The following is a 117,762-nucleotide window of genomic DNA, read 5'->3' as shown; positions in this document are numbered from 1 at the left end:
TGACTCGAAAAAAGATTCGTTCATTTTGCTGAACGAGACTCAAAGGACCGAGTCGGTAAAATGATCCGAACTTCCCATCACTACTGTGTACCTCATCTGGCATGCGCCCCCTTTCCTACTTTCAAATAATGGTACGACTGATCCTAGTGGGTCCTCCCATGTGATTAGCCGCATGGTGTTCCCAAATGAAGCCCCGCCCCTACTTACGGCAGAAGATTCGGCTCTCCCCGACGGGAGTCGGCTCTTCTCGTTCACTACAAAGAATCGGCTCTTAGAGCCGGCTCGTTCGCGAACGACACATCACTAGTGGATCTGGACGTCCAGAGGGGGAAATGGAGGAATGAGACGCATTTGAAACGCTTCGAAACCAAACAGTAAAGTTTCCAGAAAAAGTGTTGTTTGTCCTACTGTATTTTAACATTATACAATGTGAATGTATGTAATTAAGTCAGGGAAGGGAATACCGCACGAAACGTACTGCGCAGTGAGTATTTATGTGTACGAGCACGTGACGTAATCATCCTCAATAAAAAAGTGAAAGTAAAAGTTCAGAATTTGTTTCGCCATTTAACCCGTCAGAATCGATTCTTTTCATTACGGAGTATCAAAGTGTGTTATTAGGAACCATTTCATCCAACATAAACCATGAATTTACGTTTAGCTACTTGACAGAAAAGGTGGAGAATTCATTTGAATCTGTATGTTGATCAAGGTGAGTGTTAGGTCTTCATAGGCCTACTATTGACTTCCGCGTTAATGTTTTCTTCGATGTATCCATTGCGTGTTTGATATTTTTCACTTTTATCCAAATCAAAGTGGTTTAATTGATATTTCGTGATATCTGTGGTTGATTTGAGCATTTGTGTTAATACGCCTGGCTTATTTGAGTGATAGTCGCTAATTATGTTTGTCTGTCATCTCCATCCAGACTCAGTCGTGGAGATCAGATTCTGTTTCAGCTGTTTAGAGTTATCATGGACGACAAAGAAACATCCAGATATAACGATTTTTCTCCAGGTTGCAGGTACATGCAAACAACACTGTTAAATCACCTTTTGATTTAATCACCTTATTGGTTGAGTCACTGTGGTGTTTTGTTTCTATATGTTATAAAATGTTATATATATATATATATATATATATATATATATATATATATATATATATATATATATATATATATATATATATATATATTAAAAACAATAAGACCAGCATCCGCTTAATGGGCCTCATTCATGAAACCTGCGTAAATATGTGAGTACATTTTGAGTAATTTGCGAGTAAAACAGACCTTCCCGAAAACTCTCCTCCGGATTCACAAACGTCCGAATTGATCGTTAAACATGTGTAATGAATTCCAATCATTCGTAAATAGGGCGCACACATACATGCTCATTCACAATTAGCATAATCCCCGTATAAATTACAGCTATAAAATGCGTGTCCAGAAAGGCAGTGGAATCTGGTCTACTTTCTCAGGTTTGGCTCCAATATAGTGCATAAATGCAAAAAAAGATTATATGCACGGGCTGACTGGCCATCTGAATGTTTTGGAGAAGTCCAAAACGGCCGTCGGCCTGGCTGGTTCATCAAGCAAAAAGTGACAGATTAAATAACATTGGCCGACAAAAGGGGGCGCTAATGTAATATATTTTTGCTAATGAGAAACCGAAACTGAGGCGAAGTAGAGGGCTCGTGATGGCAAGCAAACGTGAAGATAATGGTGGTTGGAAGAAACTAAAAGGAAAAAAGCAAACACTTCAGGTTATCTCTGTTACTATAGAGGACACTCCTAGTACGAACGTCCACTGTTATTTATCAGTCCGCATTGTCTGACATGGATTTTCCGTTCATTCATAAAGAGACAGCAGCGATTCTACAACGGGTTACATTTAAGAGAAGACAGAGTAAATGAAGTAGCCAATAAGGTGATTAGTCTGTTTAACATGACACACACAGACATATGAATACTCAAACTGAAGAATTCTCAGATTCTTCTAGGTTTATTGTCATGTACATTTTGAGTTCTGCTCTTCTTATGTAGATTTCAAGTATTTAAGTTCATTCAATAATATCCTACATTTATTTAAATCCTCTGTTGAAAATAAAACAAACCTTATAAAATCCTATAATTTGTAATGGTTTTAGAACTAGAAACTAAAACCATCATTACAAATTATGAGATGGTTTCTATTTTTTAACAGATGTCATTTCAATCCCCTTAAAAAAATCATCTCATAATTTGTAATAGTTTTACTGGTTGTAATGAAAACTGTATTGGTTTTAATGGAAACTGTAATGGTGCCTGGTCTCTACTGGTAATTGGTCACCTTCTGTATGTGGCTTGTTAAAACAACTAAATCCTTAAAACAACAAAATGGAACAAAATACACTACAAAAAAATAAAAAGCTGGTGGTTTGTAATGTTTTTAGTGGTATTTGTAGTGGAAATCATTAGAATTTCTGTGATGGTTTCTTGAAAGGATAACAAGTGTTTTTTTTTAGAGATAAATACATATGAAAATAGTAATTCAGAGCCAATTGAATAAATAATAATAATAATATAAAAATAAGAAAGTAGTGTGTCATTTTATATGTTAAGAATAGTATAAGTTGTATTTTTTTTTTTTTTTTTACAAGAAATTATTCCTGTAGATTGTAGTTTTTTTTTTGTTTTTGTTTTTGTTTTTTTTAATCTTTATCTGATATTTTTATGTATAAAATGTGGATTATTTATTAGTGATTACATGAATGTGTAATTTTTTATATACAGTAATTATAACAATTAATTTAACCTATCTTTGTTATAGTTCAGTTCAGCAGAAGAGATCAGAACCAGAGCCCAGCTGTGTGTCTGTGAGGAGTGATGAGTCTATGGATCATCCACAAAATTTTAGGTATAACATTTCAGTTACACTTTATTTTGATAGTCCACTTTAGACATTCTACTAACTATAAGTAACTTTGCAACTACATGTCAACTAAAGCTCATTAATTTGCAACTACATGTCTACTAACTCTCAGAGCGGACTGTTAGGTTAGGCTTAGGGTTAGTAGAATAAGTTGACATGTTTAGAAGAGTGTTAGAAGATATTAAGCAGATAGTCTACTAATACTCTAATGACTAGTTGACATGCAGTTGCAAAGTTACTTTTGGTTAGTAGAATGTCTAAAGTGGACTATCAAAATAAAGTGTTACCAACATTTCTTTAAAAGACATTGTTCACATATTTATATTGCTGTGTTTTTATGTGAGGTATTCATGGTATTACAGTATTTATTTATTTTATTTTACATATTTTTTTATATTCAAACCAATTTGAACTGTTGCTCATGCAGAGTGACGCATCTACGAAAGCGCATAGTTCAGTTTACAGGTTTTGTATCAACGGAGTGTAGTTGATGAATACAGATTCAGTAATTCAAAGGTTTTAGTTTAATCTCTCTTTGTTATAGTTTGTTTCATCAACAGAGATCAGAACCAGAGCCCAGATGTGTGTCCATGATGAGTGCTGAGTCTATGGATCATCTACTAAATTTTAGGTATAACATTTTTTTTTTTTTTTAAAGACATTGTTCACATATTTATATTGTTGTGTTTTTATGTGAGATAGTATCAGTTGAATTTTTTTTTTTTTACAAGAAATTATTCCTGTAGATTGTAGTTTTTGTTTTTTTGTTTTTTAATCTTTATCTGATATTTTTATGTATAAAATGTGGATTATTTATTAGTGATTACATGAATGTGTAATTTTTTATATACAGTAATTATAACAATTAATTTAACCTATCTTTGTTATAGTTCAGTTCAGCAGAAGAGATCAGAACCAGAGCCCAGCTGTGTGTCTGTGAGGAGTGATGAGTCTATGGATCATCCACAAAATTTTAGGTATAACATTTCAGTTACACTTTATTTTGATAGTCCACTTTAGACATTCTACTAACTATAAGTAACTTTGCAACTACATGTCAACTAAAGCTCATTAATTTGCAACTACATGTCTACTAACTCTCAGAGCGGACTGTTAGGTTAGGTTTAGGGTTAGTTGAATAAGTTGACATGTTTAGAAGAGTGTTAGAAGATATTAAGCAGATAGTCTACTAATACTCTAATGACTAGTTGACATGCAGTTGCAAAGTTACTTTTGGTTAGTAGAATGTCTAAAGTGGACTATCAAAATAAAGTGTTACCAACATTTCTTTAAAAGACATTGTTCACATATTTATATTGCTGTGTTTTTATGTGAGGTATTCATGGTATTACAGTATTTATTTATTTTATTTTACATATTTTTTTATATTCATACCAATTTGAACTGTTGCTCATGCAGAGTGACGCATCTACGAAAGCACATAGTTCAGTTTACAGGTTTTGTATCAACGGAGTGTAGTTGATGAATACAGATTCAGTAATTCAAAGGTTTTAGTTTAATCTCTCTTTGTTATAGTTTGTTTCATCAACAGAGATCAGAACCAGAGCCCAGATGTGTGTCCATGATGAGTGCTGAGTCTATGGATCATCTACTAAATTTTAGGTATAACATTTTTTTTTTTTTTTTTTTAAAGACATTGTTCACATATTTATATTGTTGTGTTTTTATGTGAGATAGTATCAGTTGTATTTTTTTTTTTTTTACAAGAAATTATTCCTGTAGATTGTAGTTTTTGTTTTTTTGTTTTTTAATCTTTATCTGATATTTTTATGTATAAAATGTGGATTATTTATTAGTGATTACATGAATGTGTAATTTTTTATATACAGTAATTATAACAATTAATTTAACCTATCTTTGTTATAGTTCAGTTCAGCAGAAGAGATCAGAACCAGAGCCCAGCTGTGTGTCTGTGAGGAGTGATGAGTCTATGGATCATCCACAAAATTTTAGGTATAACATTTCAGTTACACTTTATTTTGATAGTCCACTTTAGACATTCTACTAACTATAAGTAACTTTGCAACTACATGTCAACTAAAGCTCATTAATTTGCAACTACATGTCTACTAACTCTCAGAGCGGACTGTTAGGTTAGGCTTAGGGTTAGTAGAATAAGTTGACATGTTTAGAAGAGTGTTAGAAGATATTAAGCAGATAGTCTACTAATACTCTAATGACTAGTTGACATGCAGTTGCAAAGTTACTTTTGGTTAGTAGAATGTCTAAAGTGGACTATCAAAATAAAGTGTTACCAACATTTCTTTAAAAGACATTGTTCACATATTTATATTGCTGTGTTTTTATGTGAGGTATTCATGGTATTACAGTATTTATTTATTTTATTTTACATATTTTTTTATATTCATACCAATTTAAACTGTTGCTCATGCAGAGTGACGCATCTACGAAAGCACATAGTTCAGTTTACAGGTTTTGTATAAACGGAGTGTAGTTGATGAATACAGATTCAGTAATTCAAAGGTTTTAGTTTAATCTCTCTTTGTTATAGTTTGTTTCATCAACAGAAATCAGAACCAGAGCCCAGATGTGTGTCCATGATGAGTGCTGAGTCTATGGATCATCTACTAAATTTTAGGTATAACATTTTTTTTTTTTTAAAGACATTGTTCACATCTTCTACACACTGCATGATTTTTGGCTGTCCCAGATGAAAGACTGGCATTGTGAAACAATCAAGGCGATTTCTGTGATTGTGGCTCCTAATCTGTGGTCCTATGTCGTACAGTGTGAGAAGTTCAAAGACGGCCGTTATCACGGTCTTGCAAGCAAAGATAGCCTACGATCATTTTCTGACAGTGTTAGAAATTCAGCTTGATCATCGCACAGTGTGTGCTGCCATGACCCACATTTACTGATCAGACAATAAAAATGCTAAATAAAAATCAACACAACATGGCGCTAAAACTTAAAACTGCTTACCTCAAGCTCTTATTCCTTCCTCTTTCACTGCTTCCACTTTTTCGACAGCAGCACACATAAAACCTACAACTGCCAAAGTGTGATTCATTATGCTCTTTTTGTTTACCAAATTTTTCTAGAGTAATGTGCGTCATAGCCTACATAGTCAGTAGGTGTCATCATGGTACAATTTACATGCACGTCATACCCAAGTTTTATTAGACCCATGTCGCACAGTGTGATCAGCAATAATCTTATAGGATTGCTAAAATTTTGCAGTGTGTAGAAGGCTTTATACCACTGTTTGAAGAATTTATCTTTGAGAATCTGAGAATTTATTTAATTTGATTCATTTATTTTGTTGCAATGCATCATCACACATTAATCAAATACATTATTAATTACTGAAAAAGTCATAAATCCACATGTTCAGTGTTTCATAATACATAAAAAATAAAACCAAGAAAATAAAATGAGACATTTTGCACTATAAAATTAACTCTTTAACTCAAGTAATAATGTGATATTGTCATTTTACAGACAAGAAATTTTAAACATGTTTAGGTCAAATCTAATGAAGAAGTTTGAGTGTCTGTATGAGGGAACAGCCAAGCAGGGAAACCCAACACTCCTGAATGAGATCTACACAGAGCTCTACATCACAGAGAGTGAGAGTGGAGAGATCAGTAATGAGCATGAGGTGAGACAGATTGAAACACAATCCAGGAGAGCAGCAACAGAGGACACACCGATCAAATGCAGTGACATCTTTAGACCTTTATCTGAACAAGACAAACCCATCAGAACTGTGCTGACAAAGGGAGTCGCTGGCATTGGAAAAACAGTCTCTGTGCAGAAGTTCATCCTGGACTGGACTGAAGGGAAAGAGAATCAGGACATCCAGCTCATATTTCCACTTCCTTTCAGAGAGCTCAATCTGATGAAGGACAAAACACTCAGTCTTTCAGATCTTCTTCATGTCTTTTTCCCTGAAACAAAAGAAATGAAAATATCCAGTGATGAATATAAAGTGTTGTTCATCTTTGATGGTCTGGATGAGTGTCGTCTCTCTCTGGATTTTCAGAGCGATGTGAGGTTGTGTGATGTAAGTGAATCAGCATCAGTGGACGTGCTGCTGATGAACCTCATTGTGGGGAATCTGCTTCCCTTTGCTCTCATCTGGATCACCTCCAGACCAGCAGCAGCTGATCTCATCCCCTCTGAGTGTGTCCATCGAGTGACAGCGGTACGAGGATTCAATAATCCACAGAAGGAGGAATACTTCAGGAAGAGAATCAGTGATCAGAGTCTGACTGATAGAATCATCTCACACCTGAAGTCATCAAGGAGCCTCTACATCATGTGCCACACCCCAGTGTTCTGCTGGATCTCAGCCACTGTTCTAGAGAAGATGTTGAGTCAAGCAGAGAGTGGAGAGATTCCCAAGACTCTCACCCAAATGTACACACACTTCCTGATCCTTCAGACCAAGATCAAACATGAGAAGGACTATGAGAAGAACGTGACAGATGAAGACATGATCCTTAAACTGGGGAAACTGGCTTTTCAGCAGCTTGTGAAAGGCAATGTGATCTTCTATGAGGAAGACCTGAGAGAGTGTGGCATTGATGTGACAGAAGCATCAGTGTACTCAGGATTATGCACTCAAATCTTCAGGGAGGAGTTTGGCTTGTATCAGGGGAAAGTCTTCAGCTTTGTTCATCTGAGCATTCAGGAACATCTAGCAGCTCTATATGTGCATCTCTCCTTCACCAACTACAGCTCTTGAGGGTTTTCAAACAGAGTTTGTGTTCTCTGACCTTTCAATGTTTTTCAGAACATGTTTCATTGTCTGAGCTGCATCAGAGAGCTGTGAATGAGGCTTTACAGAGTAAAAATGGACATCTGGACCTTTTCCTGCGGTTTCTTCTGGGTCTGTCAGTGAAGTCTCATCAGATTCCTTTTCAAGGACTAATGATACAGACAAGAAGAAATAACAAAGAAAAAACAGTCAAGTACATCAAGATGAAGATCAGGACCATTGATTCTACAGAGAAATCCATCAATCTGTTCCACTGTCTGAATGAACTGGGTGATCATTTACTAGTGGAGGAAATACAACAGTATCTGACAACTAGAAGAATAAAGGAAACCAAACTCTCTTCATCTCAGTGGTCAGCTGTAGTTTTTTTGTTGCTGACATCAGAGACAAAACAGGATGTTTTTATTATTAATGAATTTGTTGGAGGAAACAATGAATCTGAACATATAAAAGCTTTTCAGAAGCTGCTGCCTGTGATTAAAGAATCCAGATCTGTTCAGTAAGTATCTATCACTTCACAGTAAGTATCTAGAACTAAAACACTGTTAAAAGCTCATAAATATTCAGTGCTGCAAAGTTGTCCAGAGTTTAGAGGTTAGTATTTTAAGTGTTTTCTACTAAAAGTCAGAGAAGTTGCAAATGAATAAGGTTTACCAGTTATTGGAAACATTCTTGCAAATGAAGAAGTATTTCAGTTTTTGAATATAAAGAATTTAAATATTTATCATTTTAAGCTATTGATTTAGTTATCCAGTGATCCAATGATTGATTTGTGCCTTGAGTTTGCGTTTTCTCTTTTATAATGTATTCACTGACCTGATCTGATCTGAACGGAGTCATTGTTTTCTACAGGATGTATGATTGTGGTTTCACAAATAAAGGTTGTGCTGCTCTGGCTTCAGCACTGAGATCAAACCTTTTGCATCTGAGAGAACTGAATCTGTCTGAGAATAAACTGGGAGATTCTGTAAATCTGCTTTCTGCTGTCCTTGAGGATCCTCACTGTAAACTGGAGAAACTGTGGTAAGTTCATATTTGACTTTCATACATGAAGCACAATGTAAAGTATATTTGAAGTGTTCAGCCTCTTTCTGCTGCTGCGAGTTCATCTAATTGAGCTGTAAATGATTGAACACATAAGCTGCTCCTCAGTAACATGACATTGCAGGACTGAGTCACACTAAAATACGTCAACATTTCAATCTGTTGACTTTAAAAAGCTTTTATGGAAAAGGGAAGTAGTAGTAGTCTGTCACAAGTTAAAAAGTAAATGAGTCTGAATGAGTGTGAATATGATTAGCTTATAAGTGTTTAGTATCCCTTTGGTAAGCAGATTGAGGCATGTTATGTTTCTTGTTTATTATATTTTCTTATTTCATTATGATATTGTCGATTAATCTCAAACAATGTTAAATATCTACAGCTAATGCAGTGAACGTTTCACATTGTGAATGTTGTTTGAGGCTATTTATTTAAGCACCCATTAAAAACTCTCTGCCTCCTTTTCTTTGATGCCAGTGGGCTGCTACAATGTTCATATTTCTGCAGTGACTAGTTTTATTGCATTAGCACACAAACACACACAAATCACTACTCCATACATATTCAAATAAATAACATAATTCAAATTACTAAATAACAGTAAACCTCAGCTGTGTAGTGAATAGTGTCATTTATAAACAGACATTTTGTCTGTGTTTTGCATAAAGCACAGTGTAATTAAGAAATCCATATCTTTCTTAACTGAGACTTTGTATTGTTATTATGTTTGTGACATTTTAGATCTCAGTCCAATGATCCATCTAACATTGATTTGTGCTTTAAATTTGTACTTTCTGTTTTATAATGGATTCACTGCAAAGCTGTTCTGAACTGATCTGAGAGAGTGAAGAGTGTGTCATTGTTCTCTACAGGTTTAGGGACAGTGGTATCACAGATGAAGGTTGTGCTGCTCTGGCTTCAGCTCTGAGATCAAACCCCTCACACCTCAAACAACTGGATCTGTGTGGGAACAAACTAGGATATTCAGTATATCTGCTTTCTGATGTATTAAAGAATCCTCAATGTAAACTGGAGAAGCTGTGGTAAGATCATATATACACTATACACTATATAAAGTATATATGACGTGCAAAACAAATCACAATTCTAAAAAGAAAAATAACAAATCCAAAAACAAAATAACAAATTATAAACACAATGCCAAATATAAAAACAAAACAGTCAAGCAATCAACAATCAATATGTACAGAAAGTAACAAATTGTGACCTGCTTTTTTCATGTACATGGTGGGCTTCTGTTCACTTTAAACCAGTTTTTGCCAGCGTGAAACATTTAAACAGTTTGCATGTTTACAGTGCAAATAGGCTGATTTGTTGGGAAATGCTTGACTATTACCAGACAAAATCACATAACAAAACAAAACAACCACAAGACATTCAACAACTTTCACCTTTGTCCAGTGTTTGCACTAATTTTCTCTATAATTTATGACTGATAAAAGTATCTTTGCATTCTTTTTAAAGTGAAGTTGCAGCTATCTCATAACTCTCATGCAAGCACTTGTCAGTGCAGGTAGCTGTTGTTTTTGCACTCTATAGTATTTTGTTGTTGTTGATGCTTCCGTCTGTTAAGTTTTGAAATTGAGAGATTTTATTGTGGTGACAATTTTTGTTGCACACAACACGCGGACACTTGTTTTGCACATAAAACCCAAAAATTATCCTTTGGGCTTTAAAGTTTTGCTATTCATAGACACTGTTGAGACACCGGCCGAACACTGTTGTGAGCTGCACAGATTAAAGACCGGCTCACACTTTTCAAATTTGGCCACAATTTGGCTGCCTGAGACAAATTTTGAAAATCCTAAAACATGCCTATAATCCTGGGCTAAAATTTTTACTCTTTGTTTGTTAGTTTGACATGTTCACTGACAGCTGATTAATGGCCGTTGAATTCAAGTTTTACCTCTGACGAAATTCTGTCAGTGTCAGAGGATTTGGCGCACAGTCCTGTAGTGTGACATCTATGATGAATGTCAAACTTTCTTCGTTTTTGAAGACAGTTCATCTGGAATTCATCTGATATGTTGCCTTTGCTATGATAAACACTGGTTACACCACTGTTTTCATGTGGGTGTGTAGTACTGCTCACTACTCTTCTTAAATATGCCGGTATTGCCGCTGTTCATATACTTTTCATGATAGCCAGCATTTCAGCCCTGTGTGCAATGCAGTTCGCAGTCACTGAACATTTCTAGGTTGATAATGTAAAATTACGGACAAGTTTTCTTGTGCGCATGGCTTTAAGGCTCATTCACTCCTAGACCTATAACTATAACTATAAATACAACTATAACTATATTTGTGTACACTTAAGCAAACAATAACTTTATTCTAAGCGCACACTGTGACAATTGAAATTCAAGCTATAGCTTTATTGTTATCTTTATAGTTATCATCCTTGGTATGAACAGGCTTTTAATCTCTCTCTTTCGCTCTCTGTCTGTTCATCTTTGTCTCTCTGTCTTAATTACTGCAACTCAAACCAAGGATTTAATACACATATTGAATTTTGCTTTATGTTTTACTTTCTCTAATAATAGATTCACTGCTAAACTAATCTGAACGGAGAGAGTGAAGAGTGTGTCGTTGTCTCCTACAGGTTGTGTAATTGTGGCATCACAAGTAAAGGTTGCGCTGCTCTGAGTTCAGCTCTGAGATCAAACCCCTCACATCTGAGACAACTGAGTCTGTCTGGGAATAAAATAGGAGACTCAGTGAATCTGCTCTCTACTGTACTGGGGAATCCTTGCTGTAAATTGGAGACATTGGGGTAAGATCATCTCTTTGATAGTCACACACGTTTTTGTCTTCAGTAAGATGTGTTCTTTAATGTTAATTCTAAAACCAAAATCATCTGCTTTAATAAATGCTCAGTAAACACAGTACAGTAAATCAGTAAATGTAGCTTCAACTGCATCTGGTAGTTGGATTAATACTCCTTCAACATTTCTTTTAAGGGTTCATTTTCCTGTTATTTTCTGATTGTCTGAAGCCATCTGAGCTTGTTCCGATTTCTCAATTTCAGAATTAACCATCTGAAACAATTTGAAGCTCAAGTCAGCACAGATCTACAAGTTACTTAATCATTTTCAGAGTTCATCACATTTTAATTCAGTTTATAAGCTGAGATCAGATGAGACCAAATATGAAACAATTGTGTGTTTGATCACATAAATTATTGAAAGTGGTGTAATGGGAAAACATGGGTCCTGTGAAGCAAATGTCCCTTTATTAGAGGTGCAAGTGACCATTTCTCCAGACAGATCCATCCTTATATCACTATGAAATAATATCTCACATTCAACTTTGTGTTCAGTCTTGAAGCACATGACAGTTTCAAACAGCAGCACTGAGCATCAACTTGCATAACTCTCATTCTATCAGCAGCAGTATGTGGAAATGCTTTTCATTATATCTCAGACTACAGACTCTTGATCTACAATTCAAATTTTGTCATTGTTCTCTACAGGTTGATGAATTGTGGTGTCACAGATGAAGGTTGTGCTGCTCTGGCTTCAGCTCTGAGTTCAAACCTTTCACACCTGAGACAACTAAATCTGTCTGAGAATAAATTAGGAAATTCAGTGAATCTGCTCTCTGATGTACTGACAAATCCTGACTGTAAACTAGAGAAACTGTGGTAAGGTCATATTTAATGCTCACTCATAAAACACAATGTAAAGTATATTTGTTCAGCCTCTTTCTGCTGCTGTGAGTTCAGCTGGTTGTCACACAGCAACACAGGTAAAGTAGTTCCTTGAAGCTAAGAACAGCTGTAACCCTCCAAATAAAGTTCTTTGTAATGTTCTTTAGTGCTAGTGGTTACTATTCTCTAGTTTTGATCACTTTGTTTTCCACAAAATAAAGGTTTATTTTGAAATGCCTTGAAACATTGTCAAACATGTTAGTAGAACAATGGTATAGCTACAGCTAATAATTCTACAAATATTGAAGGGTGAAGAAAAACAATATTTCAGGAAAAAAATCAAGTATTTATAGATATTTCTCTAATTTAAAGCAACAGTCTGTAACTTTTGGCGCTCTAGTGGTTAACAAAAAGAACTGTATGCATCTTGCAGAAGACCATTGTAGCCGGAGCTACTTCTCTCTGTTTATGTCTATGATGAATCATGCAGGTGCTGGGTTATGCTGCAGCAGTTCCTACCAAAGTCAGGTAGAAAAAAAAAACATATTATAGGTGTACCGTAGTGATTTAAATTAAACACACACACACACACACTGCAATACATGTACACATACTGCAATAAGCAGATCATTGCATAGTGTGCACAGACATGACCGTGTTTGGCTACAGTGCAGCACTGCAACTTCTAATGTAAAGTGAATAGGTCTACATAGAAAATTATAATTAACACTACAGGATTTGTTAATCTTGGTTGCTATTATAGTAAGAATGCAATATTATATGTAATGCTTATTTCATATACAAGGATGTCAGCCAGTCATAGCAGTGGGGTGTTTACATCAGAGGCTAAACTCTGGGCAGAAAATTGCCATTTTATAAGTTGTGAATTTTTTTGATTTTTGATGAAAGAAACATCCTAAGATTATAATTGCACCTTAAGAAAAATATGCAAAATAATTTTAAAATACACTTCATGCTCCCTTTAGTAATGGATTCACTGCTGTTCTGATGTGAACTAAAATGAGAGATTTAAGAGGTTGTTATTGTTCTCTGCAGGTTGAAGAAGTGTGGTCTCACAGATGAAGGTTGTGCTGCTCTGGCTTCAGCTCTGAGATCAAACCCCTCACACCTGAGATATCTGAATCTCTCTGGCAATAAACTAGGAGCTTCTGGTGTGAATCTGCTCTCTGCTGTACTGAAGAATTGTAAACTGGAGAAACTAGAGTAAGATCATCTTTCTCACATGTCTGTCCTCAGTAAGACCTTTTATATAAACTGTAAAACGAAAAATTAAAATAAATATTCAGTAAACACACTAAATGGCAGCACTAAATTACTCAAAACACAGAAACTGAGGTTCATTATTACCAACTATCATTAGTAGATTATTTTTATATCCTGCACAAAGCATTATTTAAAAAAGTAAAGTTGATCAATATGAAATTTAAACATCAAAAACCAAAAAGCTGGAGGTAAATGGGTGATGGGTGATGGGTGATTGTTAATGAGGCGTATATGTAAAACAATCACAGACATGGCAATCTGAGCAGATTAGTCTTATGGAAGGGAGGGGTATAGTCACCTTAGGCTCAGAACTGCTTTGAACAAATCATTTTGAAATCATTGCAAAATTATTCTAATATTAAATGTATATTCTGAGAAATTTACAATGTTTTCTTTCTTAGATGCATTTAAACCTGTTGTATGAAACAATATCTCACATTCAAAAATTCAAATCTCATTCTATCAGCAGCAGTATTTGGCAGTGCTTGTCATCAGTTCTTCTCTCCTGCTCTGAGACCAGAGTCAATAACAAACTACAGACACTTCAACAATTCACACTGTGTCATTGTTCTCTACAGGTTGATTGACTGTGGAATCACAGATGAAGGTTGTGCTGCTCTGACTTCAGCTCTGAGATCAAACCCCTCACACCTGAGAGAACTGGATCTGACTGGGAATAAGCTATCAGAATCAGAAGTTCTGTTGATCTATAATATGAGGGCTGATCGAATGTATAGATTGGAGAAATTATATTATTGTGAGTATATTTTAATTTCAAGCGTACCAATGGCCTAATGGCCTATATTTAGTAAAAGGCAGCTCCTCTTTATACTCTATACTTTAGTCTCTTCTGTGATCTGACTGAATATGCATATATAAATATTTTAATATATAAATATTTTAATCTCTTACAGTGAGTGTGAGTGATAGAGAGTTGTTGATCATTTACTGTTATTAATCTATGATCAGTTTTTCATTCATACTGTATCTCTGGCTGTACTAAGAGTATCCTAATATCTCTGGCAGTTTTTCATATGATGTGACAGCGGTAATGTCTCACACTCGCATGTGACTGTCTGTGTGTTTTATCGTAGGACTCTCAGAATTTAGACTTCAATCCACTTTCCTCAGGATCTGCTGATGGTGAATAAGGAGCCACTGCAGAGACACACAGTCACACATTCAACAGAGACTCAAGACACAGGGCAAATTCCAAAAAGCATTTCTGCACGCTTGAAGGGCACTTTGTGAAGGAGACGTCATTTGTAGGGATGTTCCAACAAAACTGAACACCTGAATTCTTTGACAAATGGCCCTTCCACAAGTTTGTTAGCGAAAGGGTGCATGTAGTGATCACTTCATGGAAGTAAATTTCTCATTTATGGTCATTCATTTTAAAGCTAGATATTGCTGGAGAGTTAGTTACAGCAGAAAAATTCAAGTTGTTTTGTTTTGTTTTGTTGTGATGTACAGTATGCATTTCAAGTTTGAATCATTTTCATAGGTAAGAAAGGTTAACACTAGTTACGTTACCTGTGTTTGGTAAATGTGACTGTACTTGCAGGGTTCAAAGAAGAGATGACAAGTTTTTTAAAAACTTGATTATAAAATGTATATTTATTTGTAATGCATTAACAGCAGTAATAAGAAATTCCCATTGTGGCTGCTTGTAGATGGTGTAATACTCAATATACACTGCAAACAAGTAATGCAATTTGACTAAACTAAAACACTACACTTTTAATCAACAACCCATAGTGTGAATAAGAGATTTATGGTGTAATACAAATGCAGCCTTGTTTATTATAACTGTGGAATATGATTTATTTATCAATATAATATGTTTGTCTTCAGTATAAACTTTGGAAAAGAAGATTTTTACTCTGAGAAAACCAGATATGTGTTGTAAATGTAAATAGCAAATCCACATATAATATACAAATGATTTCACTGAACTACTCTGTAAAATATCTTTATTTACATATTTTTGTATGGTAATCTATTAAAGTTTCCTAAATAATCACATTCTTTTACTCATTTCTTGCTTTATCCTCCTGATTGTGAACACAGATAATTTTTTTTTCAAATGATAAAAATATGAAATACATTTAATATTTACAGTATATATTCTAATAATTTAATATAATTATATTTACTATATTAAATTATATGTTATTTAATAATCAGTTATATAAGTAGATTGATTTGGAATTGTGCAGTACCAGTCAACAATAGGGTTAAATGCTAAAGATGTTTTTGTTTGTGTTTGTTTGTTTGTTTGTTTGTTGTTTTTTTGTACTGTCTAGGTCGGGCCAGTCATTCAAATTATTATTTGCCTTAAAAAATACATTTTCATTATCCTTACCACACACACACAAATAAAATAAATAAATACAAAAAAATAATAATAATTAAAAAAAAAAAAAAAAAATAGTATATAGTTACAAAATGATATTATATAGGGCTTATAATCTTGTGTTCAATTAGTCCGAATTAGTATTTTGTTAGGACAGTAACTACTAGAATTGCCCTGTTAACAGCATTAATGCATGCTCTGTGATGGGTGAGAAATTGCGGCGTAAAATTGGCCGATGGCGCAATAAGCAAGTGTGTAATGCTCTGCTCCCTTTGGCAATATTCCCACTTCAAGGGCTAGAGATGCTCACTTCCGATTGGAATTTGCCAAAGGACAGAGGTCGTTTTACAGGTGACTTCTGTGTTCATATTTTCTCTTAAGGAAAGTTTCAGTTAATTGATTGGTTTATTTTACTGTAATCAGATTAACGTGGTTTCATCGGTGTTGTCTGTGGTTTGTTTTAGTATTTGTATAAACATGCTACAGTACGAACACTGTGTGTTTAAGTGAACGTTGCGTCTCATGATCCTGTTTCTCCGGCTCTCAAGACAGATTGAGAGACAGTCCAGGAGAGCAGTGTGACGAGTCGACTGCCTCCCCCCCTTATTGTCAGCTGCACCCCGTCCGTAATCGCCGCCCTTCACCAGGCTCCCGACGGGAGTGGGCGTGTGGGAGGAGGAGGGGCGCCGAAACATCCAGGTCTGGCGGCGTGTGATGAGGCACACCTGATGTGAATGAAGCCTCATCACCGCCGCTGTTAAAATGCCGAGCGCGCCTCTCCTCAGGAGACCGGTCTCTTCCCCGTGCATGCACGCTGGTGTCCTCGTGGGTCCAGGAAGGGGTGAAGAGGGAACCAGCGCCGCAGTAATATGTTGCCGGACCCCGCGGGTCCGGATAAAGACCGCAATATGTAACGGCTGACGGGCCAGGATGCCGGGCCGTGTTAGTTCCCCAGAAGCGCCAGAGCAGTTAGGTGGAGGAGGACGATGCCGCTAGAGAAGGAGCCGCCCCTCGCACCCCGGACCTGCAAAAAATATGTTTTATTATGATGCAGCCGCCGGACTCCGCCCCTTACCTGGACCCTGAATTTTTGGAACACTACCCCTCCTTCACGGAACCCCGTCACTTCGAGGACACCAGATCCCCCTTTTGTTTTGGACACTTTGTTTTATTGTTTAATAAAAGCCTCTCCGAGGCCTGACGTCACGCCCACTGTGTCTGTCGCTTTGCTCCGCCCCCGTGACAGCAGAAACAGAGGACACAGACCGATCAAATGCAATGACATCTTTAGACCTTTATTTGGATAAGACAAACCCATCAGAACTGTGCTGACAAAGGGAGTCGCTGGCATTGGAAAAACAGTCTCTGTGCAAAAGTTCATCCTGGACTGGGCTGAAGGGAAAGAGAATCAGGACGTCCAGCTCATATTTCCACTTCCTTTCAGAGAGCTCAATCTGATGAAGGGCAAAACACTCAGTCTTTCAGATCTTCTTTGTATCTTTTTCCCTGAAACTAAAGAAATGGACATTTTCAGTGACAAATATAAAGTGTTTTCTTTGATGGTCTGGACGAGTGTCATCTGTCTCTGGATTTTCAGAGCGATGTGAGGTTGTGTGATGTAAGTGAATCAGCCTCTGTGGACATGCTGCTGACAAACCTCATTGGATCACCTCCAGACCAGCAGCAGCTGATCTCGTCCCCTCTGAGTGTGTCCATCAAGTGACAGAGGTATGAGGCTTTAATGATCCACAGAAGGAGCAATACTTCAGGAAGAGAATCAGTGATCAGAGTCTGGCCAATAGAATCATCTCACACCTGAAGTCATCAAGGAGCCTCTACATCATGTGCCACATCCCAGTGTTCTGCTGAATCTCAGCCACTGTTCTAGAGAAGATGTTGAGTCAAGCAGAGAGTGGAGAGATTCCCAAGACTTTCACTCAAATTTACACACACTTCCTGATCTTTCAGACCAACATCAAACATGAGAAGGACTATGAGAGGAACGTGACAGATGAGGACATGATCCTCAAACTGGGGAAACTGGCTATGAGAAGACCTGAGAGAGTGTGGCATTGATGTGACAGAAGCATCAGTGTACTCAGGATTGTGCACTCAGATCTTCAGAGAGGAGTTTGGCTTGTATCAGGGTAAAGTCTTCAGCTTTGTTCATCTGAGCATTCAGGAACATCTAGCAGCTCTATATGTGCACCTCTTTTTTATAAAGAACTGCTCACAGACCTTTTCTAGTTTGTCCTCTGACCTCTCAATGTTTTTTAAGTATACTTTATCAGACCTACATCAGAGAGCTGTGAATGAGGCTTTACAGCGTAAAAATGGACATCTGGACCTTTTCCTGTGGTTCCGTATGGGGATGTCAGTGGAGTCTCATCAGATTCTCATACAAAGACTAATGCCACAGACAAGAAGCAGATCTTACAACAATGAGAAAACAGTTGAGCACATCAAGATAAAGATCAGGAACATTGACTCTCCTGAGAAATCCATCAATCTGTTCCACTGTCTGAATGAACTGGGTGATCATTCACTAGTGGAGGAAATACAACATTATCTGAAATCAGGAAGAATAAAGCAAGCCAATCTCTCATTGGTCAACTGTAGCTTTTGTATTATTAACATCAGAGAAGAAGCTGGATTGTTGAAGGAAACAATGAAACCAGGAAATTGCAAGTTTTTCAAAAGCTGCTGCTTGTTATTAAAGAATCCAAATCAGTTCAGTAAGTATCTCTGAGGACAATCACTTCTATGTTAAACCATAAAAAAAAAAAAAATCTATTTTAAAATCTTTAATGCTGCAGATGTTGTCCAGTTTAGTGGTCAATATTTTAATGAGTTAATAATCAGTAATATACCATAAGATTCTAAAACAGAGAAATTATGAATAAATAATTCTGGTTTGTCACTTAAGATTTTATTATGCAAATAATGGAATTTAATAATTTAACCACAGACACTGTGCAGCAAAGTAATATTTATCTTTCTTAAATGTGACTTATGTTCTGCGCTCTTAGACCTTAGTTCAATACTCCATCAAACATGTTGATTTGTGCTTTCTCTTTAATAACAGATTCACTGGCCAAACTGATCTGATCTGATCTGATCTAAAGCAAAGTGTGTTTGTTGTCTACAGGTTGAGATATTGTGGTGTCACAGATGAAGGTTGTGCTGCTCTGACTTCAGCTCTGAGATCAAACCCCTCACACCTGAGAGAATTGGATCTGACTGGAAATAAACTAGGAAATTCAGTGAAACTTGTCTTTGATGTACTACAGAATCCTCACTGTAAATTGGAGAAACTGTGGTAAGATCAAATATGGCACAATGTTTTAGTTGGTCAATGGCGTAATCGTTTTCACACCAGCATACCCATGGGCGAACAGATGGGTGCAAGTGCATTTGCTGTTTAAACAACATGCCGCTGGACGTGAAAGTGATGAATGCGTCAGGCTGAAATTAGCAGAGAACACTTCGCGCTTAGTGTCTCATTGCATCAGGTGTATGATAGGGCCCAAAATGTCAAAGTTACATATTATTTATGAATGGAATATTTACCACTGATTGGGCATTCAGGATAGTAAACAGAATACAGAAAGTAAAACATTGTTTGACCAACTTTGTTTCTTGTACATGTGTGAATTTCACTGTTCACTTTAAACCAGTTTTTGAAATAGCAAAAGCTAGACTGTTACCAGACAAGTTTACAAAAGATATGCTAATGCATTATGGACCAATTCTCACTATTAACTAGTTGATTATTATCATGCTCATTAACATATTGCCTGTTTATTAGTACTTATTTTACATTTATTCTACATACCCATATTCTACTTACTAACTATTAATAAGCAGCAAATTATAAGTTTTTGAGGCAAAAGTCATAGTTTATGATTTGTTAATAGCGAGAATTGAACCTTAAAATAAAGTGACCAGTCAGATAATGGGACAGTGGTCAATCCCACTTTATATTAGGTGGCCTTAACTACTGTACTAACATTTAGATTAATCATTTGATACAATGCACTCACTGTGTACACAGTGACCTAACACAGGGGGAGCTTTAAGGAATAGCAACAAATAAAGGCCATGTACTGACAGATGTTGACCAACGTCGACAATCACAAGATTGCAGTATGTCACTGCTCAGGCAGACCAGTGGCAACAGATGCCAACACTGATCCAACAAAACCCAGAAAACATGTCTGTTGCTGTTGGTTGGCCTCAGTTTGTGCAGTTGTGAGTTGGCCTTAAAGGCCTTTAATGCCCTTTTATGAAGTCTTGATTTGGTTTTTGGGGTGTAGAATACGTTTTCATGCTTGTTACAAAAAAGTATTATTTTTCTCATATTTTACATTTATTTTGACAAATTATTTTGGCATCTCTCTTCCCAATGTGTCTCGAGCTGTTCTATACAGAGTGTTAAGAGTGTATCATTGTTCTCTATAGGTTGAAGAATTGTGGCATCACAGATAAAGATTGTGCTGCTCTGGTTTCAGCTTTGAGATCAAACCCCTCACACCTGAGGGAACTGGATCTGACTGAGAATAAACTACAAGATATGGGAGTGAAGCTTCTTTGTGCTGGACTTAAAGATCCTCACTGTAAACTATAAAGACTCTGGTAAGATCATCTTTCTGATAGTCTCACATCTTTTTTTTTTTTTTTTTTTTTTTTTGTAAAATATGACCTTTAATGTCAATTCTAAATATCAGCACAAAATATCTCTGATTACTGAAGATTAATTTAATTGATTTCCATCACATCACATGACCTGCTGCTCCTGTTTCTGACCCACCAAACATTTACTGGAGCTTCAGTTGCTTCTTATAGTTTGATTAACACTCATTCACCTGCCCATCTCTGTGTACAATCTTAATCTTCTCTTATTTTCTACTTGTTCTGAAATGAGTTGATTGTGTTCTCATAGATGTCCTAAAGATTTAACCTGAATGTTCAGACACTAATATGTCATTTACTGTGATTAAATTATATGCAACTGGGAACATGTGGGTCCTGTGAAGCAAATGTCCTCCTGTAGGCATTTATTAGAGGTTTCACCAGATCTGTCCTTATATCACTATGAAACAAAATCACATTCAGCTTTGTGTATCTGTGTCTGAAGCACATGACAGTTTCAAACAGCACCATTGACCATCATCATGCATAAATCTCATTCTATTAGCAGCAGTATGTGGTAGTGCTTGTTACTGTATCTCCTCTCCTGCTCTGAGACCAGAGTCAATAAACTACAACTACATCTACTTTTATGATGATCTATTAAAGTTTTCACCTAAATATTTTATATTATATTCTTTTACTGGTTTCTTTAGAGACTGGTTTCTGTCTCTGAACACAGTTCAGTACTAACTGTTTGCAGTTTAATTACTAATGTTGAATCATATTCTTCTTGATGGCAATTCAGAAGCCAACGTCAGAAAGCAGTAATGAGATGTCTTTATGATTCCAGATCCTCTTTAAGTAGTTAAAAAAAAAACATGCATCATTATTTTTTTCATCGTTATATTTCATGATTTTTTTCTAATTACATAAGATCTTCTCAGAAATTTAATTTTGACTTCATGATAATGTTGACACAACTACACAAAAGTGATTTTAGTGGTCACACACACTCTGCAAAATTAATTTTGCTGTAACTGATAGATATAATGGGGGACAAAATATTTTGGTCCCTGCTGATATTGTATGTTTGCCCACTGACAAAGAAATGATCAGTCCATAATTTTAATAGTAGGTTTATCTGAACAGTGAGAAACAGAATAACAACAACAACAAAATCCAGAAAAACGCATTTCAAAAAAGTTATAAATTGATTAGGGATGTGTTCTCCACCCAGTGGTCATCTCCCTGTACACCAGTGATTGCACCTCTGACCCCTCTGTCAAGCTCCTGAAGTTTGAAGATGACACCACACTTACCGGACATTCACATTGACTCTATTGTCAAGAAGGCCCAGGAGAGGCTGTACTTCTTTCGCCAGCCAAGTTCAACCTGCCACAGGAGCTGCTGATACAGTTCTACTCTGCACTTCTATAACTGTCTGGTTCAGCTCAGCTACCAAAACTAACCTCCAAAGATTACTTGTCTAGAGCTGGGGCTGCTGGGACTTGTAGTGCCCCAACCATGTCCCATTACATGTACAAAATGAGCACCGGTGTTGAGGTTTGAGATCTCCCTGGTTATTCCAGATGCTATTAGTTAATCTGAAATTACTGGAATAAATTAATAATTATCAAAGAAGGATGTCAAAAGATTTGTTGGTGAGACAGTATTTAGATCAAGAGTATAATTACTGTACTCAAATATATACTGATGGTTCAACGGATTCTGAATCTGGGAATACAGCACCAGCAGTAGTCATTTCAGAGAAAAATAAAATAATTAAAAGAACATCTAACTTTTAATCTGTTTACTTCTCAGAAATGATTCCAATTCATCTGGCCCTTCAGTGGATAGAAGAGGTTCATTTGTATCAAGTTGTTATGTGCTCTGATTCTTTATCAAGACTTGTTAGTCTAAAAAATGATCTAAGCTCACAGAGGAAGTGAAGACTGTAGTAATAAAAAGTTAACATTCAAGAGCTTGCTAAATGGTAATTTAACAGTCACCAAAGCATTATTACAGTATTTAAAGAAAACTAGTTTGATCAGAATTATATTTTTCTATGCCTTCTACATAAACGCTGTACACTCAACCCCAGTAGGTTAAGCTGTGTGCATTGCGTCCTCGCCATTAAATTCAAAGAAGAAAAAGAAAGCTCGAGCTCGAGCACGTAACGTGACGTCATCATCGCTCGCATCACAAATAAAAAGTGAAAGTAAATATTCAGAATTGGCGTACATTTAGACTTGATTGATTTTTTACGTAATATCAACGTGTTTTATGTGATCGTTTAGAAAGGCAAAGTCATGAATGTACGTGTGGATATCTGATAGAAAAAGTGGACGATGTTTTTTTTAATCGATGTGTAGGTTAATTGTTCAAAGTGAGTACTCAGGTCTCGAGACGTTTTACACTTCCGCGTTCACATTTTCGTGTTTTTCGTTTGTTTATTAGTGTTTCTTGTTGTCTGTGGTTTATTTTAGCGTTTGTGTTAACATAGCACTAGCAATGTGTTCCTGAGTGAACTCATCTTTCTCTGACTCAGGATCCATTAAGCTGAATTATTGTGTTTGTTTGATCTTTCTGTCTAGACTCAGTGGTGGAGATTCGATTTTGTTTCAACTGTTCAGACTAATCATGGATGACACACAAATATGCAGCAATGAAGATTGTTCTCCAAGATGCAGGTACTTAAATATGAATAAACACTAGCCTATATTAAACCACTTCTTTAACTGATAGAAGATTGGAGTCTCCATTGTGTTTTGTTTCTGTAAAAAAATGAGAACGTTTGTTTAAAACCATAAGTCCATGATGCATCCTCCTAAAGTGTTTTTTTTTAATGGAAAAAAAAAAAACTGTAAGATCTGATTATCAGAAATGATTATGATAATGATTAAGTCTGTTTGTTGTAGTTCAGTTCATCAAAAGAGATCAGAAGCAGAGCCCAGCTGTGTGTCTATGAGGAGCAACTGGTCTTTGATTCGGCCAATTGATTTTAAGAGTGAAGATACACAGAGCATTCTGGGGTATAATTTTTCAGGAAAAAAAGAATATAGTAGCTTATGGCATTTTATATTATGAGAATAGTATCAGTAGCTTCTACAAGACATTTTTCTTGCACATTGTTTTTAGTTTTTTATAGTCTTATATGATATTTAAATGTAAATGGTGTGACCCATTTATTACTGATAAATTAATATGTAATTTGTTGAATATGGTAATTCAAAAGATTCACTTTACTCTCTCTCTCTCTGTAATAGTTCAATTCATCAGAATAGATCAGAAGCAGAGCCCAGCTGTTTGTCTGTGAGGAGTGACTGGTCTGTGATTCGGCCAATTGATTTTAAGAGTGAAGATACACAGACTGATCTCAGGTATAGGTTTTCAACAGGTTTTCTGAAGGAAAAAAGAAAAAAATAATAGTACTTTCTATTAGAATTTTTTGAGTACATTGTTTATTTGGTATTACTTTTTTCCCTTCATTATAGAATATTTTTAAACATAAAAGGTGTGGCTCATTTATTAGTGATAAATAAATGTGTAACTTGTTGAATATAGTCATTTCAGCAACTAACTTCATTCTATCTTTGTTATAGTTCAGTTCAGCAGAAGAGACCAGTACGAGAGCCCAGCTGTGTGACACTGAGGAATGACGGCTCTGTGATTCAGTCAATACATTTTAAAAGTGAAGATACACAGACTGATCTCAGGTATAGCTTTTCAACAAAGTATATGAATTTTAAATATGGTGCAGAATACAAAAAAGACTGTATTCATTGTGCTTATTCATTTATTAAATAATGTGGTATTTAATTTTGCAGTAATGAAGTCCTCAAAGCATGTCAATCAAATTTGATGAAGAAGTTTGAGTGTCTGTATGAGGGAACAGCAAAGCAGGGAAACCCAACACTCCTGAATGAGATCTACACAGAGCTCTACATCACAGAGAGTGAGAGTGGAGAGATCAGTAATGAGCATGAGGTGAGACAGATTGAGACACAATCCAAGAGAGCAGCAACAGAGGACACACCGATCAAATGCAATGACATCTTTAGACCTTTACCTGGACAAGACAAACCCATCAGAACTGTGCTGACAAAGGGAGTCGCTGGCATTGGAAAAACAGTCTCTGTGCAGAAGTTCATTCTGGACTGGGCTGAAAGGAAAGAGAATCAGGACATCCAGCTCATATTTCCACTTCCTTTCAGAGAACTCAATCTGATGAAGGACAAAATACTCAGTCTTTCAGATCTTCTTCAAGTCTTTTTCCCTAAAATAAGAGAAATGGAAATATCCAGTGATGAATATAAAGTGTTGTTCATATTTGATGGTCTGGATGAGTGTCGTCTGTCTCTGGATTTTCAGAGTGATGTGAGGTTGTGTGCTGTTATTGAATCAGCCTCAGTGGACGTGCTGCTGACAAACCTCATTGTGGGGAATCTGCTTCCCTCTGCTCTCATCTGGATCACCTCCAGACCAGCAGCAGCTGATCTCGTCCCCTCTGAGTGTGTCCATCGAGTGACAGAGGTACGAGGCTTCAATGATCCACAGAAGGAGGAATACTTCAGGAAGAGAATCAGTAATCAGAGTCTGGCCAATAGAATCATCTCACACCTGAAGTCATCAAGGAGCCTCTACATCATGTGTCACATCCCAGTGTTCTGCTGGATCTCAGCTGCTGTTCTAGAGAAGATGTTGAGTCAAGCAGAGAGTGGAGAAATTCCCAAGACTCTCACTCAAATGTACACACACTTCCTGATCCTTCAGACCAACATCAAACATGAGAAGGACTATGAGAAGAACGTGACAGATGAAGACATGATCCTCAAACTGGGGAAACTGGCTTTTGAGCAGCTTGTGAAAGGCAATATGATCTTCTATGAAGAAGACCTGAGAGAGTGCGGCATTGATGTGACAGAAGCATCAGTGTACTCAGGATTGTGCACTCAGATCTTCAAAGAGGAGTCTGGCTTGTATCAGGGTAAAGTCTTCAGCTTTGTTCATCTGAGCATTCAGGAACATCTAGCAGCTCTATATGTGCACCTTACCTGGATAAACAACAAGAGAAATGTGTTTGAACAAATCACCAAACCAAGTTTGTTGGCCAAAGTTAGGGACAGTTTTCAACTCAGTTCATCAAAACATGTTTTACTATCGGATGTACATCAGACAGCTGTGAATGAGGCTCTACAGAGTAAAAATGGACATCTGGATCTTTTCCTGCGGTTTCTTTTGGGTCTGTCAGTGGAGTCTCATCAGATTCTCCTACAAGGACTATTGAAACAGACAAGAATCAGCTCTGACAGCAATAAGAAAACAGCTTTTCAAATCAAGATGAAGATCAGGACCACTGACTCTCCACAGAAATCCATCAATCTGTTCCACTGTCTGAATGAACTGGGTGATCATTCACTAGTGGAGGAAATACAACAGTATCTGAAATCTGGAACAATAAAGGGAGCCAAACTTTCTTCATCTCAGTGGTCAGCTGTAGCTTTTGTGTTGTTGACATCAGAGAAGAACCTGGATGAGTTTGATATTAATAAATTTGTTCAAGGAAACAGTAAAGCTGAAAATATGAAAGTTTTTCAGAAGCTGCTGCCTGTGATTAAAGAATCCAGATCAATTCAGTAAGTATCACTGAGAAGAATCACCAAACTGTTAATAAATAAAGAAAATATGAGCTCATAAATCTTTAGGGCTGCAGATGTTTTGACGTGTTTTCTAATCGGTTACCATTTAATATTTTAAAATCAGGGAAGCTGTGTCACACCCCTGTGGACTGTTTTGTTGGTTTTTCCCTCTTGTGTCCTTATTTGGTCTTTCCTGTTTTATTGCTTGTTATGACCTCATTGTTTAATCACTTACACCTGTCCATGTCTCATTAGCCTGGTTATATAAGTTTGATTCAGTTCTTTGTTCCTTGTCGGTTCTTAAAGTCATTTAATGTTAGTTTTTGTTGTGTTAATGTGTGTGTTCCCTGCTGTTTCTGCTTGTTCCTGTTCCCTGTCTGGATTATTTATATTAAAGCACATTGGTGTTATTTCCTTGTCCCTGCTCCTCCTTCCCGTACACAACCCTGACAAGCTGCTTATTAATAAATAAATCATATTTATTAATTATTAACAATGATTTTGCAAATAAAGGTTTTAAATATTTGTCATTTTTAAACAACTGACATTGTGCAATAAAGAAATATTATTTATATTTCTTAAATGAGGCTCATGTTTTGTGCTGTGACATTTTAGATCTCAGTCCAATAATCCATCGAACACGTTGTTTTGTGTATTAAGTTTAATAATGGACTTTTTTAAGTTTTAATAATGCACTTTAATAATGGATTCACTGCTAAACTGATGTGATCTTAGAGAGTGAAGAGTGTGTCATTGTTTTCTACAGGTTGTATAATTGTGGTCTCACAGATGAAGGTTGTGCTGCTCTGGCTTCAGCTCTGAGACCAAACCCCTCACACCTGAGAGAACTGGATCTGTCTGGAAATGAACTAGGAAATTCAGTGACTAGTCTCTCTGCTGTACTGGAGGACCCTCACTGTAAACTGGAGAAACTGTGGTAAGATCATATTTGACTCTCACACATGACTGCAGTTTCCATTGGGGCTTGACTGGGCTGCAGCCCTTGGGCACTGCCCAGTAGGGCCCCTGGCCCCTGCCTTTACAATTTTATGTTTGTTTATGTTTGTTTGTTTGATTCATTCAGTTATATGACAAAGATATGAGCCAGAATGGCTATAAATTGGTCATCTAGGGCTAATCGCCTCCAACTGGAAGTTTCAAGGCCATAATTAGATTACATAATTACATAATTATAAATTGGCTTTATTATTATTTCAGAGTGAAATCGGGTAATCTCTGAGGCCCCCTTATTATGTTATCAAGATTTTTACATCAAAAACCATAATTTAGAAGTAATAGGCTATTTTCTTTCCTGTTTTCAACCTCTCTCATCAGAACGCTTTTTTTTGAATAGGTGTTGGAGATCGGTGCCTTGCTCAAGGGTCTCACCTCAGTCTGGGTATTGAGGGAGTACAGTGTGTTTACGTCATAGAGTGGCACATTCCACAAACTGTCGTTTTGGCAGACTGGCTTCAATATAAGCTGTTTTTAGACTAACAAGAAAGTTTTGAAACTTACAGGATGTTTTTATAGTACAATGACCTTTTATATGTCAAAAGATCAAGGGAATTTTGGTTTCTCAGTTCATGACCCCTTCAATATTTCTACATTAAAAATGTTATATTTAATACATTAATCTCTTAGCATAAGTTATGCCCTTATAATTGCTGTGTAAATCCATTAATGCCATCTGATCTTGAATGAAGATCTGTGTAAATCAGGGGTGCCCAACCCTGTTCCTGGAGATCAACCTTCCTGCAGAGTTTAGTTCCAGCCCTAATCAAACAAACCTGTCTGTAATTATCAAGTGCTCCTTCAGATCCTAAGTAGCTGGTTCAGATGTGTTTGGTCAGGGTTGGAGCTGAACTCTGCAGGAGGGTCGATCTCCAGGACCAGGGTTGAGCACCCCTGATGTAAATCCAAAGATTGATTTTTGTTGATACTGTCATGAGCCAGGTTTGTTTTTTCTCCTTGTTTCTCTTTCTCCCCTCATTACTGCTACTTATGCTGGGTACACAATAAAAGATTTTTAAAATCTTATAAGATCTTCAAAACGTGAGAGACCACAAACATGAGGACAAAGAATCTTAGAATTAACCGTTTTGCTCCTATAGTGTGTGGTGTGCTGCAATGCGACAAAGACAGCACACCACCAATAGATTTTCAACCATTTTCAAACAAATAAATAAAAAGGACAAGCAATAAGAAAATTACATATCCTTAAACAAGTATAAATAATTACAAGTTATTCAAAGAATAGATTTAAGGCTTGAAAGTAGGAATGGCAGGAAGAAATTGCAATGATAGTGTCCAAATCCTTTTGTGCTGTGCCATGACTGCATTTGTTATGCTTCTGTCTTCTGTCAGCTTCTTTCTGATTGGATATTGCTTCGTTTCACAAGATAATCTCCAGATCGTATGCATGTTTGTCCTCAGGGTTCCCCCCACACATCAGGATTTGCGATCATAGTAGATATTCAACATAAGACAAACCCCCAAGATAATCAGGACATTACCTAGGATAGTCAAAGGGGAGAAATCTGCCCAAAATCAGCCCGATTATCTGGTGTGTAACCAACATTAGACTCAGCTGTTCTCTATCACGATCGGCGCTTACGCTGATTGCTTCAGTACCTGTCCTTTCTCTGCCTTGATTCTCTCTGCTACTATACTCTGCTGTTCCTTCAGCTTCTTTGCCAGATTATTGCTAGCTTCCTAACGCCCATACGTATGGTCTATGTCCTTAGTACACTTCAGTCTGGTCAAGTCTTAGTCCTGTCTTGTCCTGTCATGTATGTCATATCTGTTCTCTGCCAAGTTATGCTGCTGTCTGAGATCGCCCGCCCATTGCTGTCTGCAGTACAGAGTCTGCCATTTGGGGACTGTGCTTTCTCCCTGCGTGCCCGCTGCCAAGCCCCAGACCCCCTACTCCTGACTGTGCTTTCTCTCTGTGTGCCCGTTGTCAAGCCCTGGATCATGCTACTCCTCACTTCTCCAGTCAAGGTTAGGTTTTGTTTTCTTCAAGTTCTGTGTCCACCAAGAGCACCGGTGCATGACAGACTGCCTTAGTTTTCTTCAGTAAATAAAGAAAGAGTCTGAGCTGACCTCTGGTCTTCGGTCCACTGTTTTCCCTGACACTGATTTTATTTGATTAGTAATATCCATACAGTGTCTTTTTGTTCTGCTTGAATTTATTGATAAAATTTAAGAATCTGACATAAGAGGACACAGATATACCAATACATTTAAAAATAATGCTCATCTCTGGCTTAGTTGCTCAGTGTTATTACAGGGTTTCAGGATCTTCTCTCAACTGACAGAACACATCCTATATTTTATTGTATTATAATCCCTATTTAATACTACCTGTAACCTTTGACTAGGCCAGGCATGTTGCATATTAATTGTTCTAGGAACCTCAAAGCATATTTTATTTTTTGTGTATTTTTGTATGCTACAAATAACCTCAACTAGAGCATCATTATATGGGGGCCCAAACTTACACTCAAGCCCAGGGGCCCCCAGCCCCCTAAGTGCCCTGCTTTTACATGAAATATGATGTGAAGTATATTTGAAGTGTTCAGGCTCTTTCTGCTGTTGTGAGTTCAGCTGATTAAGCTGTAAATGTTTGAACACATGCTGCTCAGTAACATGATACTGCATAACTGAAGGTCACACTGAAATACATACTTTCACATCACAATCAACAATTCACTTTGTTCTCTACAGGTTGCATAGTTGTGGTGTCACAGATGAAGGTTGTGCTGCACTGGCTTCAGCTCTGAGATCAAACCCATCTCATCTGAGAGAGCTGGATCTGTCTAGGAATGAATTAGGAAATACACTGGCTCTTCTATCTGCTGTACTGGAGGATCCTTACTGTAAACTTGAGAAACTGTGGTAAGATCATGTATTACACAACGTGAAGTATGTATGAAGTGCAATACAAGTTACAATTCTGAAAAAAAAATTATAAACACAATGTGAAATCTAAAAACAAATCAAAACCTTCCTGAAAAGGTAGGTATCATTGGCAAATTGAGCACTTGCTGCTGTTTGCAAGAGACTGTCAGTCAAGATATACAGAAAGTAACAAATTGTGACCAACTTTGTTTGGACTTCTGTGTTTACTTAAAAACAGTTTTTGCAGTAGGGAAACATTTAAATCAGGGGTGTCATACTCCGGTCCTGGAGGGCCGCAGCCCTGCAGAGTTTAGATGCAACCCTAATTAAACACACCTAATCCAACTAATCAAGTCCTTCAGGCTTAATTGAAAACTGCATAGTATGGGTGTTGGAGCAAGGTTGGAACAAAACTCTGCAGGGCACATTTAGTGATAAAGGCAGCATCTGTTTATTTTTATAAATATAATCATATACACAGAATGTGATATTACATATTGTTTTCTAATACACTGCAAAACACTAAGGTGCATGCATGTATCTCCACTATTTACAGTAAGTATAAATAACACAGTGTAGGTGATTTCAGGTTTTGCTATCCCTATGTCATGTCTAGACTGTTTAGTTTGATGTCATTAGTTGCTGTGGTTCAGATTTGTTAATTGATTACCCACACATTCTTTGGTTTACTCGTTGTTTAGTCTGTATTTATTGGCCTCAGTTTTAACTGTTTGTTCTCGATATGATTTGCTTTTTCTGTGTTCTCTACAGGTTGTATGACTGTTGTGTCTCAGAAAAAGGTTGTGCTGCTCTGGCTTCAGCTCTGAGATCAAACCCCTCACATCTGAGAGAACTGGATCTGTCTGGAAATGAAATAGCAAATTCAGTGCACATTATCTTTGATTTACTGGCAAATCCTCACTGCAGACTGGAGATGCTGAGGTAAGTATCTGTCATCTCTCTGATAGTCATGCAAGTCTTCGTCCTCAGTAAGATGTCTTTTAATGTAAATTTTTAAGACTAAAATCAATGTGTGAAAAAAATGCTCACTAAACACTCTGAGGGTACCTTTACATGACACAAATAAAACTTCATTTACAAGACAAGGCTTGAAAATGCACACTTTTAAGAACTTTTCATAGTGAAAGTTTTTGAAAACAATTCTGTTATTGGCTCAAATGTGAATTTGTAAAAACCGTGACTTCATGCATACATGCTCTGTTCTATTTGCTGTGGCCCCCCCCGAACAGCCAGGGGCCCCTAGAATTGTCATCACATTTCTGTCCACTAGCAATGACCCTGGACATCGCCAACAACTGGCCTGGCATGCACAATACAGCAGATCTGTGCAAACAGGAATCATTTTGACAACATTTTCGCCTGTATGTGAAATTCTCCAAAAACGTAAAAATTTCCCAAAAACTTTTCCATTTATTAGTACATTGTTGTCGTGTACATGTACCCTAAATCTCAGCAAAAATGATTTGGTGACTGAAGTTCATTGTATTCATTTCTATCTCATCACATGACATGCTGCTCATATGGTTATGACCCACCAACCATTTACTGGAGCTTCAGTTGCTTCTGGTAGTTTGATTAATACTGAACATTTAGATGGCATTTTATGTGTAAAAGAAAGGAGGGACGTGACGTGTGGCCAAGTATGGTGCCATTTTTGCTGCGGTGCCCGGGGAGCAGTTGGGGGTTCGATGCCTTGCTCAATAATCACACCTCAGTCATGGTACTACAATTCCTGCTGGTACCAAGACTCGAACCCGCAATCTTTGGTTACAAGTCCAAAGTCGAGTTGAAGAGACAAGGGTATAAATGTGTTTAGTGTTATTACTACAATGATCAATGAGGGACTAAACAGTTATTTAGATTATCAGTGATAAAAGGAAAGACCCTGTTTATTAAAGGAACCGTATGTAAGAAATGTATTTCAGTTAATCATAAAATGGCCCTGACATGTCACTAGACATTAAGAAATCATGTTCATTTCAAATACTTATATCACTGACAACAGTGGTCCGGCCAGGATATTGTCATTTAAAAGTGAAAGTTGCAGCCCTCAACTGATGTTGATGTTGTCATGTTGTGTTTTGGTCTGAGGCGCCACCCTCCAGCTATCTACCAATCACGAAGTCAGTAGAGTTTCGTCATCCGGGTTGCCAGCTCTGCTCTAGTTACAGCTGCAGCTACGAACGTGTCGAATAAAACATGTATGAAGTTACGAAACCTAAAAGACCTCGTTATGAATCCGAAGTACGTTGTGACAAAGTCCGAAATAAAACAAGGAAACAAGCAAGAAATAGTAGAATGTCATGTAATCTTTCACATCACATATTTCAGCGTTATGGACGTGGAAATTTCCTCTGGCATTGGAATTGACCCTGGACTTTTGGATGCTATATTCTACCATAGCCGCTTTTCCACTATCGTGCCGAACGGTTCTTAGAACGATCAGGTCCGGTTCCAGTTGTGTTTCCACCTCAGCCTGGTACGGCACGGCACAATTACAAACCGTTCTCGGCCCGGAATTCTCGGCACGGTTAGACAACCGTGCCAAACCGTGCTGATAAGCGAAAGCGCGCTGTATGATCAAATAGCCAAGTAAACAGCTACGCTTCGTTCATAGCTCATGCATTAATACTGTCAATATGTGTTAGTTTTTAGAAAGGTTTTACCTTCTGTGTCTGTCTCCGTTGGCATGCATTTGTTGGTAACGTTATACCTGTCGTCGCCTTCTGTTTATTTTATTTTTTGCGTTGTTTATAGTTGTGTCCTTTTTCTGTCCCAAAAACAAAAATATCTGATACAATTACAATTGCGTTACCAAGGCAACGACTCACGCATTTGTATTTACATTCCAAAGAGTTCCATTATCAGCACCATAGTGGAAAATGAAACCGTATCCGTGCTGACTGGCCCGGATCAGCATGGAACGGAACGGTTAAGCAAAGAGAACGGTTCGGCCCGATAGTGGAAAAGCGGCTCATGTTTGTTGGTATAGGCTAAAAGCCCCGTGCTTCCGTACACAGTGGATTTTCCACGGTCGCCCGTGCTAAATGCGTTCATAAAAAGCTTTATATCGCACCACTAGCACGGTATGAAAACAAGCTTATGTTCCGACTGAAATGTGGTATTACAGTACATCTTTACGAAATATTTGGCTAATCGCCTTTAGTAAATGTTTGCGATACATAATTACTTCGCAAAACATCTCTCGTGAAGCATAAACATAAGTAACAGAAGAAAAAAAACTTATTGTGTAGGACTGGTCACTTGCCATTGGAAGCTCCTTGTAGCAGCCTACATTCCTGCGGAATCCTGCAGCTCAGCTGGCAACCTCGAGTCAGGGGGGGAGGGGGAGGGGATACGCCGATCTACAGTATTTTGAAAGTGATTGCAGTACCAGTTTTGGCCACAATCCTACATACGGTTCCTTTAAGTGAAACTCTTCAGTATAGCAGAACAAACTAACATACTGTATAGTAACACGTATCTGTAAGAATCATCACACTACAGCAGTGGTTGTGTCTGTTTGGTCCTGAAGCACATGACAGTTCCAAACAGCACCACTGAGCATCAACATGAATAAATCTCCTTCTGTCAGCAGCAGTATGTGGCAATGTTTGTCAGAGCCAATCCTCCCTATATTCAAAATACACAAGCTGCGTTGGCCCCCGAAACACCAGGGGGCCCCCTGGAAATGAATGTTAATTTCTTTTAATGTGGTGTGCTGTCACCCTTTCTAGGTAAAAATCAGTCGAATCATGTAATGTGGATGTCGTACAGTGTCTTACTCGAGACTAATAAAACGAGTTGAAAGTGTGCTGAGCCACGGAAGAGACAGCTGTTTGTCAAATGCTTTCCGTGAGCGCGATTCAAGATGGAGTAAACCACGGACAAATGTGTTTCGTCGGCACTGATGCTTGTCATAAGACAAGTGTCTACAGATACTTCAACTACAATTCACATTGTGTCATTGTTCTCTACAGGTTGAAATATTGTGGTGTCACAGATGAAGATTGTGCTGCTCTGGCTTCAGCTCTCACATCAAATTCCTTATATCTGAGGGAACTGGATCTCTCTGGGAATGAACTTCAAAAATCTGTGAATGTGAAGTTGCTCTCTGATCTGAAGGAAAATCTACATTATAAACTGGAAAAACTAAACTATTGTGAGTATATTTAAAGCTTATACTGTATGGACAAAAGTATTGAGATACTCCTCTTCATTACTGAATATTAGGGCATTTCAGTCAGACCCATTGCCAGATGATCAAACACCTAGCCATGCAGTCTGCTTTTACAAGCATTTGTGAAACAAAAGGTAGTTCTGAAGAGCTTGGTGAGTTCAAGCATGGTACTGTGATAGAATGACACTTTGGCAGTAAGTCCGTTTCATGAAATTTCATACCTGCTAGATATTCGACGATCACCTTTAAGTGGTATTATTGCAAGGTGGCAACTCTGCCTTGAAGTGGAAGACCATGTGAAGTGCATGGTGCATAAAAGTTGCCAACACTCTGCTGATCCATGCAGGTGCTTCAGGTGCTTGAACAGCTGGATGCAAGTCTCACATTACTAAATAGAATGTGAAGCGTCAGATGGAATGGTAAAAAGCACAACACAACTGGTCTCTGGAGAAGTGTAAACTTGTTCTCTAAAGTGAGAAATCAGGCTTCTCTGTCTGGCAGTCTGATTGGCAAGTCTTGGTTTGGCAGATGCCAGGTGAATGTTACCTGCCTGACTCCACTGTGCCAACTATTAAGTGTGATGAAGGAGGAATAATGTAAAAAACATAAACCACAATTTGTTAAGTTAGCTTAAAATAATGTGTTACCCTGCTGCCTTAAAATTTTAAGTTCAGTCAACTCAAATAAGTTTAATCAACTTGAAATGTTAAGTTGTACTAAGTGACAACTTAGATATTTGTGTTTGTTAAACTTAAAAGCTGGGTAAGTAACTCAGCTTCCTTAAAATTTTAAGTTGAATCAACTTAAATATCTAAGTTGTCACTTAGTACAACTTAACATTTAAAAATTTTAAGGCAGCCTGGTAACAAATTATTTTAAGTTGACTCAACAACTTGTTTTTTTACAGTGTATGGGGCTATTTTTCAGGAGTTGGGTTAGGCCCTTTACTTCCATTAAAGGGAAATTCTATTGCTTCAGCATACCAAGACATTTTGGAAAATGCTATGCTTCCAACTTTGTGGGAACATTTTGGAGAAGGCCCTTTTTTATTCCAGCATAACTGTACCCCATTGCACAAAAAAAGTCCATGAAGACATGGTTGGATGAGTGTAGTGTGGAAGAACTTGACTGGTTCACACAGAGCCCTGAGCTCAAACCCACTGAACACCTATGGGATGAACTGGAAGGGAAACTGCCTTCTAATCCAACATCAGTGCCTGACCTCACAAATGTCCTACTGGATGAATGGGCAAAAATTCCTACAAAAGCACTCCAAAATCTCATGGAAAGCCTTTCCCAAAGAGTGGAAGCTCTTCTGGGGCAATCGCATTCATTTTTTGCAAAAAATTGTGGGGCAATGCATTAAAAATGTTAACGTTTTCCCCGTTAACTTAATTAAATTAATGTGTTAAATTGGCAGCTCTAGAATATACTGTTTGAATATCTTCATTTCTTACTGTATCTGTGTATAAGTGATAAAGAGAGATTTGTTGATCATCTACTGTGTGCATCTATTATCAGTTTTCCATTCATATCTCTGGCTGTAATATGAATATCCTAAAATGTGTTTCTGAATTGGATCTGCTGATGTGATATGACAGCGGTGATGTCTCATGCTCATATGTGACTGTGTTTTTTATTGTAGGACTCTCAGTATTTACACGTCAGTCAAGTTTTATTAGGATCTGCTGATGGTGAACAAGGAGCTGCTACAGAGACACACAGTCACACAATCAACAGAGACTGAACACACAGTCACAAATTCCAAACAGTGTTTCGTGAAAAGGATGCCATTTGTAGGGATGTTCCAACCGAAGGGCCCTTCCACAAGTCTGTTAGCAGAGGTGTACATGCAATGGTCACTTTAAGGAAATAAATTTAACATTTATGGTCATTCATTTTAAAGCTAGATATTGCTCGGAAGTTTGAGTTAACATACAAACAGAATCATTCAAGTATTTGTTTTGATATATTATGCACATTTTTGTCATGCATTAAATATGTTTCGTAGGTAAGAATTGTTTAATAGCAGGTACGTTAGGTAAATGTGACTATATCTGTTTCAGGGTTCAAAGAAAAGACATAATTTGATAAAGTCAAGCAGAAAGCATGTTTAAAAAACTTTATCATAAAATCTTTATTCATTTGCAATGTAGTAGGCTAACAGCAGTAAGACATTCCTGTTATTGCTGCCTAACATTGTCATGATAATGCTTCAGGTGAAGATTGTAGCGTTTTGGCCAATCAGACACACAATTGTTAATTTGATTTACTAAATCAATTTTTCATTGAATTAACAAATAATCACAGACCCCCTCACTCAAGCCACAACACTGGCTGCCAGGACGTCTCCAATGGCCCACCAGGCCCCTGGTTACCATGGCAACCAGAATACCTCGGCCAGATCAGATAAACTTTACGACCTACCAGTATGTAGAGAGAATCTTCCCCTACTTAAATCTCTCTAAACAGAAACATACTGCTATAGGAAATAACTACTTTTATTCATTCACAGACAAACCTATCTTTGACCTTCCTATCACACATAGCCCCAGGTCATTGTGTATAGTTTTACTATTATTGCCTTGTAGTTTTATGTTTTTCATTGTATTGTGTTATATGCATTTGTTATGATAGATAACTGGTAGTATAACTCACCTATGCCATGTTTGGTCTCTTTGAATTTGTGTTTTGATGATCTAAAAGACGGTGTATATTATCTGTTGATACCTATGCAACATATTAGTGTTTTAAGAAACCTTAGTAGTTTTTGCATCACCACCCAATTAAATTACATATGCAAAATACCATGCTCACAGACAAAGAGTCGTAAACTTTCCCTCCAAAAGTGAAAGTCACCATTGGCTCTCAGACCTCCTCTCAGAGACCTTAAAACATCACATGAGACTTTCTTCTACTCTCTTCTTTCTTCACTCTCTTCTGCAAAATCTTCCGATTGCTGCCCGTGTCCAAGGACTCACAGGGAGCCTGAGCTGGCACAGGGCATGCCCAGCGTCATAGTCTTTTCATAGCTTCATTTTCTTGTCTCTCTCTAATGACTTTTCACTGATCCTTCCCCCATGTATGAGTGATTTCTTGTTTGTTTGTTTAGATTAGTTATGTGTTAGTCCTTCGTCAATAATAGTCCGGGGTGTGGTGCAACAGTCTGTGTAGTATGAAATGTTAGTGAAATGCACAGGCGACCTCTGGTGGCGGGCAGACCGGACAGGATTCATAACAGAGCCCCCCCACCAAGGAGCGGCTTCCAGATGCTCCAAACAACAAACAGTCCAGGGGAGCGGGACAAGACGAGGGTTGGAGGACCAGGGGACTGAGGTAGGACCGGCAGAGCAGGGTGAGCGAGGGACCACAAAAGCAGAGTGGACGAGACCGAAGATCCCCACAAAGCAGATGCCCTCCAGGGCGGAGTAGGCAGCGTAGGGGCCCAGAAGGGCAGAGAGTTCATATGTGGCTTCCATGGCCGGGACAGGACAGACAGGGAGTTCAGTGACAGCCTCCATAGCAGTGACAGGAGGGGCAGAGAGTTCATACATGGCCTCCATGGCCGAGACAGGACAAAACGATGATCTACAGGCTGGGTGTGTGTCGCTGGGCACTACCACCGTGCAGGAAGCTAGAGCAGATGTCCCCATTTTGTGAGGTTCTGCAGCCTCAGCCGCCAGCTCTGGGGAAACTGTGGCAGGCATCATAGACTCTGAGGATGCCGCAGCAGACGCTGCCACCTCTAGAGGCTCTGCAGCGTACGGCGCCACCTCTGGAGACGCGACGAGGCTCTGGGAGGTCAGACGAGATGTGACTTGACTCTGGACGATCAGCTGAGACGTGACTTGACCCAGGAACAACAGCAGTAACTTGACTTGGCTCATGAAGATCAGTTGTGACTTGATTTGGCTCATGAAGATCAGCTGTGACTTGACTCAGGAACAACAGCAGTAACTTGACTTAGCTCATGAAGATCAGTTGTGACTTTGCTTGACTCAGGAACAACAGCTTTGGCTTTGCTTGACTCAGGAACAACACCTTTGACTTTTCTTGGCTCAGGAACCACAGTTTTGACTTTGCTTGATTCATAACAATAGTGTTGCTCACACAGAAACATCCTTGAAAGCACTCAGATCAATTTACATTTTTTGTAATAATATAGTGTAAATTAAATGATCATGAAGTGCTCTTTCAAGTATATTTTAAGGGTAAATTTATATGTAATTTGCTGAACTCAGTAATTCAAATGATTTACTTCAGTCTCTCTCTGTTATAGTTTAGTCCATGAAAAAAAGATCAGAAACTGGTGTCTCTAAGAATAGTGAGTGGTCTATAATTTGGCCAGTTAATTTTAGGAGTGGAGATGCACAGACTAATCTCATATATAACGTTTCTGTGAAAGACATAGTTTGTTAATGATACAGAACACACACATAAGACATTGTGATTATTAAGTTATGTAATAATGTGGTATTTTAATCACAGTCATGAAGTCCTAAACACATTTAGACCAAATCTAATTAAGAAGTTTGGGCATCTCTATGAGGGAATAGCAAAACAGGGAAAGACTCCTGAATGAGCTCTACATCACAGAGAGTGAGAGTAGAGAGATCAGTAATAAGCATGAGGCAAGACAGATTGAGGCACAATCCAGGAGAGCAGCAACAGAGGACACACCGATCAAATGTAATGACATCTTTAGAGCTTTACCTGGACAAGACAAACCCATCAGAACTGTGCTGACAAAGGGAGTCGCTGGCATTGGAAAAACAGTCTCTGTGCAGAAGTTCATCCTGGACTTGGCTAAAGGGAAAGAGAATTAGGACATCCAGCTCATATTTCCACTTCCTTTCAAAAAACTTGTAGGGTTTTAGGTCAAATTTAAGTGATTCAATTGATAATCGAATCCAAAGGATTCGGAATCAACTTGATTAACTGATTCAAAGTTAGTAATTTACACTTTTATCAACTGTTCGTCCACCGAACATTCACTTAGGATATTTTACCAACTCTGGATGTTTATATTATTCCCGTGGTCATTGGATTATAATATAAACCAAAGCATTCGTTCCTTATGAGCTAGGTAGCAAAACCTAGGGCACAGGCAGTAGCTTTATGAACAGAAAACAAGACAATGTTCTTTTCAGTGAGACAAGAATTTATTGAACTACTCTAAGATACATGAACTAAACTACTAAACTGACACACACACACACACACACACACACACACGGTTCAAGGAATGAGAATCTATGGAGTTTGAAGGGAATCCCAAAACTACTAGTATCTGCTACTAGTTCTTAAATTGCAACCTGAGAAAACCATAAAAGCAGAGATTTATCTTTTAGCTGCTTAAGGAATTTTAGCACCAGTTCAGCAAGAGATTAAGGAGACCTTGTTTTACTTGCGTTCGGGTTTTCCTCTGTGGGCTCGTCTTAGCGGAGGGAATCACGTCACTTCTGATTGGTTGCTTAGTTCTTTGGATGACCTCTTTGGGAAGCCTTCGGTGGTGATTGGACAGTTGGAGAGGCTGGATTAAGCTTCGGTTGGTTGCTTGGTTACACGGATGATGCTCTCGGAGCTCAGGTGAGTGTTGGTGAAGTGTTTCTCTCGTTGCGAGTGTTTCACGCTGTTCACACTGTCAGGGTGTTTCAAGGTGCTTCCGCTGTTCGGTGTTTCACGCAATACGGTCAGTTCAAGCTTCGGCTAGTTGCTTGGTTACCGAGTGTGATGAGCTTGAAGTTCTCTGAAAGTTGGAGTTGCGGGGCGCAAAGACTTTGAAAGTTTCACGAAGCTTTAGCTGGTTCTGTAGAGTTCTGGATGGCACAATCGCGTAGTTGGTCGAGCCGGGAACGCCGGTGAGAGGCATACTCAGATGAAAGGCGACGGAGAGAGGCGAAAGGCACTGTGTTGTGATGGACATTTGAATTTAACCGGGCCGACGAAGTCCGACCCATGAAGTTGCGTTTCAGTCATTTGGGTTGCAAGGCGGGGCTCCGCCCATACTGTTGCTCATTTGTGCATATTTTAGCATAATGTCTTTCTGTCACATGGAGGCAACTTTCCTGCAAGAGTTTGTTGGTCTCTTCAGTAAGTGTTGAAATGCGAACCTTGTACATAATATCAACCTTTTTTTCACGTCGACATCTTGGAAATAAAATGAGCTTTCATTTAATACCAAACATCGGGCATCTTGCATACACACTAATAACTTTGTCTACCTAACTGGTTATACACACATTGGTTAGCTGCGTAGGCTACAATAAACACACCAAGCATATAAGAGACGTAGACAACATATAATTATGGGTTATTTGCGCTACTAGTAGTAGAGATAAATTATTGTCTTTAGGATCGTGGGTATAAGTTCGTGTATTCTTTGTTGGAAAGAACATTTGCCGTATCTGAGAGGGGAAGAAAGGAATGCTGAGTGTCACATTGTAGTGACCCGCGTACCCTGCGGGTGGGACGTGTCAATGTAAATCTGTCTTTCATGTTTGTCCGATTGCCAATTTATTCATTGTTGGTCAGCAGTTGCCCCGGGCATTTTTTTTGAGATGGCCTCAGAAGAGAGGTGGAGATTCCTCTTATCACTATTTTATCATTCCTTTGGTGCTTGTGATGGGTCTGGCTAATCACTCTCTTCCTGTGTCTCTTCCTATATCAGCAGACTGGTCAAGGAGCACCATTAACCATGTGGTTTGCACGGGGGTGTTTTGTCCCCTGGGGAGATAACGCAGGATTGATCCAGACAGTGTTATTGTAGGGATCAGAAGATTTTAATAGTCTCTTGAGAGTTTGTAGGGTTGGCTGTAAATGAAGTTTATTATTCATGCTGGTTGGAGGGGGCAGCTTTAGATTCTCCTGGAATGTCGTGATGCTGTCTCTCTTTTGGCGACTGGTTCGATAGAGGCCTTACAAACTCAACCTGATGAAGGACAAAACACTCAGTCTTTCAGATCTTCTTCATGTCTTTTTTGCTGAAACAAAATAAATGGAAATATTCAGTTCCAAATATAAGTGTTGTTCATCTTTGATTGTCTGGACGAGTGTCGTCTGTTTTTACATTTTCACAGCGATGTGAGGTTGTGTCATGTAAGTGAATCAACCTCAGTGGACGTGCTGCTGACTAACCTGATTGTGGGGAATCTGCTTCCCTCTGCTCTCATCTGGATCACCTCCAAACCAGCAGCAGCTGATCTCGTCCCCTCTGAGTGTGTCCATCGAGTGACAGAGGTATGAGGCTTCAAAGATTCATAGAAGGAGGACTATTTCCGGAAGAGAATCAGTGATCAGAGTCTGGCCAATAGAATCATCTCACACCTGAAGTCATCAAGGAGCCTCTACATCATGTGCCACATCCCAGTGTTCTGCTGGATCTCAGCCGCTGTTCTAGAGAAGATGTTGAGTCAAGCAGAGAGTGGAGAGGTTCCCAAGACTCTCACTCAAATGTACACACACTTCCTGATCCTTCAGACCAACATTAAACATGAAAAGGACTACGAGAAGAATGTGACAGATGAAGACATGATGATGATCCTCAAACTGGGAAAACTGGCTTTTCTGCAGCTTGTGAAAGGCAATGTGATCTTCTATGAGGAAGACCTGAGAGAGTGTGGCATTGATGTGACAGAAGCATCAGTGTACTCAGGATTGTGCACTCAGATCTTCAGAGGAGTTTGGCTGGTATCAGGGGAAAGTCTTCAGCTTTGTTCAGGAATATCTAGCAGCATCCTGTTCAAGATGGCGCCGATGTGGCTGGCTGGCCATCTGTCGCTTTATGTTCTGTTTGTTTGTTTATCTGTTTTAATTTGTTTTATTTGCAAGCCGTCATGCTGCACCTCTCAGGTGCTAACATACGATCGGGCATCCCTTTTAAATCTGAAAGTTTCTGCGAACATGCTGTTGTTACAGAATGGCTCTTATATTCCTCCTCCTTCACTGTCGTCCATACCTCGATTTTTACGCCGCTGGCCTTTCCCCTTACCTGCCAGGAGGCGCAGGTGACGTCGGGTGAAACGGGGTGGCATTGCTGTTAAGCCAAGGCTTGTGCTGCAGGATCACGGAGTCTGTTCGGATGGAATATTTGGAGGACGTATTGTTCGCCGGCGCTCCCTGGACCCGATCCAGAAATGGTTAGTTCCCCTGGGTCCGACTGTGGCGATCTCGGCATCTGGAGTATATTCTCCTGTATTTTCTCCTTGTTTCCATCATGGAGGAGTGTGTCGAAAACATCTTCGTTCTCTTCCCTGGGCAAAGGAATGCATGGAATCAAATCCTCTGCATCTTAGGATGGCTCTGATTAACACCAGATTGGTAAATAATAAGACTTTTATTTTAAATGACTTGTTCTCCACCAAGAATTTAGATTTTCTATTTCTCACTGAAACCTGGCTCTGTCCAGGCGATTTAAGCCCTTTTTCTGAACTTCTGCCATCCAAATGTTTGTTTTTTAACTCCCCATGCACAACTGGACGGGGCGGCTGACTTGTTTCTATTTTTAAAGATCATTTTATATATCGCTCAGTGGAGAGCAACAATTACAGCAGCTTTGAACTTCAAATGTTTATTTTGGAACTTGGTGATCCGCTTTTACAGTTTTTCTCAATTGCTAAAACACTATAACTAGTCTTTTGAACTAAAATTTCAAAACCATAATGCCATTTTTCAAAAAGCACACCCATTTCCCTGAACTATAAACACTATTCCCCTGCTTTAACACATGAGTCAGATTTGGTGAACTGTTACTGCAAAACTCTACACACAAATCCCTACATTTCTCAGTGCTTACACCATGTGATCATTTAGAAAGCACTAGCATTCAATATTGTTCACTCGAGTCTGCAAAGTTTGAGCTCAATTAGCACACAATTACCCAAGTGGAAACACTAGGAGTCAAAATCTATCACACACCAATCAGAACCTTCGATGGAGATAAAAGTGCCAAAGTCAGCTTAGTTTGGTGCATTTCTCAGATCAGAAATGAAATTCTCAAAACTACTTGTTCAACCTCCACATCATCTAGTCACTTGTGCACATTGTGCAATTTTTTTTTAACAAGTTGCGTTTGCTTTGGTATATTCATGCAGCTGATTATGCAACTGATTTGTCTGCGGTTTTCATGTTGCTATAGTCTTTCCCCTCAAAACATCAAGTCATTAGCTCATTGTATATGTCTTTGCAGTAAATGCTACATTTTTGATCTAGCTGTCAAGCATATTCTACACATTTCTATTAGACTTTTTGTAAATTTGCCATGAATTGTTCAAGTGAATACTGACTTTCACTAATGTAGAGACTACAGATCAACCGATGATAAAGCAGTTCTCTGTAATAGCTCAAAGGTACATCTCAACATCTCATGAACCTTCAGTTGGGAAGCATATATAGACAGAGGACAACACAAGAGTTACAAATTCTGGACTTTCTAATTTATATTTCGGCCTTTGCCCATATTTCTCTTTTCTATTTCACAATGACTTTGTAATGTATTTATATTTTATTTCTTTTTTTTTATGTTGTTTTTTTTTTTGTCAGACCACTAGTAAAAGTGTAACTGTGTATCCTATCTGGTCTTTTTCAATCAATATCCCGCATACAGTAATATGCAATTTCGAAGACAAAGAATAGGAGGTGAAAGAGGAAGAGGAGGAGAAGAAGGAGGAGGACGACGACGACAACAACATGGAAGAGAAATAGGAAGGGCAAGGGCAAGAAAACAAGCAGTCTTCTATATTTTAGCTGATGCGTGCCAGGGTTATAACCAATTAGAGTGTGATGTTGAGGAGGTTGTTTGGCCTGTCCCAGACCAAAGACATGGATGCTGGGGTAGAATAATTATTTTTGTTGTTGTTTGCTGTTTTGTGCTGTACTCTACAGTACAATAAATTAAGGATTAAAACACTTGCAAATGCATACATTTGTTGTGTTCATCATTTTTTTTTTCCAAGCAACAGTTATTACCAGTTTTCGTAGTATTGTTTTCAATTGATCTCATCAGTGTGTAAAACTGTGTTGTAGTGTGTGTGTTTTTGAGGGTTTGTGTGTCATGTCTAAGAGAAAAGTTTGTTTTTTTCAGCAAGATTGAGTTGTTTTGAGTGGAGAGCTTCATTTTGACCTGAATATAGTAAGTTCGGAGAATTGAGTTAGAAGTTACGGATTTGTGTTTAGAGTTTCGCAAAAGCGAGGCATAATTTCAAGAAATGTGTTTAAGCAATTGAGAAAAACTGTAATAGCGGTCATTTATCGACCGCCAAAATCAGATTCAAACTTTTTAACGAGTTGAACTTTGCCGAGTTCCTGGCTGATGTGACTCCTAAATATGACAAGCTTATTGTACTCGGTGACTTTAATGTGCATATTTGTTGCATGAATGATCATTTAGCTAAGGAGTTTACCCAGTTACTGAATGTCTTCGATTATTCTATTGGGGTTAATGCTCCCACTCACAAGGGTGGCCATATACTGGATCTAGTGCTTATGCATGGACTTAACATCACTGATACAGAAGTGATGGTTTCTCTGATCATAAGACTGTTATGTTTACTATTTCATGTTCTGCTGTTGTACCTATTGTCCCACTTTGTGACCGTTTTTCTCGGTGCATTACCCAAACCACTACAGACTGTTCTTTATCAATTTTTCATGAAGTGATGCCTTCTATTTCACTTTTTTCCTGTTATGTTAATGTTGAGACACTCCTGTCCAGTTTTAATTTTCACTTTCATATTTGCTTGAAATAGTTGACCAACTTAAACCATCAGGGTCACCTCTGGATATTATTCCTGCTTTTTTACTTAAGCGAGTCTATTGATTATTATAAATCGTAGCCTAGAATCTGGCATTGTGCCTGAATGTTTAAAGCATGCTGTGGTTTTCCCATTGCTCAAAAACAGAATCTGGACTCTTCAGTGTTAACAAACTTTAGGCCTATTTTTAATTTGCCTTTTATTTCCAAGATTCTGAAAAAAATTGTGTTTTCCCAGCTACAAAGTTATTTAGCCGATAACTCAATGCTTGAAACATTTCAGTCAGGCTTTCGTAAATGCCATTCCACAAAGACGGCTCTTTTGAAGGTTTTTAATGATATTTTAATATCATGTGATTCAGGGGATTCTGTAGTCCTTGTGCTCTTAGATCTGACGGCCGCTTTTGATACAGTTGATTATGCTGTTCTTATTGATCGATTAGAACATTGCGTTGGCTTAAGAGGTGTAGCTTTAGATTGGTTTAAATCATATTTGGAAAATAGGAGTTTTTCAGTCAAGTTGGGTGAACATTATTCGAGTAATGCTTTTCTGACTTGCGGGGTTCCTCAAGGATCTATTCTGGCTCCGTTGCTTTTTTCTCTGTATATGCTCCCTTTCGGTTCGATTTTTAGAAAGCACGGGTTGTCATTTCACTGTTATGTGGATGACACGCAAGTTTATCTGCCTGTTACACGAAATTCTATGAGTTGCAAATCACTTAAGGCTTGTTTGATGGATGTGAAAGATTGGCTTTCATCAAATTGTTTAATTTTTAATGATAAGAAAACTGAAATTATTGTTTTTTTTAACCCTTCTGAATTTTCAGTCTCCCCGAAATTGGATCTGGGTGAGATGTCATTGTATTTAAAACCATGGGTAAAAAAACTAGGTTTCATTTTTGATGATGGCCTAAAATTTGACCGTCAAATAAACTTTCAGCTGTGTTTGCTATCTAAAGCAAAGCCTTTCCTTTCTGTCAAGGATTTTAAAAAAGTAATTCATGCTTTTGTGTTGTCCAGGCTGGACTATTGTAACTCTCTTTATATTGGGATAAGCCAGACAGCTTTATCCTGTCTACAGCTTGTTCAAAATGCTGCGGCTCGACTCTTGACCGGGGTTAAAAAGAGGGAGCATATTACTCCTGTCTTACACTCACTTCATTGGTTGCCTGTTCATTTTAGAGTGGAGTTTAAAATTTTGCTCCTTGTTTTTAAATCTCGAATTGGTTTGGCTCCAGCATATTTATGTGAATTACTGAATGAGTATCAACCCACTAGATCCCTTCGGTCTTCCAACCAGGATCTTGGGTGTGAAGCTTCTCTGTGATGCTTGAATATCCTCGTTGTAAACTGGAGATACTGATAACATCATCTCTCTAATAGTCTCACATGTTTTGTCCTCGGTAAAGTGTGTGGCCCTAAATGTTATTTCTAAGATTAAAATTAGCTTGTTCAGTAAACATTAAATCTCAAATGACTGGCAATTCTTGTCATTACATGTCCTCTCCTTCTCTGAGTCAATAACAAACTACAGACATCTGAGCTACAATTCACATTGTGTCATTGTTCTCTGCAGGTTGTGTAACTGTGACATCACAGATGTAGGTTGCGTTGCTCTGGCTTCAGCTCTGGGATCAATCCCTGAACACCTGAGAGAACTGAATCTATCTTGGAATAAACTACAAAAATCAGGAGTGAAGTTACTTTCTAAACTGAAGGATGATCCACATTATAAACTGGAAACATTATACTGTTGTGAGCATATTTCAAATTAAAGCTAAAATGGCCCAGATTCAGTAACAGGCCTTATATGTGTGTAATTAGATAAAGTAAGATGATAATTTAGCTCTACTTTACTTTCTGTACTTTAACGTGACTGATCTATGAATATATGAATATTTTCATCTCTTACAGTGTCTCTGTATGTAAGTGATAAAGAGAGAGTTGTTGATCATTTACTGTTATTACTCTATGAATCGTTTTTCATTCTGTCTGTAATATAAATATCCTAATATCTCTGGCTATGTTTTTCTGAAATGGATTTGGTAATGTGATGTGACAGCAGAAATGTCTTATACTCATATGTGACTGACTGTGTGTTTTATTGTAGGACTCTCAGTATTCAGATATCAGTCCAGTATCCTCAGGATCTGCTGATGGTGAATAAGGAGCCACTACAGAGACACACAGTCACACAACAGAGACTCAAGACACAGAGACACACAGCAAACTTTTTTTTAAATTACACGTTCCACAATGATTTATTAGATAACCTAAATTCACTGTCATTTGAGACTCAATTTTATAAGCGATGACCCATGAATTTTTTTAGATTGACTAGATATTGATTACAATGATGTGAACACAAGTTTCACTTTGAGAAAATCAAAAACCCGATTAAAGAAGAGATAGATGTTGTAAATGTGTCTACCAGCAGAGGGAGACAAAGATGCTGCAAATAATGTATTATTTGATACTTTTATGAAGTTTACGCCTAAATCTTCCTGTCTCTGAACACAGTTAATTACTAATTGTTGTCAGTTTGTTGTCAAATTACTACTGTTGAATATTTGTCTGTCTCGACCTCACCAGTGTCAAGGTGAACACAGGCTCATTTTTCATTTGGTAGTCATTTTTGTCTGTCTGCCTGTTGTTTTATAGAGGCCCAATAGCAAAATCCGACTATATTTTTAATTCCTAGCTTTATTAGCTTTATTAAAGGCTTTATGAATGACACAAACTACTGTTGCATATTAATCCATGTACTGACCTACACAAACTACTTAAACATTTGGAAGATGACCGAGCCAATGAGAGTAGTTGTGGGCGGAGATACTCGAGAGGCAGCTCGAGAGGCGAGTGCAGTGCTGAGAGTTTGACCGCTTGAAGATGAAACCTGAAGATGGTCGTTGACGAGGCTGCAATCGTACATTATGGCTGATTTGAGTTAAAGTTATGGAGCATTGTCGATAGATGCCGTATGGAGATACACGTCGTCGATTTCTAGAAAAACAAAACGCCAAATGCAGGTAAATTTTCTGCTCAGCTGGTGAATGTCGGTAGCAGTATCACATGCCATTCTGTCCACAGCCCGCTAGTCTCGTTATAGCCTCATGTTTTGATTTACGGACCCTTCTACTGTTTTACGCCCTAAGAGATTCATTCCCCAACGCTTAACCGTTATTTTACTCTATATTATGTGAATACTATGAATTTAAAGTCATGAGCATTTTTCCATTTCGCAAAAGTTTATCATAACAATAAGAAAACGCAAGCATTTAAAGTAAAATATGCGTTTTAATATTTGTTGTTGAACAAATAGATTTACAATAAATTATATTTTTATAAGAACAGATGATTTTTAGAGTATTTTACAGGGAATATATATGTAGAAAAGTGAAAATGTGTTCCTGCAGACCATTAATTATCTGATCTGTTTTAACTTGTGCTTTTTAAATGTATTATTATCGATTTTTTTTAGCTTTATAAATATCTTTAGCTAATGATTTTAAACTGTTCTGTTTTACAACTGTGAACTAACTTCAGTTTATAATGTAACATTTAAATATTAAACTTTTGTAATATAATAATTAATATCATGTATTTATATTTATTTTTGCAGACACATTTATCCAAACAGGCTTATAAATGCTACTGATCTATATAACCTTATAAAGATAGGCATAATGTATTTAATTATTATTTTTTATTTTTTTTTAACAGAGCTGGTGCTGTTTTTGGCACACATCAGTTCACACCTGCAGTGAAGCCACAGACTCCAACAACACAGTTCACCAGTAAATGTTGGGAATATTTGATCGTCAAACTCCCGGTGTGACAAATTAAAAGTGTGTGAAATACTATGGAAAAGATTAAAAAAGAAGAGTGAAGACATGAGCAAGATACATGAAATACTGAGAAGCAAAGAGGTTGGTGTCTTTTCTTGATTTTTATTTTATTTATTTATTTATTTTTGTATTATTAATATCTGAGAAATATTAAGGTAAGGTTATATTATCAGGAAATGGCAGAACTAAGGTCTGATAATTGATGCTCACAAACAAATACTTAACTCTATTGTTTTTTTTTTTTTTTTTTTTTTTAACTAAACCTAACTTCTTAATGTTTATTTTAGACCAAATGAATGACCAAGTGCACAGTCAAGAGCTGAATGAAGTCAAGAACCATGATCACAAAAAAGAATTTATCACGAAACGGAAGAACTACAAAGACCAATAAGTCTTTCACTTGCCCTGAGTGTGGAAAGAGTTTCACACTAAAAGGAAGCTTTAAAAAGCACCAACTAATTCATAATGGTGAGAAGCTTCACAAATGCCCTCAGTGTGGAAAAAGCTTTACACGAAAAGGCCACCTTAACAGACACATAAGAATACACACTGGAGAGAAACCTCATGCATGTCACCAGTGTGGAAAGAGTTTTTCACAAAAAATTCATCTCAGTCGTCATCTGCACAGTCATGAAGAAATACTCAGCTGTGATCAGTGTGGCAAGAAGTTTAGATCCTCATCATATTTTAACAAACATCTGACAGTTCATGCAGTTGAGAGGCCGTACTTGTGTCCGGTGTGTGGAAAGAGTTTTTCACGGCTGGCCAATTGCAAAAAGCACCAGAAGATCCATTCTTTGGTGAAAAATCATGTTTGTGTTGAGTGTGGAAAGACCTTCATTACATCTGAATATCTGCGAAAGCATCAGAAAACTCACACTACAGAAAGACCGTTCACCTGCTCTCAGTGTGGTTATAGTTTCAGAGAGAAAATCCACCTTAACAAACACATGAGGGTTCACACTGGAGAGAAGCCGCACATGTGCCGTCAGTGTGGGAAGAGCTTCATACAACTGTCAGGTCTCCGTTATCATACGCATCTTCACTCTGGGGAAAAACCATATAGTTGTGATAAGTGTGGGAAAAATTTTACATCGTCATCCATTCTGAAAAGCCACCTGATTGTGCACACGGATGAGAGGCTTCATAAGTGCTCTGTCTGTGAAAAGAGTTTTTCACGACCATATGTTTTGAAACAGCACCAAAAACTACACAATGCTGTGCGGGATCACATGTGTTTTGAATGTGGGAAGAGCTTTACAGCAGCTAGTCATCTGACGAAACACCAAAGAATTCACACCAGAGAAAAACCGTTCAGCTGCCTGAAGTGTGGAAGGAGTTTCACTCAAAAAAGCCACTTAAACAAGCACATACAAACACATAAGTTGCTACCATTGCTCAAATAACAGTAAATAATCTGAATTTCTGATCAAGCAAATGTTTTTAAGTTGTTCAAAGAAAGCTGTTTTTGCATTGTTGTTCAAATAAAGTTATGAAATTTCACAAGATTTGTAAAATAGTTTTTGTTAATACAGCCTTGTTAATACATGAAAGAAGAAATACAAAAATCTGAATCAGAAATCTGTATTGGCAAACATAAAACAAAATTTTAGTCTGATAATAATTTGTGACGTTCAAACTAGACTACCAAACTAAAAACAAGACAGCACAAAAAGATTAGCTTAATAAATAAACACAGAAACAAAGTAATGGGGGTTCAAAACATTACATTTATCACACTGATGGAAGAAAGTGTAAATATTTGTTGGGGATGAGTAAATCATTTTGAAGTAATTAGAAGAAACTTTTTAAAATCTGAAGAAATTTCTTTCACAACGAAGAACCTTTTGTATAATGGAAAGGTTCTTCACATGTTAAAAGTTCTTTATGGAACCATTTCTGTGGCATCATGTGAAGCATCTTTACTTTTAAAAGGAAATAGTCCCCAAAAATAAACATATCACACAGAAATTAACAAGTAATATTTCATATTATCATTCAAGAAAAAAGAAAAACACAGTTGTTCAGGTACTAAGAATGTTATTGACAAAATTAAAGGTATTTCTGACACTGCTATTACAAAGTGGGACTTTCAAGTGTTGAAATTTCTCTGTAATATTTGGTAAATGGCTTTCTAAGGCAAAGGAGTCAAGAAGCTCTCTGATCATAAAGGAAATAAATAATATTTTATGTCTATTCTCACATAATGAACAGGCAGGAAGAAGTTGTATTTACTGAAGGAAGATCATGCATTTATGCAGAGAAGGCCAAAGGTGCATTTATCAAATCAAGGGCAAAATAGATAGAATTTGGAGAAACAAATTATAATTTTTTTTTACTACATATTCTAATCACTTTAATACCTAAACCAAATAAAAAATACACATTTTTTTAGATAAGCGATGCCCTGTAACTTAAAATTGTTAGCTGTAGTATATGTTAGGACACTAAAACCCTGTTTAGAATGAGTTATTCCACTCACACAATGTGGTTTCTTGTATTACTCTGAATTCGTTAATCATGCAGTAGCTCATTTTGTTTTTGTTTAGTAGATTTTGTAGATTTCCACAAGGCAGTTGATAGAGCAGAGCATGCCATTATGTATGATGCTTTAAGACAATTAGGCTTTGGTCCAAAATTTGTGAAAACTGAAGAGGCGCTGTATAAAGGGTTCAATAGTAGTATATCTTTGTTTAATTGAACCTCCCCCAGGTTTTGTGACTGGGAGAGGTATCAGGCAAGGATGTCCTATTTTCTTTTTTGTTTTTGTTGGTTGCAGAGCTTTTGTACAGTACATTGTTCTAATATTGAAGGCATCCAAATAAAAGATCATACTATCTTGAACAGTCAACTTACAGATGATACATGTATCTTTCTAAAGGATAAAATGCAAGTCCCTGTTATATTAGAGGTGTGATGATTTGTGATACATTTTACAGTGTAATTAAAATGGATAAATCTATGATCCCCTTTTTGGACTGTAATAGCTTCCATTATAGCTGATAATACATTCAATTCAATTCAATTCAAATTTATTTGTATAGCGCTTTTCACGATACATATCGTTGCAAAGCAGCTTTACACCAAATTGACATTTTTACTATATATGTAGTAGTAGCTTGATGTACATATGGTAGAGATGTCTGGTAAAGATCAATTAATGACGTAATCAAACAGACAAAGAACACTATAAATTTGTAGCAGAATTTGGTAGTGCTGTATGTTTTCAGGGTTGGCATCAGGGTTGGCATCATCTGAAGTCCTCTGAAGGGTTGGCATCATCTTTTCTTAAGTGTTCTGGATCCACAGATTCCTAGTTACCATGGGATGTCAATCCCATGGCAAAAACAGAGAACAAATAGGAACATAATTAGCGTAGCTGCTGTTCAAACTAAGAAAAGGAAGGTTTGTTAAACCAGAGCTAAAAGATTAAAATGAACATTTGATCAGATATAGCTGCAGAAAAAGTTTATGAGATGCATTATTTGAATGCTTGGCTAAAAAGATGTGTCTTTAATCTAGATTTAAATAGAGAGAGTGTGTCTGAACCCCGAACGTTATCAGGAAGGCTGTTCCAGAGTTTGGGTGCCAAATGTGAAAAAGCTCTACCTCCTTTAGTGGACTTTGCTATCCTAGGTACTACCAACAGTCCAGAGTTTTGTGACCTTAGGGAGCGTGATGGATTGTAGCGTGGTAGAAGACTAGTTAGGTACGCAGGAGCTAAACCGTTCAGTGCCTTATAGGTAAGAAGTGCGATTTTGTAGCTGATGCGGAACCTAATAGGCAGCCAAGTGCAGAGACTTTAAAATTGGGGTAATATGATCATATTTTCTTGACCTGGTAAGGACTCTAGCAGCTGCATTTTGGACTATCTGTAGCTTGTTTATTGAAGATGCAGGACAACCACCTAATAGTGCATTACAATAGTCCAGTCTAGAGGTCATGAATGCGTGAACTAGCTTTTCTGCATCAGAAACAGGTAACATGTTTCGCAGCTTGGCAATGTTTCTAAGATGGAAGAATGCTGTTTTTGTAACATGAGAAATATGATTTTCAAAAGACAAGTTGCTGTCTAATATAACACCCAGGCTTTTGACTGTAGTGGAAGTAACAGTAACATTAAAGGTATTAATTATTCTTGAGAAGATTCATATACATAAAGCTAAATAAATGTCTACTACACCCTCCTTCCTATATTTCTCATTGAATAAAATGTGACCCTGGACTACAAAACCAGTCTGAAGTAGCACAGGTATATTTGTAGCAATAGCCAAAAATTTATTGTATGGGTCAAAATTATCGATTGTTCTTTTATGCCACAAATGAGTAGGATGTTAAGTAAAGATTATGTTAAGTGAAGATATTTTGTAAATTTCCCACCGTAAATATACCAAAACGTAATTTTTGATTAGTAATATGCATTTCTAAAAAAATAATTTCTCAGTATTTATTTATTTATTTATTTATTTTAATTTTTTTTATTTATTTATTTATTTATTTTTTGCACCGTCAGTTTCTAGATTTTGTGTAAGCAATTTTTGGTTAGCATCGCGTTTTTCCCCTGTGTTGAGTTTTCAGACAGTCATTTACATACACTGTAGGTGAATATCCAACAAATATCGAACCTATGAATAACTTGCCTTGCTATATCCTAACATTATACGAAGTGAATGCCTGCAATCATTTACTTAGGGAAAAGATTTGAGATCGAGCACGTACGTGACATCACAATAAAAAGTGAAAGTAAATAGCCTATATTCAGAGTTGATGTTTCGCCATTTATATTTTCGTCGGAATCGATTCTTTAAGGAATATCATCCTGTTTTATGGGATCCTTTAGAAAGCAAAGTCATGGATATACATGTAACTATTTAACAGAAAAAAAAAAATATATATATATTTTTTTTTTTGTTTTATCAAGGTGAGTACTCACGTGACATTTACAGGTGACTTCCGCATTCATAATTTAAAAAGCGTTGTTTTCATTTGTGTTTCTTGTTGTCTGTGGTTTATTTTAGCGTTTGTGTTAACATACGACTGACTCTGTGAACGCCGCGTCTCATGTCCCTCCGACTGTTCGTTTGTCATTTCCATCCAGAGTCAGTAGTGAAAATCAGATTCTGTTTCAACTGTTCAACTTCATCATGAATGACACAAAAACATCTAGAGATGAAGATTTTTCTCCAGGATGCAGGTACTTTGAATAAACATTAAAATAAAATAAAATAAAATAAAATAAAATACTTAAATCGCTTCTAATTAATAGAAGACTGGAGTCATTATTGTGTTTTGTGTCTGTAAGTTTAAGTTAAAATGAAAAAAGGACAGTAAGATTCTAAAGCATCCTCATAGCATGCTTTTTGATGAAAAATATTTTTTTTTTTTTTTATTTGTTTTTTACTCAATTATAACCATAAAGAATCTGTTCTGTTATAGTTCAGCTCAGCAGAAGAAACCACCTAGCTGTGTGTCTATGAGGAGTGACGGGTCTATGGTTTGGCCAATTGATTTTAAGAGTGGAGATACACAGACTGATCTCAGGTATATTTTTTTTTGAGGAAAAAAATATAGTTTGTCATTTACTAACAGAAAAATATCAGTAATATTTTCTGCTAAATATTTCTTGCATTGTTTGTTTATTTTTATTTTTTATTTTTTTTATCTTTACCTGATATTTTAATGTAAAAATTATTATGTATAAATTTGTTGAATGGTAATTCAATTTAAATCTCTCTGTTATAGTTCATTTCACCATAGGGGATCGGAACCAGAGCCCGGCTGTGTGTCTGTGATGAGTGACTGCTCTATGATTCGAAAAATTGATTTTAAGAATAGAGATACAAAAACTGATTTCAGGTATGACATTTCTAAAAAATAAATAAATAAAATAAAAATAAAAAATAAAAAAATAAAAATAAGAAAGCAGTGTGTCATTTTATATGTTAAGAATAGTATCAGTTGTATTTTTTACAAGAAATTCTTTCTGTAAATTGTTTATAGTTTTTTTTTATCTTTATGTGATATTTTTATGTATAAAATGTGGATTATTTATTAGTGATAAATTAATGTGTAATTTGTTAAGTACAGTAATTACAACAATTAATTTAACCTATCTTTGTTTTAGTTCAGTTCAGCAGAAGAGATCAGAACCAGAGCCCAGCTGTGTGTCTGTGAAGAGTGATGAGTCTAGGATTCAGCCAATACATAAACAGACTGATCTCAGATAGCTATAGCTTTTCAACAAAATATATGATTTGTAGATATGATGAGAGCTCAATCTAATGAAGGACAAAACACTCAGTCTTTCAGATCTTCTTTATGTGTTTTTTCCTGAAACCAAAGAAATGGAAATATTCAGTGATAAATATAAAGTGTTGTTCATCTTTGATGGTCTGGACGAGTGTCGTCTGTCTCTAGATTTTCACAGTGCTGTGAGGTTGTGTGCTGTTATTGAATCAGCCTCAGTGGACGTGCTGATGACGAACCTCATTGTGGGGAATCTGCTTCCCCCTGCTCTCATCTGGATCACCTCCAGACCAGCAGCAGGTGATCTCGTCCCCTATGAATGTGTCCATCGAGTGACAGAGGTACGAGGCTTCAATGATCCACAGAAGGAGGAATACTTCAGGAAGAGAATCAGTGATCAGAGTCTGGCCAATAGAATCATCTCACACCTGAAGTCATCAAGGAGCCTCTACATCATGTGCCACATCCCAGTGTTCTGCTGGATCTCAGCCGCTGTTCTAGAGAAGATGTTGAGTCAAGCAGAGAGTGGAGAGATTCCCAAGACTCTCACTCAAATGTACACACACTTCCTGATCCTTCAGACCAACATCAAACATGAGAAGGACTATGAGAAGAATGTGACAGATGAAGACATGATCCTCAAACTGGGGAAACTGGCTTTTCAGCAGCTTGTGAAAGGCAATGTGATCTTCTATGAGGAAGACCTGAGAGAGTGCGGCATTGATGTGACAGAAGCATCAGTGTACTCAGGACTGTGTACTCAGATCTTCAGAGAGGAGTTTGGCTTGTATCAGGGGAAAGTCTTCTGCTTTGTTCACCTGAGTGTTCAGGAACATCTAGCAGCTCTATATGTGCACCTCTCCTTCACCAACAACAGGATAGATGTGTTTGAACAAATGACCAGTCAGTATTCATCTAAATTTAACGACAGAATATGTTTATCAGAATATGTTTCATTATCTGAGCTGCATCAGAGAGCTGTGAATGAGGCTCTACAGAGTAAAAATGGACATCTGGACCTCTTCCTGCAATTTCTTCTGGGTCTGTCAGTGGAGTCTCATCAGATTCTCTTACAAGAACTAATGAAACAGACAAGAAACAGCTCTGACAGCAATGAGGAAACAACTGAGTACATCAAGATGAAGATCAGGACCATTGACTCTCCAGAGAAATCCATCAATCTGTTCCACTGTCTGAATGAACTGGGTGATCATTCCCTAATGGAGGAAATTCAAAGGTATCTGAAATCTGGAACAATAAAGGGGGCCAAACTCTCTTCATCTCAGTGGTCAGCTGTAGCTTTTGTGTTGTTGACATCAGAGAAGAAGCTGGATGAGTTTGATCTTCATAAATTTGTTGTAGGAAACAAAGCTGAAAATATGAACGTTTTTCAGAAGCTGCTGCCTGTGATTAAAGAATCCAGATCAGTTCAGTAAGTATCACTGAGAACAATAACTTCACTGTTCAACTGAAATTATGAGTATACTGCAGGTGTTGTCCAGAATTTAGTAAGTATTGTTATTTGCTTTCTGTACACTAACATTGTACAATTTTGGAGAAGTCAGAGAAGTTGCATATGAATTAGGATTTTCAGGATTTCAGGTTACCACAGTTAGTGTGCAACAAAGAAATATAATTCATGTATTTATTTACATGTTTGATGGATCATTGGTCTGATATTGATTTTTGCTTTAAGCTTGTACTTTCTCTTTAGTGTATTCACAGAGGAACTGATCTGATCTGAGAGAGTGAAGTTTGTGTCATTGTTCTCTACAGGTTGAGTTATTGTGGTTTTACAGATAAAGGTTTTGCTGCTCTGGCTTCAGCTCTGAGATCAAACCCCTCACACATCAGAGAAATGAATCTCTCTGGGAATAAACTAGGAATATCAGTGAATCTGCTGTCTGCTGTACTACAGAATTATTTCTGTAAACTGGAGAAACTGTGGTAAGGTCACATTCAAAAAATGTAAAGTGTGGGCAATAAGTTCAATGATCCATCAAACATTTATTTATGCTTCAAGTTTTTGTGCTTCAAGTCTACTTTTTTTTTCTTTTTTAATAGATTTACAGCTAAACTAATCTGAGTGTGTCATTGTTCTCTACAGGTTGAGATATTGTGGTATCATAGATGAAGATTGTGCTGCTTTGGCTTCAGCTTTGAGATCAAACCCCTCACACCTGAGACAACTGAATCTGTCTGAGAATGAACTACAAGATGTGGGTGTAAAATTTCTCTCTGTTGCATTTAAAGATCCAAACTGTAAACTGGAGAAACTGTGGTAAGATCATCTCTTTGATACACAAGTACTTGTCCTCAGTAAGACGTGTCCTCTAAATTCTAAGACTAAAATTAGCTTATAAAACAAATGTTTAAAACAAGTCTTTATTAGAGGTGTAAGTGACTGTTTCTCCAGACAGATTCATCCATATATGACTATCAAACAATATCTCACATTCAATTTTTTGTGTCTGTTCAGTCCTGAAGCACATGACAGTTTCAGATAGCTCTACTGATCATCAACATGCATAAATCTTATTTTATCAGCAGCAGTATGAGGCCACGCTTGTCATTATATCTCCTCTCCTGCTTTGAGACCAGAGTCAATAAACTACAGACACTTCAACTACAGTTCACATTGTGTCATTGTTCACTACAGGTTGAGTAAATGTGGTGTCACAGATGAAGGTTGTGCTGCTCTGGCTTCAGCTCTGAGGTCAAACCCCTCACACTTGAGGGATTTAAATCTGACTGAGAATAAACTACCAGATTCAGGCTTGACATGTATCTGTTCTGTAGTCAGGAATCCTTACTGTAAACTGGAGAAGCTATGGTAAGATCATACATGACTCTCACACATAAAACACAATTTGAAGTATATTTGAAGTATATTTGAAGTATTCAAGTAGTCTCTCTCTCTCTCTTTTTTTTTTTGCTGCTGTGAGTTCAACTGATTGAGTTGTAAATAGTTGAACACGAGCTGCTCCTCAGTAACATGATACTACATGACTGAGAGTCACACTTTCACATACAATCAACATTTCAGTCTTTTGACTTCATTTTTCTTCTGTGACTCTTTTTAAAATGTTGTTATATTAGCTCAGATCTAAATAACAGTCAAACACAGATATCTAGTGAATATTGTCATTTATTTAAAACAGATTTTGCATGAAACATTTTTTTAATAAAACATACATGCATAGAAGAATAAATAAATGTTATTTATCCTGCTTGAATGAGACTTTAGATGTTTTTATTATGTTTTGTGGTCTGCGGCATTTTAATTCCAGCACACACCGAGCTGACTTCAGAGAACTAGTAGTCGCTGAACTGAACATCCAATCACAGTTCTCACTCTGACGTCAGGCTGACATCCCTGACACCAATTCATCTTGCTGAATCAGGCAAACTGCCACTGACATGAGGCCAATGACAGTCAACATGTGAAACATTCCAAAAAAAACTAGCCTGGCAGGCGCTCGCCAGAAGATCGATGTTTGCTGACATCGGCTTGGTGTGTCCCAGCCTTAAGACCTCAGTTTAATAATCCATCAGATGAATTGATTTGTGCTTTAATGGATTAGTTCACTTCCAGAATAAAAATTTCCTGATAATTTACTCACCCCCATGTCATCCAAGATGTTCATATTTTTTTTTCTTCAGCTGATTAGAAATTAAGGGTTTTGAGGAAAACATTCCAGGATTTTTTTCCATATAGTGGACTTCAGTGGTGGCCATCGGGTTGAAGGTCCAAATTGCAGTTTCAATGCAGCTTCAATGTAGCTTCAAAGGGCTCTACACAATCCCAGCCGAGGAATAATGGTCTTATCTAGCAAAACTGTCAATTTCTAAAAAACAAAAAAAACAAAAAAACATTTATATACTTTTTAACCAAAAATGTACATCTTGCACTAGCTCTGCGATGCACGTCTTCACACGTTACATAATCACATTGGAAAATTCATGTATGGTTAGTTGTCTGTCTGTGTACTTTGGTTCAAAAAGTTAGGGTAGAGTGCAGAACTTCATCTCATTTTCTCCTCTTCAAAAATTTCGAAATCTTCAAAATCATCTGATATCATTGTTTTAACTTTTTTGTTAAGGGCGGTTGACTTTCTTTGCACGTTCGCTTTGTAAACACTGGGTAGGTACTTTTGCCTGTGTCACGCGTAGGTGATTATGTAATGCGTGAGGTCAAGCTAGTGCAGGATGAGCATTTGGTTAAAAGTATATACTTTTGTTGTTTGTTTGTTTTAAAAATGGCCAATTGTTTCACTAGATAAGACCCTTATTCCTCTCCTAGGATTGTGTAGTGCCTTTTGAAGCTACATTGAAGCTGCACTGAAACTGCAATTTGGACCTTCAACCCGATGGCCACCACTGAAGTCCACATTATGGAGAAAAATCCTGGAATGTTTTCCTCAAAAACCTAAATTTGTTTTTGACTGAACAAAGAAAGATATGAACATCTTGGCTGACACAGGGGTGAGTACATTATCAGAGAAAAAATATTCTGGAAGTGAACTAATCTGTTAAGTTTGTATTTTCTCTTAAATAGTGGATTCACTGTTAAACTGATCTGATCTGAGAGGCTGAAGAGTGTCATTGTTCTCTACAGGTTGTACAATTGTGGTGTCACAGATGAAGGTTGTGCTGCTCTGGCTTCAGCTCTGAGATCAAACCCTTCACACCTGAAACAACTTAATCTGTCTGGAAACAAACTAGGACATTCATTGAATTTGCTCTCTGATGTTCTACAAAATCCTCATAGTAAACTGGAGAAACTGTGGTAAGATCATTTATAACACAGTTATCCCAATCATGTTCTTCTCCTGTTCTTTTTTCCCATTGCATGTTCAGAAAGGTGTTTTTTTAGGCCTTGTGCTATGATGGGGCAATCTCAGTCTTGTCATCTCAGATCACCCTCAGCAGGGCTATTGCGAGATATTGTGATTGTCATGTTTTTTATGCTATTGTTCCAGCCGTAAAGTCATAGCACTAGAAACCATCACGTCAAGTATCACTGGTTAAAACAAAAAATGGGCGTAATGGTTTTTATACTGTACAAACTGTATTTTCTATCGCCCTACACCAAAACTTTGTGCATTTGTAGTTTAAAAAAAAAAACAAAAAAAACACACACACACATTTAGTATGTTTTTAAGCCTTTTGAATCACAGGGACACAGGCAGTGTTCTCATACCCATGTCATTATACAAATTTTTTTCCTCATAAACCGCCCAAACCATTGCATATACACACTATAGGCATACTGTAGTGCAATAAAGAAATTTCTTCTATATCTTTTTTTATCTTTCTTGTGATAATGTTTTGTGCTTTGTGATATTTCAGACCTCCATTGATCTATGAAACATTGATTTGTGCTTTAAATGTATATATTCTTTCCATTATTACAGGATTCACAGCTAAACTGTTCTGACCAGAGAGAGTGAAAAGTGTGTCATTGTTTTCTACAGGTTGAGATATTGTGGTGTCACAGATGAAGGTTGTGCTGCTTTGGCTTCAGCTCTGAGATCAAACCTGTCACATCTGAGACAACTGAGTCTCTCAGGGAACAAACTGCAAGATTTGGGTGTGAAGCTTCTCTGTGCTGCACTTACGGATCCTCACTGTAAACTGAAGAAACTGTGGTAAAATAATCTCTCTGATAGTCACATGTATTTCTGTCATGACAACTCTTGGAGGGATTGGCATGGTAATGTACATGACAATGTTAGTGTGTTTGGTCTTGGCGGAATAGATCTGCTATGCTGCTGCTGTTCTTTAACTTTATATTGTTATGCTATTTTGTATTCGTCTGCGTCTCTGCTTTTTTACATTGACTATCACTCTATATAGACTAATCAGATAAAACAATTTCTGAAATATTTATTACAATATACACTGATAAATTTAATATTCACTTCAATGGTGTGAGATTTAGACATTGCTTGTAATGATTTTAAAAAGCTTGTATAGTTATGGGTGAAACAAATCACTGCGTTGCAAAATCATTCACTGTTTCGAAGCGCTCCAATCAGATAGTGTATCATGAATCATTTGATTCAGACCAGGTTTTCAAAATGCCTATCGCGAATCATTTGATTTAGATCGGTGCTTCGGAGCATGGATCACAAAATCATTTGATTTAGATCAGAACTTCTGAGCATGGATCGCGTATCATTTGATTCAAATTGGGACATTGTATATCACAAATCATTTGATTTAGATTGGAACTTCAGAACGGGTTTGTGAATCATTTTGCGAATTGAATGATTCATTCCGCGCTCCAAAGTCAAAATGATGGTTCGCAAATCTTTGAATTCAGATCAGAACTTCATAGTGCGAATCTGGAATTGTTTTATTCAGTTCAGGACTTTGGAGTGAGTATCGCAAATCATTTGATTCCATTTGGGACTTTGGAGTGGGTTCGTGAATCTTTTGATTCAGGTCAGAACTTTGGAGTGCATATCATGAATCTTTTAATGAAACAGTACAAAACATCAAACCATTAAGGTAGTACAATTATAACAACAAAATAAGGAAAAGAAAAGAAAGAAAGAAAGAAAGAAAGAAAGAATACACTAATACAAATCCCTTAATAAAATGAATCATGGTTTTATTACAGTAAAAGTGTATTAACCATGTTTTTTTGTTTGTTTGTTTTTTTTTGTCCAACCACAGTTTTACTACAAATACCATGGTTAAACTATGGTTAGTGTAGCAAAGGTTAATTTGTGGTTACCATTGTTTAACTATAATTAATTATGTTTACAACTATAGTAGTCAAAATTTGAAGTGGATCAAAAAAGTTCATCAAAGTTGTCCTAAGACAAGAACAGGTATTGTTTTAGGACAAGTTGTCCTATTTATTTTAGGAGAACTTTCATAAACGGTTTTGATCCACTTCACATGTTGACTACTGTATACAACCTATGTTTTTTTTTTCACCTTAAGAGTGAATTATAGAGATACAATTTTCACTGCTTTAAGATTAATAGAACTTTGAACAGTTTCAATATACTTGTCTAGATCAACTTTGAATAAATAAAAGAAAGGTTTATAGACCATTTTGCTAGATGTAAACAACACTGGTCCAGAAGTACTTCCTGTTTTTTGTTTTTAATTTTTTATTTTATTTCACATATACAAATACATCTTAAAGGTGCTAATGTAACATTTTCATCCAGTCAAATGTTATGTTGGTTGTATTTTTTGTGATGTTTGTGTAAAGTTAAAAAAAAAAGAAACAGGAAGTGTATTGGGACCAGTATGTTTACATCTGATGAAATGGTCTATAGCCAGATTTTGTTTATACAGTTGAAATTTAACTAGTAGGAAACACAAACTAATTAAGTTATACTTTCCTATATTCTCTTTCAAATAGTTAAACAATCCAAAGAAATCATCTTTAAAACAGACAGAAGTCACTTACAAAATGAGTTTACAAACATTAAAAAAATGTCTCAACAATGTCTCTCTGTGACTGTCAAACAAGTGAATGACATCATCAGAAGAGTGTCAAAAACAGCAACTGACTTCATTGTCTGACTTATAACATCCAGCTTCTTGTGAAATTTAGAGCAACTCTAGTAAACTCCAACTCCAATGTCAGACATCGCATGTTATGATTTTCAAGGGTGTATAATTGAGTAGAGATGCTATGACATGTCCCTATCGATATCCAGCGACTAAATTGTCCCTAGCAATAATTTTGATCAAAAAATTAAATGTTGTCTGCCGTAATGCCCCCATGCCAGAATCAAACCTACACCCTTGGTGTTACCTATTGTTCTTTATTCGTCATTGGCACTTTAATCAGTTTGAAACATTTGTTTTCCTGATACATTTTTATCTATTGCTTTATTGTATTTAAATGTTCAGTTCTTTTTGTTATAAGAAAAGTTATTCAACCTGTGGTACTGTATTACGAGAATGGTTTTTTCCAACTTATTTTATTATTGTGATAATACCGTACACCATGATAAAAGCTTCAGCAATTATCACACAAGAGAGTTACTAAATGATATTTTATGGGGAACATGTGGATGCTATGAAGCAAATGTTCTCTTGTAGATGTTAATTAGAGGTGCAAGTGACTGTTTTTCCAAAAACATATGTCATAAATATGAAACAATATCTCACATTCAACTTTGTGAGTTTGTTCAGTCCTAAAGCACATGACAGTTTCAAACAGCACCATGGAGCATCAACATGCATAAATCTCATTCTGTCAGCAGCATATGTGTCCTCCCCTGCAATGACAAAAACAAATGTTCAACTTTAATTCCCACTGTGTCATTGTTCTTTACAGGTTGTATGATTGTGATCTTACAAATGAAAGTTGTGCTGCTCTGCCTTCAGCTTTGCAATCAAACCCCTCATACCTGAGAGTACTGGATCTGACTGAGAATAAACTACAGAAATTGGAAGTGAAGTTGCTCTCTGATCTTAAGAATGATCTACATTATAAACTGAAGGAACTTTACTGTTGTGAGTATATTTTTTGTTTAAGAGCTTTCACAATCACCCAAGTTCAGTAACAGGCCTCATATGTGTGTAATTGAAAAATAGATAATTAATTAAGAAACATAATTAAGAAAGGATAATTCAGCTCCACTTCAGTCTCTGTACTTTAAACGGTTTAATAAGAGTTTGATTCTGCGATGTGACTGATCTATACTAAATATATGAATATTTTCATCCCTTACAGTGTATCTATGTGGATAGAGGGATAAAGTGAGAGGTGTTGATAAAATTATGTTATTAATCTATGATCTGTTTTTCATTAATATCTATATGAATATACTAATATCTCTGGCTGAATTTTTCTGAAATAGGTCTGCTGAAATGATGTGACAGCAGTAATGTCTCATACTCTTATGTGACTGTCTGTGTGTTTTATTGTAGGACTCTCAGTATTTAGATGTCCAGTCCAGTTTCCTCAGGATCAGCTGATGGTGAATAAGGAGCCACTATAGTCACACAATCAATAGAGCAGTCTGACTTCACATCAATGTCTTGTTTTTATATTTTGTTGGTCTGTTGTTTTGAAGTACTAATGTCATCAGATTTCCACACTTATCTCTTTAGAGGACATGAACTTGCTCATTAATTCAAAGGGGTCATGAACAGCCTTTTTTAAAATTATTTTGTACTGTTTTCTGAGCTCCACTCAAGATTTTTACATCAAACAACTTTCTGTCCTGTTTTTAACCCCCCTCATCAGAACGCTCCATTTCAATAGCATGGCAGATTTTACGTTCGAAGTAAATGCCCTCTGGTATAACCAGCTAACACTTGTGTATATTTGACAGTCTCCATTCTTCACAGATGGACGCTGCTGTGATTTAGGTTAAAAATGCACAAATACTCAGTACATATCAAACAATCTGAAATAACAGACAAAGCGATAGAGACCGCATAATAAAAACATTTACTCACACTTGTGTGGTACAGTACAACATCAGATTCAATATAGTGGGCACAGCATCATCTTTTAGTTTCAATTTTTCTGAAAATCCTGCATCAAATTGTGCTTTGTAAACAAATCTACGGATAAATGAAGTGAACAAAGGACCATGTTCTTACTGGCGCGGTTTGGATCTTCTTTAAAAAGAATTCAGTTCATCCACTCTTTCCTAATGTTGGGATCAGAAGGAAGGCAAGACAAAGACTGTGTTTTTCTACAACTTGGCACTGCACAGCATCTTGTTGTCTTCAGAGCCTGACCTTTCTGCCTAGACCTGCGTTTGTCTCTCTGGTTATTTACACTACATACGCAAATCGGTGGGCAGAGCTAAACAGGCAGTGATGAAGAAGCAGTCATTGATCTTCTTCTGCGGAGGTGGAGTTTAGCTACACTAACACGACATAAAGTGGCACATTCACAACCTGTCGTTTTGTCACATTGGCTTAAATATAAGCTGTTTTTAGACTAGCGAGGAAGTTTTGAGGTCTAAATCTCTAAATCTTACAGTATGTAGTATAATGACGTTTTAAATGTCAAAAGATCAAGGGAATTTGGATTTCTCAGTTCATGACCCCCTTTAAGACTTTAAGAATTTTTATACGTGATTGCCAATGAATGAGTGATGAAAACTACTGTGTACAATTGGGGATTGTTTAACTAATTACAGACATCCCCCCAAAAAATTAAAATAAAGTTTAAAAATAAGATAAAACCGACAGACTATTTGTCCATCTGCTGTTATTTTTGCAATCGCTAGCAGTGCTTATACATTCACAGTAATCATGCAAGAATTATGAATTTTATTCATACACATCTTTTGCTTAGATGAAGTTTGGGACATGTTTCAGTTACATAAATTGTGTGATGGTAATAAATAAATCAAATGCAGTCGGAGTATATGCTAACGAGCTAACAATGCTATCATATCTTACTTGGTGACTGTTCCATAATTAAAACATGCTATCCTCCTTAATTTATTCTTTGCTGGCTCTTTATAATGTTAATATTTATAAGTGTACTCGGTAAAATAAAACCAAAAGTGTGGTTGCAAATAACAGCAGCAGATAATAGCCGGTTTGAACCTCACGCTAAAATTGTAACCACAAACAAGCAAAACATCATTCCACAGTAATTTTTAAGACGTGCAGGTTAGAGAGGGAAAAAAAGTTTCTTACCAGTTTTGTCTTATATGATGCCAGTCTGTACATAGGGCTGACACTCCTGTGGTAACTTGCTGATTAAAACATGGTCACAAATCGAATTTAAATCCCAAAAGCTTAAGTGGATGTTTAAACGTTAATTTTTAAAAGTAATAAGTACTTTAGAAATAAAACAATAAATTGCAGAGCTCCCAAATGGCCTTGTGCAGATAAACCAAAGTGTCGTACTGTCTCTGCACCTGTACAAGGGAAACTATGGTTAAACAACAGTGTCATACTGCTGCTGGTCAATATATCCCACAATGCATCGCAAAATACAGTAACTTACTGTCATTATATGAAAACAGCATTTTACTGTTACATTTCCTTGTAAATTTACTGGAATTTTTTATAGTGTACATCTGAATGGGTTGAGAGTGGGATTTAGCACATTTGACATTAAAGTACTTTATGAACTATGTGTGAAGAGCATTCACTCAGTGACGTTATCTTATTTTTGACCAAGATGGCTTTTAGAGGCTTTTTGTATTAGAACTCTTTAACTGTCTTCCACCCTCTGACCTGATCCTGTCAAACAATACTAATTTTTACTATTTTTTATAGTTTTTACGCATTTACTTAAAACATAATGTTTGAAATACAAAATAAATAAATTACACTTAATGATTTAAATATGGCTCCTACAGTGAATGACTGGACATCATTAACATTTTTCCACTGCGTATGGAGTTTCAGAATAATATCCAGAGAATATTGAACCGACAACTGAGCGCATTAAATTTGCCCTGTTAAACTGTATCCCAACATTATATATAATGAAAGCCAATATCATTTATTCAGGGAATACGCGCGTCGACGTGCTTATGAGACTTGAGATCCCGCATGTAAGGTGACGTCATTATCGGTCGCGTCACAAATAAAGTGAAAGTAAAAGTTCACAGTTGATGTTTAGCCATTTAAGCAGCCAGATTTCTATCCGGAAATTATCTCTCTCTCTTTCTCTCTCTTTTTTTATTTTTGATAGAAGTTTTACGAAAAGCCAAGTCATAAAGTTACGGGTGTAGCTGATAGAGAACGTTAATGTAAGTAAGCAATTAATATGTAAATAAATGTTGAATACAGGTGAGTGCTCAGGTCACGAGACACTTTACAGGTGACTTCCGTATTTATATTTTCTCTGAAATACGTAAACAGTTCTTAAAATGTGTTTGATATTTTTCGTTTTAAAGCAAAATAACGTGGTTTTATTGGTGTTTCGTCTTGTGTGTGGGTTACTTTAGCATTTTTTTTTAACATTGTGTATTTGAGTGAACGTCGCGTCTCATGTTCCTGACTCTCAGGATACCTTCAGCTGAACTGTTGTTTGTTTGCCATTTTCATCTCAGTGGTGTCAGTGGTGGAGATCAGATTTTATTCTAACCATTCAGCTCCATCATGGATGACACACAAACATCCAGAGATGAAGATTTTTCAGGATCCAGGTACTTTGGATAAATGCTATATTTAATCACCTTTAAAATATAGGAGATGGTATTTTTTGATGAAAAATATGTTATGACCTTAAAGTGATTATCATCATGAAGGATTAAATCTGTTATAGTTCAGTTCATCAGAAAAGATCAGAACCAGAACCCAGCTGTGTGTCTATGAGGAGTGACTGGTCCATGGATCATGTAATAGAGTTTAAGAGTGGAGATGCACAGACTGATCTCAGGTATAACAATTCCAGAAAACATTTGATTAACATTTTTTATGGTGTTTTGGTGTTAAAATATTCTTTCTAGGTTTTTTTTTAATCTTCATCTTATATTTTAATGGTGTTGCTTGCACAGAGAGGCACATATGAGAGCACTTTTTGTATTAACAATGTAAATTAAAGTCACAACATGCTGGTCTATGGATCACATAATTGAGTTTAAGAGTGGTGATATACAAAAAGATCACAGCTATAACATTTCTATTGAGATATGATTATAGTATGGCATTTTATGTTATCAGAATAGTATCAGTAGTATTTTATATGATGTGAGATGTGAAAAGTTCTTGTTGTACAATGTTTCTGAAGGCACTCAACTGACATTTTTTATATTGTAAATAAAAAATCATAAAGCACTTTTTCTAATCATTGTACTAAATGAATATATAATTTGTTACATTGGGTAATTCAAAGGATACACTTTAATCACTGCTATAGTTCAGTTCAGCATAAGAGATTAGAAACAGAGCCCAGCTGTGTGTCTGTGAGGAGTGACTGGTCTATGGATCATATAATAGATTTCAAGAGTGGAGATACACAGACCGATCTCAGGTATAATATTTCTGAGATAAAGATATGATTTGATGATGATACGGAATACAAAAAATACAATGTTTTTATTTGCTTCAAATATGATGTTAATTTTACAGCCATGAAGTCCTCAACACGTTTAAATCAAATCTAATGAAGAGGTTTCAGTGTCTGTATGAGGGAACAGCAAAGCAAGGAAACCCAACACTCCTGAATGAGATCTACACAGAGCTCTACATCACAGAGAGTGAGAGTGGAGAGATCAGTAATGAGCATGAGGTGAGACAGATTGAGACACAATCCAGGAGAGCAGCAACAGAGGACACACCAATCAAATGCAGCAACATCTTTAGACCTTTATCTGGACAAGACAAACCCATCAGAACTGTGCTGACAAAGGGAGTCGCTGGCATTGGAAAAACAGTCTCTGTGCAGAAGTTCATCCTGGACTGGGCTGAAGGGAAAGAAAATCAGGACATCCAGCTCATATTTCCACTTCCTTTCAGAGAGCTCAATCTGATGAAGGACAAAACACTCAGTCTTTCAGATCTTCTTCATGTCTTTTCCCCTGAAACAAAAGAAATGGACATATCCAGTGACAAATATAAAGTGTTGTTTATCTTTGATGGACTGGATGAATGTCGCCTATCTTTGGATTTTCACAGTGATGTGAGGTTTTGTGATGCAAGTGAGTCAGCCTTAGTGGACGTGTTGCTGGTGAACCTTATTGTGGGGAATCTGCTTCCCTCTGCTCTCATTTGGATCACCTCCAGACCAGCAGCAGCTGATCTTGTCCCTTCTGAGTGTGTCCATCGAGTCACAGAGGTACGAGGCTTCAATGATCCACAGAAAGAGAAATACTTCAGGAAAAGAATCAATGATGATAGATTTGCTAAAAAAATCATCAGACACCTGAAGTCATCAAGGAGCCTCTACATCATGTGCCACATCCCAGTGTTCTGCTGGATCTCAGCCACTGTTCTAGAGAAGATGTTGAGTCAAGCAGAGAGTGGAGAGATTCCCAAGACTCTCACTCAAATGTACACACACTTCCTGATCCTTCAGACCAACATCAAACATGAGAAGGACTATGAGAAGAACGTGACAGATGAAGACATGATCCTCAAACTGGGGAAAGTGGCTTTTCAGCAGCTTGTGAAAGGCAATGTGATCTTCTATGAGGAAGACCTGAGAGAGTGTGGCATTGATGTGACAGAAGCATCAGTGTACTCAGGATTGTGCACTCAGATCTTCAGAGAGGAGTTGGGCTTGTATCAAGGGAAAGTCTTCTGCTTTGTTCATCTGAGCATTCAGGAACATCTAGCAGCTCTATATGCATACCTCATCTGTACAAACAATAACAGAAATGTGTTTGACCAAATCAACAAGCAGAGTTTGCGGTCTAAAGTTAGGGACTTGTTTCAAAAAAATTCATTAGATGTTTCATTATTTGCATTGCATCAGAATGCTGTGAATGAGGCTTTACAGAGTAAAAATGGGCATCTGGATCTTTTCCTGCGGTTCCTCCTCGGTCTGTCAGTAAAGTCTCACCAGATTCTCCTACAAGGACTAATGACACAGACAAGAAGCAGATCTGACATCAGTGAGGAAACAGTTGAGTTCATCAAGAAAAAAATCAGGATCATTGACTCTCCCGAGAAATCCATCAATCTGTTCCACTGTCTGAATGAACTGGGTGATCATTCACTAGTGGAGGAAATACAGCAGTATCTGAGATCAGGAACAATGAGTGAAGCCAATCTCTCTTCATCTCAGTGGTCAGCTGTAGTTTTTGTGTTGTTGACGTCAGACAAGAAGCTGGATGAGTTTGATCTTAATAAGTTTGTTGGAGGAAACAATAAAAACAAAAAACTGGAAGTTTTTCAGAAGCTGCTGCCTGTGATTAAAGAATCCAGATCAGTTCAGTAAGTATCACTGAGAACAATCACTTCACTGTTAAAACATTTAGAAAATCACAATTAAAAATACATAAATCTTCAGTGCTGCAGATGTTGTCTAGAGTTTAGTGGTCAGAATTTTGAGTTTTTTATACAGTGACACTGTATGGTTTCTTCAGACATTCAGGGTCAGAGAAGTCACATATGAATTAATATACCAGATTTACCATGAAATAAAAATGTTTTTGCAGATATAGATGGAATTTAACCCTCTGGAATCAGGCACCAGCAAAGTCACTTGCATTTTTTTCCTGCAGAAGAAAGGACTTAAAATGCTCAGTCATTTTTGGTCATACATATGAAAGTAATCCAGCATTCTGAACTTTAAAGTTCTAAAGGCTCTAAAGGCTACTTTTATATGTGCACACTAACAATAACATCAAACATCTTGAAAAAAAAAAAAAAAAGGAAAAACAAAACAGGAGGTGATTTCTGCCCTCTCAGACTGTAGAGAATCTTGCAGACATTATAAATATGTCTTTAGAAAGTTTGTAATGTCTACTTGTTGATGAACCAATTCAAATAGAACACAAATATTCTCTGATTATGTAATAATCCATATGAATCCAATGAGTGGTGCAGTCATTTTAATCTGAGCTCGCAGTGCTGGCGATTTTTAATGGAAATCATCCATGTGAGCTGCATGAACATGTAAACGCCCCCATCACCACAATAAAACAAAGCATCAAGATTCATCACAAAGAAATATCATCTTAGTTTTTTGAGTGAAAAATATTAGTATTAGTGATTGCTAATAGTTGTTCCTGACAGCATGCTCACAGTTGTATGTTTTTTTAAGTACAGGGACCACACAACTTGGCCTCACCCCCACAATCATGGTGTCCTAGTTAGACACAGCCACTGCTGTGTTTGGAGTTATTTTCAGCTCGTAGTGTTTACTAGTATCTATATATTTTTTATCTCTACAGGTTGAGCGATTGTGGTCTCACACATGAAAGTTGTGCTGCCCTGGCTTCAGCTCTGAGATCAAACCCCTTACATCTGAGAGAAATTAATCTTTCTGGAAATAATATAGGAAATTCATTGAGTCTGCTATGTGGTGTGTTGGAGGATCCTCACTGTAAACTGGAGAAACTGTGGTAGGATCATATATGACTCTTACACATGAAACAGAGTGTCAAGTGTATTTGAAGTGTTCAGACTTTCTGCTGCTGTGAGTTCAACTGATTGAGCTGTAAAAGATTGAACACATGAACTGCTCCTCAGTAACATGATACTGCAGGACTGAAATTTACAATGAAATACACACTTTCACACACAATCAGCATTTTAAAATCTTGACTTTAAATAGACTTGAGCTTAACACAGTCAGAACTGAGAAAAAGAACACAAGATTTGTGCTATAAAAGTCTGCTTTCTCTTAAATTTTGGATTAACTTCTGAGCTGGTCTATTCTAAGAGAGTGAAGAGTGTGTCACTGCTGTCTGCAGGTTAAGTGTCTGTGGTGTCACAGATGAAGATTGTGCTGCTTTGGCTTCTTCTGTGAGATCAAACCCCTCACATCTAAAAGAACTGAATCTGTCTGGGAATAAACTAGGAGACTTTGGTGTGAAGCTTCTCTGTTCCACACTTGAAGATCCTCTCTGTGAACTGGAGATACTGGGGTAAGATCACCCCTTTAATGGTCATGTGTCCTCAGTAAGATGTGCCACTTAATGTCAATTTTAAGACTAAAATTCACTTTGTGTTGTCCTGTGAAATACAGTGTGCGATTATAATTTGATCCCATAATCTGAACAAAAAGCAGCCGGTATAAAGTAACCTGACTCAAATTTTTAATATGTAACATCTTACTGTTTGAAGGTAAAAGTCTTACTTAGAACTTTAAAAAAAAAATAAAAAAAAAAAAAAGATTTTACCTCAATGTTCAGGTGATGATATGTAAAATAGTGATCCAGGGCCTCTGAGACTTACTGCAGAGGATGACTACCTCAGAGGTTGAGTTCAGCAGACAACAGTCTAAATGTGTTTAGTTTTAGCTGATTTAATAAACAAAAGTTGTTTAGGAGACACTGTTAAAAATATTAGAATAAGCCAACATCTGTGTAAAAACACATTTCTGCAGTTTCCTTTTCCTCTTAAATCCTAAGCCAAGCGTTTAGAAGACAAATAGAGCAAAGTGAAATATAAACACTAAAGACCATATAGCTGGAGGTAAATGGGTGATGATCTGGAGTAAAAGAACCTTATCAACATGTTCTCAATGCATGTGTAGACAGTAGTTCTTACATTGTGCATTTTGATTTTGATTACCTCTATTGACAGCATCACATTTCTATTCCATTTACAGTATAAGATGCCAGATGAGACCAAACATGATACAATTATGTGTTTGATCACAGTTAATACATGATGTAATGGGGAACATGTGGGTCCTATAAAGCAAATGTTCTCCTGTACAGTAGGTGCAAGTGACTCTCTCTTGCAGTGTGGCGATGCTTGTCATTATATCTCCTCTGCTGCTCTTAGTCCAGACTCAAAAACAAACTATAGACACTCTAACTACAATTCGCATTGTATCATTGTTCTCTACAGGCTGTGTTATTGTAGCATCACAGATGAAGGTTGTGCTGCTCTGGCTTTAGCTCTGAGATCAAACCCTTCACACCTGAGACAACTGGATCTGTCTGGGAATGAACTAGAACAATCAGAAGTGAAGTTACTCTCTGATCTGAAGGATGATCCACATTTTAAACTGGAGACATTGTACTATTGTAAGTGTTTTTAAAGCTTTCAAGTTTTTAAAGCTTTCACCCAAGTTTAGCAACAGGCCTTATATGTGTGTGACAGAAGAATATAAGATGATAATTTTATTTAACTCTAGTCTCTGTACTTTCAACAGTGTTTAAAATAGTTTAATTCTATGATGTGACTAATATATGAATGTTGAATTGATAGATTTATAAATTTATGAATATTTTCATCTTTTACTGTGTCTCGATGTAAGTGATAAAGAGAGTTGTTGATCATTTGCTGTTATTAATCTATGATCATTAATCTGTTTAATTCATATCTCTGGATGTAATATGAATATACTAATATCTCTGGCTTTGCTGATATGATGTGACAGCAGTAATGTCTCATACTCATATGTGACTATCTGTTTGTTTTATTGTAGGACTCTCAGTATTTAGACACCAGTCCAGTTTCCTCAGGAACAACTGATGGTGAATAAGGAGCCGCTACAAAGACACACAGTCACACAATCAACAGAAACTCAAGGCAGAGCATTCACACTGACTTCACATCACTATCTTGTTTTATCTTTTGTGGGTCTGTTTTTTATAATTACTGATGGCATCAGATTTACACAATGATATAATGTATAATTTAAGGCTCAATTTTATATGTGATAGCCAGTGAATGGGTGTTTAAAAGCATTGTTATCAATTTGGGATTGTTTTGAATTATAGATACTGATTACAGTGTAGACGATGGTAAAGTCCAATACTGCAAGAAATGACTTGAAGTGACAAGAGTAAAACTTTTAATCAACAAGCTATAGACAGTGTATATACTGTAAGAGATGTGTTAGATACAGTGCAGTATTTACTGTATATACATCTGTATAAATAAAAATATGCATATGTTTTTACATAATACTTGAGAGAGGGGCAATAATTAGAAGTGGAGAAATGGGTTAAAGAGGTGATAATTTAGCTGTTTAGTGTTAGCTGCTTAAACTGGAGATTGCATGAAAAAAAAAAGTTTTTATGCCTAGATGTTCTAGTGCACTGGGGTGTTTGTCCTGAAGTCCACAATCATCTCCACTGTTTTGAGCATGTTGAGCTCCAGGTTGTTTATAAGCAGACTCGCCACTGTCCTAGATGAGACTGATGACTGTGCTGTCATCTGCAACCTTCAGAAGCTTGACAGAGAAGTAGGGAGAGGTGCAGTGATTTGTGTAAATGGAGAAGAGCAGTAGGGAGAGAATACATCCCTGAGGACCTGACGTGCTGATGGTGTGGGTGTTGGATGTGAGTTTTCCCAGCCTCACTAGCTGTCTGTCTGTGAGGAACCTGGTGATCCACTGACAGATGGAGGTGGATACAGAGAACTGTGTAAGTTTATTCTGAAGGGTATCTGGGATGATGGTGTTGAAAGTGGAGCTGAAGTCTACAAGCAGGATCACTTACTTTTTAAAAGAAAACTTAGGGTTCATCATATTATGTTTATAAACTGAAAATGATTGTCATAATTCAAGTTGTAAGAAAACTGTTTACAGAGATGCTCTGAAGGAGATCTCCTAAAGGGGTCATTGGATGCCCATTTTCCACAAGTTGATATAATTCTTTAGGGTCTTAATGAAAAGTCTATAATATACTATACTAGTGTAAAATAACACCATTTTTACCTTGCCAAAATCAGCTCTGCAAAAATCATCTCATTCTGGTTGAGGCTGCTTTAAATGCAAATGAGCTCTGCTCACCCCGCCCCTCTCTTCTCTCTGTGGAGAGATGAGCCTGTTTACTTTAGCCACATTTAGCTGCGTTTAGCCGCTAAACGTGCAAACTAGCACTTTATTAGAAAAGGCGATTGCAAAGATTCATAAAAAACCCTTATACTCACTTCTGCTGTAAGTGAAGCTGGATCATAAATGATTTGGACGAACATAGACGGATATATGTAGACTGGGAGGCACATTCCCTTCACAAACAAACGTTATCCACGGCTCAGATGTTGGGAGTAAATGATGACCACTATGTTCATTATTACATCCAGCAACACAACACCTCAATCGTTCAATCTGAGATATTCTTGTCTAACTTATATCCCTGCTCCAGCATCAAAACAAAGAGTGTCAAAACAAAGACTGTTGCAGCTGATCTGAATTAAAATGCTCATGTCAATCAATTATTGCGGGGGCGGCCTCTGTCGGTGTGATGTCACAATGACAGGCATCTGAGAATGGCTCAATTTGAATAAGGGAATTTTATTTTTACAGATTAATTAATAACCACTGCATGGATTTTTATCATTATAGGGTAGATCTGTACATACACTGCCAACACACATTAATGTTCAAACAACATGTAAAAGTGAACTTAGCATCCGATGACCCCTTTAAGAAGCAGCAGTTTTTTGTCATTTGAATGTAGGTTGGATACGGTATTTGTAGAATATCAGTAAAGTTGGAAAGTACTGTACTTTTAAAAAAGGAGGTATTGGCAAAATTATAAAGCATTTATACTGTAAGTATTTCATATCTAAAGGGCACCTATTGTGAAATTACGTGGTATGTATGACACACAGACCAAAATATTCTGCGTAAGCATAACTTACAACTGAACGTATGTGTAGGCAAACGGACACAATGTGCAATGTTTGGGGGATAAGGAGGTAATGACTTGGAAAATTAAAAATATTTATACTGTTAGTATTTTCAAAAGTAAGTATTACATGGTATGTATGACCTACTATGTTAGGCAACAACAGTACGATTTAGAAGAAGATGCCTTACTGTAATAACACAAAAAATAGTATATTTTTACACTACGTACTGGGTACTTATTGTATTATTACAACATATATCTTACATGACATTGACACAGATAGCTGAAAGTAAGGGGAAATTATGTAATGAGTTTCTGATATGATTTGGTTTAGAGATTTCCATATGAAAATTTACCTGAAAGAGTATTGCATATGGTCATCTCAGCACTGAGTGATGTGAGCAGCATTGTACCGTCGAGGTGCAATACAATGAAAAACTATAGATTACCTGTTTCCAGCTGCTCCCAAGATATAACATATAAATATAATGTCATAATACACAACTACAGTGCAAACATACACTCTTGTTATATGTAGTTACTGTGTAAGTGTAACATCTGCGGGCTGTAATTTAAAGTGATCCCTTGTTAACTGTAGTTACCCTGTAAGTGTACTATCCGCGGGCTGTAATTTAAAGTGATATTTGGTTAAATATAAGCTTTGTGCAACACTTCTTTACATTATGCTAAATTGACATGTATTATTATTATTATTATTATTTTGCCATGTCTTTTTCTCTAATTGTCATAACAGGTGAAAAGTGAGTATATGAGGTGCTCCCTCATATACTGCAGGGACAACTTTGCAAGTATATGCAAAAGATCTCCAGAAATTCTGCATTCTGCATTCTGTTCTTAGAAAAGTTCTGTTAATATTTTGTTAAATAATAAAAATATTTCTTTGTTAACGTAAGGTCTTTGGACCTTGCATTTAACTATGTAATACAGTTCATTGTTAATAACTTTAAAACATATCTATTGCAGCATAACTAAAATTGTTTACCGTTACACTTACACATTAACTACAGGTAACAAGAGGGTAACAAAGGATCACTTTACATTACTGCCCATGGATGTTACACTTACACAATAATTACAGGTAACAAGAGTGTATGTTTGCACAGTAGTTGTGTACTATCATGTTATATTTATATGTTATATCTTGGGAGCAGCTGGAAGGTAATCTATTTTTTTACTGTATTGCACCTCCACGGTACAATGCCGCTCACATGACTCACTGCTGAGATGACCATATGCAATACTCTTTCATTAGGTAAATTTTCATATGGAAATTTCTAAACCAAATCATATCAGAAACTCATTCCATAGTTTCCCCATAATTTCAGCTGTGTTGTTCAGTAATCTCCCTGATCCCACATAAAGAAACACTAATAAATTCTACAGTATATATTCTTAAGTAAACTGTTTTATAAAGTTTTATAAAGACTATCATGATTTTAACATTACTAAAATGACTAAATTATACTATAGTATACTACAGTTTACTTGTATCAGTGTCATGTAAGATATATGTTGTAATAATACAATAAGTACCCAGTAAGTCGTTTAAAAATATACTGCATCATATTTTTGTGTTATTACAATAAGGCAACTTGTTCTAAATCATAATGTTGTTGCCTAACATAGTAGGTCATATATACCACGTAATCTTAGAATAGTTACACCATACTTATGAAATATTAACAGTATAAATACTTCTAATTTTCCAAGTCATTACCTCCTTACTCCCTAAACATTGCACATTGTTTCCATTTACCTACACATAAGTTCAGCTGTAAGTTATGAAAATTTCGGTATTTTCAGAATAGGTGCCCTTTAGTTATAGAATAATTACAGTATAATTGCTTTATAATTTAGCTGGTTATTTCCCCTTTATTCCCCAAACTTTGCGTATTGTTCCCTTATACATATGAGTAGGTACTATTGAGGTACTCTATTTAGTTACAAATAGGTACGCTGTAAATTCAGTTTAATTACGCGGCACATTGCGGTCTGTAATCTAAAACGTTACCAGAAACCTAAATAGTATGCACTTGCAAAACAATCTACAGCAATGTTTGTTTCATTTACTACTTAGAAAAATGTTTTTACATCTCTCCGTGAGCCTGCTATATCCTTAAGAATGTAGAAACGTGTGTTTTAGATTGTTTTGTTAAAACAAGTGATTTCAGTGGATGATTTGATATCGCTAACATTTCCATCCTGTATGTGGAGATTTCAGACGGTCCCTTAAGGACTATACAACGAGTAACCTACAACTAACTTCACCGTGCTTTGATTGCTCTGCTGTATTGTATTTGTAATCTTATACTAACCGAATGTCTGTAATTATTTATTAGAGGAAAACTGTACCAAACGTGCGCCACCATGCGACTTGACGCATCGCCGCATCTCGCGCGTAATGTAGGTGAAAAGTGAAAAGCAAATCTTAGGGTTGCATCAATTCCGCCATTTAAACAAACATAATCGATTCTATGCGACATATAAACGTGTATTATAAGAACAGTTATGAAATCGAAGCAGTGTATTTACGAGTAGCTACTTGACAAAAAAAAATGTGGATACTTTTTTTTGAACTGGTATGTAATTAAATGTTGATCAAGGTGAGTGCTCACGTCTCAAGACGCTTTACAGGTGACTTCCGCATTAAGATTTACACTGAAGGAAGTATTTGTATTTTGATATGTGTTTGATATTTTATAGCACTTAGTTAACTTTTTGTGTCAAGATAGTGTAAATTAAAAGATCACAAGCGTTTTAATGATGAATAAATGGATGAGTACAGTTATTTAAATTATTATCTTTATTCGCTCTTTGTTAGTGCGAGTTCAGTTCCAGTACACCAAAGATAAGAACCAGTTTTCAGCACTATGTGGAGTGACAGATATATGGATCATTCACAAGATTTTAGGTATTTCAGATTGCATTTTTTCGATTCAATGTAGTGTAAATGAAAAGTTTTTAATGATGAGTATAAATGAATGTAATAATTTTTAATTATTATCTGTAATCTCTTTTTGTTTTAGTTCAGTACAGCGAAAGAGTTCAGAACCAGATTTCAGCCATGTGTCTATGAGGAGTGACAGATCAACTGGTCATCCACAAAATTTCAGGTATAACATTTCTTTATCTTTATCTGTGATTCTCACAAACAGAGATACTGCTATGAAAGCACTTGGTTCAGTTTACAGTTTCTGCATGATGACCTTTTCTGTTAAAGGACAATTTTTGATTCACCTTTACAGAGGCAAAGTTTTTCTAGCCCTATTAACTGTATGCTATGTTTTGTCATATTCTTAAAATTCCAAATAAATGACGGCAAAACAAATGACACTTGTAGATATTAAACTAAAACCACCAGTAGGTGGCAGCAGTAAGTCACTTTCTTAATGAGCCAGGTGTCATTAATTAATTAATTCATTAATTCATTCAATCATTCATTCAGTAATGAAGCAAATGGCTGCAGTCATGAATTGGTTCCCTTTCATAGGTCCACTCAATGCTGCAATGGCGTCATCGCTATGGTAAACACCTCTGGTGTGATGAATGTCTGAAGCCCTTATACCATCACACCAGTTCAGTGGCCAATAGTGCTTAGCACTGCCCCGTACATACATCACGTATGCTCAATTGCTCATATCAGTGTGCTGCGCACTATTTCATCAGATTTCATTTCCTTCAGGAAGCTGATTATCTGTTGCCGTAGAAAAGCGTTCTTTCGTCATGTTCTCAGCTATTTTCTTTTAAAAAAAGAGCAGTTTACTCCTCTTCAGTGGACACGATGAGCTACAGGAGATGCATTGTTTCATGGTTTTATTTTATATATTAAACAAAAAATTCTTATCAGTAACAATGACTTTTAACAGAATAAGAACAAGTGATTTGAGTGAACAAATCCTTTATTACAACAAACTTGAAACCATTTTAATGAAAGTATTAAGGTCCCCCTTTCTGAAAAAAAAAATAATAATGTTATCAAATGAAAATTTAGAAACTCCTTTTATTTTTGGCAAAGTGCAGAGCTGTACTAAGTTAAAACATGGACAAAAATGATATTATATTAATGTTAATTATTATAAAGAATAGTATTAATGTTGTCATTATAACTTTTAAGTACATTGTACAATGCTAATATATTTCTGTCATAACTTCAAGTTTAATCAAACTTTTATTTTGATGGGTTGTAGCAGACCTCAGAGTTTCAGAGGGTATTTGACAATGGTTTTTCTCAAATAAAAATGAAATGTTTATTTAGGTTTTCTCTCAAAGCAGCTCTGGTGTTATCTATGTAGTAGATAAAAAAAACATCACCACTCAGAGACATGCAGAAACAAGCATATTATTTATATAGCAGTCTCTTTGCGCTGTAATATTCACAGACACGTGTTAATTTATCCATCGATCAGACTGCGAATTTTATGTGACATTGTTTTACTGTATATTCCATGTTTACGACTGCACCAGGATTCCCTCTGCATCACGGAAATTATACAGCCTTAACTTATAACTTTTTATAACTGCAACTTAAACTTTATCTGCACGGAGGGATGGTGTCCGTGAATATGACCAAACATGTTGGATGTTATGCCTACTTTTGCAGCCACTTTGCATCCACATTATTTGCAAATTGGATCCATCCTCAAAGACAACCCTGCATTAGTTTTTCTTTAGATCCAAAGTATTCCCATACTGCAGATTTAAACTTTTTTTTTCGGAGGGGGTTCATCCTGTCTCTGTCTGAACTGGAGATTGGTTCGTGACCATCAATCTAAGGATGCATGCTTCTGCAACCAGATCATCAAGAGACACAGGAAGTTCCTCAGGCTTGCTTTGGAATAAAGCTTGCCAGTACTGTATTCTATCATTTGAATTGGCCTTGATTGGTATTAGCTCAATTACATAAACCATTTGGAGATGCTGGCTGTGTTCTGGCACTCAAACGGTTCTTACCCCAATTGAGTGGTTGTCACTTTTAGGTCAGGATGGCAACATGGCTGTGGTCTTGTACCTGATTCGTTAGGGAGGCTCACACTCTCGCCCCCTGTGCAGGTTGGCAAAATGTGTTCTTCTTTGGGCGCAAACCAAGTTCGTGTCACTCAGAGCAGTCCATGTCCCAGGTCAGAGTTTGGAGGCCAGAGAATGGAGAATGCACCCTCAGGTGGTCATTTGACAGAGGTCCAGCAAAGTGGAAGTGAACTTGTTTGCTTCAAGCATGACTACACATTGCCTGCTCTGGTTTTCCCTGTCTCCTCTGTCGATTCTGCTCAGAGTATGGACAGACAGAGTGAAATCTCTGTTGTTTGGTGGCACTGCTCTGGCCCACTCAGATTTGGTTATCGGAACTGGTCAGTCTGTTATGCGGGTCACCTTGGGAGACTCCCCTCAGACACAACCTGCTGACACAGTCTCCGGGCATGATTTGGTACCTACATTCGAATTATGGGTGTGGCCCTTGACCGGAGTGCGTTGATGTGTTCTGGTTTCTCAGCAAAGATTACTATTCTTATTCTAGCGCTTCCTCCACAAGACGCTTGTATGCTCTTAATGGGAAACTTTTTGCCTCCTGATGTAGGCAACGCAATCTGGACCCAGTCCATTGCCCTGTAGGTCGATACTGAGTTTCTTCAGAGCCATTTTTCTGCCACACTTAAAGTTATGTGGCAGTCATATCTGCTAAGCATGTACCCATGAGGTGTTTCAGTTGGACGTCACCGTCTGGTTTCTCGTTTCATGCAGCGGTCGAGACGGCTTACGGCCTTACCACCTGGCACCGATTCCTTCTTGGGATGCTTTTCCCTGTCTTCCAGCTATCTGAAGTATGTGAAGGTGTTATGGTATAGCTTACCCATAGCGATGACGTCATGGCGGCATTGAGTGAACTTATGAAACGGAACTTATGTCTCGGTTGTGTATGTATCCTTGGTTCCATTCCGTACTTTCAGTAGCCCTTCCTTCATGATGTGGAAATCTGATGAAATAACGTGCAACACGCTGATATGAGCATACATGATGAATGCATGGGGTGGTGCTAAGTGCTATTAGCCAATGAATTGGCATAATGGTATAATGGCTTCAGACATTTGTCACACCAGAGGAATGTCCCATAGCGATGATGCCATCACAGGATCTTGTTCCCTATTTAGGGAATCAAGGTGACATACGTAACCGAGACGTTATTAATCACTGACTCTCTGAATTGTTCAAAGATGCAGATTAGTTCATGGAATTTTGCTGTATGTTGCTTGGTGTAACGTAGGGATGAGGCAGACAGAGAATCCACTTGCATGCACAACTTTAATTCAGAAAAGATAAAAACTCAAAAGACTAAACTTAACATAACAGGCAGGAACATCCAGAGAGCAATACAGGGAAACACGAAACAACAACCAGCCCACACAAGTGAAAACCCAGCTGTTTAAATAGACAGACAAGCTAAACGAGATAACAAGGGGGCGTGGGCAATTGTCAAACACCTACAGAGCTAACTATAGAAACAAACAAGCAGACTAAGGAAACAGGGACTAAACTCAGGAAGTGAAGACAGAAGCAACAGGGCAGAAAAACACTTCAGCATAAGAGTCTAAGGACAGACACAAAGCACGCATGACACTTGGAGACGCACAGAAGTTCTGTTGCCGATTTCATTGGAACTATTATTATTTAGTTGCAAAACATAAAACAAAAAATATTAACAATGTTGTGTTTAAAATGTAGGCTACATTTAAAATGTAAAATGTTCTATTAATATTACCTTTTTTTTGTTGAACTATTGTATAAAATCAGTGGCACATTTGCAATCATTTGGGTATTCAGGGAAAATAGCATTTTTTAGACATGAAAAATATAAACCCGCAGACATGTTTCTGTATCGGAAGAGTTTCTTAAATCTATCTCTATGTACAGTCCTTGTACATATTTGTCTTTTATGCTATTATATTTGTTCTGTATACTATTAAGTGCTAAAAACCTGCTTTAAAGATACACTGAAGAGCAGTGAAAGATAAACTAAAGCAGCATGCAGGCATCCTATCATGTGCACGCTGCATGTGTGCATGCAGTCAGTTTTGACCGCAAAAGATGAGGTCATTTGATTCAATATTCCACTTTTTATACAAAAAGCGGCTTTTTGCTTGTCAAAAATACATGCTCAGTTTCAATGTTACTTTAAGTTGAGGGGCAGAATTAAATGAATGCCAAAACTCAGCATTTTGTTCGAGTACCCCCTCCGTCACCTCACACAACCCCACGAGTACACATACCCCAGTTTGAATACCACTGATTTAAACAATTTCCTTTATTCTTCTTTTTCTGATCTCATTACCACGAAAGAGATCAGAACCAGCTGTGTTCACCCATGTGTCTATATGGAGTAACAGGTCTATGGGTCATTCACAGGATTTTAGATATAACATTTCTTTAGAAGACATCATTGACATATTTATAATTGTTGTTTTTATATGAAGTATTCCTGGAATTATGGTATTCACATTAGGTATTTGTGAATATATGATACATTTGTGAAAGCAAATAGCAACATAATTTAAATCAGAAGATCCTAAATGTTTTTAAATGATGAATATATTAATAAATACAGTAATGGAAATTATTACATTTTTTCTCTGTTTGTTATAGTTCAGTTCAGCGATCAGAACCAGATTTCAGCCACATGTCTATGTGGAGTGACAGATCTATTGGTCATCCACATGATTTCAGGTATAATATTTTCTTAGAAAGTGTCATTGACATATACTGTATATAATTGTTGTTTTTATATGAAGTATTCCTGGAATTATGGTATTCACATTAGGTATTTGTGAATATATGATACATTTGTGAAAGCACTTAATTCAGTTTTTGTATCAAAATAGTCAAAATCAAAAGATCCTAAGTGTTTTTAAATTATGAATATATTAATAAATACAGTAATGGAAATTTTTTTTTTTTTTTCTCTTTTTGTTATAGTTCAGTTCAGCGATCAGAACCAGATTTCAGCCACGTGTCTATGTGGAGTGACAGATCTATGGGTCGTTCACAGGATTTCAGGTATAACATTTCTTTAGAAAGCATCATTGACATATACTGTATGTAACTGGTGTTTTTGTATGAAGTACTAATCGTAATATGGTATTCCAATTAGATTTTGAGCAGAGAGACACATTTATTAAAGTACTCCAAAAAACAGAGTTTTACCGTTTTCAAATCCATTCATTTACGCAGCGCCTGAAAATAAGCTAACTTCCGTCAACATAACCAACGTGACCACCTGCTTGCACATGCTATTTTCAGGTGCTGCGTAATATCATTGCGTCTGCTGCGCGCATGCTACGGCAGCAAAGTTCCTTGATTATTACGCCGGAATGAGAGTATAGTTCCTATACATATCAGCCTAGAAAATCTCAACTTTTCATTTTCCGTCGGTCTTAGTACATGATGTAACTACAGAAGAGTCAAGTTGTAAATAGGAAAAATGTTGACACTCTTTGCCATTTTTTAAGCGAGATGCTAACGGTCTACTCAGATTCAATGATCTGTGCTAAGCTACCCGGAGATCGGCTGAATGGATTTGAAAATGGTAAAACTCAACTGTTTAACTCTAGGCGAGTTGGAAAATGAGTCTATTTTCCTTCCTAGGTTCCTTTAATTAGAAGGCATCATTGACAAACACACACACACACAAGCACATAAATAATATGTATATATAATTTTTGCAATATGAAGTATTCCTATTATGGTAATTCATATTGGGTATTGGGCAGAGAGTGACATTTACAGTATGAAAGAACAGTTCAATTTACAGTTTTTTATTATTGATTAATTATAAATACAATAACTTAGTATGGTTTAAATGAAAAGTTCATGAGTGTTTTTTTTTTTATTGATGAATAAATATGAATACACTAATGTAAACAATTTCCTTTATTCTGTCTTTCCTTTAGTTCATTACCACGAAAGAGATCAGAACCAGCTGTGTTCACCCTTGTACCTATATGGAGTGACAGATCTATGGGTCATTCACAGGATTTCAGGTATAACATTTCCTTAGAAAGCATCATTGACATATACTGTATATTACTGGTGTTTTTGTATGAAGTACTAATTGTGTTGTGGTATTCCAATTAGATTTTGAGCAGAGAGACACATTTATTAAAGTACTTAGTCCAATTTACAATTTTGTATTCATGTAGTTTAAATAAAAAGCCCTTGAATGTTCTTTATTGATTAATTAATATGAATACAATAATTTAAACAATTTCTTATTTTTTTTAATACAGTTGCTCACATAGAGAGGTACATCTATGAAAGCACTTTACGGTTCAGCTTACAGTTTCTGTATCTATGATGTAAATGAAAAGTTAATGAGTGTTTTTTTTTAAATTGATGAATGAATATGAATACAATAATTTAAACAGTTCCTTTTACTCTGTCTTTTAGTTCACTACCACGAAAGAGATCAGAACTGGAGTTCAGTCGTGTGTCTACGACGAGTGAAAGATCTATGGGTCATCTACAAGATTTTAGGTATAACATTTAAAGGAACACTCCACTTTTTTTGAAAATAGGTTCATTTTCCAACTCCCCTATAGTGTTAAACAGAGTTTTACCATTTTCAAATCCATTCAGCCAATCTCTGGGTCTGGCAGTAGCACTTTTAGCATAGCTTAGCATAACAATGATATTACGCAGCGCCTGAAAATAGGCTAATTTCCGTCAACATAACCAACGTGACCACCTGCTTGCACAGGGAGACTATTTTCAGGCGCTGCGTAATATTATTGCGTCTGCTGCACCCATGGTACAGCAGCAAAGTTCCTTGATTATTACGCCGGAATGAGAGTAAAAAGTAAAATAGCAACTTTTCATTTTCCGTCAGTCTTAGTACATGATGTAGTATTCCTATTATTATGGTAATTTATATTGGATATTGGGCAGAGAGTGACATTTACGGTATGAAAGAACAGTTCAATTTACAGGTTTTTTTTGATTGATTAATTATGAATACAATAACTTATATGATATTTATTGTCTCTTTGTTATAGTTCAGTTCAGCATAATAGATCAGAACCAGAATTCAGCTGTGTGTCTATGAGGAGTGACTGGTCTATGGCTCATCCACAAAATTTCAGGTACAACATTTCATTATCTTTATCTGTGTTTTTTTTTTTTGCTCACATACAGAGATATGTCTATAAAATGATTGAATAAATATGAATGCAATAATTTAAACAGTTTCCTTCATTTTGGCTTTGTTTTAGTTCATTACCACGAAAGAGATCAGAACCAGCTGTGTTCACCCATGTGCCTATGTGGAGTGACAGATCTATGGGTCATTCACAGGATTTTAGGTATAACATTTCTTTAGAAGACATCATTGACATATTTATAATTGTTGTTTTTATATGTAGTATTCCTGGTATTATGGTATTCACATTAGGTATTTATGAATATATGACATGTTTATGAAAACACTTAATTCAGTTTTTGTATCAAAATAGTCAAAATCAAAAGATCCTAAGGGTTTTAAAATGAAAATGAATATATTTAGTACAGTAATGCAAATTATTACATTTAATCTCTGTTTATTATAGTTGGAGTTCAGCCATGTGTCTATGTGGAGTCACAGATCTATATGTACATTTAGTCATTTAGCAGATGCTTCTATCCAAAGGAACATACAAATGAGGACAATAGAAGCAATCAAAATCAACAAACAAGTAATAATATGCTTATAATAATATGTTTATTGCGATTATTGGACAGGAAACAGCATAAGTGGCACATCAGCTGAAAATAATGTAGACAAATAAAAAGGGCTTAATCCTAGAGATCAATTGGTATCATCAATGTAACAATGAAATGACACACCATATTTTCCCAAAATCATACCTAAAGGGAGTTCTCCAAATGCATACACGTCACCAACATTTAGCCACGTCTCAGTGATAATTGAACAATCTAAATTACAATTCCTGAGGAATTTGTTTGGAATTCATTATTAACTTACATATTGTATAAACCTAATAATATGTCTAGTGTATTATAATACAAAAAACAAAGATTCTATTAATTTACCACTTTAACTTTTTGTAAAAATGTGGTGTTTTAATTTTACAGCCATGAAGTCCTCAACTCATTTAGATTAAATTTGATGGAGAAGTTTCAGTGTCTGTATGAGGGAACAACTAAACAGGGAAACCCAACATTCCTGAATGAGATCTACACAGAGCTCTACATCACAAAAATTGAGAGTGGAGAGATCAGTAATGAACATGAGGTGAGACAGACTGAGACACAATACAGGAGAGCAACAACAGAGGACACACCGATCAAATGCAATGACATCTTTAGACCTTTACCTGGACAAGACAAACCCATCAGAACTGTGCTGACAAAGGGAGTCGCTGGCATTGAAAAACAGTCTCTGTGCAGAAGTTCATCCTGGACTGGGCTGAAGGGAAAGAAAATCAGGACGTCCAGCTTATATTTCCACTTCCTTTCAGAGAACTCAATCTGATGAAGGACAAAACACTCAGTCTTTCAGATCTTCTTCATATCTTTTTCCCTGAAACCAAAGAAATGGAAATATTCAGTGATAAATATAAAGTGTTGTTCATCTTTGATGGTCTGGACGAGTGTCGTCTGTCTCTGGATTTTCAGAGCGATGTGAGGCTGTGTAATGTAAGTGATCCAGCCTCAGTGGACGTGCTGCTGACGAACCTCATTGTGGGGAATCTGCTTCCCTCTGCTCTCATCTGGATCACCTCCAGACCAGCAGCAGCTGATCTCGTCCCCTCTGAGTGTATCCATCGAGTGACAGAGGTACGAGGCTTCATTGATCCACAGAAGAAGGAATACTTCAGGAAGAGAATCAGTGATCAGAGTCTGGCTGATAGAATCATCTCACACCTGAAGTCATCAAGGAGCCTCTACATCATGTGCCACATCCCAGTGTTCTGCTGGATCTCAGCCACTGTTCTAGAGAAGATGTTGAGTCAAGCAGAGAGTGGAGAGATTCCCAAGACTCTCACTCAAATGTACACACTTCCTGATGGCACAGATTCACATCAAAGACACAAAGTACAATGAGAAGAAGGACATGGACAAAGAGATAATTTTCAAATTAGGGAAACTGGCATATGAGCAGCTGGAAAGAGGCAACCTGATCTTCTATGAGGAAGACCTGAGAGAGTGTGGCATTGATGTGACAGAAGCATCAGTGTACTCAGGATTGTGCACTCAGATCTTCAGAGAAGAGTTTGGATTTTGTCAGGGGAAAGTCTTCTGCTTTGTTCATCTGAGTGTTCAAGAACATCTAGCAGCTCTATATGTGCACCTCTTATTTATAAACAACAACATAAATGTGTTTCACCAAATCACCAAAGAGCGTTTGTGGTCTAAAGTTAAGGACTGGTTTCATCACAGTTCATCAGAACATGTTTCATTATCTGAGCTGCATCAGAGAGCTGTGGATGAAGCACTACAGAGTAAAAATGGACATCTGGACCTTTTCCTGCGGTTTCTTCGGGGTCTGTCAGTGGAGTCTCATCAGATTCTACTACAAGGACTAATGAAACAGACAAGAAGCAGATCTGACAGAAATCAGAAAACAGTTAAGTACATCAACAAGAAGATCAGGACCATTGATTCACCAGAGAAATCCATCAATCTGTTCCACTGTCTGAATGAACTGGGTGACCGTTCACTAGTGGAGGAAATACAACAGTATCTGAGATCTGGAACAATAAAGGGAGCCAAATTCTCTTCATCTCAGTGGTCAGCTGTAGCTTTTGTGTTGTTGACATCAGAGAAGCAGCTGGATGAGTTTGATATTAATAAATTTGTTGAAGGAAACAATGTGAAAGTTCTTCAGAAACTGCTGCCTGTAATTAAAGAATCCAGATCAGTTAAGTAAGTGTCACTGAGAACAATCACTTCAAACTCATAAAGTTCATAAATCTTTAGTGCTGCAGATGTTGTCCATAGTGTAGTGGTCAGTGTTTTCATGTGTTTTCTATACAGTGTTAAGATTATTTGACACTCTTTTATGCTTACCAAGGCTGCATTTTTTTTTATCACTAATATACTAAAACGCAAATTTTGCTTAATTTTTTGTGTTGTTACTCCAATCTTCAGTGTCACATGATCCTTCTGAAATCATTCCAATATGCTGATTTGCTGCTCAAGAAACATTGCTTATCATTAATACATATGAATAGATATTTCAAAAGAACATCATGTAAAATAATAATAATATATTTTGTAATATAAGTGGATTTACTGACACTTTAGTCCAATTTAAAGCAACTTTTTGCATTTAATGCAGAATTAATTTATTTTCTTCAAAAAACTGTTGAACAGTAGTGTATGTTTCTATCAGAATGTTTGAATAAAATTCAGGCTTCTCTTACAGGGTACAGTGCTGCACTGTTTTGCCCACTAATGTGTGTATGTAGAGTGTGTATGTAGGTTCAGAATGAAGCATTTACACTGGGGTTGCAAGTTAATATTTATTGCTTTGTTTTTAGTTCATAGTGTGTTATCATTTTAATCTCTGTACAGGTTGAGATCTTGTGGAATCACAGATGAAGGTTGTGCTGCTCTGGCTTCAGCTCTGAGATCAAACCCCTCACACTTGAGAGAACTGGATCTGTCTGGGAATAAACTACGAGATTTGGGCATGAAGCTTCTCTGTGCTGCACTTGAAGATTCTCACTGTAACTGGAGAAACTGTGGTAAGATCATCTCTCTGAAAATACAACAAATTACACTAACTCTCTAACCCGCTTAAACAGGAGAAAACAAGATCAAAAGAAAATAGCACCCACATCTGTACTAATCCATTCCTAAATATAAAGTAATTAAGTAAAGAACAATAAAAAAATGAACATACAAACAAATAATAACTTTACAAACCATAGTGTTTCTTATGATATAGGCACCAATTACAACAAGAATGGTAACACAACAGCACTGAAGAGAAACCCCAATTGACAATGTGTTAAATGATCAGTGTTGGGCATGCCACTTTAATAAAAGTAATTAGTTATAGTTACTTCTCTACTATGGCCTAATCCTGACTTAGTCTAAGCCCTGTCTGTGAAACCGGGCCATTATCTTTAACGTGATCACGCCCACAAGCAGCTTCACTTTTTAAAATGTTAAATATTCACGTGAGACGCATAGACATGTAAATGTCCACATCACCTCCGTAAAACAAAGGATTCAAATTCATCTCAGATACTTTTTGTTTTTGGAAGAAGACACGCTGAGAGGAATAACCCAGGTTTTACCTCAAAAGAAGAAATTCATGTAATGCGATGCACAGCTTAATCCAGTGGAAGCATCACTCTGATCTGCTGTTATTATGTTATTAAAAAACACGGACTCTGCAACACTGGAACATCTGCACTACTCTGCCTCTAGTTGGCAAACAATGGAAATTTACTCTACCTAAGCCAGTCATATCAAGCAGAGGATGAACAGGTTTAAGGTTAAACAGACGAAGATAGACCTGTGTTTAGTGTTTAGTCTTAACTCACTACTACTGTGATCAGTGAAGGTTAATCACTTAAAAGGATAGTTCACCCAAAATTGACAATTCTGTCATGAATTACTCACCCTCATGTCATTCCAAACCCGTTAAAACCTCCGTTCATCTTCAAAACACAAATTAAGATATATTTGATGAGATCTGAGATATTTCTGACCCTCCCATAGACAGCAAGGGCACTAACACGATCAGGCACAGAAAAGGTAGTAAGGACATCATTTTAAATAGTCCATGTGACATCAGGACAACCATAATATTACAAAGCTACAAGAATACTTTTTGTGCGCAAAGAAAACAAAAATAACTTTATTCAACAATTCGTCTCCTCTGTGTCACGCTAGGTCACCACTTTGGAGAGTAGTTTGATTTAACTGGGCTCTTGAATACTTAACATCAATTTTTCTCTGATTGCTGAAACTACGTGTTTCTTCTAAGGCACATTTGTTATTGCAACAGTTGTGAGAAAAACTCTGATCAGATCTTGATTACTTATTGACCTAGTCATCATGTAATAGGCAGACTCACAGGTCATATCAGGAGTCTGATGTCTGAGAATGTTAGCTGTTAGTCTCATGATCTCATGACAATCAGATATTGTGATTTTTCTCTTTTATTATATAGAAAGTGTTTTGAGCTGTGTATTTTTGACTCACACAAATATCAAGAATCAACACATGAATCTCAACAATGGTGACAATTTTACCTAAATGGAGAAATCAGGTTATATCTACTAACTGTTATGCTTCAATAAAACTTGTTTTTTTTTTTTCAGGTTGGTTGAATTCAGTTATAATCAGTAATATTAAATAATTTATTTAATTTCAACAAAACCAGTTATTGTGGCTGTTACCACATGAAGAAAAATTTCTAAGTTGAACCAACAAAATATTTTTTTCAGTGTACTTTATAGAAACTATCTGTAAGAATCAACACAGTGGTTTACAGGAGCAACAGTTTCAGACATTCTCCTCCATCAGCAGTATGCTTTTTCTTGTATATCCTGAGCAAAGCATTGTTTAAGAAATAACAGTTGATCAAAGTGGAAAACAAACACCAGTGATCATAAAGCTGGAGGTAAATGGGTATCTCACTGTAGGCAGTAGTTCTTTCACTGCATATTAAAACTGTTAATAATTCTATTGACACAATTATGTGATTGATATGCAGTGGTCGAATTATACAAAATTCCAAGGGGTATAATTAGGGCTGGGCGATAAATCGCATAACGATAATTATTGTGCAATATAAATTTCCTCAATAAACGCTAACGAGAGTTTAAATAAATGCTCGATGTAATGTTTCTGTGGCAAAGGCGGAACAAAAGAGCGCTAGTTAAGGTGCGCCACTCGGACCCTTTATCCGCTAGGATCAAAGTTCAAACGGCTGCACGGCGTGAACTTACTAGAGCAGATGAGTTCACTTGCTGATGGGTCTCAGTCACTAAACTGCACCAGTGTGAAGCGCTTGAATTTTTAATGATACTTTTATAAGTATACACAATGAATGCAAGCAAATACTGAATTTAAACCAAGTTTAAAATGGTGATAAAAAGGCATTCAGCTGCATTTTTATCCCCTTATATGTTCAGTATATACATATAAATTGACATTTAATCGAGATCCCCTTACGACTCCAAAAAAAAACAAAAAACAAAAAAAAAACAACAGGACCCCCTAGCTAACCTCAGTAAAAACACATTTTTATTGAACAATAACTATGCTTCATTAAATGAACTAATTTATAAGCTATTTTCCCTGCCATTTCGTCAGCCCCCACAATGTCAAAAATGTTTTACTATCGTTGTGGGTCTTCATAATGTAGGTTGCTAAGTGACCTAAAGCCAGTGCCTTCTGAGGGCATTGACGTGTTCATAGTCAAATCATTTTCAACATATTTTTAAATAGAAAAAATAGCTTTTTATAGTTTCGGTCCTTAATTAATTATGATTGGTAGAGCCACGTTTAAAGCTGTTGTAAATTACTCTAGAAATGCACACCTGTGACCTCAGTGCATCAGTATTACTGTGCTATTACTGGTGAATAATATTGACTAAATTGACATGTCTATTTTTTGGCGTTTTTGTCGATAACAGTAATTAAGAACAATATTTTTACATAATACACAACAATATTAATCTAAAGGGATAGTGTGGTGGTTTTACAGAGGGAATTATTTTTGTCTTATTTTTTTTTAAACAAAGGGGATGTAATCCCCCCACATCCCCCCTCAGTTCGAGCCCTGTTGATACTTGTAATGGGTCCTGTGAAGCAAATATCCTCCTGTAGGTGTTTATTAGAGGTGCAAGTGACTGATTCTCCATACACATCCATCCTTATATCACTATGAAACAATATCTCATATTCAACTTTGTGAGTTTGTTCAGTCCTGAAGCACATGACAGTTTCAAACAGCAGTATTAAGCATCAGCATGCATAAATCTCATTCTATCAGCAGCAGTATGTGGCAATGCTTGTCAGTATGTATTCTGTCCTGCTCTGAGACCAGAGTCAATAACAAACAATAACAAACAGACACTTCAACTACAATTCAGATTCATAGTGTTTACAAATATTGTCTCCCTCACTGTACAGGTTGAGTGATTGTGGTTTCACAAATAAGGATTGTGCTGCTCTAGCCTCAGCTCTGAAATCAAACCCCTCACACCTGAGAGAACTGGATCTGTCTTGGAATAAACTAAAACAAGCAGAAGTGAAGTTACTCTCTGAACTGAAGGATGATCCACATAATAAACTGGAGAGATTATACTATTGTAAGTATATTTTTATTTTAAGTTTTTAAATAGGCTCATGTTTCGTATCAGGCATCTTACAGTATGTGTGTAACTGAAGTATGTGTAAGATTTTTCAGCTCTGCATTAGTCTATACACATTCTGTGATGTAACTGATCTACAAATATATGAATATTTTCATCTCTTACAATGTCTCTGTGTGTAAGAAATAAAGAGAGAGTTGTTGATCATTTACTGTTATTAATATATTAGCAGTTTCTCATTCATATCTCTGGCTGTGGTTTTTTTCTGAAATAGATCTCTTAATGTGATGTGAGAGCAGTAATGTCTCATACTCATATGTGTCTGTCTTTGTGTTTTATTGTAGGACTCTCAGTATTTAGACGTCAGTCCAGTTTCCTCAGGATCAGCCGCTACAGAGACACACAGTCACACAATCAACAGAGACTCAAGTCATGTGTGTCGTGTGTTGGTTTCTTGCCTTATAGATACTGTACCATGAGATTGAGTGCTGAAAATTAGCAATTCGGAATTGTTTTGGATTCACTTGATATTGATCACTCCAAATACACACTGCAAACATGTAATGCAAAGTGATAAAACTAAAACACTCCACTTTTAATCAATCCATAAATATTGTGTAAATAAGAAATTTAATGTGAAATAATTTGTTTATTAAATTTATTTATTTATTAAATAAACCTTTTAAAAATGTTGCAAGTTTTATTTTAAAGGGAACCCTGGGTATTAAGACTTTTATGGCTTTTATTTAATATAATGTAAATTATGTCTGTTACTGAAATATGATATACTTCGTTATATATACTTTGAAATATACAGTGTTAATTTCTCCAACAAGTGTTAACAAGACGGGACTAGATTGTTCCAGTATTTGAGGACTACCTGACATTCAAAATACATCCTGTAGGCTAACTGTCAAATTTCAAAATGTGAGTCCCTGCAATCGGATAAGGGGTGTTTGCATATCTTGTCTCATAGCAGCCGCAGTGGGCAGATACTGTAGGCTACCAAAACGTGAACTAGCGATCTGAAACAGTGGTTTCAGCACCTAAAGGGTTAGGGATAGGGTCACCAGATGTCCCGTTTTCCCCAGGAGTCACAATTCGTTGTTGATTAACTTAAAATTAGTGACGGCGGGATAGGCGGAATTGCACTGATAGACATACACCGGAACTGCTCTCTTGTGCACACTCCACTTTTTCAGTTTTTTACTTTTTCAGTTTTCAAAATCAGTGGATGTGCTGCTGACGAACCCCATTGTGGGGAAGAGAATCAGGAAGAGAATCAGTGATCAGAGTCTGGCTGATAGAATCATCTCACACCTGAAGTCTTCAAGGAGCCTCTACATCATGTGCCACATCCCAGTGTTCTGCTGGATCTCAGCCGCTGTTCTAGAGAAGATGTTGAGTCAAGCAGAGAGTGGAGAGATTCCCAAGACTCTCACTCAAATGTACACACACTTCCTGATCCTTCAGACCAACATTAAACATGAGAAGGACTATGAGAAGAACGTGACAGATGAAGACATGATCCTCAAACTGGGGAAAGTGGCTTTCAGCAGCTTGTGAAAGGCAATGTGATCTTCTATGAAGAAGACCTGATAGAGTGTGGCATTGATGTGACAGAAGCATCAGTGTACTCAGGATTGTGCACTCAGATCTTCAGAGAGGAGTTTGGTTTGTATCAGGGGAATGTCTTCTGCTTTGTTCATCTCAGCATTCAGGAACATCTAGCAGCTCTATATGTGCACTTCTTCTATAGAAACAACAGCTCACAGTTTTTCTCTAGTGTGTTCTCTGAGCTCTCAATGTTTTTTAAGTATACTTTATCAGATTTACATCAGAGAGCTGTGGATAAAGCACTACAGAGTAAAAATGGACATCTGGACCTTTTCCTACGATTTCTTCTGGGTCTGTCAGTGGAGTCTCATCAGATTCTACTACAAGGACTAATGAAACAGACACAAATCAGATCTGACAGCAACGAGAAAACAGTTGAGTTTATCAAGATGAAGATCAGGACCATTGACTCTCCAGAGAAATCCATCAATCTGTTCCACTGTCTGAATGAACTGGGTGATCATTCACTAGTGGAGGAAATACAACAGTATCTGAAATCTGGAACATTAAAAGGAACCAAACTCTCTTCATCTCAGTGGTCAGCTGTAGCTTTTGTTTTATTGACATCAGAGAAGAAGCTGGATGGGTTTGATGTTAATACATTTGTTGGAGAAAACAATAAAGCTGAAAAACTGAAAGTTCTTCAGTATCTGCTGCCTGTGGTTAAAGTTCAGTAAGTATTACTGAGAATAGTCGCTTTACTGTTAAATCAAAGAAAATCAAAATCTATTAATAATTTTAGCAGTGAATTTTAGCAGTATAGCAGCATACTCTAAATAAATTTTTAGTGACAATATTTAAAATCTTTCCTGATTATTATTGTTTAATTTCTTAAATTAATTTATTTCTAGTATTTAGTCATTGTATAAATGGGAATAATAATAAGATGAAGTGACTGGGAAAAATACAAGCTGGACTTTAAAGTACCTGCCAGCCAAAGTTTTCAACATGTGGATTACTTTGAAACAAACAAATTTAATGTTACAAATGAGCTCGTACTTAAATTATATGGATTTTACACACTTTATTGTTTCAAATTGGACTTAAATTTTCTTTTATTAATATTTTAACAATTACATTTTGTCTAAAAAATTTATGGAAGCCAAACAGAGTGCCTTGTCCCTGATCCAGTGTAACAAAGTGTTTTACCTGGCAGCAATGGAGAAAATATCAGATTTTCTTTTTATTAGTTATTCACCTGCATTGGAGGCCAAAAAACAATGATAATGAATCCAGCTCCAACAATGTAGTGAAAATAGCATGTACTGTATAACTTTTGACCGGCAGACTTTTATTATGCAGCAATCACAAAAACAGTGAATATGGTTTCTCATTTAAAGTCTTACATTTAGGGCAAAGCGTGGAGTTAATCGAGTTAATTTTATGTTGTATATATGGTGTCTATTCAGCCTGTGCAGAATCTTGAATTGAAAAACTCAGTTTCACACTGAGAGTTTTTTTAGACTTAGTCCATATCATTTCCCATTGTCTTTTATTCATCATTAATCTTTTCTCCCATCACAATCTGAGAGACCATGTCTTCAAGGTTCATGAGTAATTCTATACTGGCCGTGCCGCAACAACTAAGGTCTGTCTATACTGGATGCAACAAAGCGACCATAAAAAATCATTTAAACTTTGAGTCAGTGTGTCATAAATAGAACGTGGCATCAGTTTACTTTCGGGGATGTCGCGCTGTGCCACATCCAGTGTAGACAGCATCACTGATTATAATGGGTTTTCTTGTATTTTGTCACGTCTGGTGTAGACACAGTGTGGCATCTACTGGTGACCAAGCACTGTTTTTTCTTAAACTCCATCTACAAATGATCTAATTCTTCTCTAATTTATAGTGTTTAATAAGTTTAACAAGTATGTTTCCATCTCTCTACAGTTTGAGTGATTGTGGTCTCACAGATAAAGATTGTGCTGCTCTGACATCAGTTGTGAGATCAGACCCATCAATCCTGAGAGATCTGGATCTGTCTGTTAAAAAAATAAGAGATTCGGGTGTGAAGGTTCTCTCTGTTGTACTGGAAGATCCTCGATGTAAACTGGAAAAACTGAAGTAAGATCATCTCTCTCATAGTTTCACATGTTATTGTCTTTTGCAAGATTCAATTCTAAATGTAAATTTTAGAACTGAATTTAAGTAAATCAGCTTTTAAAATGTTCAGTGAGCACACTATATCTGAGCACAAAACTTGATTCTGATAACTAGAGATAAAATATGATTGAGGCATGTGACAGTATTACATTTCCATATCTTCTTATTGAATGACATTACAAAAACAGTTGAAGAAATCATCTTCAGTGTTGTCTTCTTAATATCAAGTTTAATAATTTTTTCAAATAACAAAAAGAACATTGTAATTTATATACACTACAACAATACACAATAAAATAAAGTAAGCAATGTTTCAGATAGGTAGAAGTGCAAAAGAACACATCTATAAAGAACAATAATAAGGAATCAAAACATTTTCAACTAATGTCTGCATATCTTTTCTGTGCTGGCATGATTTAGTCCAGATGTAATTTTTTTGTTTTCTTTTTGTTTTCTTTTCTTTAAAATTAGCAAGGTTCAAAAGCTCATGTATTAAGGTATACATGCTGCATCATCAAATCATTTTCAATGAACATGGATTAGATCCATTTAACAGGCCAATTATTATATGGGAAGCACAAAGAAAGATTAAAACAATGTAAGAATTGGTCTTTAATATGTTGCAAAAGGCCCATACTTTGGATATTTTCCAAAATACTCCTGTTCAGTGTGCATTGCTTTATTATGTTTTACTATTATGCAAGTTAATATTCTGGTCATATTTTTTTCCAAACACATTTTACCAATTCCAAACCACATCGATTTTAATAACTACTATTCATTTTCCATTAAATAATTTAGTGACAAATTATTGTTACATGTGATATATTATTGTTAACAAGGGTTGGAAGTGAAGCATGGCTTATACTCAGTTGTGCATAATTATTACGCAGGTTGTCTTTTACAGGTAAAATGTGCCAAAAAAACTGATTTTACTTTCACTAAAAAGTCAAAAATGATTAATTGCCCATGAGAAATATTCAAAACTAATGCAATATAGAAACTGCAAAATTAAACCATGACCACTGTGCAGTGAAATTCTTATTGGGTTAGCAGGGGTCGAAAAAAAAAAAAACGGTGGAGAAGAAAGATGCTTGTTAGCAGCAAAAGATTTCAAGATTTAAGGTGAAGAATAAGGTGTAAAACCACCAGGAACCCTTTAGTCTTCAGTGCCAACCCAGAGTCACTTTAATTCTTAATTCTTTAACAGCTAATGTGTCTTGTCTTTTCTTGGCCTGTTTTTTTCTGACATCTGCTGACCCATTGAACATTTCAGTGTCCCTGTGGTTGTGATTTAATTTTGCAATTTCTATATTTCATTACTGAGTATTTCTTATAGACATTTAAAAAAAAAAATTGACTTTCCAGTGTGAGTTAAATCTTTTTTTCAGCCGCAATTTACCTGTAAAAGATGTATGCACTTGTATGTCCTAAAATGTAAGATATACACAGACATATTTACCCCCTTGAGTTTTTGTCCTCTCTTTATATCATTTAGCAATATCACACAAAGCAAAAGTGCTGTTTTGAATCCACATTTTGAAAAAATCAGTTTAATTCAGTGACCCATTTAAGACAGTCACTTGCTTTGTTCCTGAATGAATTAGTTGAATTAAGTGAATAAATCTGCCACATATACACACAATCATCACATCACATGATCTAGTTTACTAGATTTGAAGATCAGCATCATCTATCCCATTTATGAAACGTTTTTAAGGAGAGTATCCCTTTAATTTTTGACAGCCCTGTAAACACGCCAGAAACATTTGCGGTGTGAATCTGACCGCTGTGTGACAGAGTTCATTCTTGAATTGTGATATTTGAAATAAATTATACAGCAAAATTCAAAATAGTTTTCTGCTCAATTTAATGTAAAACTGATAATTTGGCAAGCAATTGTCTTTCATAATGTGTAAATATATATCCATTGTATAACCTGTAATAATCTCTAGAAATGAAGTATATCACAACACTGGGATATGGAAATCATAGGTAGATCAATTAGTTATTTAGTGGTTGAAGTGGTAATTTCATTCGACTTCTTTTTATTGTACAGATGTCAGCAAACAGATATCCTCAGTGCACAAATTATTTTGATGTTTAGACAGTTTGCACTGAAGTAATGATTTATATCGGAAGCATAATAATATAAAATGCAACCTGTTGCTCCTGTTTTTGACCTAGGTGGTTTACTGAAGGTTTAGTTGCTTCTGTTACTTTGATTTATTTCTTTTTTTGCTTTCTTGAATTTTTTGTTGCTGTTTGTGAAATTGAAATCAGTAAAAAAAAATTAAATCGAGTGAAGCTCATCTTTCCTCTATGCCTCCAATGTAAATTAAGATTTTTGAAGCACAGGTGTTGAAAGCTTTGTGAGTTTCTTCATTATTTTTTTTCAGTGGAAATATAAATATATTTAACAGTGTGTTTAAAATTGTGATTTGTACCTGTTGATCTGATCTGAAGTGAGAGAGTGAAGAGTGTGTCATTGTTCTCTACAGGTTGAGTGATTGTGATGTCACAGATGAAGGTTGTGCTGCTCTGGCTTCAGCTCTGAAATCAAACCCCTCACACCTGAGAGAACTGAATCTGTCTGGGAATAAACTAGGAAATTCTGTGACCCTACTCTCTGATGTACTGGAGGATCCTCGCTGTAAACTGGAGAAACTATGGTAAGGTCATTTCTCCGATAGTCACATGTTGTCAGTAAGTCATTTGTTTGTTACATTTAGGACTAAAATCAGCTTGTAAAAATATTCAAATAACTGATATATACTAATTACATGATCTGGTGCCATTCATTTTCATTCATTTTTTTTTTATTATCTTTTAAATGTAGTCTATATTTTATTATGTTATACTGTACATACTTCACAGAGATTGTGCATGTGTGAATTACCTGTGTCTGGGCTCCATCTCTCTGCCAACAGTCTAGCTGCACATTTAATATCTTCAAAAACAGTGATTTTACTCCCTCACTGCAGAGAAATATAATGTAGTGATGTGATGAGAAGGACGCAAAGCATAAAAAGTGTCATGTCCAGTTGCTGGTAGTCCTCCTTGGCTCACTTTCTTAATGTTTTAGACATGATAGCATTTACAGTACACAGCATAAATGAGTACACCCCCTCAAAACAAACACCAATGATTTATTTTTCTTAATGATCACTAATACAATTCATAAAAAGACAGCAAAATTGAAATGTATAAATACATTAATACTTAATACAGACTTTTGCAATATTTGCATTAATATATTATTAATACCTGTTAAATAAGTAAATTATGTATTTTTGTTTAACTGATGGATTGTAGAAATAAGTACACCCTTAAATTCAACAAACTTGTAATTATCTGGTACTTATTTTGTCCCACCTAATTTGGCACTAATCTTGGCACTGAATGTTCAAGTTCATGACAAATGATCACATCTGTTCTGTTTAACTCCTGGAGGATGAGCTCCTTAAATGCCCTGGTCTTGAATGGGGAATGTTGTTCAACTCATCTCTACAGAATCCCCCACAGCTGCTCAAGAGTGTTCAGATTGGGTGAAATACCCTTACACTGAAGGATTTTCATCTTGGGAGAGTGTTTAGTCATTGTCACATTGAAAAAATGCCCAACAATGCAGGAAATGAGGAGAGGGTAGTATCTTCTGTTTCATGTTTTTGTATTACATCACACAGTGGTGTGAATGAATTCATGATAGCATTAATAAGCACAACTTCCTCACACATTCAGCACTCATACTGTGTATCCCTACTGTATATAAGAGCTTGACAAACACCCAACTTCACTGTGGAAACCAGGCACTTTTTACTGTATTCCTCCACTAGCATCACCATATCATTTCAGATGCTGTTACATCCAAAATTATTGAGTTTGGTTTCCCAGAAAGAAGTCTGTATTTTGTTTTATTTGCCATATTCAAAGCTCATATTCAAAGCAAAGATCTAGTTCTGGTTTCCCAAATGCTAAAGTATTGTGAAAATGGTTTGAAAGAAAAATTAAATTTATAGAACCTGTAACCAGCGCTTACCCTACTACTTAACAATGGCATTTTATTGTTTGCATGATTATGCTTTAGATGCGAGCCACCTTCTACTATCCTGCTCATGAAAAGTTGTCTGATTTAAGCCTTAAGGAATGGTGGTTATATGCAACTAAAGGGATTGTATTACAATTGTGTACTCCTTATCGAATCCCCATGCCAGAAATATTGGATCCAGTCTCTTTACCAGATCCTGTCTGAAGACATCTGTTTTGTCTAGTATTCAACACTGGTTAACAGCAAGTCTTGTCTGAAAGCCAACATCAGTATTTTGTCTGGTACCTAAAACTGTATTAACTAAAAGTCTTCTATCAGCCTGAGTGGAAAAAAAGGATTATACAAATTACAGTGGCATTCATTATATTGAAGTACTGAATTATTTTGATTAAGATAATTGTCTCTTATAATGTATAAATGTATATCCAGGTTATAAACTGTAGTATAATATTTCCTTTTTACTCTGTATATAGGATTATGTAGGTTATATGTTTATATAGACATATGTGAACCTGGACCACAAAAAAACAGTCTTAGGGGCCGTTCACATATCGCGCTTAAAAACGCGTGGAAAACACTAGACGCGCCGATTTTTGCTCCTTTCCAAAGCGCTCTGTAGCTTGAGCTCTAGTGGCGTCTGCCGTTGCTAAGCGACCATGACCTGCACTCTCAATAAAGACGCGGAAGTTTCATCAAAGGACAAACGGATTTCCAGCACTAGAGTGCATCACTTGCTGTAGCTTAATTTTTGATTAGTAATATGCAGATATAGACTTCATTTGGACAACTTTAAAGGCAACATTTTTGCACCATCAGATTCCAGATTTTCAAATAGTTGTCCTATCCTAACAAACCATACATCAGTGGAAAGCTTATTTATTTATTTAAATCTCAGTTTCGAGAAATTTACACTTATGACTGGTTTTGTGGTCCAGTGTCACATATATATATATAGGTTATATAAATATATTTATTTTTTACAGTAATTGTTGTGCTTCTGAGACATATTTCATTGCCTTATATTGAAATTGAACGTAAAATGAAGTATATCACAACACTGGGTTATAGAGATTAGCCTAAAGGTGGATCACTAAATTCATCTAGTGGTTTAAGTGGTAATTCCATGTGATTTCTTTTTGCTTATACAGATGTCAGCAAACAGATATCCTTAAAACATGGGATATTTTGATGTTTTATAATATATATATATATATATATATATATATATTACATATACGTATTGTGTATGTTTTTGATGCACAGTTGTTAAAAGCTTCTTGAATGTATTATTTTCACAATAGAAGTTTAGACGTATTTAATAGTTTGTTAAAAAAATTGTGACTTGTACCTATTGATCTGGTCTGAGAGAGTGAAGAGTGTGTCATTGTTCTCTACAGGCTGAGAGATTGTGGAATCACAGATGAAGGTTGTGCTGCTCTGGCTTCAGCTCTGAGATCAAACCCCTCACACCTGAGACAACTGAATCTGTCTGGGAATAAACTAGGAAATTCAGTGACTCTACTCTCTGCTGTACTGGAAGATTCTTGCTGTAAACTAGAGATACTGTGGTAAGATCATTTCTCTGACAGTCACATGTCTTTGTCCTCAGTATTATTTGTACAATTTAAGACTAAATTCAGCTTGAAAGAAAGAGAGAAACTAAATGAAAGCTGAAGGCCAGGGACCTTGTAACCAGTGTTTTTGAATTTTTATGTCAGTGGTTTAATTTTGGTCAGCATTAAGTTTTGGTTTAACTGTTGATCAAAAATTGCTTTTCATTTGCATTCATGTATGCTCTTTACTGTATGCCCTGCTGCATTTATAGAACCTGTAAACAGAGCTCACTGCTCACTGTATCTGCTACTTAGTGATGACATTTTATTGTTTGCATTTGTATGCTTTATATGCGACTCTATTTCTTAATTTCCTGCTCGTGAGGTGTTGTCTGATTTGAATTAGAGCCCTAAGGAATGCTGGTTATATGTAACTCAAGAGATTGTATTGCAGTATTGTACTCATTATGTTAGATCAAATCCCCAGAAATACTGGATCCAGTCTCTTTACTAGATCCTGTCAAAAGACATTTGTTTTGTCTGGTATTCAACACCAGATAACAGCAAGTCTCATCTGAAACCCAACAACTTTCTGGTACCCAAAACCGTATTCATTAAAAATCTTTTATCACCCTGAGAGACTGACAGAAGAAGCCAGTGAGGAGCAGAATGCAGGAGACAAAGCTATAATTTTGAAAAATGAGTAGGGTTTGTTGAATAATTTTAGTTAATCTAAACAGCACAAATCCAACAAGTGTTATTATACCAAACAAAAGCAATGGAAAATGACTGCTTCACAACATGCCAGAGTCTTCACATAATGCCTGATGAGCTTGGAGAACACCTGAGAAGAGATCAGAGACCATTCCTTCATCCAGAATCACTCTAGATTCTAGACCTGTACTCTTCAGTTCACTCCATTCATTTTCTATAGGGATCAGGTCAGAGAACTGGGACGGTCATGGCAGATGCTTCGTTTTGTGCTCAGTAACTCTTTTTTTTTTCAGTTGATTTTGATTATTGTTTTGGATCATTGTCTTGATGGAAGATCCAACCACGGCCCTTATAAGACTTAGTAGGGACAGTCAGGTTTAGATTTTTTATCTGTTGTTATTTTATATATTACCATGTATCTGAACAAGATGAACAAGAACGTTCAGCATAAAAAATAGGTCTACAACATTCTAAACACCAGTATATTTCATTGTACACATGACCATATAACCCAGACCCATTACTGTTTGGCAAATTAATATGCTGGGGTTTGTTTTTGGATAAGATTTTTCTTGAAGCCCTCTCAAACAGTTTTTCCCCCAGTGAGCAATTGATGTTGAGAAGACATCTAACTGATATCAAAAACTTGACATGGCGTTGATTTGATGTAAATTGAACGTCAAATGTGTTGGTTTACATGTACATCAAACCAATTTCAGTGAGGGACTATTTTCACCCAATTAACAAGGGAAGAAATTGCTGCTCAAACTAAATGTAAAATGATGTGATATCGTTGATTGGAACTCCTTAAAGGAAAAGTTAACTTCCAGAACAAAAATGTATTGATAATTTACTCACCCCCTTGTCATCCAAGATGTCTTTCTTTCTTCAGTTGATAAGAAATTATGTTTCTTGAGGAAAACATTTCAGGAATTTTCTCTATATAATGGACTTCAGTGGTGCCCCAAAGTTTGAACTTCCAAAATGCAGTTTAAATGCAGCTTCAAATTGCTCTAAACAATCCCAACCGAGGAAGAAGGGTCTTATCTAGTGAAATGATCTGTCTTTTTTTAAACAAATTGAGAATTTATATACTTTTTAACCTCAAATGCTTGTCTTGAAAAATGTGGTGCTCAAATAACAGATCTGCTCAAATAATAAAAATCAAATATCTAGATTATTAGTTGGTTTAAAAGGTTCATGAACTGCATTTTTTAATTATTTGATCCTGAGATGCACTTATAATGAAAGTTTGCAGTGATGAGCATTGTAGCAGATGATGACAGACTGTTGAGTACATGAAAGCAGTGATCGCGTCATTGCAACTTGGGTTTGTAACTAACAGTGCAAAAATGTTGTAAAGATTTCATTGTGCAGTGTAGACTGAAAACTCCGAAACTGCGACTGATGTACCAAAGAATCCACAGTGAAATCAGTGAAATGTACTGAACAAACAAGTAATGCTCTTTTGAGACATCCACACAGTTAAAAATAAATAAGCACTTTCCTAGATTTAGGATCCTTTGGAAGTTAATGTTATTTTTAGTCTCATCTCATCTCACTAATGCTTCAGTGGGCGGGGCCAAAGTGGTGATGATGTAGAAGTAGGCGTTGGTGTGATTCTACAAAGACTGGCTCTCATTGCACTATTCGTCATAATGTGACAAAATCTGAAACAAATTGTTTCCTGATCTAATTGTTTTAATAAAAGCTGTTTTTGGACTAATGAGAAAGTTTAGAGCTCTGAAACTCTGAAACGGGATGTTTAATTAATGACCTCTTACATGTCAAAACAAGGAAAACTTGATTTCTCAATTCCTGACCCTTTTAAATATATAAAAGTGTTGCTGCAAAAAGAACATGACATAAAAACAGAGATGTTCTGTACCACTTGTTCACAAATTCTGTAATACACTAGATGATGTGTTGTAATAGAAGGCATAGGATGGTTAGATTTTTTTTTGGTTTTTTTCAGAAGTGTGTTTTTAATATCTCTTAATGAAGTCCCAGAATAATGTAAGAAAGTTATTGGAGGTGTTAATATCCAGACTGCAAATCAGACATACTAGTTTTAATGATACATTATTAGGCAGATTTTGATGGGTAAAAAATTCAAAAGGACAGTACTTTTATGGTATCAGGCCTAAATATGCAGCAGCACATTCCTCTCATGTAGAGATTTTTCAGAAGTGAATTTTGCAATTCATTATTGCAGTCAATTCATTCAGTTAATTTTTAATTCCTTCAGTGCAAGACTGATGTTTTGTTTGTTTGTTTGTTTGTTTTTTAATCTGAAAGATTAAAGCGTCTTTTTGGAATATTGAAAATGCCATTTGTTGCTTTTAATGAAGTTTGTTTTTAAATATTATAAACCAAAATAAATGTCAATTTAAGACAAATTATTTGAAACAAATAATTGATTTTTGAGATTTTAACGAACAAAACATTGTTAAAATCATGTATTAACTGAATTAATTTAACCTATTTGGACTTTTAATGTTGTTTCTAAAAACTGCATAGAATAAAATAAGTTGACTTTTTAAAATGTATTTACTTACTTAACTTTATTTCTCAAAAAAAAAAAAAAAAAAAAAAGTATTTACAAAACTCAGCTCTCACAAACAAATCACGAACTCATCCATATAGCCATAGATAAATATAACAGTACAGTTCACCAGTGTCGTGAACAGTGTCATTAATTACAACAGATTTTAGATGAGACAGACATTTGACAATAATATATATGTGCAGTGAACAGATATTATTTATCATGCTTGAAGGAGTCTTTAGTTGTTTTATGATCATGTTTTGTGCCCTGTGACATTTTAGACCTCAGTCCAGTGATCCATCAATTTGTGTTTTAAGGTTTTAACTTCTCTTTAATAATGGATTCACTACTAAACTGATCTGATCTGAGAGAGTGAAGAGTGTGTCATTGTTCTCTACAGGTTGAAAAATTGTGGTGTCACAGATGAAGGTTGTGCTGCTCTGGCTTCAGCTCTGAGATCAAACCCCTCACACCTGAGAGAACTGTATCTGTCTGAGAATAAACTAGGAAATTCAGTGAATTTACTTTGTGCTGGACTGGAGGATCCTCACTGTAATTTGGAGACACTGTGGTAAGATCATCTCACTGATAGTCACATATTTGTTTTCAGTAAGACATATCATTTAATGTACATTTTAGGATTAATATCAGCTTGTAAATTAAATATTTAGTAAACACAGTAAATCTTGACTCTGATGACTGAATCTCCATCACATCACATGACCTGCTGCTTGTTTTTGACCCATTAAACATTTAACAGAGCTTTAGTTGCATCTAGTAGTTTGTTTTAATATTGAACTTTCAGATAAACATTAATGTGCAAAAATAGTGAGTTAAAGCCTCTGTGATTGTAGAGGATGAATAACTTGGAGATTAATTGAACAGACAAGAGACTAAATGTGTTTAGTTTTTAACTCACTACTACATTGATCAATGATTGAATGAAGGTTACAATCACTTTATCTTTAGAAATTATCAGTGATAAAACGAAAGACCCACAAAACCTATAAAATGAGAGTTGTTTAGTAACTCTCTGGTTGTTCTCTGGTCATTTTAGACTGAAAAAAAGCATTTTGAATTTTTGTGACTTTTGCTGCACTTGCTATGTGAGCACAAAAAAAGCTAATCATACTTGTTTAAAGTCAAAATCGCAAATCAGCCACAATGCAGACAAACAAAAACATACAGGACTGAAGGGGTGAAACACTACAACATGAAGAGTGAAAAATAAACACTTCCTTAAAGAAAGAGGGTTTGTTTGAGACTCTTTACCATTTATCAGAGTCGGATGACTTAAGAAGTTGAAATTGGATCATAGCCAGATGAATCGAGTCAGAGATGTTAGAGACACACGTATACACAAATATATTAAAATTTATATAGAAATAAATGGTGTGTCTCCATACAGATCAGTCCTTATATCACTATGAAACAACATCTCACATTCAACTTTGTGTCCTGAATCACATGCCAGTTTGAAACAGCACCATTGAGCATCAACATGCATAAACCTCATTCTATCAGCAGCAGTATGTGGCAGTGCTTGTCATTATATCTCCTCTCCTGCGCTGAGACCAGAGTCAATAACAAACAGACACTTCAACTACAGTTCACATTGTGTCATTGTTCTCTACAGGTTGATGAATTGTGGTGTCACAGATGAAGGTTGTGCTGCTTTGGCTTCAGCTTTGAGATCAAACCCCTCACACTTGAGATGTCTGAGTCTGTCTGGGAATAAACTATCAAAATCAAAATTGAAGTTGCTCTCTGATCTGAAGGATGATCCACATAATAAACTGGAGACATTATACTGTTGTGAGTACTAATATGTTTGTTAATGGAGAATATAAGATGATAGTTAAACTCCACTTTAGTCTCTGTACCTTAAACTGTTTAATAAGAGTTTAATTCAGTGATGTGACTGATCTATGAATATATGAACATTTATTACAGTGCCTTTGTGTATAAGTGATAAAGAGAGAGTTGTTAATCATTTACTATTATTAATCTATGATCAATTTTTCACTCATATCTCTGGCTGTAATATGAATATCCTTATATCTCTGGCTGTGTTTTTTTTCTGAAATGAATGTGCTGATATGATGTGACAGCAGTAATGTCTCATACTCATATGTGTCTGTCTGTGTGTTTTATTGTAGGACTCTCCGTATTTAGATGTCAGTCCAGTTTCCTCGGGATCAGCTGATGGTGAATAAGGAGCCACTACAGATCATACTGTCTTGTGTGAAACTGAATGCTGAAAATGAGCAGTTTGGAATAATTTTGGATTTGCTTGACATATATTACAGTGTAACACTCAATACACACTGCAAACAAGTAACACAAAGTGATTAAACTAACTCCAATTTTAATAAATAAGCCATAAATGTAAATAAGATATTTATTGCACAATACTTCATTAAAATGGGAGAATGTTAATAGCTTTTTTTTTACCTTCATTAAACATTTTCAAGTTTTTACTCAAGTTTTTTTTAAAGTGTTTACCAGAGTAGTAAACAAAGATTATGCAAATGATTTCAATAAACATTTATCTCTGTAAAATATTTGTATATTTTTATATTATGATCTAATAAATTTTACGCTTACAATTTCACATTCTTTTACAGATTTCTTGCTTTTTCCCTCTTTCTTCTGAGTACATATTACTAATTTCTTCAATGAGCCACATTCGCCCTGATGGCATTTCAGAAACCAACAACAAAAATGATCTTAATTCCACACTTACATTAAACTGAACAACAGAAATTATTCTGATAAAGACTATTAATTATGTTCCTAAACTGCCATAAAACAACCCTTAATCAGCAAAGCACATGGCAGTGTATAAAACACTTTATTAAAGTCAAGAAGAAAAATAATCTGGTGACTGTCATCTTATTTCCCTGTTAAATCTAGTGTTGAATATCTATGAATAAGTATTTCCAAAGATTTAGTTAGTTAATTTTTTTTTCTCCACAGGTAGTAAACAGTGTCAGTGTGTTTTTTTTCTTTTGTGATGTGATTTCACTTTACAAAAACGCCCACTTAAATTCTCAATCAAATTATCAAATCAAATTATCAATTATCAATCAATTCATCAAGTTATTGTATACTGGAAGTTACTGTATAAATATACACTGATGAGCCAAAACATTATTATGATCACTCATGAGGTGAAGTGAACATTTTTAATAATCTCTAAACAAGGTCAGATGGGACTATATGACAACTATGTAGTTAACAATGTAGGCTCTAATCTTTGGTGTAATAATATCAGGTGGCTGTTTTGGGGTTGTATTAAATAAACGTTTTATTTTGGATTAGTTAATTTCATATTCATATTTGTAAAACAACTAAGGTTACCTGAAATGTAAACCACTGTTAAATGTGATTCTTTTCATTTAATAAAAAAACAGACTTTTTGGCTGCCGACAAAACTATTTTACAAATACAAATATTATCATAAAATAACAATGGCTAATCTCTGTTTATTTTTATTAATGTGTTAGCCCATGAGATGGGCTCGCTCTGGATCCCGTTTAGACAGAAGACGACAAAAAATATGTGCCCTGCGAAAACGATTCAGTCAGACTTTTATTTTGAAACGAAATTTAGCGGTATCGAGTCACCCGGAAATACTCAGAGCAGTCGGTGAACATGCTTTACACTGATGGTTTTAATGCAATTTGTGTCGATACAAACTGGTTAATAACGGGAATTTGGATGGATTAAATTCCCTTTACAGAGTTTTAAATGAAATCGGTGGCTTCGTAAGTAGATTTAAACAGTTTTGCTATATTTTTCTTCTAAAAAGAACAGCTGTTGACGTTAATTTGTCTTTTCGGTGTATTTGCCGTCCAATAGTAATTGTATATTAATCACTTAATCTTTTAATTTATGCCACTTTATTACTTTTCTCAAAGTATTTTGTATCAGAGCGGTATTTGCTGACACACTCATAAACAACCTCCTGTCATCACAACAGTCAATCAATGGCGTTTATTTGATATTATAAAAGTGTTATGTTATATTATTATGACTTGTGCTGTATTATTATATGCTGTTTTTATGTCATGTTTTTAACCCCATTCAGGTGCTCTTATAAAACACAAAATGGGTAAAAAGAAGGGGAAAGACAGAAGTCCTCGAGCAGACAGCAGCACTGACACAGCAGGTACATGTATGACAGCTGCCCTGAACAATCAATGCTGACAGTGATTTTAATCATGAAACCCACACATGATTCTCCTGCTGCTTTTTAAGGAGTTTCCTGCACTCACATCCGTAAAGGAACAGATCACAGCTTACTGAAGAAAGCCGGTCTGAATGTGCAGTGGAGCTCGTGTCAAGACTGCGAGCCGGACAAACCTGTTGAAAAGCAGATCTTAGAGGATGAAACTGACAGAGAAAGTCCAGCTGTGTGGATGTGCCTGAAATGCGGCCACAGAGTAAGTGATCAGGTGACCTTTGGTGCATTGCTATTGACCAGATGCACATAAACAATGTTGTGATTCTCATCAGGGCTGTGGGAGATCAGAGAATCAGCATGCGATCAAACACTACGAGACGCCTCGATCTGAACCACACTGTTTAGTGCTCAGCCTGGACGTCTGGAGCGTCTGGTAAGTGACACACATTCACCTCCTCACTGAAATGTGGCAGGGTTTGTTTTCAGACCTCTTACCTTTTGCTCCAATGTGCTGCAGGTGTTACATCTGTGATGAAGAAGTTCAGTATTCAAGGACGGGGCAGCTGGCGCAGCTGATCACAAACATAAAAAAACAAGTGCTGACAGATCCTGGCAAGAAGAACTCCAACAGAAGTAGGTGTTTGAGTTTTTAGGGCCATTTGCACTTATATGATGTTAGTAGTAGTTGACCAGTAAGTGTTTTTTAATGTATTTTTTAAAAGAAGACAGAAAAGCTGCTCTCAAAATTGACTAGTGAGTGAAATAATATTTTTTTTGGCCTGTAATGTTTTAAAAGCATAAATTTGCAACATACTCTGCAGAAAGTAAGAAGGAAGAGAGCTTAGAGACAAATCCTGTCGAGCACACGCTGGACGAAGAGAAAGAGAACGAGAACAAAGAGAAGCAGAAGAGCAGCTCGAAACATGATGACAGTCCCAAAAAACAGAAAACAGCAGCCGCTGGAAGCTCTGGTGTCGTGAGCGTCAGGGGTCTCAGTAATCTGGGCAACACGTGTTTCTTCAATGCAGTCGTGCAGGTACAGAGTTAAAACACTTCACGTGAGAAACAGAAACAGTTATGTAAGCTCTGCAAAGTCTGATGTTCTCGTGTCTTTTTTAGAATTTATCACAGACGCAGTTTTTGCGAGAACTGCTGAACAAGATCACAGATGAGAAGAGCTGCTTCACCATCACACCTGCACTGTTATCTGAGCTGGTACTGATGCTGATCCACGTTATGTTTTTTTGGCATAAAGCTTCATCTAACAGGATGTTTTTACATTATGTTTTCAGGAACCTCTTAAGATCCAGCTGGAAAGGCCCGGTTCGCTCACGCTGGCTATGTGTCAGTTACTGAATGAAATCAAGGAGACCAAGAAAAGTGTCGTGACCCCTAAAGAACTCTTCACGCAAGTGTGTAAGAAGTGAGTAGCTACACTGTTGCTTCACAGTCATATAATATGAGAAAAGTTCTGTTTTACTAATGTATTTGACACTTGCGTGTACTGGTAAGTTTTTATTTCATATATTTGGTCTCTTGGTTGCTAGAATTCTGCAAAGAAACTACTAATTTTTCACAATATTAATGGTTTTTATAAGAGTCGTCTTATGATTGTTTATTCACAGAGCTCCACGCTTTAAAGGCTTTCAGCAGCAGGACAGTCAGGAGCTTCTGCGGTATCTTCTGGATGGCGTGAGGGCAGAAGAACTGAAAGTATGAACTTCTACAAGACACAGGACACAGACCCAATGAAATGTGCAACATCTTAGCAGTTTACTCATGTCTGCTTGTTTCAGTTGACTATAAAAAATGTCTTAGACATTTTAGTGTTACTGAGTCCTCCTTCTGTTTGTTTATTTCCTTTATTTTTCAGAGAGTTAATTCTGGAATTTTGGAGGCTTTGAAAAGCTCTGGGAAAAGCTTAGGGGCTGAGCAGATGAAAAAGGTTATTAAAGGTACAAGTTATTGTCAGATTACCAGAATGATATATTTTAATGTAATGCTTAAAGCATGGTTAAACACAAAACGTGAGTAAATTTATATCTCTATCATTGACTTTCTCTTGCATCGTTTTCACCAGAGTACGAGAAAAACGGTGCACCCAAGAACTTTGTGGACCGAGTGTTTGGTGGCGAGATGTGCAGTACAGTGATGTGTAAAGAGTGCAGAACTGTGTCTCTGGTGACAGAGATGTTTCTGGACCTTTCTCTTCCTGTAGCTGATGAGGTATGATTCATATAGCTGCTTTATCCCTCATGTGAATATTCTAGGAAGAAGAACTGATTTGAGTGTTTTCTCCAGGCCTACAGGAAGAAGAATCAGAAAAAAGTTGCCCAGCATCGCAGCAGCGTCAGTGACGATGGAGAAAACACAACATCTTTGACCAATGGGAATGAAGACATGCCTACTGGAACAGGAAGCAAGTACCAGCAGAAGAAAGCAAAGAAACAGGCCAAGAAACAAGCCAAGGTAAAGAAACAGTCATAAACACATTAGTTCAGATGGTCAATAAAGTGGGAATAATAATGTATTTGTAATTGTGTTTTATAAATGTGTGTATGTGCATACGTATGTGTATGTAAATATATATATATATATATATATATATATATATATATATGTGTGTGTGTGTGTGTGTGTGTGTATGTGTAAATATAAATATATAAATAAATATAAATATATAAATATATATAAATATATATATATATATATATATCAACCAGGCTGTTTAATTGCCAAAATGTGCCCATTTAGTGTTCATAGCAATGGGAATTAAGACATTTTAGCTCCAGTTGTTCTCATTTTATTTTGTGAATTTTGCGCATACAGTCAAATCAAAATAATATTTCTCACATTGTCACAGTTTATTCACTGTAGTTTAGAAAATGGTAATAAAATATGACAAGAACTCGAGAGAAAGAATAGAAAGGAATGTAACAAAACATGGTCAGGCCAAAGTGTCAAATCAAATTTTTGGTCCCAAATGTTTATCAATTTTACTGTATGAAAAAATTTGGGGGATATTGTCACACTTTACTTTATTGTGCTATCTTCACTTACATAAATTAACTGTAGTGTCCTGCAACGAAATTAAAAAAAATATGTAAAAAATTGTCTAAATCATTTTTGGTTTGACTGTATATTATGTAAAAAATAATAAAAATAAATTAATAATAAAAATGTATTGCATTTAATTGAAGTCTAATGTACATATTGCCTTTGAGCCAGAATACATTTTAAAAAATGTTGCCATTTATTAGTAATTGCTTTGGTTAATTAATGGACATTTTAGCCCCAACTGTTCTTAATTTATTTTGTGAATTTTGAGTAAATAGTATGTAAAATAAATGTCCAAATTTTGACTACTGTATATTGCTTTTATATGAGACAAAATTAAATTGCAAAAATGTTATTAGTAATTGCTTTGGCCGATTAATGCATATTTTAGCCTTCAATGTTCTTATTATTTAAATTGAATTTAAATACTGATTTAATTAAATTCTGTTATGTATTTATCACCATTATATGAGCTAGAATTAAATTGCAAAAAATATTTCTATTTATTATTAGTTGCTTTGGCAGATTAACAGATTTTGTCTGTTTCAAACTCTGACACCCTGCCTGAATTTTCATATTTATGTGTGTGTGTGTGTGTGTGTGTGTGTATTGTGTTCTGACATGTTTTCCACACATCATGTTTCAGTAACATAATTTTCACAATATAAAGTAGAATCCAGACCATGTGTGATACGGATGTATTTTTTTTTTACTTTTGTGTCCATAGACTCAGAGACGTCAGCAGAAACTGGGCAGTAAAGTCACTTTAGATGCTCTGACCAATCAGAGCACGGCTAGCAGCACCGATCCAGTGGACGCCTCCAATCAGAGTGTATCAGTAAATGGCAGCGCTGATGCAGAAGCAGGCGAAAACAGCCAGGAGAATTTGAGCCCTGAGAAACCTCCTGCTGTCTCACAAAACGAGGATGAAGATGACGAGGAACCCGAGCAGGAACATTCTACTTCTGTCAACAACCGCTTTAACGCTTTAACTGAAGACCAGACTTCTGAAGATGTGTCTGTGGAGGAAGACAAACCACAAGATGTGAATGCAACTGAGGAAGAGAATGGTGCTGACCAGCCTTGTGCTGAAGAGGATCAGTTAGTAGAAGAACTGAATACTCTGACACTAAAAACAGCTTCAGAAGGTGAGATGGAGAATGGAGATGAGTCCTCAGGCGATGCGAAAGAATACACAGTGGTGAATCAGGACCCTGAGCTGGCCTTTAAATCACTGGCCAGCAGGACGGCGCCAGAGAAGCAGGAGTGTTCGGTGGAGTCTTGTCTGTATCAGTTCACTGAGGTGGAACATCTCATAGAGAACAACAGACTGTTGTGTGGCACCTGCACAAAAAGCCAGTCTGGACATAAAGGTGATGGTAAGGTTTTTTTTATTTTGGTTCAGTCTCTAGAGGAACCAACTAACACTGAATGTTGCAATACACACACACACACACACACATATACATATATATATAATATATATATATATATATATATATATATATATATATATATATATATATATTCCATTTCAAATGTTCAAACCTTTTTTTTTTCTTTTTTTTTTTCAAATTTGAATATTTTACATTATAAATGTTTCCGCTACCTTTTAATGTAATATGCAATAATTAAATACATTAAAATATATTAAATATAAATATTGAATATACAGTCAAACCAAAAATTATTCAGACACCAGGAATAATTTTTGATATGTTTTTTTTTGGTAACACTTTATTTTACGGTTTCTTAACAAGTTGCTTATTAGCATGCATATTACTAGAATATTAGGTATTTATTAGTACTAATTAAGCACATATTAATGCCTTATTCTACATGACCTTATTCTACATCCCTAATCCTACCCAATACCTAAATTAACAACTACCTTACTAATCATTAATAAGCAGCGAATTAGGAATTTATTGAGGGAAACATTGTAGTTACTAGTGAATAAGTGTTCCATATTCTAAAGTGTTACTGTTTTTTTACTAGTTGGTGCAGGTGGTTATAGTTCATTTATGTAAGTGAGGATAGCAAAATAAAGTAAACTGTGACATATTATACCCAAACATTCTCCATACAGTGGACTACCAGTAAATCTGATAAAAAATACGGGACCAGAAAGTATTCGGACACTTTGACTTGACCATCTTTGGTGTTTTTTAATTGCTAATACGACCTTTTCACACCACAGACTCAACAAAATTAAGCATTGCTTGGTAATTGGTCAACAAAGTATTGATGGTAAATTTTGTCATACTAACAGTACTAACTGAATTAACTAACTGAACTAACTTTTACATACTGTTCTATCAAAGTTATCTGACATTATCAAGATGAATTTGTTCACAGTTTTGTTTAGAGTTCTTGTCATGCCGTTTTCTAAACTATAGCAAATAAACTGATAATGTGAGATGTTGAAGGTGTCTAAATAAATTTTTGTTTGACTAAATAATTCTAATCATATATGAATATATCCTTCTGTATTGTCTGGAGCACATTAGTGTTTTTTGCATGGGGTTTTATTCATGCCTGACCACTTTCATATTTTAAATTGACCAAAAATCATTGCACACCTTTTACCCGTATTTGCTGATGTCGAGATTTTTTGGATCTCCTGAAATGAGCTTTTTTTAGTAATTGAAGTCCACACTTCAGAAACCTCATTATATACCTCAGTTGTAAAAGCAGGGCTTCTAAATATATTTTGTTGTTGTTTTCAGGTAAGAAAGCTGTTTACAGAGATGCTCTGAAGCAGATGTTGATCTCTGATCCTCCAGCAGTTCTCACGCTCCACCTAAAGAGATTCCAGCAGGTAAAACACCTTGTTCCTTTTCTTCAACATCTCTTCACAATAATACACTCAAAGAAATCAGCATTTAAATGAGTCCACTTCCAAAACGAAGATTCACATATAATGTACTCACCCCCTTGTCATCCAAGATGTTCATGTCTTTCTTTCTTCAGTCATAAAAAAATTGTTTTTTGAGGAAAACATTTCTGCATTCTTCTCCATATAATGGACTGATATGGTGCCCCGATTTTAATCTTCCAAAATGCAGTTTAAATGCAGCTTCAAACGATCCCAAATGCGGTTGTAAACAATCCCAGCCAACGAAGAAGGGTCTTATCTAGCAAAACGATCTGTTATTTTCATTAAAAAAAATACAATTGAAATACTTTTTAATCTCAAACACTCATCTTGCCTTTCTCTCCCTGAACTTTGTGTATTCTGACTCAAGACAGTTAGGGTATGTCGAAAAACTCCAATCGTATTTTCTCCCTCAGCTTCAAAAATCATTTCAAAATCATCCTACATCGCTGCAGAAGTACCGACCCAGTCTTGGTGAACATGCAAAGAAGATCAAACACCCTTAACAAAAAAGGTAAAACAGTGATATAGGACGATTTTGAAGTTGAGGGAGAACATGAGATGGGAGTTTTTCGACATACCCTAACTGTCATGAACCAGAAAAAAAAAAAACAGTCCAGGCAGAGTGAGACAAAACGAGCGTTTGGCATTAAAAAGTATATAAATTGTATTATTTTTATTAAAATAACCAATCGTTATGCTAGATAAGACCCTTCTTTCTCCAATCTCATGTTCTTCCTCAACTTCAAAATCACCCTATATCACTGTTATACCTTTTCCTCAGCTGGGATCATTTACAACCGCATTTGGGGTCGTTTGAAGCCACATTTAAACTGAATTTTGGAAGTTCAAAATCGTGGCAACATATCAGTCCATAATATGGAGAAAAATGCTGAAATGTTTTCCTCAAAAAGCATAACGACTGAAGAAAGAAACACCATGAACATCTTTGATGACAAGGGGGTGAGTAAATTATTTGTAAATTGTTGTTCTGGAAGTGGACTTCTCCTTTAAGCTCTTTATTTTGTCATTTGCCTTTAGGTTTCATATACTGTTTGTAAAGTGAACAGACATGTGCAGTTCCCTCAGATCCTGGATCTCGCTCCATTCTGCTCATTAAACTGCAAGGTGAGCTAAAGATCATTCATTTTTAATGGCATGCATCAATCCTTACATCACTTCTTGGGTTCTTTGTTCAATAAACTCACTAAAAACTGGATAAAACTCACAGATCGTCAGTGCATCAAACCCATGTTTGTTTGTTTTTAGGGAGTGAAGGAGGGCGAGACGCAAGTGCTGTATAGTCTTTATGGTATAGTTGAACACAGCGGCACCATGCGGTCTGGACATTATACAGCCTACGTCAAATCACGACCCTCTACTCGCAGTCATGTAGAAAATGGGCTCGATGCTGATTGTGAGTATCTGCACTATTGAATCTGAGGTTTTGTCTAACTTGATGGATTTATATGAACATGCATTAATAATGGAGGACGTAAAATCAGTTAAACTCGATGCAAGTTTAAACAGTGACATTTTGAAGATTATTTATTTCTAATCATCTCATAGCAGGTCATGCCGAGACCAGTAAAGGATCATGGTTTCACATCAGTGACAGCAGCGTCCATCCGGTTACAGAGGCCAAAGTGCAGACTTCCCAAGCCTACCTCCTATTCTACGAGAGGATCTCATAACTCACATGAGGAATAATCTTCAAAACAAAGGGCTGCTGGTGCTTTATTCCAACTCGGTTGCTGCTGGGAAATCCTGTTAAAACACACTGCAAATGAATTGAAAACTTGAAGCAAAGTCATTTGTACGAGCATCGTCTTTTATGTTTTTCCTCTGTGTTTTCAGCTGCTGTTCAGGGGAAAGTTTTAATTCATTCAAACAAGATGCAGAACTTACTTGGGACCTATTTTTTAATTAAGTTAATCTTTTCAGTGGTGATTCAAAAGCGATGAAATATCTTTTCTTACCTCTACATCATGGTAGAACGGTTTGATGAGGCTTTGGTGTGGTTGTTTACCTCATACAGCGTTTCTAAAAGTGTATCTGAGTATCTTCCAGGACTCTTCTGCCAAGACTGATGGTCATTTTCCATTATTCTCATGAAGAAAAGTCATATTTCACCCCAAAATAAAAGGTATATATAATTTATTCTCATTGTTATACAAAAGAATAATTTATTTATGTGCAGTAAATGATCATGAACACATTTTAAAATGTTATCAGTGTTAAAAATGTGTTTAAAAATCTAAATAAATAATGGTCTTAAGAATAGGCTT

At 36.3% G+C, this 117,762-nt stretch overlaps 6 protein-coding genes and 1 pseudogene across 9 annotated transcripts in view; all 7 read left to right on the top strand.

Moving 5' to 3' along the window:
- Positions 1-494: 494 nt before the first annotated feature.
- LOC127177014 (NACHT, LRR and PYD domains-containing protein 12-like) lies at positions 495-15,488 on the top strand. Its single transcript, XM_051128966.1, is given in 17 exon segments — positions 495-712; positions 929-1,024; positions 2,814-2,900; positions 3,460-3,546; positions 3,806-3,892; positions 4,452-4,538; positions 4,803-4,889; positions 5,449-5,535; positions 6,399-7,642; positions 7,645-8,179; positions 8,533-8,703; positions 9,594-9,764; positions 11,345-11,515; positions 12,215-12,385; positions 13,448-13,615; positions 14,254-14,432; positions 14,770-15,488. Coding segments are annotated over 16 exon segments (3,384 nt in total). The 5' UTR covers positions 495-712; positions 929-974; the 3' UTR covers positions 14,772-15,488.
- A 7,381-nt stretch (positions 15,489-22,869) lies between these two features.
- LOC127177022 (NACHT, LRR and PYD domains-containing protein 3-like) lies at positions 22,870-37,223 on the top strand. 3 transcript variants are annotated; one of them, XM_051128978.1, is made up of 11 exons: positions 22,870-23,049; positions 23,258-23,353; positions 23,582-23,695; positions 23,930-24,043; positions 24,266-24,379; positions 24,491-26,299; positions 27,069-27,239; positions 30,032-30,202; positions 30,977-31,147; positions 34,207-34,388; positions 36,052-37,223. In XM_051128978.1, coding segments are annotated over exons 2-11 (2,898 nt in total). In that variant the 5' UTR covers positions 22,870-23,049; positions 23,258-23,303; the 3' UTR covers positions 36,054-37,223. The 3 variants fall into 3 exon arrangements, with proteins under 3 accessions (XP_050984935.1, XP_050984936.1, XP_050984937.1); XM_051128979.1 differs by lacking the exon at positions 23,582-23,695; XM_051128980.1 differs by lacking the exon at positions 24,266-24,379.
- Positions 37,224-38,127: 904 nt separating this feature from the next.
- LOC127176946 (NACHT, LRR and PYD domains-containing protein 3-like) lies at positions 38,128-64,209 on the top strand (annotated as a pseudogene).
- On the top strand, positions 41,689-89,431 carry LOC127176945 (protein NLRC3-like). Its single transcript, XM_051128793.1, has 4 exons — positions 41,689-41,837; positions 87,452-88,348; positions 89,000-89,172; positions 89,376-89,431. The coding sequence occupies exons 2-4, from the start codon at positions 87,489-87,491 to the stop codon at positions 89,429-89,431; spliced, it is 1,089 nt and encodes a 362-aa protein (XP_050984750.1). The 5' UTR covers positions 41,689-41,837; positions 87,452-87,488.
- LOC127177040 (zinc finger protein 135-like) lies at positions 47,990-50,469 on the top strand. Its single transcript, XM_051129016.1, has 3 exons — positions 47,990-48,185; positions 48,880-49,085; positions 49,292-50,469. Exon 3 carries the CDS (start codon positions 49,328-49,330, stop codon positions 50,408-50,410), a length of 1,083 nt encoding a protein of 360 aa, XP_050984973.1. The 5' UTR covers positions 47,990-48,185; positions 48,880-49,085; positions 49,292-49,327; the 3' UTR covers positions 50,411-50,469.
- LOC127177028 (NACHT, LRR and PYD domains-containing protein 3-like) lies at positions 66,837-73,631 on the top strand. Its single transcript, XM_051128991.1, has 9 exons — positions 66,837-66,964; positions 67,268-67,363; positions 67,483-67,596; positions 68,053-68,190; positions 68,289-70,094; positions 71,057-71,227; positions 71,579-71,752; positions 72,684-72,862; positions 73,267-73,631. Coding segments are annotated over exons 2-9 (2,631 nt in total). The 5' UTR covers positions 66,837-66,964; positions 67,268-67,316; the 3' UTR covers positions 73,269-73,631.
- Positions 89,432-108,978: 19,547 nt separating the features above from the next.
- usp16 (ubiquitin specific peptidase 16) overlaps positions 108,979-117,762 on the top strand; it is an 8,899-nt gene continuing 115 nt past the window's right edge. The window contains exons 1-17 of one of the 2 annotated variants that reach the window (XM_051128993.1): positions 108,979-109,120; positions 109,444-109,524; positions 109,614-109,798; positions 109,872-109,972; positions 110,057-110,172; positions 110,361-110,575; positions 110,659-110,754; positions 110,832-110,962; positions 111,165-111,252; positions 111,413-111,494; positions 111,620-111,765; positions 111,841-112,008; positions 113,324-113,969; positions 115,326-115,417; positions 116,516-116,602; positions 116,744-116,891; positions 117,044-117,762. The exon at positions 117,044-117,762 is cut by the window's right edge and continues 115 nt beyond it. In XM_051128993.1, the coding sequence (XP_050984950.1) occupies positions 109,464-109,524; positions 109,614-109,798; positions 109,872-109,972; positions 110,057-110,172; positions 110,361-110,575; positions 110,659-110,754; positions 110,832-110,962; positions 111,165-111,252; positions 111,413-111,494; positions 111,620-111,765; positions 111,841-112,008; positions 113,324-113,969; positions 115,326-115,417; positions 116,516-116,602; positions 116,744-116,891; positions 117,044-117,168 (2,487 nt within the window). In that variant the 5' untranslated portion in view covers positions 108,979-109,120; positions 109,444-109,463 and the 3' untranslated portion in view covers positions 117,169-117,762. Of the gene's footprint in view, positions 109,121-109,443; positions 109,525-109,613; positions 109,799-109,871; positions 109,973-110,056; positions 110,173-110,360; positions 110,576-110,658; positions 110,755-110,831; positions 110,963-111,164; positions 111,253-111,412; positions 111,495-111,619; positions 111,766-111,840; positions 112,009-113,323; positions 113,981-115,325; positions 115,418-116,515; positions 116,603-116,743; positions 116,892-117,043 lie in introns of both variants that reach the window. The other variant, XM_051128992.1, reaches the window with a different exon arrangement.

The sequence above is a fragment of the Labeo rohita genome, chromosome 15, assembly GCF_022985175.1.
Source record: "Labeo rohita strain BAU-BD-2019 chromosome 15, IGBB_LRoh.1.0, whole genome shotgun sequence".
Taxonomy (NCBI): Eukaryota; Metazoa; Chordata; class Actinopteri; order Cypriniformes; family Cyprinidae; genus Labeo; species Labeo rohita.
This window is presented reverse-complemented; position numbering and strand designations above follow the sequence as displayed.

Coding starts and splice junctions, on each gene's coding strand:
- LOC127177028 (XM_051128991.1), top strand. CDS start 67,317: ATGGATGACACACAAACATCCAGAGATGAAGATTTTTCAGGATCCAG. Junction 71,228..71,578: donor TGTAAACTGGAGAAACTGTG/GTAGGATCATAT, acceptor TGCTGTCTGCAG/GTTAAGTGTCTGTGGTGTCA. Junction 71,753..72,683: donor TGTGAACTGGAGATACTGGG/GTAAGATCACCC, acceptor TGTTCTCTACAG/GCTGTGTTATTGTAGCATCA.
- LOC127176945 (XM_051128793.1), top strand. CDS start 87,489: ATGGCACAGATTCACATCAAAGACACAAAGTACAATGAGAAGAAGGAC. Junction 88,349..88,999: donor AAAGAATCCAGATCAGTTAA/GTAAGTGTCACT, acceptor ATCTCTGTACAG/GTTGAGATCTTGTGGAATCA. Junction 89,173..89,375: donor CTGTAACTGGAGAAACTGTG/GTAAGATCATCT, acceptor CTTATGATATAG/GCACCAATTACAACAAGAAT.
- LOC127177040 (XM_051129016.1), top strand. CDS start 49,328: ATGAAGTCAAGAACCATGATCACAAAAAAGAATTTATCACGAAACGGA.
- LOC127177022 (XM_051128978.1), top strand. CDS start 23,304: ATGGATGACACACAAATATGCAGCAATGAAGATTGTTCTCCAAGATGC. Junction 24,380..24,490: donor GATACACAGACTGATCTCAG/GTATAGCTTTTC, acceptor TTAATTTTGCAG/TAATGAAGTCCTCAAAGCAT. Junction 26,300..27,068: donor AAAGAATCCAGATCAATTCA/GTAAGTATCACT, acceptor TGTTTTCTACAG/GTTGTATAATTGTGGTCTCA.